The sequence below is a fragment of the Cornus florida genome, unplaced genomic scaffold (genome assembly GCF_030987335.1).
Source record: "Cornus florida cultivar Cherokee Brave unplaced genomic scaffold, ASM3098733v1 CherokeeBrave_3.0.0_Hap2_Chr08, whole genome shotgun sequence".
Lineage (NCBI taxonomy): Eukaryota > Viridiplantae > Streptophyta > Magnoliopsida > Cornales > Cornaceae > Cornus > Cornus florida.
Window position 1 is genome coordinate 85,851,515 of NW_026775578.1, and position 144,179 is coordinate 85,995,693.

Here is a 144,179-nt window from a genome sequence, read left to right on the forward strand (position 1 = left end):
AATGATGATAATAAAAGAATTTAGACAGGAAAGAAACACTAAATAATACAACATCCATCCATCCTTTATTTAATACAGTACTCCATTACAACTTGGAAATCCTATGTCAAGGATCCCTAAATATAACCCTGAGAGTTTAACGTCAAAAGTAAATAAAAACTTAAACTGAAGTAATACATAAAACTTCTACCCTGAACTGGATCGTAAGAGTAGATGAGTTCGGATGGTGGTCCCTCACTGCTAACCTCAACCTTGGAACGGGTACTGACCGTATCCTAAAATAACAACAATGGTGGGTCAACCCCACGAGCAAGTCCTCTCTACTATGACCCAAATCAGAGAATCAAATAAATTAATCATTAAGAATCGGATGAGTACTATATCTGTATACATCCTAAGGGAACTATCCAATGTATAACATGACCTCAACCAGAATAAACGGTGATCACTTAGACTCACACTAGGTGGTTAAGTGTCGCCTTTCCTTACCCGAGAAATCAGCTATTATACATGGTGCACGGTACTGACAACACAGACTGTAAAAACTACACAGTAGTAACACATCTCAATGTACTAATGAGGTACTGAGAATAACAATTAGGCAATACATGCCAATAATAATACTAAATAAACTAAGTATGTCAATTAGGCAACACATGCCAATAATATTAAACCACATACCCCGACAGCCACACATCTGTCTATAACAACGAATGCATAAGGTATAAATGAGTCTAAACTTATTAGCCAGCTCACATGGTTCTATATGGCAACTTATCCATATAATATAAATGTGACATAATTAAACAGTCCATTTATTTCTTGAAATGCACACAGCATAATAATCATGGTTGGTATATGATTAACAGTATAAATATCCCATAATATATATTGGATAATTTATATGACTAAAACCTGGCATTATTTAATTTAACAGTAATGTTTGATACTATTTAATAAGATATTAACACTATTTATCTTTAACAATGTCATTAAATAAATCACATTAATATCCGTACCGTAAACGAGCCGATAGATGCTTAGAAAAGATTAATTGGCCATAAGAATAATTAACGGGTATTAAAATAATAAGTTCGTGGCCCGTTAAGCCCGTAAATACCAACACATTACATAAAAATCCAAGTTTAAGGTTCTGGAATTTACAAAACAGGCCCTAGGGGTATTCTGGTAATTTCTAGCAGCTGACAGGGCCCCTCACGCGCCCCCACGCGCCGCCCTAAGCTTCCCCACGCGCAGCCCAACCTTCACCACTCTCCCACGCGCCTCCACGCGCGTCTGGCATCAGCCACGCGCGCGCACGCGCTCCCACGCGCGTCTGGAGAGTTCCACGCGTGCGCACGCGCTCCCACGCGCGCGTTGATGGCTTCCTGCTGACGTGGCGTCCTCCGGTTGGTTGGCTGCATCAGCTTTCCTACATGCGCGCCACACCGGATCATCTATCATCTCATCTCACCTAATCCAAGGGTCAATGATCCGGGTGTACCGCGGTAACATGGACCGCGATGCACCGGATCAATCAGCTTCATCTAAGGCCCAGGATGCACGCGCGCACTAACCTACAATGCGCCGCATCACACCGGATCACTCCGGTCATCTTCTTCACTACCGGTGGCCGGAAACCTCGCCGGAGGCTCGCCGGAAATTGCAGAAAAGCCTCGGAAAAATCTAGAAAATTCTAGAAAAATCCCTAAAGCCTTATTTAATTATTTTCAGCTATATTTTAATTACATAGGCTAATAAATAAATATCTAACCTCTTTAATAATTAAAAACACATTATTTTAATAAACTAAAAATAATTTATTGAAATTCCTAGCATGGTTTCTAGTCTCAAAAAACCCGAAATAAATTAAATGAATAATTTATGGATTCAAAGGGGAAAAGTAGATAATACTTGCCTTTTTGGATTTAAAATAAATCCGCTGGTTGCTCGTAGTCGGGTAAATTTCTCCTACACCGGTCCAAGCTCCTTTCTTTCTTTCTCTTCCTTTCCACACTTTTACAATGGCTTACTAAAATTTATAATTTGTTTCTAACTCCCTTTCCTTCCTTCTAAGGTAGGCTAGCTAATTTATATACAATTTATATAATATAAATATTACAAATATCTATTTTTGCATTTAATTAACCACATTCCCAACCATAAGGCTTTAAGGCAAGCAAGCCAAGTCAAGCAAGATGTCCTAAGGTAAATCCTATCCTAAGATTTAATTTCTTCATCATTACATTGATGTAATACTATTATTATTTATTATAAATATTATTATTATTATTATTATAAATAAACTATTATTATTATTATTATTAATAAACTATTATAATTATTATTATTATAAATATTATTATTATATTATTATTATTATTATTATAAATATTATTATTATAATATTATTATTATTCAATACAAATTAAATACTTTAATTAAATAATAATAATTAATCCAAAACATAACCAATAAAAATTTTCAAAACTAATCATTATACTATATAGAACATAAAATCAATATTACATGCACACTTAAATGAATAAATTGACTACTTTAACATACGCAATTAATTCACATGCACAATTAAATGAACTTACTATAATAATGTAGCATGCACAATAATAGGTAGAAAAATCTACACATAAATGAAAATAAACTAAGCTCTTTAATTAAATATGGGGTATTACATTCTCCCCCCCTAATAAAGGAATTTCGTCCCCGAAATTCACTATATACCTGTATTAAAGAGCTCTGGATACTTGGCACGGATAATATCTTCCCCGTTCCCAAGTAGACTCTGTAGCACTATGATGACTCCACTATACACGTACTAATGGAATAGTCTTCGTGCACAGTATCTGATTCCTACGATCGAGAATACAGTAAGGTTGTTCCAAATAGGTTGCATCGGGTTGCAACTCAATTTCACCCACATCAATGTGTTGATATCGATCTTCGTCCCGTAGAAATTTTCGCAGCATAGATACATGAAAAACATTATGTACCCTATGAAGATTATCTGGTAGAGCCAGACGATAAGCTACTGCCCCAATCCGATCTGTATTCATAAAAGGACCCACAAAACGAGGCGATAACTTACCCTTTGACCCAAACCGCATTACTCCCTTCAGGGGAGAAACCTTAAGCGAAACCTGATCACCAACTTTAAACTCCAAAGCACGAGTTTGACGGTCAGCATAACTTTTCTGTCTGCTTTGAGCTGTACGCATCCGATCCCTAATGATAGCGATCTTTTCTGACGTGTCCTTAATAAATTCAGGACCCAAAAAGCTCTTCTCACCAACTCCAAGCCAACAGACAGGAGACCGACACGGTCTGCCGTACAAAGCCTCAAATGGTGCCATACTAATAGTTTTCTGATAACTATTGTTATAAGCAAACTCTGAAAGCGGCAAATATTCCTCCCAATTGCCCTTAAAATCAAGAACACATGCCCGCAACATGTCTTCTAAAATCTGATTAACTCGCTCAGTCTATCCATCTGTTTGAGGATGATAAGCAGTGCTAAGATAAAGTTCTGTACCCAAAGCCTGCTGAAAGCTCCTCCAAAATCCTGATACAAACTTCGGATCTCTATCTGATACGATGGACAATGGTACGCCATGAAGTTTCACCATTTCTGCAATATACAGCTTAGCATACTATTCTGACGTAAAGTTTGACCGAACAGGCAGAAAATGAGCGGACTTGGTCAATCTATCAACAATGACCCAAATAGAGTTGTGATTATGCTGTGAAGTAGGTAATCCCTCTATGAAGTCCATGGAAATACTCTCCCATTTCCACTCTGGTATGGGAAGTGGCTGTAACGATCCTGGCGGTCTCTGATGATCAATCTTAATCATCTGACAGGTGCTACATTTAGAGACAAAGATAGCTATATCTCTTTTCATGCCGGCCCACCAAAACTGGCGTTTCATGTCCTGATACATCTTGTCTCCCCCTGGATGTACAGAGAACTGAGAAGTGTGTGTCTCTCTCATCACAACATTTCTCAAATTGTCAGCTAAAGGCACAATTAAACGTCCCTTGTACCTCAATCCTCCATCAGTCCCTATAGAATAAAAAGGAACATCTCCGGAGGCTAACTCCGAAACCCGATCAATACACTGTTGATCTGAGAGTTACGCTTGAATGACCTGATGAATGATAGAAGGAGTTACTACCACACATGCCATAAAAGCGTCTGCTAACTCATCAACAGTCTTCAAAGCATCCCACTCTGTTGCAAACAAAGCTGAAAGGCTGACATAGGGTCGGTGGCTGAGTGCGTCTGCTACAACATTCGCTTTCCCTGGATGATACTGAATAGAGAAATGATAGTCTTTCACGAACTCCAACCATCTGCGCTGTCTCATATTCAGTTCCCTCTGTGTGAACAAATACTGTAGACTTTTATGATCGCTAAACAATCGAAAAGTCTCCCCCAAAAGATAATGTCTCCAAATACGCAAGGCAAAAACCACTGCTGCGAGCTTTAGATCGTGAGTCGGGTAATTAAGCTCATGAGGCTTAAGCTTCCTAGACCCATAAGAAACTGGTCGCTCTTCTTGCATCAACACACAACCCAAACCCTTCAGAGAAGCGTCGGTAAATACTAAATACTCGATTCCACTCTAAGGTGTGGCTAAGACAGGTGCAGAAGTTAACTTACTCTTCAATTCAGTAAAAGCAGTCTGACAAGAATCATCCCATACAAATGGTACATTCTTCTTAGTCAGATGAGTAAGTGGACCCGCAATTTTGGAAAATCCCTGGATGAACCTGCAATAATACCCTGCCAATCTCAGAAAACTGCGAATCTCTGTCGGTGAGGTAGGCTGTCCCCACTCCATAACGGCCGCAACCTTGGCTGGATCTACTGCTAACCCTTCTTCTGACACTACATGACCCAGAAATTTGACCTCTTTCTGCCAAAATTCACACTTCTCAAACTTCGCAAACAACTGATGTTCTCGAAGTGTCTGCAATACTGTGCGTAAATGTCTGGTATGGTCCTTCTCCGACTTAGAGTAAACCAGAATATCATCAATGAAAACAATGACAAACTGATCTAAGTATTCTCTGAATACTCTATTCATCAAGTCCATAAAGACAGCTGGAGCGTTCGTTAAACCGAAAGGCATAACACGAAACTCATAAGATCCGTACCTTGTGAGAAATGCTGTCTTTGGAACATCTTGTTCTCTGACTCGTAGCTGATGATAACCAGACCTCAAATCGATCTTTGAGAAGTAAGTAGCTCCCTTCAACTGATCAAACAGGTCATCAATTCTGGGCAACGGGTACTTGTTGCGAATAGTGACCTTGTTCAGTTCTCTGTAATTAATACAAAAACGAAGAGATCCATCCTTCTTCTTTACAAACAGTACTGGTGCTCCCCATGGTGAAGTACTCCTGCGAATAAATCCCTGGCTGAGCAACTGCTGAATTTGATCCTTCAACTCTCGCATCTCCACTGGTGCCATTCTGTACGGTGCCTTAGCAATAGGCGTAGTGCCTGGAGCTAAATCAATGACGAAGTCTATCTCTCGACTCGGTGGCAAGCCTGGAATTTCCTGGAATACATCCTGGAATTCCTGTACTACCGGGATGCTGTCAAGAGATACCGCAGTCGCTTCCTGTGAGTCCTCCTTAAGAACGAATAAATAAGTGCTAGGCCCTCTATCAGGTTGTGGTACAACAAGAAGATACATCTCCTGTCCTGGTATAGAAAATACAATAGACTTTTCGTAACAGTTAACCTGAGCATGGTACTGAGATAACCAGTCCATCCCAAGTATAACATCATACGAATGCATATCTAACACTAACAAATTTGCAAGAAATCGAAGCCGGCCCATATCTATAAGGATATCACCGCTACACTCTCGTAAAATTGCGCCAACTCCCAATGGTGTATAAATATTAAGAGGTTGGTCACATAACTGAGTCGTCATACCAGATAAGATAACAAAAGATCTAGACACAAAAGAATGTGATGCACCAGTGTCAAACAGTATACGAGCAGTTCTACCATGTATAGAAAACATACCCTCAATAGCCTGAGGAGCCTGCGCATTATGTGGCATGAAGTTATAAACTCTACCATGATGCAACTGTTGTGGAGGTTGTCCCGGAGGAAATGGTGGTGCTGGAAGTGCCGGAAAATTCTGAACTTGCCCACGTGGCACCGGTGGGGCCGGTAGAGGTGACAGCTGATTAGGTCTCGGCTGCCCATACTGTCCCTGCTTAGCTTTGGGACACATCTTGGCCGGATGCCCAATCTCTCTACAGTGATAACAACGTCCCGTAAAAGGACCTGCCTGCCTTCTCTGTTGATTTCCCGACCACTGTTCCTGTCCGGTCTGAGGTACCCCACCTTGTCTACCCTGATTAGGGACTCCATCCCTCTGCACATCTGGGTTTCCTTTGTTTTTCTTCCAAGGTTGATGTCCTTGAAATCTGCCCCGATCATTGGACTTGGTACCACTGCTGCTTCCTTTCTCCACTGTCTGGTAGTCTCGGTTAGCCCGCTTCTCTCCCTTGGACTTCCGGTAATCACTCCTCATCTGGCAGTGCTGTAAAGCGGCATTAACCACCTGGATATAAGTAGTATAGGCAGGACTACCTATGATCACCACTTTAATCGGCCATATCAACCCTTTCACAAAGCGGTCTCTCTTTTTTTCTTCTGTATTGACCTCCTCTGGTGCAAATAATGACAAATTAATGAACTTCTGTTCATACTCAACCACAGTCATATCCTCCTGTTGCAGATCTAGAAATTCAGTCTTCATCGCTGATCTTACTGACATAGGAAAATACTTGTCGTCAAAGCGAGTCTAAAATTCAGCATAAGTCAATCTGGTCCTCTCTTCGACAGTAGTAATAGACTCCCACCACTGCAATGCATTGCCTATCAGCATAAACATAGCTAGCATCTGTTTCTGCACTTCGATACAGATTACCATCCGAAGATGACGCTCGCTCTCCTGTTTCCACTGATATGCTAACAGGACATCTGTGGACCCTGCAAATGTTGGTGGATTTCCCCGGATGAACGAGTGACGAACTTTGTCCCATGACATTGGTTGTGCCACTGGTTCAGGAACAGGTACTATTGGAGGAGGTTGCTGGTTTCGTAGAGCAGATGCTACTCCTGCTGCTACAACTCGTGCAATAATATCAGCAACTTGAGGGGAAAATTCCTGATTCTCATTTTGAGTTGGGGAAATACTGCGATGCTGGTTCGCATTCCTTGTCCCACGCCAAGACATCCTTCTTTTGAATTCAGAAAAATCTAACGTCAGTACATTAAAATGGACCGACTAAAAGAATACAAAGAACCCTAATACTTAGGCTCTAATTATCAGAATACACAATGCGGAAGTATAGTAATCACAGATCCCTAAGACACTCGAACCTGGAATGCTCTGATACCAACTGTAACACCCCCACATTTTCCACGCATAAGTTGATCAGGCTTATACACGAAAAACGAGGGATATCAAAAACAATTGGCAATATACAAGCATGGAATACAAAATGATGATAATAAAAGAATTTAGACAGGAAAGGAACACTAAATAATACAACATCCATCCATCCTTTATTTAATACAGTACTCCATTACAACTTGGAAATCCTATGTCAAGGATCCCTAAATATAACCCTGAGAGTTCAACGTCAAAAGTAAATAAAAACTGAAACTGAAGTAATACATAAAACTTCTACCCTGAACTGGATCGTAAGAGTAGATGAGTTCGGATGGTGGTCCCTCACTGCTAACCTCAACCTTGGAACGGGTACTGACCGTATCCTGAAATAACAACAATGGTGGGTCAACCCCACGAGCAAGTCCTCTCTACTATGACCCAAATCAGAGAATCAAATAAATTAATCATTAAGAATCGGATGAGTACTATATCTGTATACATCCTAAGGAAACTATCCAATGTATAACATGACCTCAACCAGAATAGACGGTGATCACTTAGACTCACACTAGGTGGTTAAGTGTCGTCTTTCCCTACCCGGGAAATTAGCTATTATACATGGTGCACGGTACTGACAACACAGACTGTAAAGACTACACAGTAGTAACACATCTCAGTGTACTAATGAGGTACTGAGCATAACAATTAAGCAATACATGCCAATAATAATACTAAATAAACTGAGTATGTCAATTAGGCAACACATGCCAATAATATTAAACCACATACCCCGACAGCCACACATCTGTCTATAGCAACGAATGCATAAGGTATAAATGAGTCTAAACTTATTAGCCAGCTCACATGGTTCTATATGGCAACTCATCCATATAATATAAATGTGACATAATTAAACAGCCCATTTATTTCCTGAAATGCACACAGCATAATAATCATGGTTGGTATATCATTAACAGTATAAATATCCCGTAATATATATTGGATAATTTATATGACTAAAACCTGGCATTATTTAATTTAACAGTAATGTTTGATACCATTTAATAAGATATTAACACTATTTATCTTTAACAATGTCATTAAATAAATCACATTAATATCCGTACCGTAAACGAGCCAATAGATGCTTAGAAAAGATTAATTGGCCATAAGAATAATTAACGGGTATTAAAATAATAAGTTCGTGGCCCGTTAAGCCCGTAAATACCAACACATTACATAAAAATCCAAGTTTAAGGTTCTGGAATTTACAAAACAGGCCCTAGGGGTATTCTGGTAATTTCCAGCAGCTGACAGGGCCCCTCACGCGCCCCCACGCGCCGCCCTAAGCTTCCCCACGCGCAGCCCAACTTCCCCACTCTCCCACGTGCCTCCACGCGCGTCTGGCATCAGCCACGCGCGTGCACGCGCTCCCACGCGCGTCTGGAGAGTTCCACGCGCGCGCACGCGCTCCCACGCGCGCGTTGATGGCTTCCTGCTTACGTGGCGTCCTCCGGTTGGTTGGCTGCATCAGCTTTCCTACATGCGTGCCACACCGGATCATCTATCATCTCATCTCACCTAATCCAAGGGTCAATGATCCGGGTGTACTGATAAGCGTCGAATATTGTATATTCAAGCGCCCTAAATTGCATTAGTAAAGTCCGTTGTATGTTAATTTATGTAGATTATCTTCATTTCTATGTTTTTATGCATTTTCAGGTTCATTGGCCAAAATGGAACAAGAATAAGGCCTTGTGGAATCTTGAGCAACAAAAGGTGCCAATGCTGAATTCTGGCAGCAGTAGAACCTGAACTTTGCTCGCCATTTTGACCTTCCAAACTCGAGAACTGGACTTCCCTCATAACATGAAAGATTTAGAGCTCTGAATTAGCTTTCTAAATCTTCAAACGGTTTGTCATTCGGAGCTTGGAGCAGAGAGTTATGGCCTTGTTACCAGAGGTGCGCAGAACTGCCTGGCAGCAATGAAATTCTGCCTTGATCTTCATTTTCGACCAACCATCCTTGAGAATTAGATCTCTACCAAAACATGAAATATTTATAGCTCTGAATTAGCTTTCTAAATCTTCAAACGGTTCATCATTCGGAGTTCGGAGCGCAAAGTTATGGCTGTTTAACCAAAGTAGGTCTGGGCGGAGCAAGTGAAGCATGGAGCTTTTTACACTAAATTCGAGTGCTCGAGGCCTTGCTTAGAGTGCTCGAATTTTTGGCAGAATGCCCTTCGGAAATGGCTCATTTCAGCCCACTTGCACCTTGGTTTCTTCATTTTGTTTTCCTCTTTAATGAAATGGTTGGAGATGTTGGTTGGTGGCATTTTGGGTAGTAGATAAGAGGGATAAGAGCCACACAATACATTGAGCTTCATATTCTACAAAATGAGAGAGAGAGAAGAGAGCAAAGGAAGGAGAGTTCTTGGAGCAAGAAAGGGGAGCTCGAAAATGGAAGGAGGATCCATGGTTCTTCTTCATTCTAAGGCTCCCATGTGTAACTAACTCCTCCTCTAGGGAGGTAATGGAACCCCTCTTTGTAAGCATGCTTTACTTTTGATTCTAGTTTGGGAAAAATAATGTAATTTTGTGGTGATTCCATAATCTAGAACTCTTACTTGATGTAATGAATTGATTTTGATTTAATGATCATGTTGGACCTACTTTCTTGTCTTAGAATGTATGTTTTCATGGTTGTATGGTTTACATTTTCATGGTGACAATGAAGATGAGATTTTTGGAATGGTTTTAATGGCATGTTGTTGAGAGATTTGATAGGCCATAGCTTAGGTTCTTCCTTTGATGGCTTATTCTTAATTCTTAGCTTCATGTGCTCTTATCATGTGATTGATGGTTTGACAATTTCTAGCTTAGTGAACATGTCTTAAATTACATTTTAGTTTAGGTAATTGAGCATGTAAAATCTTTGATAAATTGTTCTTGCCTATTGATTCCATGAATCCTTTGAAGGTAATGTAGTAACCATGAGTAACTACTTATCATAGCCACATATTTATGTTGTTTTTCCCCGAATGAATCATATTCTAGCATGTTTATATTGTCGGTGGTGAAGTTACTTCCCTAGTCTCTTTTACCGACATTTTATCTCTTTTAAATTCTTGCAAGTTCTATTTTATGCATCTTAATTTCATAGCTTTAGTGACAAACCAAGCAAACACCCTATTCCCCCTTATCATTCTAAAACGATTCTAGACGCTTAGGTTGCCTTAAACTAGCGCAGTCCCAGTGGTTCGACTTACCCGACCAATAGCCCTATTTTACAATGATTCGTGCTATTGCGAAGGTTGATGTTTAATTGACCAACCGATCATGTACCGCGGTAACATGGACCGCGATGCACCGGATCAATCAGCTTCATCTAAGGCCCAGGATGCGCGCGCGCACTAACCTATAATGCGCCGCATCACACCGGATCACTCCGGTCATCTTCTTCACTGCCGGTGGCCGGAAACCTCGCCGGAGGCTCGCCGGAAATTGCAGAAAAGCCTCGGAAAAATCTAGAAAATTCTAGAAAAATCCCTAAAGCCTTATTTAATTATTTTCAGCTATATTTTAATTACATAGGCTAATAAATAAATATCTAACCTCTTTAATAATTAAAAACACATTATTTTAATAAACTAAAAATAATTTATTGAAATTCCTAGCATGGTTTCTAGTCTCAAAAAACCCGAAATAAATTAAATGAATAATTTATGGATTCAAAGGGGAAAAGTAGATAATACTTGCCTTTTTGGATTTAAAATAAATCCGCCGGTTGCGCGTAGTCGGGTAAATTTCTCCTACACCGGTCCAAGCTCCTTTCTTTCTTTCTCTTCCTTTCCACACTTTTACAATGGCTTACTAAAATTTATAATTTGTTTCTAACTCCCTTTCTTTCCTTCTAAGGTAGGCTAGCTAATTTATATACAATTTATATAATATAAATATTACAAATATCTATTTTTGCATTTAATTAACCACATTCCCAACCATAAGGCTTTAAGGCAAGCAAGCCAAGTCAAGCAAGATGTCCTAAGGTAAATCCTATCCTAAGATTTAATTTCTTCATCATTACATTGATTTAATACTATTATTATTTATTATAAATATTATTATTATTATTATTATAAATAAACTATTATAATTATTATTATTATTATTATTAATAAACTATTATAATTATTATTATTATAAATATTATTATTATATTATTATTATTATTATTATAAATATTATTATTATAATATTATTATTATTCAATACAAATTAAATACTTTAATTAAATAATAATAATTAATCTAAAACATAACCAATAAAAATTTTCAAAACTAATCATTATACTATATAGAACATAAAATCAATATTACATGCACACTTAAATGAATAAATTGACTACTTTAACATACACAATTAATTCACATGCACAATTAAATGAACTTAATATAATAATGTAGCATGCACAATAATAGGTAGAAAAATCTACACATAAATGAAAATAAACTAAGCTTTTTAATTAAATATGGGGTATTACAGGGGGTTTCTTCTTCGTGTTTTTCCAAAAAATGTCATCTCGGACCCGAAAACCCCACGTCAAATCTGATTTCCTGTGCGCATCTGCACTATTTGAAAAAGTCAGTTGTAAGGGCATTTTGGGGATTTCACGTCAAAAATAAAAAATAAAATAAAATTAAAAAAAATTTGACATGGTCAGCTTGGAAAAATTATTTTGAGAAGGGTTTCTTCTTTGTTTTTTTTTTTCCAGAAAACGCCATTTCGTGCCTCAAAACGGCACACGATTTTCAGCATTTTGCCCAGGTAACTATTCACGACCGCGGCGACATCAAAACTTTGTTTTGACTTTTCTCTTCCATCCAGACTCCGAATCATGTGATTCTTGAGTCTAGCTTGATTAATTTTTCGCTGTCTTCCCAGTGGTGTGCTCGGTAGTACCCGATTTTATATTTTCAGAAATGACCATTTTGCCCTTGGGCTATTTTTGTCTGATTTTCTTGTAATTCGTTTCCGCTACTTTCTTTTGAGTTCCGTGATTTCACAGGAAGTCATGGATGTGTCTCAGGAATAATATACATTCTAGGGATGTCATTTCCATGTAAAATGACTATTTTGCCCCTGGGGGCTTATTTGTTATATTTTCGATCTTTTATTTCCACATCAGTTCTCATTGAGTTCCACGACCTCATGGAAGGTCACTTTGACTTCTTAGAGTCTTATTTTCTAGTTTCGCTTCCGCATTCGGATCTGTTATCGGGTCAATCTTCGGTTCATCAGAGGACGCACTGGCTTGAAAAACCAGGGCCATCATAGTAGGTCTAAGTAGCCAAGATTACCTCTAGATTTTCCATTAGAATGCCCAAGATGAAGGGTATGGAAAGGACCACACAAAACTTCAAGTAACACACCAACAAAACAATAGAATCAAACACTTCACCCCCGCAACAATCAATCAGCAATCCTCCACATACGATAATCCTATGCTCCCATGCTTTGAACAATATGCAAGAAAAATTAAAATGCCTCCACACGGGCTCACGATTTATCTAAGAATTTAAGAACTTGCCACCATGCGGGCCGACGATTTAACTAGAGATAAAGTTAGAAAAAGCTCACAAAGGGTCCTTAAGCAACTTCAATTTAGTTTTCAAATGTTGTTATGCCTTGCAATTTTTTAGAATTTTGCCCTTTTTATGCTTAGCTTAGCTCCTTGCTTTCCAATTCTCCTTTGCTTCACTTCCTTTCTCAATGCACATAGCCAATGAAGAGCAAACACAATAAGTAATCAAAATAAAATAAAGTAAAAACACGATCAAAAGAGTACTAATTCCTAATTGTTTCCAAAACATGGCGTTGCCAATTCAATCCCCGGCAACGGAGCCAAAACTTGGTGTGGCCCTAGTCGTGTCAACCAACATGTTGAAATGTGTTATAGAGTCGCCAAGTTTGAATTTATAAAGTGTCACTACTACCTCTAATTACTAATATAGCTAGGGTGAGTAGGGATCATCCCAAGGGATTGGGGGCAATGTTAATATGGAAACAAGATTGGATTAGTAGGTCGAGTGATCAAAAGATGGTTTGATTGGTTAATTAAACTACAATATAAATAAATTCAATGTAAAGCAATTAAAAGAAGTAAAGGGTAAAGAGCAAGAGAGAAAAATCTTGGGATTTAGAGGTCACCACTAAACACCACCTTTCTAGATACTCAATGTGTAATGAATGAGGGGAATGATATTTTGCAACACAAATATGAGTGATTGATTGAATCAATAAGCATGGATGACTAATTAAGTATACATTGTCTAGACAACCTAAATAATAGCACAATATATCAAACTAAGCCATTATTCCTTCATTTAAGCTCGCAATCAAACACTTTAACAAGCTAAAGAATTATCCTACTTGCATTCATAAGCATAGAACATCAAACAACAAGCATGGATTGTCCTCTTTTCTAAGAAATAAGGCAACTACACTATAACTAAACCAAGGACATGCAAATTAAACTAGGTAGAGGCACAATCCATCAAGAAATGAGTATGAACCATCAAACAAGCCACAAGAGTATTTCATTAAAGCACCATGCCTTGACAATCTCTAGTTTCATAACATCAACACACATAGACATACATCAATATCACAAAACCAAGAGATAAATACATGAACATCTATTATAACATACATAAACATATGAATAGAATGAAATGATCAATTGGAAGCATTAAACAATACAAATCATTGTAGAAACAAGATTCATATATAAATCAAATGTCAAGTACAAAACATCAAGATCTAGAAGGCATGCTTAGGGCTAACTCTAACCCCAAGAAGATGTTTAGCTACTCATTGATGTAGTAATCCAACCCTCAAGGGCCATCTCCATGGTAGGATTGATCTTCTTCTCCTTGATGGAAACCCTAGATGAATGGAAGAACTCCCAAATGGTGTGTGTATCTCTCTAATCTCTAAGCTCTCTCTTCCTCTATTGTTGTATATGATCTATCTATATCTATATCTATATCTATATCTATATCTATATGGTGTAAAAATGGCTCAAAATCCTTATATAGGTAGCTCCAATGTCACACCCAATGGTCAGGTCTCGTGCACTAGGGCCTCTTCAATGATTGCACCACGAGCCATCTTTTAATGAGATGGACTCTGTTTTATTTCGAACTTGAGGAGATTCGATCTATCGAATTCTGATGAGATCGATCGAAAAATGTTCAGATCGATCAAAGTGTGGCCGGATCGATCAAACCTTGGCGGCGCCTTTTTGGAATAGGACAAGTCTAGGATATTTTTGGGATATTTTAGGAAAAAGACAAAAGTGGTAGGTGGGGATAAGATCAAAGAAGTTCGATCAATTGAAAGGAAAGTTGGATCGATCGAAGATGGAAATTCTTGAGGATAAGGACAAGGGGTTTGATCCATCTTGGTGAGACTGGATCGATCACTGTGAGATCGATCGAAGAATGGTCTGATCAATCGAAACTTGCTGTTTTCCACCACATTGCTCCTTTTTGCTCCTTTCTTCCATTCAGCTTGAGATTGCTTTTTTTATGCTCTAATTTGGCTAAATTGACTTATTTTGGGGGTAAACGCCTGAAAAGGGCAATAACATAAAATTGTCTAAAACGAGAAAATAAGATAGATAAAGGTCCTAGAATACTCGAGCTTAAGGGGTTTAAATGCACATTTTTTAGCGCTCATCACTAACACTTAGGATAAGGTTAGGGGTTTTTTCACAAAGGGGAGTCTACCAGAGTTTTCAAGCTCCACTGATGTAAAGGCAATATATCAGTGGAAGAAGGACATAAAGTATCATCTTCGCATGGTTGAGGGCACAGAGGTCCAGAAGTAAATGTTTGCTACGGTCAAGCTTGTGGGAGATGCTCTTTAGTGGTGGGAGTCAGTTACCGAAGAGATGAGAGATTTCATTGACATATGCTCAGTTTCAGGCTCACTTTGACGAGAAGTATTTCCTATATACGGTCAGAGCAGCAAAGAAGAGAGAGTTCCTCGATTTACAGCAGGGGGACAAAACTGTGGCAGAGTATGAGCAATAGTTTACCAACTTATCTTTGTTTGCTCTAAAAGAGGTGGACACCGAGGAGGAGAAGTGCACTTATTTTGTTAATGGTTGATCTGGCCATTAAGTAAGTCATCATGGATAGTCTAACCTACACTACTTATTCCCAGGTAGTTGACAAGGCATTACAGCATCACCGGATGAGGAGAGAGTACAAACAACTCAGGGGTGAAAAGTGGGGTGATAGAGACTCTGTTAATCAGACCACTGAGAAAGGCAATGGTAATGGTCATAGACACAATGATAGGGATAAATTCCAGGGACAACAGTCTTGGAAGAAGCATAAGGGCAATTCATATGTTCAAAGAGATGGGGCTCCTATTCAGAGACAGCAAAGTGGGGTGCCACAGGCAGGACATAGTCAGTTATAGGGTAACCAGTAGAGGAAGCAATTTAACACTTTCAAGGGTCATTGATATGGTTATGGAGAGCTTGGGCACACAACTAGGAGGTGTCCCAAGGCTACTCAGGGACAGCATGTGCAGCAGGGGTAGAGACCACCATTTTTTTTACCTGTTCCGTAGATTCCGCGCATTCAGGGACAGACATTCCCAGATTTACTGGCGTCACTGCCACCACAGGGATAGGTACCATAACAGCTGCATTACGGCAGGGTCTATAACATCATGCCACAAGATGTTCAGACTTCTTAGGCTATAAAGGGTACGTTTTTTATTCGCGGTAGATGTGGTTGTGTTTTGTTTGATACAGGAGTTACATATTCATTTATATCCCGTTCTTTTATTGCATTGTCTGGGATAGCGACACAACTATGTGATCAACCTTATAGTATTGCTACACCATTAGGTGTCAGTTCTATTTTGTATGAGAGTTGTGGGCATGTGGCCATAGATATCGGTAAACTCAGATTTCTAGTCAATCTATTTGTCTTAGACATACATTCTTATAACGTGATACTTATGATGGATTGGTTATCTCACTACCATGCCCATGTTAAATGTCATGATAAGTTAGTTGTTTTTGCTATACCGAGTCAGGATATGTATTTATCGCTACGCCATGTTCTAACGGGGGCTCTAACATACACTTGTTCTACATTGAGGAGAAGTCTTGGGAAGATATTACTGTATCACTTGATAATATACCAGTTGTATAGGAGTTTCTGGATGTATTCCAAGAGATTCCAGGATTTCCACCAAGTCAAGATATAGACTTTGTGATTAACTTACCTCCAGGCACTACACATATAGCTAAGGGACCATATAGGATGGCACTGATGGAAATGCGAGAGTTGAAAGATCAGATTCAACAACTTCTCAGTCAGGGTTTCATTCGTAGGAGTACTTTACCATGGGAACACCAGTTTTGTTTGTGAAGAAGAAGGATGGTTCACTTCGCGTGTGTATAGATTGCAGGGAGTTGAACAAGGTTACTATTCTTAACAAGTATCTTTTGCCCAAGATCAACGACCTTTTTGATCAGTTGAGTGGAGTTACTTATTTCTCCAAGATTGATTTGCATTCTGGCTATCATCAATTCTGAGTTAAGGAGTAAAATTTTCCTAAGACAATATTTCTCACCAGATATGGATCTTATAAGTTTTGTGCTATGCCTTTTGGGTTGACTAATGTGCCAACTGTTTTTATAGACTTAATGAATAGGGTCTTCAGTGCTTACTTAGATCAATTTGTTATTATTTTCATCGATGATATTCTAGTTTATTCTAAGTCAGAGGAAGATCATACCAGACATCTTCGCACAATTTTGCAGATACTTCGTGAGCACCAGGTATACGTCAAGTTTGAAAAATGTGACTTTTGGTAGCGAGAAGTGAAGTTTTTAGGTCACGTGGTGTCAGAGAAGGGGGTAGCGATGATCCAGTCAAGGTCTCAATAGTTCTAGAGTGGGGACAGCCTACCTCACCTACAGAGATTCGCAGTTTTATGGGATTGGCAGGATATTATTACAAGTTCATCCAGGGGTTCTCGAAGATAGCGGGACCACTCATCCATTTGACTAAAAAAGGTATATCGTTTGTGTGGGATGAATATTATCAGAATGCTTTTGATAAGTTTAAGAGCAAGTTGACTTATGCACCTGTTTTAGCTACTCCACATAGTGAGATATAGTATCTTGTCTACACAGATGCTTATTTGCAGGGTCTAGGATGTGTTTTGATGGAGGAACGATTAATTTCTTATGGGTCTCGTAAGCTTAAGCCCCATAAGCTTAACTATCTGACTCACGACTTGGAGTTAGCAGCTGTGGTTTTTGTCTTGCACATTTGAGGCATTATCTATTGGGAGAGTCCTTCATACTATTTAGTGACCACAAGAGTTGGCAGTATCTCTTCATACAAAGGGAGCTGAATATGAGATAGTGCAGGTGGTTAGAGTTTGTGAAAGATTAACACTTTTCTATATAGTTTCATCTAGGGAAAACGAATATAATGGTAGATGCACTCAGTCACCGACCTCATGCTAGTCTTTTTGCGTTGTTCTCCATAAAATGGGATGGTTTGAAGATTATAGATGAGTTATCTAATGATTTTGTGGCTTTCGTAGTGATTACACCTGCTATCATTCATAAAGTACTTAAGGCACAACTTACAAATCAACAGTGCATTTATAGAATTGCAAAGTTAGCTTCTGGAGATGTTCCATTTTAATCTATTGGGACAGATGGAGGCTTGAGGTACAAGGGACGTGCAATACCCCTAATTTTAAAAGGATAGTCTCGGTATTTATTTTTTGGTTTTATTGCATTTTTAAATTCATTATTTGATTATTTGTCTATTTGTTTAATTAAATAATGTGTGCTATCTGTGTTATGTGCTACGTCTTAGTAGTAATTAATTGTTTTACATTAAGGTATTTAATTGTTGTTGTTTTTTTTTTTTTTTTTAAGGAGTTGGGCTTGGATAGTAGGAATAGACCAACCGCTTGGGTCATATGGATTACTTGGATAGGGGATTAAATGGGTACAGTAAATACCCATGGATGGTTAAACATATGTATATAGGTATATATGTATATAGGGTTAATTTAATTATTAATTATTATTAATGGTTAAATTAGTATCATTTTTCGGTATATATGTAGTTTAGGGTTTTATATATATATATATATATATGAAATCACGTTGGATTAAGGTGCCGACATATATTAGATATATTTATTTTATTATAATTTCTTTTCTTTTTCTTAATATAATTAGAATTAGGTTTTCATATAAGCCTATATTTATGTTGTTATATGTCTGTCAAGGGTTTTAGAACCCTATTCACGAAACAGTGGAGGCAGAGAGAAAGAATAGAGAGTTGGGAGAGAACGAAGAGAGAAGGGCGAGAGGGATTGGCCAAGAACCCAAGGCTGAACCAAGGAGGAAGGAAGAGGGTTTGCTTATGGATTGGAACCAGAGCAGTAGGAGGCTTAACAGCAATCAGAGATCGCCGAAAAATTAGAAAAGAAAGAGTTTGAGGTTTTAAACCAAAAACCTTATAGGCAAGTTCTTATTCTACTCCTTCCCTTAGACTTGTGTTCTATGCATGCCTAGATAATCTCCAGGACTTAATCGGATACTAAAATTGATCTTGTATGCATGTTAATTCATAGATTAAACTATATTGGGTGTTGTTAAATTAAAATTGATTTATTGTATCGATTGTTTAATATTATGTATCATACAGTGTTGTTATGAGTTCTGGGATAATTTGGGACTTAGATGGAACCCTAGGAACCTTAACAAAGAAATACAGAGAGGTTTAAACATCGCTGGAGACGAAGAGGATGATCAGAAATTAGTATACAACTCTTAAAGAGAGATAGTCGGCTCTCCAAATGAGGGAGTCGGCTCTAGGAGTAGAGCCGGCTCCCTCTTTGGGAGAGGCAGCTTTCCTTTTGTGAATACACCAGTAGGTGTATTTTGACGGTTTTTGGGTTTTCAGGGGCTCCTGGGTAATTCTGAACTTGTATGGATGGTTTTAAATGATTTAAATAAGCATGATAAAATCCCAAAATGATTAGTCTATGCTATGAACTTGAACATCATAAGATTTAAAATTAAATTTGCATGTTATTAATGGCTTTGAATGATTTAGTTGCTTGTGTTGTTCTAGCAAGTTAAATGGACTAGTATGATTATACTCTTGTATAATGCAATATAATGTGCTCAGTTAGTTATCTGATTTACATTTTATAATTCTCTGGATTATAATTGATAAACTACTTATTTCTGTTTTATCAATTGTTGGACTATTTTGGGGATTATATACACCGTATGGGACGGTGGCATGTTAGGGATGGATTAGTTCAACACACTAAGTCCTATCTATTCTGGAATAAGGGATTGGATTAACTATTAAAGTTAAGTCCTACTTATATTTGTGTCAAGTCAATAAATAGTTGAATGACATACCTTGGTTTTGGATGGATTTATATATATATATGATTATGGTACCGTGATATGAGCTTGAGTCTCAGGATCATGATTAGGGTACGTATATCGCCTAAGATGGATAACTGGACATAGTAGATATCTGGGTACCCTGGTAGGTCTAGGTATGCAGACCCACTTTATGTGCGATTTGCATATTACCTTCTATTCAGGTTGAGACAGACCTATGGTCTAGTGAGCGTCTTATAGTGTGTATTTATATGTATGTGGACTAGTTAGTTATTGTTGAGTTGTCTAATATGTATCTGCGTCTCAAGTCTCTCTTTGAATTGTAGTAGAGTAAAATTTGTTCGTGGGCCTGACCCACTATTATTTTTCAGGTGTTTGACAGTTTCAGACTTAGAGCTTGTTCGTGCCAAGTAGAGACAGTCACTCACTCATCCGACTACGTAGGATTTCCCTTTATGGTTTTAGCTTTGGATTTTACTTTAGTTATTTACTTTCAGTTGGAATGTTATTAGGGCTCCACTGGATTGATTCCCGAGTTGTAATAATTTTGGAGATTTTGGAATTATGGGATTATTTTATTATTTTTTTTTTAAGGATTATTATTTAGTTTCCTTCCAGCTCATTTATTTATTTATTCTTATTTCTTTTTGTAATCCATGTTTGTTTATAAACTTAATTGTTTGCTATCCCTCGGATCTGTACTCGGACTTGATTACCCGTGGCTCTAGAATCGAGGGGTATCACAGGACGTTTAGTGGTACCTTCTACTGATGAGTTAAGGAAGGATGTGATGGCTGAGGTTCACAAATTTGAGTTCTTTATCCATCTAGGTGGAGATAAGATATATCAAGACAAGAAGCGACAATTTCGGTGGCCAGGCATGAAGAGGGACATAGCTATATTTGTCTCCAAGTGTAGTACAAGCCAGATGGTCAAGATTAATCATCAGAGACCGTCAGGTTCTTTATAACCACTTCCTATACTGGAGTGGAAATGAGAGAATATTTCTAAGGACTTTTTGGAGGGATTTCCTAATTCCAATAGGAATCATAACTCCATTTGGGTCATTGTTAACAGATTGACTAAATCAGCTCATTTTTTGCATATTCGCACTGATTTCACTTCGGAATGAGTGGCGAGACTTTACATTGTAGAGAATGTGAAGCTACATGGCATACCGTAGTCCTTCATATCAAATAGGGATTCGAGGTTTGTATCGGGATTTTGCAAAAGCTTTCAATAAGCTTTGGGTACAAAGTTACATCTTAGCACTGTTTTTCATCCTCAGACGGATGGACAGACCGAAAGAGCCAATCAGATTATAGAGGATATGCTTCGAGCTTATGTCCTTGACTTTTAGGGAAATTGGGAAGACTATTTTCCATTCACAAAATTTATTTATAACAATAGTTTTCAAAAGACTATTGGTATGGCACATTTTGAGGCATTGTATGGTCGACCATGTAGATCTCCTGTTCGTTGGTTAGAGGTTGGTGAAAGTAGATTTTTTAGTCCTAAGTTCATTAAGGATACCTTATACTTTAGAGTTTTAGGTTGGAGACCAAGTCTTGCTCAAAGTGTCTCTCATGAAGGGAGTAATGCGATTTGGGAAGAAAGGGAAGCTATCACCATGTTTTGTCGATCCATGATTACAGATCGTGTAGGAGTAGTAACTTTTCGGTTAGCACTTTCAGACCATTTACATTGTGTCCATAATGTTTGTCATGTGTCCATAATGTTTTTAATGTGTCCATGTTGTGAAAATTTATGCGAGATGAGGATCGTTATCAACATATTGATGTCGACGAGATTGAGTTGCAGCCGAATGTGACATACGTAGAGCCATCATGTCATATTCTTGATCATAGGGATCAGGCGCTTCACAACAAGGTAATTCCTCTTGTACGTGTTCAGTGGAGCCATCATAATGAGGTCGAGTCCACTTAGGAACGAGAAAATTTAATCCGTTTAAAGTTTTCAGAATTGTTTAAATAAGGTAAAAGGTGAATTCCGAGGACATGATTCCTTTGTTAGGGAGGAAGAATGTAATGCCCCTAATTTTCATGGTATTTATTTGTTTGTTTTAATTACATTTAATTTAATTACGTGTCTATGTGTTTATATGCAATTGTTGAATTGTTATTGTATTAATTATTATTTAATTAAATTGCTTATTATGATGTGCTTAATTGTTATTTTATATTGTTTAGTTGTTTCAAAATATTTATTTGATGTAGTTAAATGTTCTATTATTTTTATTTATTTTAAGTATGGGTTGTGGTTGTAGTAGCTAGACCAATTGAGTAACCAAAGACCTACTTAATTGGTCTAGCTACTACAACCACAACCCATACTTAAAATAAATAAAAATAATAGAACATTTAATTACATCAAATAAATATTTTGAAGGGAGACCAATTAAGTAGGTCTTTGGTTACTTGGAAAGGAGCCATGATGATTGTGGGCTATAATATATGTATATATACATACTAGATATAAAACTAATCATAAAACACGTCTAACAAACAAAATAATCATAAAACACGTTTAACAAACAAAATAATATATATATATATATGTAGTGTGTGTATTGTAAGGGTTTAGAAAACTTGTATAACAGAAAGCAAATAGAGAGAAAGAGAGAGAGAGGCCATAAAAGAAGGAAAAAGGAGAGGAAATCGGCCAACAAAGGACAACAGTAGCATAAGGTTGTCGGCATTAGAGAAGAAAAACAAAGAAGAAGAAGTTTAATTTTCGATCCGAAAACCTAAAGCAAGTTCTTCGTTATACTCTTCCCCTTTGATCATGTGTTCTATATATCCTTAGTATGGCATTATATACTTATATCAGAAGGAATTAATCTGATAGCATGTTTAAATCGGACTAAAACAAAGGTGTATATATGTGTATACTTGGGATGAAAATGCTAAATCATGATTCAAATCTATGTTTTGATGAATCAAATTGTGTATATTTGCTCTATAATAATACTAGACATCAATTGGAACATAGATGCATGCTTTAGGACCAGAGAAGATATATTTTTGAACTTAGAATAGACCTCTCGAGTGCTGTTTAGACAGTGCTCGAGCCCAATAATGGGGGTGCTCGAGCACTGATGCGTGATTTTAGCCCAAAAGTGTTTCGTTTGGCCCCGAAATGATTTATTAAGGTCTCGAACATATTATTAAGACTCGGGAATAGTGGTATGTGGATTAAATAGCATGAAGTATAAACATGTATGTTACTATGGGATTTATTCAATTATTAAGTTGTAAATTGAACTTTGAATTGTTTAAACATTGGAAGTTAATTACTTAGCATGGAATATGATTTTAATCATCTTATTTGCTGGAATTGTAAATTATTAGAATAGCTCATGGCTGGGTTTATGGTTGTTATGATTGATGAAAAGGATTTTAATAACTTATACGTTATTTTTGTGATTTAATAATATTAAATTGCTATAATAATTACAGTATTCGATAATGTGATTTTAATCATGTTCATGGCTATTTTGTATGATTTAATATGTGATCTATCTCTGTTGTTATGTGAGACCATTGTCAGGATATGGTTTTTGTATTGTTGAGTATCGATGGACCGTCTATTAAGTTAGATCCCTATTTATTTATGTCATTGTTAGGATATGGCTATGATGTTTTAATGTGCCATTGTCAGGATATGGTTACGATATTTTAGGTGTGGTCATGCTACTGTCAAGATATGGTTACGATAGTCTTTACGTGGTTGTGACATTGTTAGGATATGGTTAAGTATTTATTATTAGGTGTGTCATAATACGAGCTTGAGGTCTCGTGATCAGTGGATAAGACTGAGGCGTATATTGTTGGTTGAGACGGGTAGTTGGATATAGGAATGTGTGTGCCCTTGTAGAAAGAGGACTCGTAACCACCTTGTGTACATTTTTTATGAGATACTCACTATTTGGTTGAGTTTGTCCTTAGTTCAGTGAGAGTCTTTAGTGTGTGTGTGTGTATCGACTATGTAGATATTGCATGAGTTAATTTAAGATGTATCATTCATCGATTCTTTATTTGGGTTGTTGTAAAAATGACTTGTTTGTAGGTTTTAACCCACCTTTGTTATATTTTTCAAGTCCTCGTCAGTAACAGGCTTAGAGGTTGTTCGCGCATAGTAGAGACTACTTTTCATAACTCTTCTGGTGTCTTTGACGTATGATTCTACTTTATATATTTATTATTCATGATTTAGACACTTATCTTTTTTATTTCACTCATGGGATATTTCTTTTAGGGGTCCATGATACGGATTCCCGATTTATACTATGGAGAATTATTTACGCTGGAATTTATTGGATTTATTCTGAGATTGGAATAAGAGGATTATTTAATTAATTATTTAGTTTTCCTTTTCAACGATATTATTTATTTTATTATTCATTTATTATCAGTTTGTTTTGATATCCCCAGGTTCTTAGGCGAGAACTTGATCAACTCGTATCCAAACTTGGGGGGTATCATATATATTGAGATTGTCGAGTCTCAATGATCATGTTGGAATTGCTAAGTATAAAATTAATTCCGATCTGATTAAGATGAAATATGATTTTGAGTACTACTCCTAAATTGCAATAGAACTGAAAATAAACTAAATTACCAAAGGATGAGATCAAAGTGAGAAAAACTTAGGGCTTGACTTTACCGCTAGCCTCGTAACATGATCAATTGCTTCAACCTTAAGGAATTCGATTTGATGTATATTCTGAAATTGAATGGCTACAAGCACATTCGAATTCATGAAAAAGGAAAGAGCCACAAACCTAACAGTTAGTATATTAGCCATTTTTGCATGATGTTTCAAGTCTTTTATAACATTTTCTTTCAAACTCCTTTGCCCAATCCAATTACGATTCCACGTATATTTCTCTCTAATCAATTATCACTTTTTAATTAAGAAAATTTAAGAACGTAAAATCATAACTTTGGATTAATTGAACTATGTGATAAGCAATTTTATTTATTTAAATAAAAAACAAGGCTTTTTTTTTTTTTTTTAAAAAAAAAAAACATTTGAAATTGTTAGAATATATTGTAAAATATATTGTTACCATGTATAGGTTTACTGTAACGGGTGGGCGCTTGCCCATTTATCCAAAAGCTCAAGCTGTTGGGTAGTGCTGCATACTCACCCATTTATACCCAATCACTTTTCTATCCGGATCTGATGTGGGACAAATGACCCTTGTTACATTCTCCCCCACCCAAACAACAACGCCCTCGTTGTGGCTTGGGCCACCCTACTTACCCAGGCTGTAAACCCAGACGCCCTCCTGACCGGGGGCTTGGCATGACACCAGATCAAGGATTGGGTCTGGCTCTGATACCAACTGTAACGGGTGGGCGCTTGCCCATTTATCCAAAAACTTAAACTGTTGGGTAGTGCTGCATACCCATCTATTTATACCCAATCATTTTTCCATCTGGATCTGATATGGTACAAATGACCCTTGTTACATTTACCATATAAGGTTTAGGTTTACTTGCTCCACACATATTGTCTCCTATATAAACCCCTATATATTCTCATATTTAACACATCAATACAATATAAAGTTCAATACTCTATTTATTTCTATCATGGTATTAGAGCTTTTCATCACTGGTAAACAATTTATCAGTTTATCGCAGTCACCGCGGGGGATGGCACCATCAGCCCCATCCTCGGCGACGGTCAACTAGCAAACTTATGCTTCCACACTATAAGATCTTCATATGCCCTGTCTAGGGAAGCCTCATTGTATAAGTCTTCCTTCTGGAAACCTAACGAGATGCCTCATTTAGAGAAGCTCCGCCCAGGGATGCCCTATATAGGGAAGCCTTGTCGTTTAACGCGCGAGATGTCTCATTCAGATATGTTTAATGTGTTGGATCAGCTCCGTCACCGCGCCACCATATGCCTCAAGTGGTAGTCCCACTCTTTTATGCGCTTTTACATGCACCAGTGGTAATCCCGCACCTGCTTCGTCACCGCGCCACCATGCGCCATCAGTGGTCATCATACGGGATGGCAATGTCAACCTATTTACGCTCTGCACCTACTTGCAAAATCTTCATTGATCCACCCTATGTTACCTGACATGTCAGCATTGGTGCAACGTCAAACACATTCTGTAATGATGCCAATAGTTGTGCCACGTCACCTACCACGTCAGTTGCCATGCATCAGAGGTGCCAAGTCAACTGCCACTAATTGTCATGACATCAACCACATTAGCATCGGTGCCAGTTCAGTTACATCAGGGTGAAATGATTATCTTCAAACTTGATATGGAATATTCGACTAGATAAGAATTCCACGTGACATGGAGACTCAAAGGGAATGGATAAACTTAAAGAGATAGAAATAACAACTACTACCCTATCCAATGACTCTGACAATCCGGAATGGACAAGGAAAATAAATCCTTCTATAAAAGAAGGCATTGGTCAACCTAAAAAGGTACGCCATAAATCCCATATTGAATCCTTGATCGGAGGGGGAATCATCAAGTATCAACTTGATCATCAGAGTGCACCCGGCCGGCGTCACGCCGGTCATCACTTCTCTTGTCTTGCAGGAATCAATCCGGACTTGACTTGCAGGAATTGCCATGGGCTTCGGAGTGTGTAGATTTTTGCATCAACAAAACTTAAGATGACTTCATATAAGCCACCTTGATTTTGAAGAGGTTGTTAGAATATATGGTAAAATATATTGTTACTATGTAAAGGTTTACCATATAAAGTTTAGGTTTACTTCTTCTCCACACATGTTGTTTCCATGTAAACCCCCGTATATTATTATATTATTACATCAATATAGGAGTATATTGTAAAATATATTGTTACCATGTATAGGTTTACCATATAAGGTTTAGGTTCACTTGCTCTCCATATATTTTTTATATTATTACATCAATACAATATACAATTGCTCTCTCTCTCTCTCTCTCTCTCTATTAGAAATTATTTTTGTAAAATTTTGGGCTCTCCCTCTCTCTATCAAAAATTATTTTTGTAAAATTTTGGGACTTTTGAGGTCAATTTACCCCAAAAAAAAAAAAAAAAAATAAAAAAAAAAAAAAAAGGAAGAAAAAGAAAACAGAAACCATAGAAAGCAAAAGACTTTTCAAAGACCCGTTTCATCGCTTTACTCCGCATTTGTTTCGCAGTCTGTCTTATTTTGACCCCAAAATTGTATACAAACATAACTTTTATATATATATAACTTTTATTTTATTTTATTATTATTTTCCCTCCTTGAATCCTCTTCACAGAAAAAAGCTCCAATTGTTTCTCTGCAAATCCGGCACTCTCTTTCTCTCTAAACTTTTCAAATGACCTGCATTTCTGCAAATCTTTTACACCTTCTTTTGAATCCATTCACACTCCGCCTTTCTCTCTGTCTACCCCTTGCTTTCTCTGTCTAAAATGGACGGTCCCTCCGAAGATCTTTCTCACCCTTGTCAACAACAAAACATCATCGTCTCTAACGACGACGACCAGCGAGTCTACTTCGTCCCCTACGGGTACACGCCTCCTTTGTCAGTCAGTCACTCATACATATATATATATATATATATATATATATATATTACTAATACTTTATTTTATTTGTGTATCATCATCAATCAACGATTTCAAATCCGTACCCAAAATAACAAAATCTGAATCCAGAAATGTCATATAGCTTTTCACTTTAGCCTTATTTGGGTGTTTCAGCATTGTTCAATTGTGTCGATGAAATTTAGGTGATTGATGAATGCTTTGGTTTTTGTATTTTGATAAACATGTATATGCGGCTGCGTGTTGTAGGTGGTGGAAAGAGGCAGAGGACTCCACTGTGCTGCTTGATTCACATGAGAAGAGAGGGATTTTGTACACGGCAACTCCGGCTTCGTCTTATGCCAGGACATTGAAGATAATTAACAACATTTTTAACTCGGATCTTCTGTTCAATCTTAGGAGAGAGGATGATTCTTTGCAGAATCATGAGAATGGTGAAGTTGGGACCTCTGGCCGGGACTACGCCTTGGTTTCTGGAGAAATGTGGTTGCAGGCGCTCAAATGGTGACTGCTTTAACAATTCCTGTCAAATGGGTTCTTTTAATTTATTCACTAGCTATTCGAATAGTAGTTTCTCATCAATAATATTGGGTTTTGGATTTAAATCCGTATTATAAGTGCCATTTGTGCTTGAGATTCCTTTGCTCTTTCATGATCTGCATTACTACTGCTTCTTTTAATTTCTTGATTCTTCCTGCCTTTGGTAACTAGTTACTAATTTGAGTTGATTTTGACCAACTGTCACAATTTCTGGAAAGTGGGCTACTCTTGGTGGTCTGTGAATCTTTATTACAAAAAGTTTATAGTATTCTTTGTAATCAACTGCATGCTTTACTTGGAAGCTCATTAACTAGGAAGGAAATTATAACTAATAACTCTTTCTTCTCCAGCATCCTTTTAGATATGAAAAGAGGAGTCATTTTGTGTTTGGTGTCCTATTTCTTCTTCCCACCAATTCCTTCTTGCACTTGATTGTATCACTTCTAAATCTCGATATGTATTATACAATTTATTTAGGTGTCAGAGTTACATAGCATTACTTGGTAAATTGATAAAATTGCATAGATGATACACAGGGCATGTACCATTGAAAGTGAGTAAAATGACGGTAATAGTTTGTATATGCCTTGAAAAGTAAATAAAGTTTCTATGATCTCTCATCAACTGGTATGTTCTTTTCCATGTAGGCACAGTGATTCAAAAGTTGCAACAAAGGATGGTAGAAGCTTTTCAGCTGGAGAAGTTGATATGGCGGATGTCTATCCTTTACAACTTAGGCTTTCTGTTCTGCAGGAAACAAATTCACTGGGAGTGAAAATAAGCAAAAAGGTATCTTTTTATCTGACTCCAGTTTTCTGTTTCTCATTGTTTCTTGAGGTATAGAACATTGTAGTGACTGATTTTCTCTGCTTCTATCATGGATGTATATTGATATTTGTGTAGCCAACCTTTGTTTCCTTCATTTCTATTTGTTTTTGGATTTATTTTGATTTTTAGTGAGAAGGAATATTAATCAGTTAAAAGTATTTTTTCCCAATGACACAGAGCTAGGTTTTCCTGCATATATGATTTCTCTTTCACTAATGCTCTAAGTGTATGGATGTACTATTGAATTCTTCCTATACTACACGAGATTTGTACTAGTCAAGTTCCACAGCATAAGGAATTGTAGCTATGCCTTCCATCCAGAAGTTATGCATTTGGAAATGCTCTCTTTAATGCTCTCTTTAATGGAATTTTATTTTTTATTTATACCCATCACTTGCTAATGCATGTCCAAAGTGCTCTATTTGTATGTAACATATTATTAATTCAAAGAACATCTGGAAATATCGGTAATTCACAGAGTATAATACATTATTAATTACATTTGAGTGAGTAAAAGCTGTGCATTTAGTTATTAGCTTGAGTGGTATCTGCTTCCATTACCAAAGGTGGATGTGCATTGTTCAAGTCCCGTTGGGAGTTGGGACACGGTTGTGTGTCTTACTTATAAGAAAAAAATGGTTCTTTGTTTCTTAGAATTTGCCAAATTTTTTACTTGAGATTCAAGAGTCAAATCTGATGAATTTTTGGTTATAAGGGGAGTGTTGTAATAGGTCCTCCAGAAATGCTATTCGATTGATCTGGCCTCATTTTTTTGTCCTCTCAGTGATTGCTTTATTGGAACTCTCCTCTGAGCATTTGGCAACAATCAGTACAAGCGGCATTTTTACATGCAGTTATTTTACTGTCTTTGGGAAAAAACTATACTACATTTTTTTTTGAGCTTTTAGCCTATTACCAACCATCACACTTTCAACAATTTTAATTGAATTTCTTCAATTGGTATCCATTAATAGTTGGATGCTGATCCCGTGCTTTCATGTTTGTGATTGACAAGATAAGAAGGGAATTTGACTAGGTATTTTTCTTTGAAATACATGGTAGTATTGAGATAATAACACTTCACAATCTGTTAATTTCAATTTTGCTTGCATAATATTTAGCATGGATTTTAAGAACTATGTTGTGCACTTATTTGAATTTATGGTATTCTTGTAACTTCATATGTCTTGATGACAAAATGAAATTCAAAATATGGAAGTTAAGCAAAATAGTTTTAACCATATTGTATTATACTCAAAAAGAAAATTTGTTTAAATTATGCCAGTAGTTACAAAAAAAAAATGGTTTTATAGTGCAATTCTAATGGCATGTGGACTACAATGCCAGTGCAAGCAAATAGATTTTTTTGTTAATATTGTTTATACCTTTTTTTTTTTTTTTTTTTTTGATGAGTAAGAATGCATTAGAAAGAATTCAAAAGGGGAACACATCCCAAGAACTACACATCGACAAAAGCCAAAAGGCCCTAAAGACTCAATGAGCCCAAAAAATCAACTTTCTCCTCTAAAGACTTACAATTTGTCTCCATAACCCATCAAAAAAGAGAGCAAACAAGGGAAAACTTTAAAACCCCAAAAAGAGAATCTTCTCTGTCGTTGGATCTTCTATTCGTTCCTTCCAAATGCACCACCAAACACAAGAGAGAGCCACTCTCCAAAACTCTCGAGCATGATGGCCCACATGACAGTCTCTCCAAGCATCAATCAATCCTCTTGTAGACCTAGGCATAACCCACTCATCACCAAACAAGCCAAAAATAAGACTCCAACAATCGTGGGCCATGGGGCAATGCAATAAAAGTTAATCAACTGGACTCCCTATTCCATTTGCACATACAACACCAATTCACAGTAACTTGTCTTGTCTTTCTCAGATTAATAGATTATCAAGCGTCAAGATCTTGCCCCAAACTGTTGTCCAGACAAAAAAGTCCACTTTGAGAATAGCCTTTGAACACCACACTGCCTTCCAGGGGAAGTCAGTCCCTGAGAAAAGCCTGAGAGGCAATAAAAAAGAGATCGAACATCAAATCTTCACTTGGAAGAGGGAACCCAAATGAGAGAATCTGACCCTCCACTATCCAGCTCCTGCCTGTATAAGACCTTCAAGAAAGCAGTGACATCATCCGTTTCCCAGTCCTGAAAATGACGCAGAAAACGCACATCCCAAGTAATCCTCCCATTATTAAAACGATAACAGTCAGCAACCACGGCATGTCTATCGGCGGCAATCTTGAAGAGCCTGGGAAAGGAGCAAGCCAAAGAAAGTCGCCACACCAAAAGTCCTCCCAAAAACTGATACTACTGCCGTCTCGAATTCTGAATCTGATGTGTTTAGAGAATTCATCCCAACCCTTCCGAATGAATTTCCAAATGCTAACACCTCCAGCAGAAGTAAGTGCACAAGAGCACTGCCCACCTCTCTCCTCTCCAAAACGGCACGATATAATCCATAAGGTGTGACCCTCGCTGCCAAATCTCCACAGCCGCTTACCAAGGAGAGCCCTATTAAAGGGCAACAACCTCCTAACACCCAAACCACCCAACTGAAGAGGTCTACACACCTGCTCCTAGCAAACAAGATGATACTTGAACTCCTCTCCCACGCCACCCCATAGGAAGTTTCGTTGAATCTTCTCTTAACTTTTCAGCCACCAATGAGGGGATTTGAAATAGAGAAAGGAAATATGTAGGAAGACTCGACAAGGTGCTTTTCATTTTTCATAATCCTAACTTTTTTGCCCTTTGAGAGATACTGTTTCTTCCACACTGCTAACAGCTCTCTCACGGGATCGCACCCCCCAATCCTCCTAAGGAGACCCCAAAGGCAAAGCCTAGATAACAGATGGGGAATGTGTTATTTATACCTTCATAAACTAGATTAATATTCTATAATTTCCCTTCATGTGTCCTTTATTTGCGCTGCTCGCGCGTACATATATATGTGTGTGCATATGATCTCTGCGTGTTTGTTTCACCCTCAACCTGGAAAACCCACCTCTCCTTGATTTGGATGCCTCATTATCATGAAATATAATTGGTAAACAAAAATCAAATAACAAGGGACCATGGATCTTTAAAAAAAGGGATAGTGCACGAGTCTCCCGCCATTGCGGGGTCTGGGCAAGGTCAGATGTATTCAGCTTTACCTCAGCATTCAGAGAGGCTGTTTCTCGCTTCGAACCCGGGACCTCCAGGTGAGTTTGAGAAGAGGCAAAAACACCCATGAAGGAACTTTGATGTCTATAAGATTACACCAGTGAGATGTGCTGCCAAGACAGAGACACCTCTTGGTGGTCATTTTGAACTGACCACAGCTGCTAATGCCAGCATCTTTAGCTAATGAAAAGGGCGATTTACAACTCTGATATGGAGTTGATTTTGGTACCATATGTATGTAATTTAACACAGTATGAATGAAGAGTAAATAAGAAGAGTCAAAAAGAAGGTCGATGGTTTAACATGCTGTGAGGTTCATTTTTTCCCCCATGATAACAATGAGAGAGTTCAAATTGCTCTTGAAGAGTTATAATTTATGGTTCCAACACCATCAAACATGCTATTCATTCTTGAATCTTGGCTCGTGTTGGCAGTGAGGTTTGATCTTTGGTGCCTTCCTGAGATGAAGGCACTGTGTTTTTAATATAATTATGGAATTTCCTTTCAATCTACTAGATACACCTCGATTGATATTTCCGTTCATCCTTCTGACTGAATTAATTGGTTTTCTAATTTGAGAGTTCAATTTTGCCTGCCTTGTTAGGAAAGAACATGAATACAGTAGAGTTATGATGCTCTCTTATCTTGCGTCGTTGAAAAGTCAGTGATCATTTTCGTGATTGTAGCTTTCTGTTTGGTTTAAAGGACCCATCTTCTTCAAGTTTTGTGTGATTAATCATGCTAGTTGAATCCCATCTGATACTGGTACATAAGTATGTGATTCTGCGCGTAAAGTTTAAAGTTTAAACAGTATGATACTACTGGTCTGTCAATTGCCTCTTCATCCTCGAGGGCCAAATCATTTACCTTTCTCTCTGAGTTATGGTTTAGTTCTTCTTGCAGTCACCATACAGTGGAAAATTTGGGATTTCAGTTCTCTTCCTTTAGCGGTAACTAACTTGGTCTTCCCTCTTAAATTTCAAAAAAAAAAAAACTTGGTCTTCCCTCTTTGGATGTCATGTGAATATTTCTCTTAGTTTATACTTCAACTCGAACATACCTGTCCTCTTCTTCTAGAATGGTTAATATTCTTAAAAGTATTCTTCTTTCGCCTTCTTATAATTCATTTTTTTTTACTTGTACTCCAGACTTTGTATTTTTCCCTTATTACAGGTTTCAGTTTGTGGTAAGACAACCAGGAGATGTCAATAAATGAAAAGATGGCCAATGAATTAATTATTAATATATGAAAAGAAACCACACATACCTGCTGCGTCCTTTCTGTCCTTTTGATTTATATAAAGAACTAATTACTTCCTGTGCACCACTGCCAATTCCATATCATCCTTCTCTCTTTTAACTTCTGTTTAAAAACATTATGCAATGCTGAAACACCGGCCCATGAATTAATGTGAAGCTGTATAAAGAATTTATTTCTTGTTTTGAAATACTTAAGCATTCATGGGAATTTTTTTTTTTTTTTTGACAAGTAAAGATGTTATAAGAAGTGTTCAAGAACCCAACAAAAAAGGGTACTAATAATGGAGAACTTCAACGTCTTAATAGGATTCTCCTTTCCTTCGAAGGATCTCCTATTTCTTTCAAGCCATAAACACCATTAGATGCATAAAGGCGTAACCCTCCAGAAATCACGAACTTGGGCCCCCACTATACAACCTCTCCAAGCCTCAACCAAGCCTCTGGAGGACCTGGGCGTAACCAACTGAACCTCAAACAAACCCAACAACAAAATCCAGCAATCTCGAGCCACAGGACAATGCAAAGAAAGTTTTCAACCGTTTCCTCTTCATTCTTACACATGCAACACCAATTAACCACATCTCATGCCTAATTTTATCTTATTTTTCTTTAGAATTTACATATAATGCACATAGAAATTCTTCTAAACTCAGGAAGAGTGGCGACACTAAAGCTGTCATTAAAACGTTTAGAATTAGCATTACAAGCATTTGATTGAATGCACCTACCTCTGCGAGTGGCATCTCCTAGACCTATGCTGCGATGGATCTAAGCAAGGTGGCCTGATGTGTACTTCCTTTTGCCGGTTCATCAAACCGCAATCGATCCCTTATTTGAGTTAGGGGCAGATGGGCCTTTCCATCTTCCTTGGACCAATCAGAGTTTGGTTTCTCAACTAATCTACAACTTTCTTCATTTCTTACAAGTGGCATCTCCAACCTGATTCAATGACTAGAGGAACTTTTTCATCAATTTATTTTAGAAACGCTCTCATCCTATCTTTCTATTAAGCATAATTGTTTCCATGAAAACTAGAGATTGAGAGACCAATCCACCCCATCTCATTTGTGAATCCATATTTTTAGTAGATTTGTCATAAAGAAGTTTCGTTCTGAAAAATCCTTTTTGAAAACGATCACTCTTTTTTTTATTTATAACACACACATGTCAAGTAACCTGCTTTGATTCCAGGTAAGCGCCATGCAAACAAAACACTGAGTGAATCACGTATATGGTTACAAACCTAGAGGGCAGATGAATATGTCTCCTTTTCATAATGGTCTTTTTAAGATGGTCTCTTATTTATTGGAATCTGATTAATTAATCATGTAGCATGGATTTTCTTTCAACTAATTACTCAATTCATGTGGGAAACCCCAATGGGGAAAAACCAGAGGGGCACTGTTCTGATGCTAAACAATCCACTATTTAAAAGAACTACAATGATTTTTGCTTAGTTACGGACTCCACACCTCATAACCACTAACTCATTGGTTTGCCTCTGACTTGTAAAATTTGTAAGTTATACACTTGCCATGCATGGTTACACTCAATCCCCGAGTGACCTCGTTAGCCCAGACGTAGCTTACTGTTAACGCAATTGCAACTCACACGGAGAATATTAACAACCCAGTTTATCATGCACACTATCTCTCCTTCTGGGTGAGAAAGGTCTCCACCCTCAAGTGCGAAGTTATGATGAAAGATCTGTTGTTGTTCTTCAAAGCTTGTCGATCCTGTACCAAGAACAGTGATGGAAGCAAACACAAACTTCAATTATTCTTTCAACCTCCCAAAGTACGTGTGTAAAAAGTTCTGAAACATCACTGGACTTTCTCTTTCAAAGTGTAGGATGCATAAATTCTCTTAGATATGTCATAGGTGTGTGCTATAGAAACTTCATATAATGTGTAGATGTCATTTTCTTAGTAAAAAACTTCTCAGAATGCTTTTTCTGATTTGGAAGCAACAGTTTTAAGAAATTGGAGAGTGAACATTGCTGTTCTCTTTTTGCCAAAGTTGAGGTGCTACAGGTGCTCCGACCCGAGCATCATTGGTCGAGTCTCTGTTGAATATTGATGTTTACCTCCTGAGCATTCTTGCTTAATTTACTATTTTGAATTAATTTTATTTTTTTTAAAAAAAAACTCTCCAAGTTTCTTATATTGAAAAAAACACAATTTTAGCAATTAAAAACCTTTTAGGACTCTGTTTTAGTAGGTCAAAGCTTTCCAAAACAATTTAAACCAATTTTAGTCAAACTAAGCCTGAAGTCCAGTTAGTCAAAATTACCGTTACTTGGTGTGTGATCCAAGTTGATCATGATCGTTGATACATTATATCATGCAATCACCACTATCTTCTTGAACTTCAGTAGATTTTCAATTTCAACTTTCTTAACCAAATTAGAAGGTAAATCAACACGAGTAACTAACCCAGACTGACACAAGTTTTTTATCAACCTTGACCAAATTATGATTCATGGATATTGCTATCATAATTGCACTAGTAAGTCATAACAAATAGCTCCATAATACATCACATCCTCCAATCTATCTTAGAGCAGTACAAGTTAAAGGACATTCTACGTCTGGAAAATCTGTTACAGTGTTACCTTTGAATGTGCAATGTTGAAATAAGTGCATTACATTTGATTGATGGCACACTATATCCTAATTCCTGAGTGAATCAACAAAATGGTTATATCTATGATGAACTGTGTACCTGAGACATGGATTCATGACATGGAATTTTAACATTTGGGGTAAGCATACAAATGCTATTCACGTGTCAGGCTCTAACTAATTTTCTTTTTCTAATAGCTAGTATGGACATTGTGTACAGTGTAATCTTGGTGTTCTCCTGTGTCTGATCTAAAGTTCATTGTGATTGTGAATGGTTTCCTTTGTTTTCATATCTTGATTTGCATTTTTATTTCCATTTTAGGACAATGCAGTCGAGCGTTTTAGAAGAGCCTGCAAGATTTTCACTGTTGAAACTGAGCCAGTAAGTGTTCTAATTATTTTATATTTGTTTGCATAATGGTATTACCTCCGGTGTAATGGAATTGGATAACTTTCAAACTTGTGCTGTTGTGTGCAGTTACGCATTTGGGATTTTTCTGGGCAGACAACTCTGTTTTTCTTACATGACAAAAATAAGTTCTCAAAAGAGACTCAAAGGCAGTCCGAGCAGGAGGTAAGAGGTAGACTTGTGTGATAAGATTTTTTATTTATTTATTTTTGGCATTGATTTATTCTTTTGTTCTTATACTTCTTATCAATCACTGCATCTGTTTATTACTCTTTATTTAAATTCTGAATTTAAAAGAAATTGTATGCCATCCCTATATTGATTTTTGTGCCGTAGATTTTTCATACTTCTATTTTAAGTGAAGTGTGATGGGTGCACTGTTCTATTTTTATCTGCTACTATACTCTAGCTGGCTTTATGCATGTTTATAAATTGAGGTTGATGATGAATGCAATGGATGCGTAGTGGTTATAATTAGTTTTTTTGAATCCCATGCATCTTTGAAATATGGAAACTAAAATTATCACCTTTTGAATTAGAATGAATTAACTTTTTTTAAAAGGTAGAAAGACTGGATTCAAGATAATTTTTATAAAGACTCATTAGTAACAAAAGCACATTTAGTTGATTACTTGATTTACAAAAGTACACTTTGAAGCTAATCAATCTTTTTTATTTATTTTTATAAGTAAGATTTCATTAAAGGCGCTCAAGAGGGGAGTGCTCCCAAAAGAATACACAAGATGCAAAAGGTGACTACTATAGCTTTAAGCTATTCACAAAATCCAAAAGATGGCCCAATGATTTACAATTGCGCCCATTTACCCCCAAAAATAAAGAATACAATATCTTGTATTTGAGAGGCTAAACAGGTGTCTCCTCACTCTCGAAAGATCTCCTATTTCTCTCACACCACAAGCCCCACCATAAACAAAGTTGATGTGTGTCAATAATAAAAGACCACTCGCAATAGGACGAATCCTTGTAGGATAGGGCTATTTTGAGGTGTCGAACCTCAAGGATCGTGTTGGAATTGTTAAGTATGAAATTAATTCCAATTTGATTCAAGAGAACAGAATTTGTGTTGTTTTAAACTGAAAATAAACTAAGTTAATGTAGAATAGACGTCAAGAGAAAGGGACTTAGGGATTGATTTCACCACTAGCCTCATAACATGGTCAATTGTCTCAATTCTGCGGAAATTCATATTGGGAATCAAGTGGCTACAAGCTCACTTTAATTAAATTAGAAAGATGTATATAAACAAGCACTAAGCATAACTCGTCTTCGGTTGACACGAATTGTCTACCTAACTACTTTAATCTACGGTGCAGTACAACTCGTCTTCCCTAGGCATGAATTATCAAATCACTCATTCATATATTCGTTAATCATCATTGCATGATCATTACCTTTATAATCACAGAAAATAAAAGTAATTTGATTTAAATCATAATAAAACCAAGTCTAAGACAAGAGTATGATTCCATTAAAATTGAATTTAAACATTAAAACCCAATTGATTAGTACAACTAAGTCAGTTGCTTATAATCATGCAATCAATATACATAATCCAGAAAAGATCCCCAAAATAAGAACAATCAAACCATGATACTTGGCTAGGGTTACATCAAATCCCTAAGAAGGGTGTTGACAAACGCAACGAACCCAAGATAGAATCAAGAATCACAACAGAAAAGTAAACACACCACACAAAGAACACAAAGATTTATACGTGGTTCGGCAACAACCTACGTCCACAGTTGGGATCCGGCGAAAGTTTTCACTACGTGTAAAATTGGAGATTACAAGTTTTTAGCCCCACTCTGTTTCCGTATGAATTTCAGAGTCTCCCTCTTACACCACTCCAAACCCTAAGCGCCTTTATATATCGGACTACAAGAGACTAATTAGGGTCCACAACCCATGAGCAAGAAACCGGACCAAAAAATTTCCTCGGGGCCAAGACCCCGAACCCCCAGAGCTTTGGTGGGCTTGGGCCTACACAAAGCTCATCCAGCGGGTCATTGGTGTGATGGAGAAGGTAGAAGTCTTCAATGGTGTGATGAACGCCATCTACATGGACTACAAATTTTATTGGAATCACCTTCTTCAAGCTTCAACAATGTAGGATTGCTCCAAGCCGCCAAGTCTCTCTTTTCTGTGCTCTCCTCCTTCATTAACCATTCATTATGACCTATATCATCAAAAACGGGTCCTAAAATCGTGCTAGAGCTTTTTGAGAAAGTCCAGCTCATGTAGGATTTGAAAAGAGCAAAAATCAGCAATCCTGCAGAAAGTAGGATTTGCTGTCAAAGTCGTTCGAACCACTTTAATGTGGTTCGAACCACAAGGGGTTGCAATCAAACCCTTTGAACGTGGTTTGAACCATTTGGACACTTTTTGCATAGTTTTATGTTTTGATAAGTGGTTCGAACCACCATTTGGGGGATCAAACCACTTTGCTGAAAAAATGTATTTTGGTCCGTTTAAGCTCCAAATTGGTCCTGAGCAAGCTGGTATCTTCCTTGATCATTAGAAACATCATCAAAGCCCTGAAATAGGTAGAATTGATCGGTTTTGAAGGCGAACACCTGAAAATACCAAAGTCAAGAAAATGGTGTAAGTACTAAGGTATAAGCATTACTAAAGAACTATAATATGCAACTTTAAGGGCTCGAATGTGCAACATTCAGCGCTTATCAAAAGGAAGTGGCCCTCCAAACATCCCTGGCTCGGCTCTCCACTAGACACCCTCTCCAAGCCTCAATCAACTCCACTGTGGATCTTGGGAACACCCAAGACATGCCAAACGCAATAAAAATCATAACCCAAACGTCTCTAGTCAATGAGGAAAGTGATTCACGAATTCCTCCGTCTTCTTCCACATACAAAGGGAGTGGCCCTCCAAACATCCCTGGCTCGGCTCTCCACTAGACACCCTCTCCAAGCCTCAATCAACTCCACTGTGGATCTTGGGAACACCCAAGATATGCCAAACGCAATAAAAATCATAACCCAAACGTCTCTAGTCACTGAGGAAAGTGATTCACGAATTCCTCCGTCTTCTTACACGTGCAACACCAGTTAACCACAATATGTTGTCTCCTCCTAAGATTGTCAAGGGTAAGAATACTTTCATGAGCGTCACACCACGCAAAGAAAGCCACCTTCAATGGGGCTTTTGACCTCCAAATTGCCTTCCATGGAAAGGGAGGATCTCCGAAAGGCTGTGATAAAAAGCTCTAACCTCAAACACCCCCCTTGGAGTACCCTCACACACCATCTCATCCATTCCCTCCCCCTCCACCACCTGGCTATAGAGCAAGGCTAAGAACTCTGCAACCTCCGTAAGTTCCCAATCATGAAACTCTCTACGAAAATGCACATCCCAAGTCAACCTTCCGCTATCAAGCCGATAATAGTTTGCAACCAAAGCATGTCTTCTTGAAGAGATCCTGAATAACCAAGGAAACCTACGAGACAAAGCAAAGTCCCGACACCAGCAATCCTCCCAAAACCTGACGTTACTCCCGCTTCGAACTCTGAATCGGATATGTTTGGAAAACTCATCCCCCCTCTAATCAACCTTGCCTTACTGGTTTATCTGGCATTACTTGAGATTTTCACTATTTGATGTACTCAAACATTTTTGAGGTAGATGTTGTGTTATTTGTTTCTTGATGGTACGCATAGTTTAATTCAACCCTAGAGGGGGGACGGGGTGAATGGTACTAAATTGTAAATAACTAACTTTTCAAATTTTAGTTAAACCTTGTTCAATTTTTAGTTAAATAGTTATCTACTTGTCTCAATAATAAACATTTGAACACATATAAAGCAGTAAATAAATTAAAGCAGAGTGATTTTTTTACATGGACATCCCTAGAAAAGGAAGAATCATGTGACCCTCAGTTCAGGCATGAACAATCCGATATTAGAGAAAGGATTACAACAAGGTTAACCAGACTTATACCCAAAGAGGGGCATTATAAAGCTTATGATCATTGTCTATTGAAGGGTTCTCAAGGAATTGCTCCATGAACCCCCCTTAGGTAGCTCCTAGCCTCGTGGTTGTAAGAGGTGCTTTGTTTGTTCCTTTTTCTCTCAGGGTGTGAGAGAGCTATTTATGAGCTGCTTGGTTGTGTTCTCTTGAGCTGTGACTTGTGAGTATTCTTTTAGTTTGAGAGCGTTTTTGGAGCTTCATTGTTTTATCCTCTTTTTTTGGTAATATAATTTTAACTTATTCGGGAAAGACACTATTAGTTCAATATGACTGGGCACACAAATTTGTAGAATAAAATTGAGTCTGTAACTTCTAGTTTAATCTCTAGTTTAAATTAGAAAATTTCAAAACTTAGTTGGAGTTAGTTGATTACCTCCTACTCAAGGTCGAAGGAGTTGCATGCTACAATCTTGGGTAATGTAGTAATATTTATCTACAAGGGTAAAACACATTGACGCACTCACCAAAAACTTAGGTTTATGCATGCATAATTAGTGTCTGATTTTTACATGATTTGATTCCCTAAATTTTTTTAAAAAAATGCATTGAAGTTGTTTGTAAACTTCTTGAATTGAAATTTCTAAGTTTACACTGCAGTAGACTTCGATCATGGGTGTCTTGTTGATCAATCGAGATTTGTGGAAAAGCAATTCCCAATTTGGTTTTAAATTCTACCAACCCTATTCTCTCTTTACTTCTATCGTGCTTATAATATATACGATACAAGGACAGAATAATGTATAACTCATATAATTATTTTGAGAGCATCTTTGTGAGTTCCAGAGTTCATTGTTATTTTTTTTTTCATTCATCATACTTAGCTTTGGCAAGTGTTTCTCATTGTGTGTTGACAACTACTACTACATTCTTCGATTGAAGAGTTCAACACCGCATTCAATCCATATTCAGAGATTGAGCGTGCATGACTAGTGAGATACTGATAAAGGAGAAGCAACTTGTGAAGAGCGAAGACTGTTGACGAGCAGATGGACGGATGGCCTGGAAAATTTTAGGGGATCTTATAAATGTTAGTTGAAGCTTTTAGGTAGCTATGGAACCAAAGTGCGGAATATTCTAAAACCTGAGTTATATAGGGTTTTCCAATTTAAAATATTGTCAAAGAAGAACCTAGGTAATTTCTGAAAATTCTCCTAAACAGATGAATTTTAAGAGATCAGCTCATTGTAGTAGTCTTTTGTGGTACTATGACTTGTTAATCGTTTCAATCTTTTCCATTCTATTTTATATGTCATAAAATGCATGTGACCTTATGTTTCTTCCTTCTGGTTTGCCTATTTGTAGATTCTCCTGGAGTTGCAAGTTTATGGTTTGTCAGATCCTACTAGAAGTAGAGATGTGAAAAAAGATGAGGTGACAGCGCAATATCCTAGTGGAGCTTCATTTACGATGAATGGTAGCACTGGCAATATGAGTTCCAATGTTGTTCGGAGTAATACTCCAGCCTTTTTTGGAAGTTCTGGTGAAGCTGGTTCTTTGGGGTTGACAGGGTTGCAAAACCTTGGAAACACTTGTTTCATGAACAGTGCTCTTCAGTGCTTAACACACACCCCAAAACTGGTGGACTACTTTATTGGAGATTACAACAGAGAAATAAATCATGGGAACCCCTTGGGCATGAATGTATGTTATCATCTATATCATGTCATTGCCATGCTTCTTTAAGGATCTCTCTCTCTCTCTCTGAGTGTCGTACTTGTATGCGTCTGTGTTTTTGTTTAACTTTTCATTTTCTTTTTCAAAATAAAAGTAGGTTTATATTTTAGAGAGAATGTTGCTGAAGATGTTCCAACACTTTCTTAGAATACTGGCCTTCTTTCCTAGTTTATGATTAAACCTCCCCTTCTTGGCCAGGGTGAGATTGCTTTAGCATTTGGAGATCTGTTGAGGAAGTTATGGGCTCCTGGCGCAACTCCAGTAGCACCCACAATATTCAAATCAAAGCTTGCTCGTTTTGCTCCTCAGTTCAGTGGTTTTAATCAACATGATTCCCAAGTTGGTGATTTTCTCTTGTTTTGAATTTAGAATTTTAGGCTATGTTATTTTTATTGTCATTTGTTTAAATTTTTTTTTTTTTTTTTTTTCGGGGTGATAAACATAATATTATGTTATCTATTAAAAGAAAAGAACTTATTAACATTTTGCTACAGGAGCTCCTTGCTTTTTTATTGGATGGACTCCATGAAGATTTGAATCGTGTAAAATCCAAACCTTATGTAGAAGCTAAGGATGGAGATGGTCGGCCAGATGAAGAAGTATCTGATGAATATTGGCAGAATCATCTGGCTCGCAATGACTCTATTATTGTTGATGTGTGCCAAGTGAGTTAATTTTTTCTCTTTGAAAGTTCTGCATTTTTTTATTGTGGATACAAACGCAAAGGTGTAATCTCTTTCGATTTGCACCTTGAATACTTATGCATAAGAATGGAACACAAGGGACCTCTGGAGTTACTTTCACTTCCCAGGCAAAAGAAGTTATGATTTCAAAATCGTTGTATAATTATGCTAGAATTTCTGGTTTCTTGTTCTGTTCTGTCCCCAAACATGAGAAAAATTAGATTCTGGTGTATAAAACTATGTTAATATACCCGTCTGAGATTTTAATTTAAACTTCTGGTTCAATCGGGTCTCATTTGGGTCCCTATTCATGATCCAGGACGTTACAAACCTCCCCCCAACCCCAAATTAAAAGAATATTATCACTGAAATTCACAACTTAGGAAGTCAATACATAATAATTCATGAAGCAAATTATTTTGTTTACTTTTAGTAATTTTATATTTTGGGACTACTGCTTTTGCTAGTCCTTTATTCATTCCTATCTAGACTTTCACGCATTAGGATTGATAATCTCAACACTTGTTAAGTGTTGCAGCATGGAATACGTTTCTAGCAAGTAGTAACAATGGATTTGCTGAAGTCATAGCCTCTTGATGAGCAGACGATGATGATAAGTTACTTGCTGATATCGGGATATGGCACATTTCCCGATTAGGAGATTCTTAGTGGATTCCGCCTTAAAGTCAAACTGATTTCCAAAAATTTTCAATAGACTTCATATAGACCGCATCATTTTTTCCTTTGGTTGACTCGATATCGAGTTTTAAAATTTTGTTCTGCTAACTTAGTGCGCATAAATAACTTGGTATGAGAAATTTAAAGTTGATATTGCCTTTCATCTCAAATTTTAACAAGCATGGAATACATCAATGCATCTATCTTTATTATGGTATATTGATTTTTTTGGAAGGACAGAATCATTTATTGGGGGAATGATCCTTTTTTTTTTTTTTTTTTTTTTTTTTTTAACCTTAACGTACATAAATGCGTATACTGGAACTTGAAATTTTGATTTCAATCATTTATCAGAATCCATGGCGATTGCTGTATTATATTTATTTATTTATTCTTAGTTTTAAAATAAAACAATTGTGTTTTAATTAAGTTTTAAACTCAAGACCTCTTCAAAGTTGGTGATCAATCCACTAGACCATCTCTCCTACAAGGCTTCTAGTGTCTTGCTGTATTATATTTAATTAAACGGTAAATTGCACTGACCTCACCTGAGGTTTTGGAAATCTCTCACACCCCTATTAGAGTTCATCACCTAACAACCCCAAACATTTCATGTTATTTTCCGATTTACCCTTTCTCACCATCCATATTTTCTTTTCTATACTCTCTGCACAGTTCCCTCCTCCCTCGCCCCTGCCACCACCTCTCTCTCTCTGTCTCTCTCTCTCTCTCTATATATATATATCCAAAATTTGACTCCACCAGTCCACCACCACACACACACACACACACACTCACTCTTCTCTTCACCACAATAACCAACATCACAGTCATTGTCTCCCCAACCCAACCAAATCCCCTTGTGGAACACCAAATTAGTAAGCTATGTATTTAGATGTGCTAATCTCTTAAAAGCTCCAAAAAAGCTAAAAGCTAAAAGCCAAACATTATCTCACATCATTCGCAAGCCTATAAAATCAAAAAGTTGGATTTAAAACCCCAAAAAATCAAACTCACAGTGCACGCATACATACATACATATATATCTATATATACCTTCGTGTATACATATAAAATCCAACAAATCTCAACAAGAGAATCCAAGTACGAGGGAATAATAAACAGAACCAGTATGGCATAAATCAACAAAAATTGAACCAAAAACAGTCAAAACCGCAGACCCTTAGATTTGTAAACGCCTTACTGTTTCTTATTTGAATGGCATTTGGGGCTTCAAATTTTGGAGATCTTCGAATTGATCTGAAGGTAATTCAAGGCTCGGGTGTAAGTTATTGAAAAATAAATGGAGAGGGGGTGTTAGGCAAAAAAGACCCAGATGATGTTTGGCAGGTAGGTAGGAACAACAGCAGCTGGCGGCGTGGCCCATACTTGGGCAGCCTTGTGGCTGGGGTGCAATACATATATGTATTTTGTGTGTTTCATTTGCTATTTAGAATTTTCTATTAAAGGGCAAAATTGGCATTTTGTAAAGTTTAGTGTAGTTAACAGCTTTATTAATGGTGGGGAAGGTATGGGAAAATCAACGAAATCTCAGGGAAGCTTGACCCAATGTTTTTGAAAGTTTCATCCTATACTGATTACCCCAAACCTCAGGGGAGGTCAGGGTAACTTATTCTTAAATGGGTCGCGGGCAAAAAAACACCCCTATTGTATGCATATAGAGCGTACATCCCCCTATACGTTCTAAAAACTCCCTAACATTCAATTTTGGAGCAAACAAGGACCTAAATGCTGAAAAGACTAAAGTGTCCTATAACTAAATAAAAAATAGGTAAACAACTAATTAACTATGAAATGACTAAAGTGTCCCTCTTTTTTTTTTTTCATCATCACTGCCGGCAGCAAGCATGGTGCTTTTTTTTTTTTGTTCATCATAACTGCCGGCAGCAAGCATGCTGCTGGTGATGAAGCCAGTCGCCGTTGGCAGCAACAGACCAGGTCGCTGCCGGCCTCCTCTCATTTTGGCGAGGTCGCCGGACCTTGCAGCGACCAGCTGCTTGTTCCTCATCGGTAGTGACCCAAGGTCGCTGCCCTTCTTCTGCCGATCAACCAGGTCGCCGAAGTGCGAGTGTGCGACCTGGTGAGTACCATGGGCTGCGGTGACCCAAGTTGTCGTCCCTCACCAGGTGTGTTGGGTCACTAACAGTGACCCAACTCCTCCACATTGCGACACAAGGTTGCTGCTACGGTCGCTGTTCCTCTCACGGCAACGCGGTGGCTTGGTTTAGCTCGCCGAACTTGGGTTCACCGGATTGCATTGGGTTGAGTAGCTCGAAGCTTCGCTAGGCTAAGGAGCTTGCTGGTGTAGTCGATGAAGCACTCGGTTAATCGGACTGAGTGAGACGTGTCGTTACTGAGAGTCACGCTAGCCTCATCGGAACTGGAGTGTGCCTTGAACTTGTAGCTATTGGGTCTCGTTTGATCACTGCGCTCGGTTGGGTACTGTAGCTTTTTTGGGTCAATCACCGCCGTCGTTTCACTGTAAGGGTATTTTTGGAATTTTATGTGACTAAATTTTTAACGAAACAGTGACCTCAAGCCCTTCTTTACTCATTTTTTCAAACTTATATACACAACATAAATGATAGGGGTGTTATTTGCCCAAAATGTAAACATTAGGGGTGTTTTTCTCACTTCGCCCTTCTTAAATTAATGTTGGGCTAAAATCACAAAACCCCTCTCTTGTTTTCAAAAACGTCATAACCCCCTCAATTATCAAACAACCCCCTGAACTAGAAAAAAGTATCACGTTGCCCCATTTCCGTGACGGAACTGTTAAGTTATTGCGAAATGATAATAACGCCCTTGATAGTATATTAATATTTTATTAAACTGAAATTATAGTGTGAGAAGGGCAATTTTGTCATTACGAATTATAAGGTTATTTTGGTCAGCAAAATGATGCAACTGTTGCATGTGATTGTCACGTGATACGATTCCATTAGTTTTAGACCTGAAACAAACGGGGAGGGGGTGATATGATAGACTATTTAAAATATCAAGGAGTAATATGATAGTTTCTTTAGTTGAGGGGGTTAGTTGATAGTTTTTAGAAACAAGAGGGGTTTTTTTATTTATTTATGATTTTAGCCCATTAATGTTTGACACCCAAATATCTTCTGACTATATTTTTGTACAGCTCGAGTAGATTGGATTTAGTCTGTTTATTTCCCTAGATGGTTACCTTCGTGTTCCCTGATTTGAGAGTTGAGATTGGGTGTCTGTTGCATACTCTTGATGATAATTGTTTTATCTTTATTGAATAAAATGTCTCATAATCAATTTATTACAGGGTCAGTATAGGTCCACATTAGTTTGTCCTGTTTGCAGAAAGGTCTCCATCACATTTGATCCTTTCATGTACCTATCGTTACCTCTACCTTCAACAACAATGCGAACAGTGACTGTGACAGTCGTCAGTACTGATGGAATTGCTCAGCCATCTCCATTTACTCTTACTGTGCCCAAGCATGGAAAGTTTGAAGACCTTATTCGGGCTTTAAGCACTGCATGTACTTTAGGGGTTGATGAGACCCTCTTGGTGGCAGAGGTATATTTGCAGTAGCTTTATTTAGACGAAGAACTGATTGGTGTAGTTGTATGTATTCGTAATTGTTAATTTTCATATTGAGCTCTGAAACCATGTAGTTATTTACAGATATACAACAATCGCATTATACGGTATCTAGGGGAACCAACTGATTCGTTAACCTTGATCCGAGATAATGACAAACTGGTGGCTTATCGGTTACCAAAAGATAATGAGGTCCCCATGGTTGTTTTTATGCATCAGCGGATGGAAGAGTAAGTTTAATTTTTAATTTGCTTCTTAGATTGGTCTTTATTTTGATGTGTTTTTTATTTGATTTAATTTAAATTTCTATGCAACTTAAATTATTTACCTTTTTAATGTATTTTATAGGTTCTAGTATAGAAAAACTTATTTTCTGTATAGTTTAAATGTCCAATTTTTTCATTTAAGAAAATGATGGCAATATTGGGGATTATGAATGTAAATGCAGGAAAATGTGTTAATAATATAGAAATGTGGTTTTAATATTTGCAGACCAAGATATAGCAACATACTTGTGCATCCACATTTATGAAGTTATTGTAGTTTTCTTTTAGTTAAACAATTATAATTGATAGGGGTGCACACGGCGAAGTTCATCCCAGTGCTGGGATGAACTGGGACCAAACAGATCCCAGCTGTTCCAGGGATATACTGATAGTAGAACCGAACCGAAATGTTGGAACCTGTGGAACAGAACCAAACTTCACACGGCGAAGTTCATCCCGGTGCTGGGATGAACTGGGACCAAACAGATCCCAGCTGTTCCAGGGATATACTGATATTAGAACCGAACCGAAATGTTGGAACCTGTGGAACAGAACCAAACTGAACCGTAGAAGATCAGTTTAGTTCCACGGTTCTGGGCTTTTTATAATTCAGCCCAATGCCTAGTTAGCCCAACCTTACAACTATGCAGGAAACAGAAATAAAATCTGAAATAAAGGCCAATGACTAGCGAGCACAAATAAATATTGAAACAGCACTGAATGCAATCATAATATCACTATCCCGGAGATCCAAATGGTTGGTGTGTATCAACTAGAGGTGCAATTTGCTTTAATATGATTCCTGTTTGGTGCCAGCCAAGAGCCAATGTTACCAAACCAACCTTGAATAATAGTTAAAGCTTGCAGCAATAGCACACTGGAAATTAAGGTGGCAGCAGTGGTTAAATATAAATTCAAGCAAACCTATGAAACTTATAAAGAATGACAAAGAACTTCTAAGACAGCCCAATGTTTATTTAACATTTCATCAGACAAACTTAAATTCAAAATATCCAACATTCCCGAATCCTCAGACGTTTAACAAGAAAGTACTTCCCAAAAACATTTAAATGAAAAATCTACAAGTACTCAAAACAACTAAAAACATGTATGTTTCAACAATTGACAAAAACATCCCAAGGTCCAAAAACCTGTTTGCACTAGACCTTTCCCCTCCTCAATCCCATAGGCATGCACTGAAAAGTCACATTAAACAAACTCTTTAGCAATTAGTAATAAAGTGATTAATCAAAATTATTAAGCATATCAATAATTTGAATAATGTACCGTTAAACATGACATTTTAATACCAAACTTGATTTCAAATTTCTCAAACAGTAGTTAGACTGCAAAAACATAAGATTATATTAAAATCAAGAACACAATACTTTAAAAGTAAATTATGACAAAATGAATATTACCTTATTCAGGACTTTCAATTTCAAGTATACTTTCTTCCACTTGAATTCTGAGTGGTGAAGGATGTAACTAATCTTGTGCACTAATTAAGCATTCCACATGGTTAGGGGGTAAGAGAACTACGTAACTGATCAAGGATACAACCTCCTGGAGTATAATTGTTGCTCTCTAATTGCCTATTTGCTCTTACTATATGCATTTATATGTTTAGCGAGCCCTAGTTGAGTTTATATAGCTTTTCTCTTCTCAAGATCTAGGGTTTAAGAGTTGGAAACAGAATAGGAAACTAGTTCCTGCAGGTTTTGATCAATATCAATTCACCACCTTGTTCTATCAGTCCAAACTCCCAGTTCTTTATACCTTTAAATTTTCAGTTAAAAATGTGTTCATATGTAATCTAAAATATATGTAATGCATCTCAAACATGTATTTGATGTACATGTATATGATTAAATCGTAGTTTGTAAGTTAGTTATGCAATGGTGAAATTATCTTTTTACCCTTCATGATCAAATTTCATCTTCAAAATCCATGGATCATGAGGTATATCTAACCCTAATTAACTTAACTAACATCCAAAAATAAACAAAGTAAAATCAAACAATAAAGGCTCTAGCTTTTGTAACTAAATTTGCCAATGCCAAGTCCTAATGAGTAACATACTCGGTCACTAGTAGGCAAGTAGCCTAGTTACTTAATTGGTGATAAATTATGTAGCAGAACTAAGTAACCTTCTACATCAAATTAAAATTAGAATAATGCCCCAATGACTCAAAATTTCTAAGAAAACCCTATGGTCAATTAGTTTCTGAGGCTATTGAAATTAAACTCGGAACTAAGTAACCCTTATGCGGGTGGCAACTGATCCATTGATTTGAACGCCTTTTTGTGCAAATATTAGTATAAATAAATTTCCGATGAAATTGTGATCACCCACTCAACCTGGATCTATCCAAGCTGATTCACATATTAAATCAATGTTTTGTTCACCGTACTTGAATGCTCTTGGCATGATAAATAACATAGGGTTGAAGGTTCATGAATTTTCATTTGAACAGCCCGCCTTTTGACTTGTTATCAACTGATCACGGATATATCAGTCATGGGACTGTTAATTTGGTGATCATTTGTTAAATAATGATTAATTTTTATTTCTTGATTGCTAAATCATGCATACTTGCTGGTAGATGCTAGGTCAATGTCAAGACATGAAGTACTTCAGCTGACTCAATATCTCTACCATAATCTGCCTGAACCCTTCATCTTAGTTCTTGGGCTTCTTTTAATTTGAATATTCTTTTTTTGGTAGTAATACCCCTCTCCCTCAGCTTTCAATTACAGATCTCTAATAAAAACTTATTGCCACTTTGCCAGGCATTATATCTCTGGGAAGCAGACAAGAAGCTGCAAGGCCTTTGGAATTCCTCTTGTAGGAAGTTGTAAATTTGTAAATGGATCTGATATTCATTGTCTGTATCTGAAATTACTCAGACCATTCCTAATGTCCTGTGACGATTCTGTAAATGGTTATGATAACATCGAGAGCAATGCAACTGAAGAAATGACAGCGATGGTGGACGGCACAAGTCCCCTTTCAGGTTGCAGTGCAGACTCTGCTGATAGGAAAGGGTTTGATACACATTCTAATGCTGAATTAGAGTTTTACTTAACGGATGAGAAGGGGACAGTTAGGGACTCCAAGGTTGTTATGAATAAGCCAGTAACATTCACAGCTCTGCATAGGCGATTGAGTGTCCTTGTGTGTTGGCCGGATAAAATGGTGGAACAGTACAATACACATCTTCTTAGCTCATTACCGGAAATTTTCAAGTCCAGCTCCTTTGCAAAAAGACCTCAAGAGTCTGTTTCTCTGTACAAATGCCTTGAAGCATTCCTGAAGGAGGAGCCTCTTGGACCAGAAGACATGTGGTTAGTGTGTACATTATTAGTTTTCTAAATTCTTCTGGAAATAGTTTTCACCTTGGATAGCTAGCATTTATTATCTTACATATTTGGGAGTGTCATGAGAATTTGTTCTTTTTGTTGGTTTATGCCTCCTCTTCCTGCCTCTTTAAAACAGCCCATATGTTTAGGAGACATCTAGTAAGACTCATTTTCCGTGATGATCCTCTTCTTGACTAACTAATATTGTTCATGCTCTACCCCTTAAGCAATTCGTATATAGGGGTATTTTTACAAGTGAGAAAACTACTTTTTTTTATTTTTTAAAATTCTTTTGATGGACAAGTCATTATGGGACAGCCAAAATGAAAGGAGGACAATCTTTTTTTTGGGAAAACTGAGTAGAATTCTTGTAACATTCTACGTTTCGGTTGCCAATTGAAATACTCAACTCATTACTATTGTCATTCCGATCATCATATTGTGACCCGAATTTTGGTTTGGCTTGGATCGTGTTGCAACCTGTTTTCAGCGTCATTGGGAAATTTTACCTGTTCTCTTGCGGGTCATGGACCCTGTTTAGCAGGGATGGACCTAGAAACTCAACGTCATTGGGAAACTATTTCTTTTGTGGCCAACATATCAGTCCATCAAGCATATATCTAGCCTTCCTCTCTTACAAAGGGAAACATAACTTGACGGGAAAATAATTCTTCTGTTGTATAATGTAAAAAAAGATTCATCTTTATTATTCTTCTCTTTCCCTTTATTTTTTTAATGACCTATATTTCTATGTTAATTGTAGGTACTGCCCTATCTGCAAGAAACATTGTCAAGCGAGTAAAAAGTTAGATCTTTGGAGACTGCCAGAGATTCTGGTTATTCATTTAAAGAGGTTCTCATACAGCCGGTTTTTGAAAAACAAGCTGGAGGCATATGTTGACTTCCCTATCCATGATCTTGATTTATCGACATACATTGCCCACAAGAATGGTCAATCATCTAATCGTTATATGCTTTATGCAGTTAGTAATCACTATGGTGGCATGGGCGGCGGTCATTATACTGCATTTGTCCATGTAAGTGGTGTTTCATTGCTTTATATACCTGCTATGTTTGAATTTATTTTATCTTTGAGGACAGCTTAAATTTGTTCTGCATTTCATATAAAATTTTAAGTAAATCAACATCAGAAATAGATATAGTAAGTAGTAACTTTGAAGAACTATCATTATAATTGTTCAAAGTTATTGGGTTTTGCTGATTTTATTATGCATGCTTGTCTGTGCACTTCTGCATGAAATTTCCTTGAAAATAGTGAATGTTCAACAACAAAAGTATGCTAATTTACAGTAATACTGGTCTTTATACAATAGAAGAATACAAAGACTTACTGAATTCAAACCTATAAGAGTTATGCTTAATCCCAAAGATATGTACTCCCATTTCCAAGAACAAGGGCATTTGATCCTTATCATTCATTAGTACGACTACAACAGAACGTAATAAAAGAGTTCACTGTTCTGAAATTGCAGACATCAGTAGCATGTCTTGTGAATAATGAACTGATTGCAGTGCTGATATTCTGCTGTTTCTGTTTTTTTTTTTTTTTTTTTGACATAGTCCAATTCCTGCAGCAATGTTTTCTAATTTACTGTTGAAGTGATTTTCCTGTTTGGTCATTAATGAATGTAATTCTGTCTACCAGCATCTAGTCGATGAACTCTCTCTCTCTCTCTCTAGATTTTTTCTTTTGGCCTGGTGACAATGGGCTACATTACAGGTGGCAAGCCTCACCGTAATTACCACTCCTGCCTGACACTTGCCGTGCTAGAGAATAGGTCTATTGATGGTATAATTAGAAACAGGTCCATTACATACTATCAAGAGATTTACCATCAGGCTAGCTAATACCTTATGGCTTACTGCCTTTCAATAAACAATTTTGCGCCTTTGTTAGTATGGTTGTTTACTGTTGGAAAAAATCAACAGTTGGTTTTCTCTCTCTCTCTCTCTCTCTCCATAAATTGGTTTCAATATCTCTATTAGGACTTGGATTCATTGTTGGCAATTTTCGTGAAAAAAAAGGTTAAGTTTGATTTTTTAAATATTTATTTTGAATCAGTGTTGGTCTAAAAGTTGTCTTTATTTATCTTTTGAGGTGTTCATGAACATTCTTATACAAGAGAATACAAATTTTGATAAAGATCAGATGCTGATTACAAAAGGTTCTTCAACTAGGGATTGAGAATGATTTGATCACACTTTTAGATAAGTTAATATTTTCTATAAGGTTAATAAGAAGTTAAAAAAACTAACTTGGTTCGATTGAAAAAGTGTCTTTGACACAAATAGTGGGTCGGTCAAAGTGCTTGCCTACGGTGATTGCTTTGCATGGTGAACTGGTGTTTTGGCAATTGCTGCGGAAATGAAGTAAATTGCGGGTAGCTATAGCATTAACTGGATAGCATTGACTACTGATTTTGAGGTAGGAATATGGACTGATGATAATGCTGTCATTAGAGGTAATTCAACAGGTTGATGATTTTAGGATAGAGTTTGTAACTAATTAGGTAACCTTGTAATTTTTCTTGACTGCAGTATATTATTAATTGATTGGGCTTTTTGTCTAAAAATTTTGATGTCTTTTTATTCCTTTATTTATTTTATGGTTGATTGAATACCTGAACTCGATTAAAATTGAACTTGATAGTTGGTAAAATTAAAAACAGCCAAAGCAAAAGAAAAGACTCGTTTGTCTACCTCTAGGTCTAGTCTTAATTTTTCCTGGGAGTTCCGTATGTGCATAGCTCTCGTTATCAATTACTTTCTTTTGTTTTAATGATATTATGCTGCAGTTAGAAGGTCAGTGCTCAAATATGCTGTTTAACTTGATATGTTCGATGAAAGGTTGCTGCCACAGTTCACATTTTTTATGGATTGTTGATTTTTTTATTTTTTATTTGGTAACAGAATTATTCAATTATTTGCATTTGTAATCTTTCTCTTGGTCCTAGCCAAGGTTAAATTTCCGTCTGATTATTGCTATAAGGGTTCCATTCCTTCAGAGGCATATGTCCTTGTGCTACATGACCCAATAATATCTCATTCAAGGCATTTATGAGAGAATGTTAGTATTCCTGGATGACTGAACTTGTTAATTTTACTACTCTTTGCTGTAGTAGTTTTGTATTTTTTTCACATTCCGGAGTCATAATGAAAACTGGAAGTCCAGTTAGGTTAAGAACTATAAATTTAAGCTTTATGCCCTCGCTTAATTATATTAAAATGATTTGCACACATATAATAACTTACTGTCTATTAAATCTGATTGTTTTGCTTGTTTTTGTTTTGATGCAGCATGGGGGTGATTGTTGGTATGACTTTGATGACAGCCATGTTTCTCCCATCAGCGAGGACAAGATAAAAACTTCATCTGCTTATGTTCTTTTCTATAGAAGAGTTGCGGAAAGTTAACACGAGATTACAAATTTATGATTTTTAGGCTAGATCACCTTTTTTTTTATTTTTATGTTAGCTTAGTCTTCTTACAGTATAATATCAAAGGTAGCATTCTTTGGTCTCTGGCATTATTTAGTTCCGATTGGTTGAGTTTCCGGCAACGGCGGTAAAGGAAGAAAGGTTGTAAGGTTTAGCATTGGCGCCAAGGGGGACACTGTAACATAGTCACAACTGAATAGCATCTTCTATATCTGTAACCCTTTGTAAAGGAAAATACATTATTAATCCATTTTTACTAATAGACTGAAGGGGTTGTATATCCCACTCCAACAATTTTATTATTATTATTTTTAATTTTTTTTTTTTTCCTTCGTACCATAGTGTATTTTTATGTTATTGACTTTATTTGGCAGGCCATTTCTGCAATTATTTTATTTGTGCTCAGAATATAATGTTGCTTAATTTTTGCTATCTTGTCATTAATATTACGTGAATCGATGGTGGACCCTATTTAGAAGAAACCATAAGAAGCCAGTGATTAAATGTAACACACAAAACTAAGGAAAAAAGTCTTGGATAAGGTACATCCTTCATTTTATAATGCTTCTTTTGATAGGCGGGAATGAAATTGCTTTTGGTTGGCGGGAAATTTTTTTTCGCACCAATAATCATAAACCCACTTTTTTCCTTTCCTAATTTAACAAAATCATTTTTTATTTTTATGTATTTAAAGTTTTTAAAACCACTTTTCTCCGTATTTGAAGCTTCCAAAAATTAACTTATATATATATATATATATAATGTTTCCTAATATTAATTAATATTTGATTCTAGAAACTCTTAATGCCCCAAAAAATATTGTTATCAATAGAAATTAAAATATTTTTTTCATGCTTTTCATATTATGGGAATTAACATTGATTTATTGAAACGTTGAGATGGTTGGTGGATGTTTCATCGCAATCATCCAAAACTATTTCTCGAATGGATAAGGATTTTTTTTTAGGAAAGGAGAGCATTCACAAAACTGTCCTCGGTGTTTAGACTATCATCGAGAAGCTCAACGGTCATGCCCAATTGCAAATTTGAAATTCATAAGTTTCCCTCACACACAAATTTAAATATATATATATATAGCTCCTGGTATAATCAATCAATCAATTATCACTAAATTAGTTCATGCTAAGATTCATCTGGTCAAAGTAACTAAGAATTGGATGAGAATGGATATGACCAAATACTGCAATATATTGGTCCAATGTATTATTGTATTAGGAAACTTCAAATCAGGATAAAAGTGGTTTTAGAAACTTTGAGAATACGTAGAAGAATGGTGTTATTGCATATGGAAAGGAGAAATGAAGGTTTGCGATATTGGTTAGATATAATTTAACATGTCAATGATTATGAGTGAAGACTGGCATCATCATGATGTCATGATGACATCTCCCTTTATTTACATAAAATTAATTAAATGATGTATCCGACTGTCTGTCGAACTCTTTATCATTACTCGTAATTTAATGATTGGCGTGTAGAAAATTTTTTTGCTCACCAAAAACTTTCTTCACACCAAATATACTGTTTATAAAAAAATATAATTACCAAAAAAAAGTAATATTTAATGTGTGTTGTTTGGAGGAGTCTTTAACCCGTATTCAGAATCCGCGAGCATCATTTCACATTCCCTAATAACATCTAACTCCCACCCGTCTTGTTCTCCCTCCTCGGCATCCCTCCATTGAAGCATACATAGTTGTTGACATTTGGACATCCATGATGGAAAGTGCGTTTTTTTTTATAGGTAAAATGGAAAGTGCTTTTCATTACAAGCAAGGGAGAGAAAGAGATTGGGGCATTTTTGTCTTTTGCTTATACAGATATCCTTCCCATTTTTTTTTTTTTTTTTTCCTTCTTTTAATATGATTCAATTATTGGAGGATAAATATGTAAATAGCACATCAGATATATTTTTTTAAAACTTTTATCCACCAGTACCGTTCTTATATTAAATATAATGGGAAATCTAGTTGTATAAAAACAAAAATACTTATCACTAAAACATCCATAATTAGTAATTACATCCAAATAAGAGTCCTAATCGTTTTAAGCAGTAAAAATCCACTAAAAGACTTGTTTGAGAGAGTCCTACAATTAATCTGACATTGATCAACATCTCTTTTTATTTATTTATTTTTCTTAAGAAACATCTGGATTAATTTTTCTAATTATAAACCCAATCTTTTAAAAATATAAAATTTACTCATTTTTAAAAAATTCATTTAAATTTCAAAACATTTATAAACCCATTTATCGACAATTTGTTTTGATTTAATGTGTTGAAAAAACAGAATTAATGCAACAAATAATTATTAGGACAGAAAGTTGCCTCGAAAATAAACAAATAAATAAAAAAGGACATTAAAAGAAACATAAAATATAAGAACGAAAATAATAAAGAAAGAAGACTGAATGGAGCAAGATGACGAAACAGCCCACGATCCATTCACCGTACCGGACTCCAATCACCCATTCCAAACTAGTTAATTTACGGACGCCTACATACATATTCCAATCCAGTTAATGGAATTCCTTGACGTCCAAGTCTTACTTTTGCGTCTAGTCTTATGAATCATATATAGAGAGAGAGGAGAGCGTTTTCGCGCAGTTGTTTTTTATTTTTTGCTTTTTGAGTTCGTTCGAGGAGAGAGAGAGAGAGAGAGAGTGAGAGCGCGGGCGGGAAGAGTTGAAGCTTTCGAAAATGGCGAGCAAAGAAGAGATGGACACCAACAACGAACAGGAGATTCGAGGCGTCGTCGTAGCCATCGATCTTCCTGCTCCGAGTGGCTGGACGAAGAAGGTTCGATCTTCTCTGTTCTCTGCTCTCCAACTCTAATCCTCTCGCTACCGTTTTCTGCCCTAATTTACTTTCAGTTGTTTGCGTTCTTCAATTTATTGTTATAATCGTTAGGTCTTTCTCGCTGTTTGTTTTGCTCTGTGTTTTGTGAACAATTTCAAGTATTAATGAACAATTTCAAGTATTAACAAATAACTTAAAGTATTAACAAAGAGAATTACTGAACTATATATATATATATATATATATATATATATATATATTATTTTATTATTATTATTATTGTGGGGGATGTAGACTAGTGGTGAACACAAAAAAAAAAATGGAACTTAATATAGAAACTAGACTATTTTTTTTTCCTGAATGAAAACTGGACACTTCATTTACTATTTTAAATTACATTAATAATTAAAAAATTACTTATAAAAAATATATATAGCTTTTTAATAAAAAAAATGTTATTAGTATAAACAAGATCTTAAGCTTTGTTGGAAACTTGACCTGGGTTTATAATTCTATAAGGCAATAATGCATGCACATATTATATGATTTTTAGGCTGCTGCAAAGATGGTATATGTATAAAGTGGTTGCATATGTTAGCATATGTGAACATATATCTTTGTTTAGGTGATTAGGTCACACAATTAAGAATCATTGTTACTCGTTAGTATGTCTGAAGGAATTTTTTCACTGTAAATTGATTTTTTCCCCCTTGTAAATAGCTATCCTCTTTCATTTGTCAACTAATTTTCATAGTTTGATTTATATTATTCTCTCCTTTTTCTTCTTCTATATACTCACATGTTGTATCTGTAGTTTTTAACTAAAGAATTAAATATATATAGATTTGAAAACTTTAGTCAATAAGAAAATAATTGTGTATTATAGATGGGTACTAATATTTCATAGTGTGTCCCAACCAGACAAGTTGCTGCCCTCTAGTGCCCATCTGAGGTGGCCAATGGACCACCCTCCAAACTCAATGGATCACGCACCTACTAACCGATGAGAGGTCATCCCTACTAACGGGCTAATGTGATCCAATTACAAATGCACACATAACCTACAATTACTAATTCAAAAAAGTGATAATTAAGGACAATAAATTTTTTTGGAATAAATTTAGCCACCCTCTCTGATTTCCTTATTTATCACTTCTTGATTTTATAATTGCAGAGTATGTGTGCATTTGTAATTGGATCACATTAAATGACTTACTCACCGGTGAGTCGGCAAGTCTTGTCCGAAAAATAAAACACTTAACAATTTGCTGACATTTGGTTGCCATCTGCAAGAATCATAACTTGCTCTATTAAAGTGCATCTATGATTATCTTTTTCAATAAGTAATAAACATAAGAAAAGCTAACATAGAGTGGTGGATCATAATTTATGTTAACAACATAAAAACCATAAACTCATCTCTCCTAAAGATCAGCAAAATAATTAGTTATGTTCCCCCCAACAACACACGCACACCCCTCCTCCTCAACCCAAATAATAATAAAAAATAAAAAATAAAAAATAGAAGTCAAAGAAAAATGATGACATGTATTGTGGGGATGTAGACTGATAGGTGAAGGGCTTTGGATGTCTTACATGAGCAAATGAGCACATAAGGAAATTTGGAACTTAATATATAAACTAGACTATTAATATTTACTACTTTAAATTATCTTTTTGATTAAAAAATGTTATTAGTATAAACAAGATCTTTAAGCTTTGTTGGAAACTTGTCTTCAATTTGCACTTTTATGTGTTATTATGTGTGTGTGTATATATACACTAGGAAGTATGAACACTTTTACGAGGGTGTCATGTACGTGTTGGTCACCAACACTTCATGGACACTAGACACGTGTCCATAATTTATAAATATATTTTACTATTTCAGACCCTTGACGGACACATCTTGGACACTTGGTCAACACAGTCCGGAGATCGGACACTAAACCAGCATCTCACACTTTTCGTCTTATTTTAAGCAAACATGTGACAATTCTAGAAACTACATTATGAACATGCATCAGACTATCAGAGTCTTCAATCTCTTGTTCTTTAAAATATTGACATTGAGCACATGTCACAGTATGTAATAAACAAAAACATAACTGTAATGACAAGATAAGAGAGTAAGGATGTGGATGATAGAGGGCTTGATTCCTTGGTTTGGAAGCCATCTCCTCAGGGGAGGTTTGATGTTCGCTCTTTTTTTCTGTGTCTCGTTGGGGAACTATTTTCCTGTGGAAAATGGTTTGGCGTTCAAAGGCTCCTTTGTTTGGACTGCGGCTTTGGAGATTTTTTTAACTCTGGACAATTTGAGAAAGAAAAGACAGATCATAGTCAACTGCTGTTGTATGTGTAAGAAGGATGGAGAATCTGTGGATCACCTTCATTTGCATTGTCCTATGGCTTATGATTGCTGGAGCCTTATTTTTGGTTTGTTTGGTATTCGTTGGGTTATGCCTTGGTCTTCAAGGGAGTTGATTGATAGTTGGAGGGGCCAAAGGGTGGGGGTTCATGCTCGAGATTGTTGGAAGGTGATTCCCCTTTGTGTTTGGTGGAGCATTTGGAAAGAGCATAACAAAAGATCTTTTGAGGGGGAGGAAACCCCATTGGGACGCTGAAATTTTCTATTATTAGTTCCATTTTTTGTTCGGTAATGGGAAGAAATTGAAATTTTCTATTATGAGATAGTGGACTTTTTGGGTGCTTTGGGTCCGACGGGCTCTATGTTTGGCTTTCTTGTATTTTTCTTTGGTTTTTGTATTTATCTTGGGATGCGTTCCCCTCTTGATTGCTTTCTAATACATTTTATTTATATATAAAAAAAAGTGTATGCTTCTTAGTAAATATAGATCTATTTTTTTCATTTTATTTTTTTAATGGGGTGTAACGATGTGAGAGTGGTATTTTAAATCTTCTATGTAAATGGGGACGGGATACGAAGTTCGAACTTGCTCCAGTTTTCAGACGATTGTAGGAAGAAGTATTGCTAAAATGGCGGGGTATGGTTTAGAGATACTTGTCCCAAACTTGCCCAGTTGGCATCCCTAATCATGATGTTGACACTCAGCCTTTAACTGGTGATTGCCTGGTTTATTAGGAGTTGTTTTTATAGATACAATAAGTTCAATAGGTACACCTCTACACCGGAGAGTGGGAGTACTTTTTATGCAGCACTGGAAGCTTTGTTAATATGTAGTTTAAGCTAAAAGAATGTATACCTTGAGATCTTAAAACTCTTTCAACCCTACAGATTTATGTGGCTTGCAATCAGAGGATTTGGATCCAAGAATAACTGGGCGTATGTGAAAGGTTAATAAGGGAAAACGGTTCTAATCATCTTAAGATCTGGACCATATTTTACAATCTCATTTTTTTAGGATGGAAAAATACAAAAATTGTTGAAAAAAATTCACTAACTAGATGGTACAAAAATATTAGGAACTATGGACCATGAGTCATTGCATTTTGGTTCTTTATGCCTATGTTACATGGACTTTGAGTACGTGCAGGGACGGGTCTACAGTGGGGACATTCTCCCCCACTGATTTTTTTTGTTATTGCATTTTATATCTCTAAATTTGTACTTTTTTTGCATTTCTACTAATAAAAATTTGAAATTGCCCCCATTGAACCCCCCCCCCCCCCCCCCCCCCCCCCCCCCCCCACACACACACACACACACACACAAACACAACACACCCAATATAAATATCTAGATCTGTCCCTGAGTACGTGTGTCAGGTGTGGGTATGTATCCAAGCATCGGATGTGCCAAATTCGTAAACAGAAGGACCAAAGGGACTGCCAAATATTCATATTGTTTTAATATATTTATTCTATATCAACTAAGGAATTTTTTTTTTTTATTCTATTATCTTAGCAAAAATAATATCTTTATACAACATCGTGTCTAATATAGGCATTTCACTCATTTTAAAACAATAATAAAATGAAATTGGATTATATGATATACTTTTTAGGTGCATATTCAACCAAAAGTGTTGGACACATATTCTAGACCCTTGTCCGTGTGATGCATGTCCAACACGGGTACGTCATATACTTTTGAAGAGTCTATGTAACATAGCTTTATGCATGGATTAAGTTATATGCTTGTTAGACTAGCATATTCATGTTTCTTATTAGGGTTTGGATATTCTTGCGTCAAGTGGTAGCATTGTAATGCAAGTTTGGTTCCACCCCTCTCTCCTTCTCGCTTTTATTTATTTATTATTTTTTTTTATGCGACTATTTGTCCCAATATTGTGAGTTCAGAGTGTGTTGATTTATCTTTCTATCTTCTGAAGGGATACATTAATTTTTTTTCTTATTGTTCTTTTTGTAATTGTCATCACAATTTTGAAGTCTTGGCAATACCTTTAATTATTTTAGTATAAGAAAATTGAATTTTGTTGATATACTAGTTTTTGCCAAAAATCTCTTTCTCATCCGAATCCGATGTGGGACAAGATCCCTCTAACATTCTCCCCCACCCGAACATGCAATGCCCTCTTTGCTGTCGGACCACCTTGCTTGGACCCAGGCACGGTGTTGTCAAAGGTGCGCCTAGGCTCCAAGCTCGTATAGGCACCTATGTTACGTGGACTTTGGTACGTGTGTCGGGTACGGGTATGTATCTATGCGTCGGATGTGTAAAATTGCTAAATAGGACATACGGACATTGCTAAATATTCATTTTACTTAATTAGTTTATTTTATTTTCTAGAGTAAAGTAATGTTTTTATCTAATATAGTGTTCAATCTAGGATTTTAACTCATTTTAAAGTAATAATACAATATAATTGAATGATTGTATATGTTTTTTAAGTACATGTCCAACCAAAAGTGTTGGACACATATCCTATACCCAAGTTCGAGTAGTATGTGTCTGACACGGGTACTTCACTACTTTTGAAGAGTCCATGTAACATAGATAGGCATAACACTTGCACCTAATGTGCCCAGGTACACCTTTGACAACATTTGTGCCTTTAATATGGAATATAAATATACTTTAATAGTAATTTAAATATTCAATTGTGCACCTCGCCTCGCTCAGGCGTGCGCTTATGATAACATTGCTTGGGCACGCCCAAGTGGGTGCTAGGCGTGACATCGGATCAAGGATTGCGTTTGGTTCTGATACCAACTGAAACAGGTCTGGCACTTTCCTTCCGACCCAAAAGCTTAATTTGTTGGGTAGTGTTGCATACACGCCTATATATACTTAATCTTTTTCCCATCTGATGTAGTATTGCCAAATAAAATTTATAATGATCTATGGAACTCTTCACAAAAACTGGGCTTTTCTAGATGGGCTTCAGTTTCACGTCCAAGTGTTTAAAATTTTTAATCTAGTTTAGTTAGGCATTTTGAATTCCTTATTTGTATATGCTTGTATATCTATTGTACTCCCTCCGTCCCAAAATATTTGTCCATCTTTCTATTTTGGGATGTCTCAAAAAACATGTCCCATTCCAAAATTGAATGTACTATTTTTTATAACATTCCTAAACTATCCTGTTAACTAAACAACTACACTAATTACGGAACACTATTTTGTCTTTTAGTAAGTGTATATTTGAAACTTCACTCTAATCAATATAATAAAAAAACTATTAAAACTCTACTACCATAAAAAGTTGGATTCCCCATGCAGGACATGCATTTTGGGACAGAGGGAGTAATAATTATCTTAGTTTGTTGGTCCTTTCAGAAGTATGATTGTGAACAGGGATGGGGCTAGGAATTCGTTAGAGGGGGCACAATATACTTGGGTACCAATCTAATAGTTAAAAAAAAATTCTCCGTCCATGATTGTGAAGTGTCCCTTGCCGATCTTTTCATTTAGATGGTGTTCTTTTATACATTATCTAAAATGGAAGTTTGCTACTAAACATTTCCTATTATCATTTCATATGATAATGGTAACTAAATCCATTGTTTGCTAGTGTCTTTCCTTTTTCAAAGTCGGGGCTTGTGCTCCCTTGTTTATTTTATGTATCTTATGGGATTAAGGCGTGGATGATGATGGTGACTCTTTTGCCTACAAGTGTGCTTGGTTGTTGTTGTTGTTGTTCCTTTTAATTTTCTTATATATTATTATTGGAAGGAAGGGGGTTAAATCAAAAGGAATATGTGTTAGTGTGTATTGTGAACCCAAACCAGCTTCAGTAGTCGTTTGAGCTTCTCTCTTGATCTTCTAGTTCCAGTTGTAAAGTAAGAGGCATACAAGTTAGTGTCATGTGCATCCCAAACCAACTCCTTTGGATATCACAAAAATGAAGGTTGGAACAAACTCTTTGAAGCTATTTTGGATGGACGAATTTGAAATAAACAAATTTGGTTTTAACAATTTAAGGAGTGTAATTTAATTTGAATTTAATAGCTTAAAGTTTATATATTAATACAAGACAAATATTTCTAAAATACATGGAAGTTAGAGAGTTAGGTTCGATTTGATAAATTTAGTGCTTTCAAAATTGAGCATGTTAAGTGATTTTACAATTAATTGATCTTGATAATTAAATTTGAGTGTTAATTAAAAACATATTCCACCAAGAAGGAATACGAGTTTGTAAATTTCAACTATGCAGGAGGTATGGAAATGGATTTGAAGAAGGGTTCTCTTCATTTGTTCATTGAGGTAGCTTAAGTCCTAAGCTTTTCTCAAAGTGGAGAAACGAAGGTGTCAAGGACGTGTAGGGGTTTCAACTTTGAGGTGGATGAGAATGGACCATGGCGAAGGAGAGAGACATTGAGAAGCTGTTTGGTTGGGAGAATCAATCTAGAGGTGCGGAATATAACTTAAATTGAAGATTGAGCATCTAGGTTATGGAAGGTGACTTGTGGCTTTAGGGTTGCTCTATTGCTGGATTCTCTAATGATGTTTCGATTCCCATCTCACCATGAAGCTCGTATAGTTTTGATGGAAGGGAAGAGAAGGTGGGAGGAAACAAATTTTTCGTTGGATGTTTGGTCTTTTAGGATGGGTTGTTATGGCATTAATCATTATGGGGAGGAAGGAGCACAGAATGCTGATGTGTGGCTTACCTCCTTTATGCATAGGAGGGGCAACCACATTGGGAAAATTTGCATTGATGGAGAGGATTTGACAATGGAGGAAGATATAAAGAAGGATTTACTATTGTTCTACCAACAACTATGTAAGAAAGTTCCTTTCCTTTTGGTGACCTTCCTTGGCTGGCTTAGAGTTCACTAGCATCTCAGAGGAGGATTGAGAGTGGGTGGAGAGACATTTTGCCTCCAACAGAATTGGGAGGTGGTCATGAAGGAGGTCATAGAATCTTTATGCTATTTTCATGAGTATAGTCAGTTTGAGAAGAGTATAAATGCCTCCTTTATAGGTTTTGAAAAAAGGGCGGATCCATTGATGCCAAGGACTTTAGGCCCCTATTAGCCTGATGCTGGTGGGCAGTGTCTACAAGAGAAAAGAAAAGAAAAAAGAAAGGAAAAAAAAAAAAAAAAAGACTTCGCTTTGAGGATTAGGAGAGTGGGTGACAATTCATGTTGGCGTGCCACATAGTTGTTAAACCACTCAAGGTGCACTAAGGCGCCAAAGGCCTTGTGGAGCCTAAGCTCAAGGCACAAAATAAGGTGCGAGTCTGATCAAAGTTAGGCGTGTGTGTAATAATAATGCATATTTAGACATATTATATTTATATATATATATAGGGGTAAAGTGAGAGAAACACCCCTAACCTTTATCTTGGGTATATAAGTATGTAGTTTTAAAAAATGGGCAAATAAGTGCTTAATTTGTATAATATGTCAGAAAATCACATTTAAGTAGTCATTTTGGTAACAAATTCCCTAAACTGCCCTTTTGGTCTCCCCAAAATGCCCTTATACCATTTTACACATATTCACCATTTCCCTGTTTTTGCAACCCATCTCCCTCACATATAAAGACCAATAATATATATATTGATGGATACAGATAGGAAAACATGTGTCCTTTGTTCTCTTCTTGACTATGTTTCCCTTGCTTAGACCCCAAAGTATTGTAATGTGATTGCCCACCAGCTTGGTCGTTGGGCTCTTAATCACAAACAAGGAGACATTAACCAGTCTATTTGGCTGAATTGGATTCATCAAGCCTCAATGGCTGTTTTCAGTTCCGGTCCTGGGCCTCGTTTGAAGCTCTGTTTCCATTGGTGAAAAAAATAATTAAAAAGCTCCATTTTTGGACGGTATTTATATAAATAGTGTATATATGTTTCGATATATGTAAATACATATTAAACATTTTATTAGTCTTCTACTCCATTTTGGGTCTTCAAATACACCAGTACATAGAAAATAAATCTTTTATTTTATTTTTTTCTTTACTCTTTGGGTTAAATACACAGTATACCATGAACTGCTCTTGAAACTAAATGTATAGAAGATGTGAAACCTATGCTAGGATTTGGGCCAAGCGAGGGGTATCGGAATCAGAAGAGGAACAATGAGAGAAGAGAGTGGCGGATGGGGAAAGCAGGGAGAGAGAAGAAGAGACATTGTCGGCCACAAACCTATTGGGACTGGAAAGCGATAAACATAGGGCTCACAGATATGTACATAGTCTTCTCCGATTCAACAGATTCTTTGAGTAAACGCGGCACACGAACTTAAGTTTTGCAGAGAATGGTAGAGAGAGAGGTGCGAAGGAGGTTAGAGAGAAGTAAGAATGCGACATGATGTCGTTTTTGGTTAGGGTACTTTGGTCATTTTACATTTATTATATTTTTTACTTTTTTTTTTTAAATACATAAAGGCACTTTAGTTTTTAATCTCTCCACTGACAATAGGCCCTTGTTTGAACCTAAAATAAAGATTAGGGACTTTTAAAAACCTATAGGGAGTTATATACTCTATATGCATACCACAGGGTGTTTATCGCCCGTGACCCTATATATATATTTAGAATAGCACTAACTGCAGTAAATGAGGGGGCCATATGGTAACAAAACATTGTCAGATATTTCTCTTGTTATTACAAGGAAATGTGGATAGATTGATCAATGAATTTATATTGCTGCCCTCTGTTGTATCTTCTGTGCCATGTGACCTAGGTGATAAGAAACAAAACCTGGTCAGGTCATAATCCCAACTCCGCTGGATTACAGAAAAGAGAAAAAAGTTGGTGAAGAGATCTTGTAGTTCTTTGAGAGGGATAAGATCTATTGAATATGTATCAAAGAAGCTTCTGAAATAAAGTTTTTACGTAAGGCCTACTTCTTAAGATGCGTCCTGCCTTTATTTGCTCATGCAAGTTTATTCCCAATTGTTGAGGATTTTTCTGAGTGGCAAAAATTGATTTGGCAATAGAATTGTTATATTGAAATTGTCAAAACTAATCATTGAACTGTCATCAGCAAATAGTCGGTAGATAATCTGTTAAACCATTTTCCATAACACTTTAGCTCTTTGTTACTTTTTTTGTTTTTTTTTTCCAGATTGTAATTTATGTTTAATTGTTTGTCTTGTGCAGAGAGAGTTCATTAGTCCTTGCCACTCCAAATCTTTATTTATTTTTTGTGTACTTGGTAAAAAAAAATAGGTTACTGATCCCTTCCATGTGCACAATTTTGGAAGGGAATCAATTGTATTCTTCAATGATAGTGATGCTTCAACATGTCATAAGGCTTTTTTAGACTAGAAATGACTTGATGTGATCAGTCTATATGATTTACAACCTAAACTAAGTGGCTTCTCGTTGCCTAGACTTGCTTCTTTTTCAAGGTTCCTAATGAGCCTCCCGAGAGAGATGTTCTTTCTTTCTTTTTTGATAAAACACGTGATAGATGGTGTCAATTTTGGTATTATATAGCATATTGGTTTTGTTAGCGTTTGACTATTGTTTTATCCATTCTTTGTATATTTTTTGTGTACAGTTCACTCCAAAGAAAAGTGGGACACCTAGGAAGAATGATATAGTATTTGTTTCGCCTACTGGTGAGGAGATCACGAATAAGAGACAGTTAGACCAGTATCTGAAATCTCACCCTGGAAGCCTTTCTGTCTCGGAATTTAACTGGGGCACAGGTATACACCAGTCTCCCTAGGTTGTGCTTGTCTATGTATTGTTTACGCAAAATCCATGCTTAGGATTAAGACTTTGATAAGTATATTACCTAAAAAAGTGGTGTAATGAATTGGTTGACTTGAATCTGCTGCTTTACTTCTGTGAACAGGTGATACTCCAAGGCGCTCTGCAAGAATAAGTGAGAAGTCAAAGGCGACAGAGACACCAGAACCTGAGCCTCCTAAGAAAAAGCAAAAGAAGTCGAGCTCAAAAAAGGGAGCAAGAGAGAAAAAGGACAATTATGATGGAGAAGGTGAGACTGCTGAAGGCAGAAAAGCTGTTACAGAAGAAACGAAAGCATGTGCTGATGTGGAAATGAAGGACGCTGAGGATGCAGGGAACCTTAACAAAGGAGAAGTGGATATCGAGGAAGCTCTTGCAGGTAAAGAAACCGTGAATGACTCTGATGAGAAAACTGAGATGAAAATTGATGAGACGAACATGGAGAAGCTGGGGAATCCAGAAGCCAGCAATGAATCTTCTGGTGCAAAGGAAGAAGATGACGAAGGAGTAGTGGTTACTGAGGAAGCTCCTGCAGGTAAAGATACCGTGAATGACACTGAGCAGAAAACTGAGACGAATATGGAGAAACCGGGGAATCTGGAAGCCAGCAATGAATCTCCTGGTGCAAAGGAAGAAGATACTGTGAATGGCTCTGAGCAGAAAACTGAGATAAAAATTGATGAGATGAACATGGAGAAACTGGGGAATCTGGAAGCCAGCAATGAATCTTCTGGTGCAAAGGAAGAAGATACTGTGAATGACTCTCGGCAGAAAACTGAGATAAAAATTGATGAGACGAACATGGAGAAACTGGGGAATCTGGAAGGCATCAATGAATCTTCTGGTGCAAAGGAAGATGTTGTGCATGAATCAGTTCCGATGCAAGGGGGGGATGAAAAAAATGAGGGAGGAAAGAAAGAGCAGGTGGAGCCTGAAGATCCACCCCAAGTATCAGTGTCTAATGGGGCTGCAAATTCTGTCGAAGAAGAGGGAAGTGTAAAGAATGGAGTTGTTGAGTTCGGTGATGCAAAGGTTAATGAGTCTGTCGTTGGCGAAGTGGGACAGGAGGACCATCCTGATAACGATCCTACCAAAGAAGTGGCCGCCAATGCAGAAGCTAAACCAGATAACGGTAGCATAAAGGAGGACCAGGACACGGAAAAACCTGAAGAAGTGGCCAATGCAGAAGCTAAACCAAATAACGGTAGCATAAAGGAGGACCAGGACACGGAAAAACCTGAAGTGGCCAATGCAAAAGCTAAACCAGATAACGGTAGCATAAAGGACCACCAGGACGTGGAAAAACCTGAAGTGGCCAATGCAGAAGGTAAACCAGATAACGGTAGCATAAAGGAGGACCAGGACGCGGAAATACCTGTGGTGAATCACTCACCCAGTTCTCACGAGCCCGAGACATCTCAAGTTAGCTGTTGAAATAGCTGTAGGCTCTTTATTTTTTGGTCTAACAAACAATGATAATCACCGTTTTGCCAATTACAATACCTTAAGAGTGAGTGATTGATGTTTGACATGCTTTATCCGTTGCGCAGCACCATTCTCAACAGTCAGTAGAACTATGGATGTCATTTTATTCTCTATATATTTCAGCTTATATTGACTGCCAAATTTAATTTACTTTTCTGGTACGAAACCCAATTAGCTTTCAGTCCAATTAACCAAGAGAGTCTTGCTTGCATTCTTTTAAACCCTACTGATCTATCTGTTGATGAGATGACCATGGCCTGGGGGTGTACAAAGAACCGGAAAATATATATATGTGCCTATATTTACCGAATATATATATGCCTATTAATTGCTTGTTGTGGCCCAAGGTATTGGTAAATAATAATAATAATAAAACGGTTCCGGTTCTTGTTCTAATTTTTAGGAACTGTTGAAAACGGTTCCGGTTCTGATTCCGTCATAAACTGTACTAAATCGGGCCGTGTGCACCTTGACATGCTGAAGAGTAGGACTTTTGGAACTTGCTGCTGCCAGAAGCAAGTATTATTATTGAACCATGTGTGATTGCAGGTTTTCTTCCATTTGAGAGGCTTTGAATCCCTAATGAAATTATGGTACCAAACCGGTGTACCGTTACAGAAACTGTTTGGTCGGTTTTGTGGGCGTGCCAATCTCGGGTGAACTTGAAATGTCAATAACCAAAATGTTAAGTAGTCTGAAAGTAAAATGTGTTCAACTATTTTATGTAAGTGAAGAATGACATCATCATAAATTTAATCAAATGTCTTAATATTATCATCACTCATTATATATTTACCACATAATGTTATAATTTTTAACAAATGACCCATCTCAACGGCTTTTGGGTAAATAAGTCCAAGGCATCAACTTATCTAAACGAGGCAATTTCAATTGAATCTTGAAACACACTAGTCCCATATCAGTCTTCTTTCATTCAACTTATCTTCTTTGGAAATTTTAAGCAAATTGTATAACACGGCAATAGACCAATCAAACCTTTAACATCATCCCAAATTACTTCTTTGCCAACAATTCAAGCTTGAGTTGAGTGGATAATTATGATTCTTGTTTGACTTTGTTTTGTTAAGTAAACAATAATCAAATTTTAAGCAAGCAACACGAGTTTAACTCTTTTGAAATTTTTTTTTCCCCCTCCACTTGAGCTTAAATCCTGATCTCCTTTTGAAAAGTAAAAACCTAATACCGTTATCAAGCAAATTCACACTGAATGAATAATGATGTGAAAACAGTACACAAAGACCACAATTCATTATCACGAGTTCCATTGACAGACTATAGAGCTTACATATGCACAATCGGTCTGCATCCAGATTTATCATATATTACTAGAAAATAACATAGTTGAACAGCCTCCATCCAGGCAGGCTAAAGTTGTTGCAAGATCTTGACATTGCAAGGGCGGGTCATCGTCGTCTTTCTTACAAGCCAACAAACATTACCGTGCATTCTCACCTCTTCCGAGGCCTTCAAAAAGACGACACAGATGCTCCGATTCCAATGTTGAAATTGAAGCTAATGCAAGTTAACTGACGCTTGTGTTCATCCTCCATCGTCATCTTTAGAGTGTAGGAGCCCTGTAAAATTTTGAATAAATGAATATGTTTAGGGTAAAAAAGATGATGCTCCATTGTACTGCTGATACATATATAAAGCAAACAATAAATAAATAAATAATTTTTTTTATAAGCATTCCTGTAAAAATTCTTTAAATTTTCTAATAAGATCAAGAGTTGAACAAAAATCCCGAGTACAAATAAGGGAAGACAATATTTCTTTCTCACCCAAATTACCTTGAATGTAAGAGATTCCGGTAAACAGATTGAAGGCCCCAACATTAAAAAGTGTGTGAAAGTTCACATACACAGACACCCACACAAATTCAATTACAGTAACGATGAAAATACAAACAATAACTAAATTCATGTTTAACAATGATTGAAAGCTATTATGAAAGAAAATTATATATGGAACTTCGTAAAGTCCAATTTATATAACTAATGGCAATGAGAGAATGAACAATTGACCTAACTATAAAAATCAAAATTATTAACACCAAAACTAGCCAGTAGTTGATGCGCCGTTTTGGTGTACTTTCAAGGAATTGGTTTTCACATGTCAATGTGAAAAGACAGAATCACAAGAGAGAATGCATTTGACAAATGAGAGTTTCTGGAAAATTAAACTAAAATAAGGAATCAAAAAGCAGTACTGACATTAAAAATGGCAAAAAAAACCGAAGATGCAAAACTAGAAAGAAAAACACATGATGCTAGCCATAGTAACTGAGATGCTTTAATCGTGATTAGTACAAATGAATAATCACTCTTCATACTCCAGCAGTGGTTAAAACCATTCTGTTCACAGACTAACATGACAATGCCATCTGTCAAAACCAAGTTACTATATAAGAAAATGAAAACCATAAATACATGAAACAAGCTGACTACTAACATGAAGCCAATACACCAAAAGGAACCCGATGGTACGAGCATTAGTAGGAGATACCAGCAATAGAAAATAGACTGACTTTGACGTACTACAACCATCTTGCAAAATAAGTTATATGACAGTTTGATGGTTTGCTTATCACAAATTATTTTTGATTTACAGAGGGTTTGGTGAATTTTTTTTTTTTTTTGATAAGTAAAAAATTTTATAAAAAAACACTCAGAAGGGGAGCGAAACCCATGCAAATACAAAAGACCACAAAGGCCTCAAGCCTTCAAAGAGGCTAAAAAATCAACTACTTCCTCCAAAGAACAATGATCTCTTCCTGAAACCTAACAAAAAAGAGTAGAAATAATCGAGAATTTAAGCACCGAAATCGACAAAGCCTTTCCTTCAAAGAATCTCCTATTCCTTTCAAGCCATAAACACCACCACACACAAAGCGGCGTAGCCCTCCACGCATCCTGACTGAGAGCCCCCACAGGGCAACCTCTCCACGCCTCAATCAACCCTCTAGCAGATCCAGGCATAACCCAAGAAACACCAAATAAGCCAAGCATCAAAACCCAACACTCTTTAGCCAAAGGGCAATGAATAAGAAGGTGATTCACAGACTCCTCATCACTAAGACACATAGAGCAACGGTTGACCACCACCTGGCTTCTCCTTCTCAGATTATCCTGGGTTAAAATCCTACCCAGGACCGAAGTCCACACAAAGAAAGCCACCTTAAGAGGAGCCTTGGATCGCCAAACAGACTTCCAAGGAAAACGAACTCCAGGAACAAAAGAGAGGCACTTGAAGAAAGACCTCACCTCAAAGCGCCCCTGAGAGTTTGCAATCCAAGACCAACAGTCTGAATCCTCCTCCACATCCTCTGGCGATATAACAACTCCAAGAAACGAATGACCTCCTCGATCTCCCAATCCTGAAAGGAACGCCTGAATCGAACATCCCAAACCACTCTTCCATTATCAAGATGATAACAGTTAACCACCATGGCCTGCTTATCCATAGCAATCCTGTAAAGCTGAGGAAAGGCGAGGGCAAGAGGCACATCTCCACACCACACATCCTCCCAGAAGCGAATCCTCCTCCCATCTCTGAAACGAAACCGAATGTGCTTGGAAAAATCATCCCAACCCTTCCGAATAAATTTCCAAACCCCCACCCCCCGAGGATCTCTAACTTCCAAAGAACTCCACCCTCCTCTCATTTCCCCAAAACGACATGCCACAACCCTCCTCCAAAGCCGATGTCTCTCCACCCCGAACCTCCACAACCATTTCCCAAGGAGGGCCTTATTAAAGGCAACCAATTTACGGAGACCTAACCCGCCATTGCGAATTGGCCTGCAAACTTGGTCCCATCTCACCAAATGAAACTTAAACTCTTCACCTCCACCCCCCCACAGAAAATTACGCTGCAACCTCTCTATCCTTTCCGCAACTGAAGAGGGAATCTGGAAACGAGAGATAAAATACGTGGGAAGACAAGAGAGGGTGCTCTTAATCAGCGTGACCCTACCGCCCTTGGAGAGATACTGCTTTTTCCAACCTGCCAACCTTCTCTCAAATCTGTCCACCACTGGATCCCAAATCCCCACACACCTCGAAGGAGCTCCCAAAGGCAATCCTAAGTAAGAAATGGGAAATGAACCAGTACGACAGCCAAGAATATCAGCAAAAGTCTCAATCTCAGGGACCTCCCCAACCGGCACCAAAACACTTTTTCCCACATTCACTTTAAGGCCGGAAACAACTTGGAACCAAATCAAAACACATCTTAAATATCTAATCTGAGAAACGTTCGCATCACAAAGAACTAAAGTGTCATCAGCAAACATCAAATGAGAGATTTCCAACTGAGAATCTGCCTCCCTGCCCACCCGAAAGCCTCTCAAAAGACCCAACTCGGTAGCCCTTCTTATCAATCTACTAAGGGCCTCCATCACAAACAAGAACAAGAAGGGGGAAAGGGGATCTCCCTGTCTTAAGCCCCTTGAACTATAGAAAAAACCAGTAGGAGCACCATTAACAAGGATCGAAAAGCGAGCACTGGAAATACAAAAATGAATCCATCTCCTCCATCTATCGCTGAACCCCATCCTCCCCATCAGGTACAGAAGAAAGCTCCAACTTACATGGTCATACGCCTTCCCAATGTCCAACTTACAAAGAACACCCGGGGTTCCACTACGCAATCTGGAGTCCACACACTCACTTGCAAGAAGGACTGAATCCAAAATTTGACGGCCTCCTACTACATATTGTGCATGTGGCCAACCATTCTATTCAGATAATGGCGTCACAGTGCCATCTATTAAACCAAATTATTTAGTGGGTTATTGAGAAGTGAGAACTCTAGAAGTACATGAATCAAGCTAACTATTAATATGTAGCCAATAAACCAAAAAGAATCTGATGATGCGAGCATTAGTAAGAGAGAGAAAAAACATTGGGGAAAAATGATTTGAATTGTTAAAACCATGTTGCGGCAAAATTTGTATAACTGTGACATGGATAACTTCTCATAACTTTTTTTCATTATAAAAAAGATACATTTAACTTAAAATCTGTACCATGCTTATGCATTGGGCAGTTCAAATGTTCAAGGACTGTTTTTTGAGAAATCAATTTTCTAGAATAGTTTTTACTCGTTCTGTTTGGGGTATTTGGAAGACTAGGAACTTGGCATTGCATAACTCCCCTGTTGATGCTGCTGCAGTTGCCAGGAAGGTTCTTTGGGAAGCATTGGATGTTATGGGACTTGTTACTTCTGATTGGCTGACACGGACATGGATTGTAGGCCTTATTTTTTTTTGCCTTTGCTGAAATTTATTTTTTGTATCTATTAGAAGTGAGAGTTGTTCCCTTTTCTTTTTGTAATTTGAGGGAATGCCCTTATTTCTCCTTTCTCCTTCCATACTCCTTTCTTTTATTAGTACGAAAACCATTTAGGAAAAAAACAAACTGTATCTCATTGTGTGCAAAAAAATTATCAAAATGTTAATGAAGAGAAATATAATTTTCAGGGACTACATTATGCGTGTGCACGTGTATGCGTGTGTCTTGGGAACGACACTCAACAAATGAGGGGTGTTCAACGCTTTTGATAACATTTCACATCATTTGATTGTAACAAAGTTAAACAGAGGCATACAATACTGTGAACAAAATGACAAGGTGTTACAAGATCTATCTCCTAAGGTAAAACCTTGGGCCATGAAAAATAACCTGAGTCTCAAAGTTCCCTAGGACATATAGGTAGCCCACAGCATTGGAAGTGCTTCCCACACATGTACTCTTAGTCTGTGATAAAACATTTTAGGCGTTATGCCAGCTACTCAGCAATGCAACTCTCTCTTTTTGCTGCTTTAGAGTCCACACTGAATATCAGCCACATAGATTAAAAGTGGCTCAATTCTAGTGATTCTGAGTCCAAGACACTATCCTGCAGTGCTATCATATAGAGTTGCTACATGGATTGACAACCAAAAGCTTGACAAGTATCACAAACCGACTTGACAACCAGCGTCTGAAAAGTGAATAACTATTGAATTACAACTGATGGTACAAAGAGTTCATGAATAAAAAAAACGTTGTCAGTGGACAGTGGCTTCAATTCCTCTCAGTAAGAAAGAGTTGTGATTAGGCTTAGAGGTAGAGGCTTGGTATGCCCGATTCCACGACTACCAATAATAAGAGGTTTATTCCTGCATTCTTATTGCAAATACAGCCTCAGATTTTAAATGCACACGTCCACATGAATGTCTCAATATACAAAGATGTATGCATATATGCATGCATGCATGCATGCATAAATTTAGTTTTGATCCTTGGAAAAGAAATCCATGGTTCAATTAGTCCATGTGAATAAATTCATTGATGGAGATAAGTAGCAGAACTTTTTAAAGAGTATATAAAATTTGTGAGAAAGATGCTTCCATGGCCCAGGCATTGATTTGGAACACATTAGATGATGCAAATGTCAGTCGGGGCCTCTCATAGTTAAACTTAAAGTCATGTCTATTCATCTAACAAGTTTATAGGTTTTATTAGTATGTTTTAAGCCAAGATCAGTGTAATGTATCTCTTTTAAATTCAGAAAAAACTAATTTAGAGATTTTCTCATAACTTCAAAGCCCTTTGAAATTGTGTGAAGAAACCCAAGCCCGCATTTGGTGTGCAGGAATGGAATGGAATGCAAGTGGGAATGGAATGAGAATGGGAATGGAATGGAATGGTTATTCTCATTCTATTGTTTGGTTGTAAATATAAAATGTTTAGAAATGGAATGATAATAACCAATCTAATGTTTGGTTGGACCAATTTAAAATTTAGATTTTAAATTGAATTCTCCAAAATATCCCTCTTAGTAACAAATAAATTAAATTAACAAAATGACATTCTCTAATAATTTTTTAAAAATAAATGATGGCAGTGGCGGTGGTGCATGGTGGTGAAGGAAAGCGGAAGTGGTGTTGGAAGGCGTCGATGGTGGAAGGCGACGGTAGTGGTGGTGGAAGGCGGTGGCAGTAGTGTGGTGGTGGTTGTGGAAGGAGATAGTGGTGTAGGTAGCGGTGGTGGAAGGTAGTGGAGGTGGCGGTGGTGGAAGATAGTGGAGGTGGCGGTGGTGGAAGGCGGTGGAAGACAATGGCGGTGGCGGTGGCGGTGGCGGCGGTGGTGGAGGAAGGCGGTGGCGGTGGTGGTGGAGGAAGGCGGTGGCGGTGGCGGTGGTGAAAGACAGTGGCGGTGGTGAAAGACAATGGCGGTGGTGGAAGGAGAGGTGATGGTGGTAGTAGAAGGTGGTGGTGGAAGGCGGTGGCGGTGGAAGGCAATGCAAGTGGAAGGCGGTGGTGGTGGTGAAGGTGAAGGTGGTGGTGGTGGTGGATAGTGGTGGTGAAAGGCGGTGGTGGTGGTGAAGGTGAAGGTGGTGGTGGTGGTGGAAGGCGATGGTGGCGGTGGTAGTGAAAGGCGATGGTGGCGGCGGCGGCGGTGGAAGGCGGTAGCAGTGGTGGTGGCGGTGGTGAAAGGCAATTGCCGTGGTAGCGGTGTTGAAAGGCGGTGGCGGTATGTGGTGGTGGTGGAAAGCGGTGGACAATGGTGAAAGTCAGTGGCGGCGGTGGTGGTGGAAAGCGGTGGTAGTGGTGGTGGTGAAAGGCGGAGGTGGTTGTGGTGGAAGGTAGTGGTGGTTTTTGGACTTGGAACATGAGGGTTTTTTGGGATATTTATTTTTTTAAAAAAATTACTTGGGAATGGAATGGCCATTCAATAGGTTTAGTTGTGGAATGGATTATCATTCCCTTGAATGGATTTTCATTTCAATGGAATGGTTATTCCCACTTTAAATTGCATACCAAACAAAGGAATGGTTGGAATGGGCATTCCATTCCCGCACACCAAACGTAGTAAGTGTAGTGACTATGGTTATCTAGGAGTGACTCTTAGATTCTTATTCTTCTTCTTTCCGTTTTTACTTTTACACTCGTACTTGCAGCCAAAATTGGTTAACCACCTTTGTCGAAACTAAGAACCCTCCATAAGAAGCCCAACTTTTCTACAGCAAGATTCAACTCTTGCGCGTGCGCGCACAAAAAAAAAAAAAAAAAAAAAAACTAAAGTTGTGCCAAAATTAAATGACCTGGCCACCTATAACACATGAGATGGTTAAGGAAAGGCAGAGTTAAGATATTGGAGACATGATACTATTACAAATATATAATGGCAGCAAACAAGAGAATTACAACAAAAGAAAACTCACGTCTCAGATGCAACTATCCGCAGCCACAGAGATTTATCTCAAGGACGCCATGGTAAAGATACAAACAAGAAGTACCTGAGCACCCTCATCCATTAAAATTGGTGTACTGTAAATGGGTAAGCATGTCTGAAGATAGACACGTTTCTTTTTCTATGGAAAGAAAAAGTTTGATGATGACATAATATGGGGGTGCAATTTCATTTCCTTGAATACAAGAAATTTCTCAACAGATCAACCATTGCAACATGAGCAAACACTAAGGCCCTGCTTGGAATTGAACTCCCAAAACAACTGTTTTGGGAGTTGCACAAAACAGAAAACACTTGTTTCAATCCTGCTTGGGCCTATTTTTGGAAAACAGTTTTTATAAAATTGTGTTTTCATAGTGTTGGTTTTTAGAGAACAGCTTAAGGTAGTTTTCAGAATTTTCAGCACTGTTTGAGGACTCAAAAGAAAACACGGAGAACACTTCTCCACTTAAAAACTGACGCTACCCTCGCACCGTTTATAACGCAGCATCCATCTTCTCTCTCTTCAACCTCTCTGCAATGCATCTTCTCTCTCTTCAACCTCTCTGCCTGATCTAGTTTATAACACAAGCTCTGCAACGCATCCATCTTCTCTCTCTTCAACCTCTCTGCAATGCATCTTCTCTCTCTTCAACCTCTCTGCCTGATCTAGTTTATAACACAAGCTCTGCAACGCATCCATCTTCTCTCTCTTCAACCTCTCTGCAACCCATTTTCTCTCTCTTAAACCTCTCTGCAACGGCATCTTCTCTCTCTTCAACCACTCTGCAACTAAGAGAAGGTAGATCTGGCTCTTGAAGATCGTTATTTATACAAAGTGAAGGGTGGATCTGGCTCTTCAAGCTCTCTTTCTTCAAGTAATCCTTCAATCTCTCTCTCTCAGTCTCTCTTTGCATTTGTATTGGTATTTTGTGGATTAAAATTTCTAGAACCTTCTTTCAGTTTTTATCCATTATATTAATTGCTTTTGTGATTATTGAGAAGCTTTTGTTTTAATTTTATTTCTAATTTGTTTTGGGAAATATTGATGAATTTTGTTGGTTGTGTGAGTTTTGTTGTGGATTTCACTTTCAGTTTAGGGATTTGGGGTTTTCAGTTTAGGGATTTGGTTTTCAATTTAGGGATTTGGAGGAAAGAGAGAGGAGACAACTTTATGTTAAAAGCTTGAGGTATTTCAATTATATTTTTGGGATTAATTTTGTCAGACCACATGTTACTTTTACTTCATCTATGTAAATTAAATTTTACATTGCAAACAATTATTTTGATGGAGTTAACCATCAACTAAGGGATTGGGCCAACTTCTTGTTTTTGTTGGAAATTTCAAGATTGATTAAAATGATTTTTTAATTGATTGGTATGATACAGTTACATACCTGATCTAAGAGACGGTACCGGGTGTTGATTGGAATAGGGTAGACTTCTGTGCCCAGACATCATTGGCACTATTGGACATTCTTTGGCTCTATGGGCACGATTGAGGTTCTCAACCTAGCCCAGCACCACAAGAACAGGGATTTGAAATCTACAATTAAAAACATCTTGTGAACAGAGAACTTGTGAATAAAGAACTCTTGGAGAATGCTACGACTATATATATATATATATATACATGTGTTAAATCTATATGTGATATTTGCTTGCAAGAGGTTCATGCTATATTGGGTCATACACACCATCCCCTTCACAACCTATCTGCGGATTTGGACTGTAAGACCATTGATGAGGAAAAAAAAGTGAGACCATTGATGAGTGAATTGCATATTTAATTGTCTCCTGAGGATCCTAGTATTCGTGAAGTTGAGTTTGAAGATTGAATTGTGAGGAGGGCAGTGAGAGAATCAAACTGTGGAGAGTTGATTCTGTTCTTGTATAGTAGCTAATTTAGAGCTAATTTATGATATATGAGCATTGCTGCCCTATTTCGTTTTCAAATAGCTAATTTAGATTGAATATTAAATAGATTTACTTTAATTTAGACTGTATGTTTAATAGCTAACTGTAGCTTTTTTTTTTTTTGAAAATTGACATTCTTACCAATAATTGTAATGGGGTTTGAATTAAATTAATTTGTCTAGATAATTCTAGATGCCCTCTCTTTATTTTTCCTATGTGAACCTTAATTCTCTACTTCTACATAAACTCTTATAAGTCTTGTACAAAGTATAGAAAGTATTTATACATTATTGTCTTTGATTTATTTTGTCTAAAGAAATCAACTGATTCATTTATTTTTATAATTGTAGGTAACGCTGGTTGCACGATTCATAATTTTATTCGTCAAAATGCACTATTTGGTTGCTTTTTTACGGAGTATGAAGAAGAAGATGATGTTGTTGGTGAATGAAAGAAACCCAGAATACAAGAGCAGTTCTTTGCTACACAATTCCTGTGATGAGATGGCTTATGTATGTAGACATTGAATTCATGTAATCTTATGAATGAAAGAAGCCCCATAATAGAAGTCTTTTTTCATTTTTAGTGCATTTTTTGTTAATTTGAAAATATTTAAGAGTAATCCACATCTAATTTTTATAATAAATCTAAGAAATAAATAAAAAATAAATGAGTGATATGCAAATATTCTTTATTTTCATAAAACTATTTTCAACCAATCAGTTTTATGGGTTTTTGTTCTCCGAAAATTGTTTCGTAATTTTCCCAACCAAGCAGGTTGAAAAACTAAAAAAACTGTTCTCTGTTCTCATTCTCTAAAAACTGTTCTTGAAAACAATTTTGAGAGAACAAAACCAAGCAAGGCCTAAATCTCTTGAAAAACAACACAAAAACAATTTAGAACCTAAGAAAAGACGAATATCCACATGAGATGACAAGGGTTCTAGTATACTTACTATGCCTCAAATTATTGAGGAAAGAAAAGAAACTAATATAAATTATCTCATTTTTAATGTCATATATTCAATCCTAATTTTTAATTCCACAAACTAAACAATGGAAAATTCTTTTTTCAGCTTCTCCTTGTAAAAAGTCCAACACTAGAAATAAAACCCCAGAAAGTCCATAATACTGCACCCATACATAAAAAATAAAAAAATGAAAAGGCACTTTAATCACCCGAACAATATCACTTGGTTTAAAATGAGTCACCATGACAGCATGTGTACGCTTAATGGTGCACGTTACAAGTAAAAAATTACTGACTTAATGGTGGTGTGAGTCATACATAAATTCAAGTATGAGAAAACAAAGTAAAAGACCTGAAACTGTGACTTACTGGTGGGGTAAATCCTGGTAAAGTTTGGGTATGAGAGAGCACAAATTTGCCACCTGATATGGGACAGGAAGTCTCCTCACAAAGATTATGAGTTTCAGTATGGACACGCACCCCAAAATAAGAAACCTGAAGAGCCAATTTCCCTCCAGATATGGGTTTACCTGCAGAAAAGACATAAGTCTTGGTCATTGATGGAATGACATTGCATTTATCCAAGGTATGTGAGCACAAATGTGTTCTGCTAATTAAAACATGACCCTGTGGCCACTCAATCTTCCATTTTTTTTTTTTCTTATTCTTTCTACAGATAGATGGACCCAAACAATGAAATTCAATGATAGAGCTTTCAAGCATCATTGATGAAGAAACGAGAAGAAGACAGTATTGGGGTTCTATTGCATTTTTCTTTATCTTGGGTGTGGTGTGGTTAAATGAGGTTCAAAAAAAACCATTTAGTTTTCTGCTGAATCAAAAGGCAACTTGTGAAGAATCATATAAATTTGTACTGAAGTGAACTTATAATTTGTTTCTAATAAGAATGTAATACACAAAGGACCACAGAAGCTCTTGAAATGTGAACAATCTACTTATAGTTCTGTTAAAATATTTGAGATCCCTACAAATAAAGTATTACACTCTAGTGTGAGAACATATACACACATATGTATGCTTCCATTTTCTATTGGCCAATCGTAAAAATGTGTACAAGATACCATAACGTTCCAATATCTCAATAGCACTTTGCCTAAAGCGTCAAATGGAGCTTCATATCTGTAACGCAGGAACGATCTGACTAGAAAGTCATTCAGAACTTGATTAAAGTAGAATATAGTCACACACGCACGCACACACATCTATATGCTTCAATTCATAGTTTGCACATTATTGACAAAAATAAAATTCCCAGCTTCCTAAAATTGATGGTGAGTATTAGCTAACAGTTCTTTAAGTCTGAATCACATATATGCCAGAGTACACCTTCCTCGGTAAAACCCATCCTGTAATCACGCCTCTCCTTGTGTTCCATAACTACTGTCCTATCTCTTGAAACTACAAAGGATGAGAAGGAAAATAAATTATTCAAGCAGACCCCAAAAAACATGCTTCTATTTTAAGAAATAGATACAGTCTTAAACACCAATTTATTCCTTAGTTCTTCTTTTTCTTTTTTTTCCCCTAATTTATATTGTTTACTTAATTTATAAGAAGATTTGGGGAGTTTAGTGTGCTTATATTTAAAACTTTTGTGTTCTGATAATATAATTAAATTTGAAATAATGACATTGTTAGTTAAAATATTTGAAAATTACAAAAATATTTTATTTTTTTATTTGGTTAAGTTAAACCATGAAAACTAAAAATAAATAAATAAATAAATAAATAAATAATATAAAATAAAAGCTAAGGGTAAATAAATTTGTTGAATACCCTCAAAGAATTTAATTCTCTACTCTCCAAATTATGAATACTTATGATTAGAACTTTAGTGTTTTAAGGGACAAATTTTGCTTATTTGCATGTTTAGATGTAGTTTGACATTTGGAGTATTTGAAATGTTTTGCTTCTAATACATTTTACTTATCAAAAGAAAAAAAAAAAAAAAAATTGGCTTTGCTTATTTTATCAATTTTGTGAAACAAGAAAAGGAGGAAAAGGAAGAAAAACTTATCATATAATTTATGTTTGATCAGGGGGAGATCGCAAATTTTATTAATGCTTTCTTTTGTGCTTTTCATTTGGAGAAGGGGCAAAGATGGATAAAATTAGGGATTTGATGTAATTAGGTTTAATTTTTCTTTGTTGTTATTTTTGGTAATGTTTAGATTTTAGGTTATTTTAGTATTTTCATATTTTAGGGTTTATTAGGGTTTGCTTATCATTATGCCTATATAAAGGCTCATATGTAATCAGACATTTTCAGCTTTGGAATATTCAATATTATTATGAGTTTGCGAACTCTTCCTATGTGTCTTCTCCTCCCTTGTGTTCTCGCTTTTTTCAGACCCTCAATTTCTCCAACCTACCCCTTCAATCTATCTTCTCATCCCCTTCGTCCATCTCTCACCTCTTTTGTCTAGTCTTGTCTCATCTTCTCATTCTCATCAACTTCTTTCTTTTTCGTTACTATTTGTCCTGCCTCACCCACTCCTCTTCAGTGACAAAATTTCATCTGATCATTTTAAATAGCTATAATGGCATCATTGTAAATATGCTGAAATTCGTATATAACCGTTTGAGGGTTATTTCAGTAAATTCATGCCTGTTAGTAACAAAGGGGCTTTTTGCTAATTCTGGTCTCGGACGGTTATAATTAAAACCCTTAATTCTCAACAGTTACTTGTGTTTCTGTTTTTATCATATATATATATATAGGCTCTCTATGTTGCAAAGTACTACAGTAAATTTTGAATCTAACATTGACATACTCTTTCCCTCTCTCTCTCTCTGGATATATACATAGTTGAAAAACAGATTTGAAGCTTACTGATCATCTATTGCTTTGCTAATAGAAGAAGAGAGAGTGAAGAAATTGTGCCGTTCAAAAGAGAGAACATATTGAGTTGTGCAAAAGATTATATTTACAATCATATTGTCTAATTCTATCATCCCAAACAGAATCAGAGATCAACTCTCAAAGATCAAAAGTGACACGACTTGAAAGATCGTCAGTGCTCTTCCTCAAGTGAGCTTAACAGATTGTACACTCAAACGGAACAGAGCAACTCCACTTCAAATAATTCATAAAAAATCAGAGCACTTCAAAGTTCAAACTAATGTATCTATTGTAATCTATCTCTGCGTATTTCTTGTGTAAAACTCAATTTCTTCTTCATGTTTGTATAACTGAATTGTATTTGGGTTAGAAGTGTGAGAGGACTCTGAACTTGAGATTATAGAGGGGGAAAATCTATTTAATTGTTAAATTTGGATGGGGATTAGTGGATCAGAGAGTGTTTTGACAGATTGTCTTGAAGAATAGTGAACTGATTTATGAGCTTCAAAGCTCCATGGATTTTTCTCCATTATTAGGGACTTTTTGGTAATTCTGGTCTCAAACGGTTACATTTAATTCTCAATAGTTACTTCTGTTTCTGTTTTTAGTACACACACACACGCTCTCTCTCTCTGTTGTAACGGGGACTTTGAATCCAACATTGGCATTCTCTCTCTCTGTGGCCAAATACATACTTGAAAAACACATTTGAAACTTGCTGACCATCTATTCTGTTTCTAATAGAAGAAGAGACTGATTAAATTGTGTTATTCAAAAGAGAGAACATACTGAGTTCTGCAAAAGATCACATTTACAAAATTTCAGAGTCAATCATATTGTCTATCATCCCTTGAGATCAACTCTCAAAGATCAAGAGCAACACAACTTGAAAAATCATCAGTGCTCTTCCTCAAGCGAGCTTCACAGATTTTACACACCAACAGAACAGAGCAACTCCATGTCAAGTAATTCATCAATTATTAGAGAGCTTCAACGTTCAAATTAATGTATCTATTATGATCTATCTCTCTGTCTGTCTTGTTGTAAAACTCAATCTCTACAAATTATAACTGAGTTTGAAATTGGGTTTGAAGTGTGAAGAGTACTCTATACTTGAGTTTATAGAGGGGTTTGTAAACCTATTGAATTGTAATACTTGGTTGGGGCTGAGTGGATCATAGAGTGCTTTGATTGATTGATTGTAATCATTCTTGAAGAATAGGGGACTGATTTAAGAGCTTCAAAGCTACGTGGATGTTTTCCCATTATTAGGGTTTTTACCAAGTAAATGTTGGTGTCATGTTGATAGTTGATTTCATGTGTTATGTTCTTGAACAGAACCATTAAAATTTGAAAGAAAAACCAAGTAACCAATTCACCCCTCCCATCTTGGTTACTTCAAATAGGACTTATGTTGGCATATTTCGTGGATCAAAACTAGAGTTCGTATTACATTTTTTTTTTTTTTTTTTTTTACCTTAGTTAGATCTATAAAAGTTAGTGTCAAGTTAGTTATCTGTTGGTCAAGGTCAATGTTGGAATTCAAGCTTCAGCCAAGGGAAATATAATAATATTTGAAGCCAAGGGTACAAGGTAAATTGACACTATCATATGAACTCACAAAATTATGGTTCATGCATTCATATATTAGGGTTTTACGAGTACATGTTTTTGATTTTGGAAAAACCTAATTTAATTGAATTAAAGTTTGTTTGGGAACTTGCTAAATCTAAAAATCTTCATAAGTATAATGCTCAGGGCACTTCAACTGATCATGGATACATGTCAATTGATCAACATTGATTCTCAATCAATCGAGATGTCTGGAACAGCAGTTTCCTTTTAGGTTTAAAACATTAAAACCTTATTCTCCCTATAACTTTGTTTTGTCTATAAATACCCAATATTAAAATAAAATAAATTCTAGATATACAGACGGAGACATAAGCTATAGAGGTTTTATGCAAAATTGAGTAAATATATATATTTTTCTTTACCATTCATCAATCATATTACATTAGATTGGTGAGTAAAATATATGAGTGTTGACTTTTAAACAGTTGTAGAGTTAAATTAAAGAGTTTAACACCAACAAACAATCAATCAACCAAGTTTAGGGTGGGTGACTAGTCTAGAGATCATAATGCTATTAAAGAAGCAGATTCATGAGGAACGAAGTTTGTTGACTTAACAAACCGTGTACTTAAAAAAAATTGTGCGTAGATCAGCCTATGTCAAGAGATAACTACAGATTCTGAGGTATGTAAACTTTAATCTAGTAATTGGACTAGGTCCCTTGTTTTTCTCATTTGGGTTTTCCACGTAAAATCATTGGTGTTCATTGTTCATGATTTCGCTTTAATTTACTTTAGATTGAATGATTCAACTTGTGGCCTTCTTCGACCACCTTGATCTTTCTCTGTCTCGAACCAACCCTCTCTTCTTCTCTTCATGTATGTGGGCTGCCTGCCCCATCCCGAATAGCCGAGCCGGGTCATTTGTAAGCCCAAATGGCATGACAAGGGTTATGACTAGCATGATGGATTGATTGGTACTGGATACTTGGTATAAAATTGAATTTCCAATAAGTTGGATAAAATTCAAATTTTGGTTAAAATTAGTTAATACTGCGACTAGACCTCTTCACTCCTCTCTAGGTCTAGATCACGAACCTTGCCCTAACTCAATCAGAGACTAGGAGGGGACTGCTTGAGGCCCTAGATAGACTTATTGAGATGACACACACTCTCCCCCTTGTACTCAAACCTAGGTGGTTGAGCCATATAGACTGACTGTCTCAGTAAGGTCACCGTGCAAAAAGGCATTTTTACATCAAGTCGATGATGAAGTGGCCAGTCTAGATTTAGGCAATAAGTGTGCTTCATGATATAATTTAGGCAACACTTAAAAATGAGCTTCAACTAAAATGAGCCAAAATGTTAAGTGAAAGGGACTTCATATATTACTGAATGCAGAACACACTAAAGAAGCTTAATGACATGAGTTTAAAATTTCTACTCAAATGAACAAAAATTCCTTGAAATAAAAAGATCTTGCTCTCCAATATTGACTCTCAGTACCACAACCCCAATGTAGATGCTATTTTCGACAGACCCTGACAGCATCCAATGGTTCCACTACAGGTGACTACGCAAACTTCCTGGCCTTCATTGAGCTCCTCAAGATTCATATGGTAATAAAGGTCATGTAAAGATGAGAAATTGGGAAAGAACCAAATTGTCAAGAGAAATTGAAAAGATATTTGACATCTTGAAGGTGAGATAAGCCCCAAAACTTCTGATAAGCTGTATCAACTCTTCCTTCATGAAATTAGCCAAACATAAATACATTATCTTCCATCTTTAAAAATCTTTAGACTCTCATGTCTTCAATCACTCAATTCCACATAAGGATACTTTTGTTGGGATTCTTCAAATCTTACCAGAATTGATGAGAGAGACTACTTTTTTATTCTCTGTTTTTTTTTTTCTCATGATACAAGAATTCGTTGGATCAAGAGGTTGACCTCACAACTCATGATTCAATTACTGAGGATGCAATCACAGTAAGAGCGCCCTCATTATAGACTTGCTCATGATCTCACTTCTAAAATGAAAAAGTTGTCATAGGAGCGCTCTCACAAGCTCATGATCCAATGACTAAGAGGACGAAAACAGAGAGAGAGAGCCCTCGTTAAAGACTTGCTCATTCTCAAAGGGATGGAGAAAGATTAGCAGAAGCCTCGATGAACTCCGGACAGCTACAAAACAGTGTAGCATGGCAACATCTCCTTCACTTTAATTTAGCTTTCCCATAGTAAGCTAAGTGACATAGCTATTTGATAACTTTTTCCTCTAATATTTTGTGTTGTGCTATTGTAATTGAGAATTTGTGATTATTATTACTACTTTCATGTTTGGTTTTGAATGAGCCAAGCTGATTCCTTTTGAGTGGTGGTTATATTTTTGGTGTTGGTGATTTTACGTTATTGCTTTTTGTTAATTTGGTTATTTCTTTTTGTATTATAAAATTACTTTTTATACTTATACATTTTTTTTTTTTTTTGATAAGTAAAAATATATTAACAAACACGCTCAGAGGGGAGCGAACTCTTAACAAAGCAAACAAAATACACAAAATGCGTCATTACAACGATAAGTTGTCAACAAAATCCAAAAAACTATATACTTATACATAATAGCTTTAAAAAAATATTATTAAATAATGTTGAGGCTAAAACTACAAATTAAATAGTTTTCAAACTTCAGTATTTTGTATTATCTAACAGTTCCAATAAATCCATCACTCAAAATTAAGACTTTAACAAACAAGCTCTCATATTTGTAGATTCAGCAATTAATGTTCAGCTCTTAAAATTTTCAGCACCTAAATTTATATTTTATCAAACAGCAACTTAGCACATTGCATTGGATGCAAAACCAAGTCTGGTAAGAGTAGAATAACTATAACAACTTAAGAAAGAGGGCCTAGAATAACCCCATAACCATAACTAGAAGAATATAAATGGCTAAAGAAAGGAGGGTTAGACTAATTTTATTGATATGAACTTTTCTGTTAAAACAAATAAGTTTTCACTATGAGGAGTAAAAGACAATGATATGCAGGCCTCATCTGTTTATTCCTCCTACTTTTCACCAACCAGAGGTGCATGTTTAGAATTAAGATGTCAAATTCCAATTGAAAGCTAAATGCATTAATGCCTTTGATCATGAATGTTTGCCAAATGTCATAGATTTTCATTGAAAATTTCTGATTTAAGTTTATGGATGATTAGGAATGAAGACTAACAATGTACCGGAGTTGAAGAAAAAATCAATGGTATTATCATATTATGGATTCAACAATGTAACTATAATCAATTTGAAGAGTAACAACAACAAGACGACGCCAACAACTTCAATGCCCATCGAGCTCTACATTACATGAAAAGGGAACTAAAGCAACAAAGCACATACTACACAGCACTGTGATTATAAATCAGTACATGGTACAGATTAAAACTAAGAAAACGGGTGGGGAAAAAAAAAAAAAAAATTGATAAATTACCAGCAGAAGCTGAGATGGTGAAGGTGGCTGGTTTGCCAGTCTCCACCGGATCAGGCGCGATATCAACGCCATCAACCTTAACTACATAATTACCCTTCTTATCTGCACACGTTGAAATAAATAAATAAATAACTACAGACCCATCTGATTATACATGAATTCAACACAAAAACCAACACCAAAAAAATACATTATAATCAATTAGTACAAATCCCAAAACAAAACAAAATAAAGATACGCCTAAAAAAACAAAAACATGAAAGCATTTTGAAAACAGTTGAATGCGTTGGACTGAGTTTCTGTCTTTAATAATTTATATATGCATGTTGAAGTTGAAAGAAACAGAAAATATGTCTGTTTTTTTTATTTTCCCGTATGGTGTTATTGTTTGTTTTCATGGAAATTTAAGTGGAACTAAAAAGATTAAAGAAGTGGGGACTCACTCAACAACCCTTCTTATCTGCACTAATTGAATTAAATAAATAATAATCATATACCCATCTGATTATACATGAACACAATACCCAAAAAAAAAAAAAAAAAAAAAAAACCAACACCAAAATACTACTACATGATAACCAATTAACACAAATTCCAATACCCAAAAAAAAAACCCCAAAAATAATATATGAAGTTAACCAAGATCACTAAATAAACAAAATCAAAAAAACACTTTTTGCAAATAATTGAGTGGGTCGGACTGAATTTCTGTATTTGATGATATATACTCGAATTTTCTCGGGAATTTAAGTGGAAAAAACAAGGATTAAAGAAGTGGGGAGCCAGTGAACTACCGACCACAGTATTTGACATCCTTGGCATGAATCGATGGTAGGAACAAACACGATGCAAAGAAAAATACCAGGATTGCCTCCATATTGGATTCAGAAATTCAGAATTTGTGATGGAACTAAATGGGCGTTGATCTAGTGGCGGAGCAGATTAATAAGTTTGAGACTTTTTTTTTTTTTTTTTTTTTTAAGTTGAAGGGTAAGCTTTTAATAAGTTGAGACTTGAGAGAGACAAAGAGCTGAAATAGATCCCCCCCCCCCCCCCCCCCCCCCCGCGGCGAATTAAAAAATGTGTAATTAACCCTCTGAATTATTGTATTTCGTAGCAATTTACCCACACTGGTGACTGGCATAAAAATTTTGACCGTAATTAGGCACGTGGAAGTCACTTTTTTTTTAAATGCCCATTTCACCCCCCCCGCCGAATTAAAAAATGTGTAATTAACCCTCTGAATTATTGTATTTTGTAGCAATTTACCCACACTGGTGACTGGCATAAAAATTTTGACCATAATTAGGCACGTGGAAGTCACTTTTTTTCTAAATGCCCATTTCACCCTTGTTATGCAAAAAGACCAAAAAGCTCTTATTACCCAAATCAATTACCCTAATTTGTACATGTGCCTATATACATAGTAATTTGATTTCTCTCTCTGGATCTATCTCTCTCGATCATCTTTGTCCCTCTCGATCACAATATCTGCCTCTCTCTCTCATCTCTATGCCTCGATCACGATTCCGGCAAGATATATACGGATTATTGGTCTCGATCCACAATATCTCTCTTCTCTATCTCTATCATCTACCATCCGCATATATACACAGAAATATAAGGATTATTGCAAAGGATGAGGTCAACTAGTGAATCCTCTTGCAGTTCTGGAATTCGAAGAGGTGTGTTCAAGAATAGGAAATGTTTTTGTGGTGCCAAGGCTGCTGTATACATATCTGAGTCCAACAATAATCCAGGTAAGCTATATTTCAAATGCAAAAAGGAATTTCATCCTTGTACGTTCTGGGAATGGTGGGTTGAACCTAGTATCCAAGATGAAGTAGCAGTACCTGAAGTAGCAGCACCAGCTCCAGCACCTCGCCTAGTTGGTCTACATACTTCACCAAGTTTTGTGAATGATGGACTGCCATTGAACGAGTTCATTTAAATTGTAAAAACCATGTATATTAGCAGCATGGTTTTGTTTGTGATGTGTTTTTTAGTTTTAATTGTTTCAGTTTTTGTGAAATGAAAATTTTATTGGGTTTTGCAGGTATATCTGAAATTATGTGTTTTGTGGTTTGGTTTGTGATGTGTTTTGTAGTTGTGGCATTTATTAGGTATCTTGTTGGTTATGTTGACATTGTAATATATTTTGAAGTTCCATTTACAATAAAATCAGATGCATTAACACCACCAACTGAGATGCAATGCCCAATTGACCTGTAATGCATTGACACGAATCAATTAAGCACTTATAGATTCAATACCATTTATTGACACTAAAAGCACCTGTATTCATATCACTGAAACAATTTTCAACATCATAAATAAATACCTGCACTTACTACCTGTATTCACATCATGAGTAAATACCTGCACTTACTACCTGTATTCACATCAGTCAACAATTATCAACAACCATTACTGAACTGGACTAGGCACTTGCTACTTGTCTTGACATAACTCCATGCAATAATAACATATGACCATTTTAAGCTACCACACTAAACTGAATTTACATAACCAAATCATTCTTACAATAGCCATAACCAAAGTATTTAACATTTAAAACATTCTTACATTACATTAACTAAATACATGATACATGTCAATAGACACAATTAGACAAAAAATACTTCCAGTTCTTCATGTCAACAGTAGCTATCATCAGTTCAGTACCAACCACACCTAAAAATACTTCCAGTTCTTCATGTCTACCATGAAGCATAATCACTGTCCATCATAGACCTGTAAAGAAGTTGGGAAAATAAGTAACTTATTAACATGTCTATACATTAACATATTATGAAGTTAACTTGAGAATGAAACACACCTAGAACTGGATGCTTGTGTTGATGACAATTGTGAAAATGGGATGTTATGAACCTATTAAGAGCATACACAAGTTAGGAATTTCAGTAGAAATTTCATTGTTAAAGGAAGAAAAAAAAAAATACAACTTAAACATGTACCTTTTGACTCTGAATTGTAGTAGGAATTTCATTTCTAACTGCAGCTGTTGCACTTCTCCTGCCCTTTCCTCTTAATGATATTCCTCTTCCTCTTCTAAGTATTCGTGATCTGCCTCCCTTTTTTGGAGGAGGTTTCTCAATGACCACAGGTTCAGGGAGTTTACATGTCCTTGAGTTATGGCCTTTCTCCTTGCAGTTTGAACATGTCAACATATCCTTTGACCTACTAACCTTGGTTGGCTTGCTTGAAGTATTAACCTTGGTTGTCTGGTTTGAAGTACTAACCTTTGTTGACTCATCATTTTTCTTATTCCTTGACTTCTTTGGTCTACCAATAGGTTTCCTAAAGATTGGTGGAAGCATTTGCTCATTGGGTTGTGATTTCAGTAACTTTCTCATGGGAAATGGATTGATCAAACCAGCATATGCCTTTAAGTAGGTTTCCCTATGATAGCATGGATCAACATATGATTCAGGCACATCCCCCCTCCTTGTAAAAATGCATGCTACAACATGTCTACAAGGGATACCAGTCATATTCCATACCCTGTAGGTGCAACTCTTATTTCCAAGATCAACTCCCTCACTGATACCAAAACACTCAACCTCAAACTTGTTATCACCAGTATAGTGCACCTTGCACATCCTTGCTGCCTTCTTCACTTTGTTCAATTTGTTTTGAATATCAGGACATAATAAGCCATCCTTTGATTCCATCCACTCCCTCTTCTGTTGGAATCTCAGCATGAGATGCCTCCTGATCCACTCTAAGATATAAATTATTGGTTTATCCCTAGCTTTAAGAATGACAGCATTCCAGCTTTTACACATATTATTGATCACCATATCACTTTTTGATTGGTCTGTGAAACTTGACCTTGACCACATTTGAGATGGCATATTCTGAAGCCAACCAAAAGCTTCAACATTTAACTCCTTTATCTTTCTCATATGTGCATCAAAATCAGGTTGTGTATATGACCTTACAGCCTCCCACAACTCAATTTTCAAGTGCTGTCCTTTAAATCTGAGTTTGAAGTTCTCATACAAATGCCTCACAATATGTATGGACTGAACCCTCCATGATATGCTCAAAAGTTTCAACCAATCCCTACATTAAAAACAAATTGTACTAAAATAACAGATTTAAAAATAACAAATTGTAATAAAATAACAGATTTTAAAATAATAAATTTTAAATTAACACACTGTAGTAAAATACTGACCTTTTGTCTATCAGATATGAATGTGATGTCAGTATAAGGCCCCACAGCCTCCATCAGTTCTATTAGAAACCAACTTCAAGAATCCCTTGTCTCAGCCTCAATTACTGCAATTGCAACTGGGAACATTTGTTCATTTCCATCAACAGATATTGCACTCAATAGGTGGCCACCATATGAACCCTTCAAAAAGCAACCATCAACACCAATAAGTTGCCTACAACCTTCTTTAAAACCCTTCCTCATTGCAGCATAACAGATGAAAACCCTTTGAAATCTCCTCACATTCTCTTCACATGTGGGCTCAGTTTGAATTTTAACAACACTTCCAGGGTTGGCATCTTTTGATATTGTTTTACTTCATTTCCCTAAATGACTTCAATAGCTTTTCTCTTTGCCCTTCTTACTTTGTGTTTGGACACATCAATTTGCATATCAGAAGCAATAGTGGTCCTTAGTGTATCACAAGGTATGGTTGGGTTCATTCTCACTTGCTCTAAGTACTTAGTGGCTAAGTAAGAAGAGGATGCTTGTCTATTAGTTTGAAACCAAAGGCAGTTGGTATGTTCTGAATGATATGTCTTCACTATCAAGCAATCCTGACCTACTAGTTTGCTTGCAAATACTTTCCACCTACATTCAGCCTTACATACTACAGAGATCCTGTCACCATCATTTCTTTTGAACTTTATATCAAACCTGCCTTTCAATGCTGTTTCTCTAAGTGCCAATCTAAAGTGTTCAGCTATCCCAAATTTCATTCCTAATTATAGTTCTTTTACATCCAAATCCCTTGAAGGAATATATTCTGGGTACTTAGGACCACTAACCTCCTCACCTGATCCACATAAACTGATTAACTCATCACTAGGAGTATAATCTGAAATCTATTTAAAAGTATCATCACTTGAACTATTTGAGTCTGAGCTAGCTGTTGGAAGCTGAATCTCTTCCCCTTGCACATTCAACAGAGGTGCAACAATGTACAACTTGATGATGGTTATTGCCCTATCAACTTCATAGTCATAAAACATCCTAAGTATATCTAAGTCACACCTAACCTCTCTGAAGCTTTGACTACCCTCTAAAAATGGTACTTTGTAAAACACTTGCTCTAACTCCCCATATCCCATGTTATCTGCCATCTCTTGAATATCATCATATGACGCGATGTCTGGATCAACTATTGGAATCATAGTGAAATATTCTCCTATGTATGACATAGGGGGTGTTTTAGAGAACACACCCCCATGATGGAGTTCAATGCTGTAAAAGTGCATCTACATAACATAAACCCACATACCTTAATCACACTTGACTTGACAGTAAACAAATAAAAAGGTTAACCAAATACTTTAATCACACATTAAACTAAACAACAAAAAAAGTTGTTGACATTTCAAAAATGTTAATAATAAGGACAAAAAGTCCAAAAGCACTTAAATAAGAGTAAAAAAAAAAATCTAACTCTAGCAGGACCACTTCAGCACTAACATTCTCAAGTCAAGTGTGATTAAAGCACAAAAAAAATGGGCCACTCAATGACAGCACATAACATATAAGACACAAATAGTGAAAGCATATATAGTGTTTCATGCAATAAAGAACAACAAGATCATAACTTTATACATAGGGCACATATCACAAGTCATTTTCTGTCGGTCCGCAACAAAACAGAACTTTAAATTTTTTTTAAAAAATTGTCAGAAAGATTCTTTACATAATAAATCATGTACTGTAAACCTTAAATTGGTACAACGTTTAATGTTGAGCCAAATGTTTCTACCAAAAATTATAGAGCCATGCACCATTATCACGTCCCATTCACAGATTAAAAAAAAAAAAAAAAAAAAACAAAAATAACAAGAATCCTAAACCCGAACTTTCTTCAACAAAAAATAGTACAACACTTGAGAAAAGAAAAATAAAATAAAATAAAAATAATAAACCTTAACATTTTTGAGACAGAAAATCGTACCCAACAACATTATAACAGTTGAGATTAGTAAATCACAACTACTTTTCATGGATTAACACAATATTTAGCAATTAATAATCATATATTTACCGATTCAAGAACAAAAATCAAGTACGCTTACGGTTTTTGGCTTCTTCTCAGTCGCGATCCTTAGCTTCAGAAGCTTTGTGGTCTCCAAAAGCCAAAGTACTTATAGTCGGCGCAAAGGGAGAATGAGATATAGCTGAGGTGGTTCAAATCCTTAAGCTTAGGGTTGTTGATAAAGTGTTTGCTGAGGTGTTAAGTTGTTATTGTCTCTCCAGATTACAATCTGCCATGTCATCGGGTTCAATTTAGGCCCAATAAAGTTTAATAAAACTACGTCGTTTTGTATGAGGGCATTAATGTCATTTAACATTTTCGGTAAGGGAGTTTGCCCGGAAAAGTTACTGTTGTCCTTAATTGCAACAATTTGATAGTTCAAGGGGGTTTTCTGTAGTTCAGGGGGGTTATTTGCAAATGGCCCATACTTCAGGGGGGTTTTTTGCACTTTACCCTATATTATTATATAGGGTAAATTACAGTGACATTTATAAGGTTTGACAACAGTATACAAGAAGGCATATTGTTAAACAATGACATATATCCAAAGTGAAAAATCTAGATTGTTCTTCAATATTATATAATTTTAATGATAAAATATTATTATATCATTGAAAAGACCTTTTTGACCTTCATTTTTCTCTAATCAGTAATCAGCATCATGTCATCAACCTTCTCTCTTCTTTCTCTCTCCTCTAATTTCAAATAATTAACAAAACCCAAATTTTAGATCTCAAAGCCAAAACCCAAATCAATAATAATTTTTCTAATTACCGACTCATGTCAAGATAAAATTTTAATTAAACAAACATTTTTTTTTTTTTTTGCTACTCATGTCTACAGAAAGGAAAGGCATCTGGCTGGAGATGAGGAATCAGTCCCCACCACCACATTCTATAAAAAATTCATTGTTTTAAATCGGGGTGTGTGTGTGTGTGTATATATATATATATAATTACAAAATATGCTCTCACATTCTTTCAAAATAGGAGCTGGGTTAGGATTTATAAATTAAAAAATATGTACACGTATTACACACATATATAAAATTAAGTAAAGAGATGGATTTAATTACAGCACATGGCAGTCCTCTTCCACCGATTTTTAGGCCATCTGCACCAGTCTCTCTGAATTTTGGCTCTCTAAAAACGCCACATCAGCTTTTTCAAGAGCCACATCAGCAGTTTTCGCTCTCCAAAAACATGTACTCCATCAGGCTCTCCGAATTTTCGCTCTCCAAAAAAATAATAATACAAAATTAAAATTTTTTTTTAATTTTTTTTAACTTTTCTTAAACGGCTATATTTTTAACGGCTATATTTGCAACGGCTATATTTTCTCAACGGCATATTTTTCAATCAAACATATTTTAGAAATTATTTAAAAAAAAGTACGATTGATATTAGAACTTGAAACAATACATTATCCATTATGGATTTAAAAAAAAAAATTAAACAACACAATTAAAAATAACTTAAACCATACAATATGCTAAATTGGAATAAGAAAATTAATAAACTAAGGATTACAAAATCCTATGGGAACTTTGGGACAGACCGTGAATTCAAAGATGCCAATATCTCATTTTGTCGTGCAATAATCCAAGCTTTCCTCGCTTCTGTTGGTGCCGAATTTGGATCTGTTAATATAAGCTCCTTCTCTTCAAGTCTCTGTTTCTCTAGAATCTTAAACTGCCTTGTCTTCTCTTTCTCCATTTTTCTTACCTCTCGTGCCACTTGGGCATCCTGTATTTTCTCTTGATGTAACGACCCGGTCATTTGCCTTCCTTTTCTTTTTTCCTGAAATTTTACGAATGAATTTTTTTCGTTTAATTTTCTTTTCTGAACTCTATTTCGTGTTGCTTAGTGTCATCTCGAGTGTTCGGAATTGATTCTCGAGACTCTTTTTCGTGGATTGACAACTTCCTTTGAGGACCGAGTCATTTTCACATTTTTCGCTTTTCGACACTATGCGCTATTTCGTCCTTTTCCCTATTCTGTCTTATCTCCGATTGTCAGTTTTTGGCACAACCTCACTTCTCATGCTCGGAGTTGGTTTTTGACTTCACGTGCTTTTATCTTGAGTGGTTTCCACGAAATACGTATCTTTACTTTTGTAAGAAAGTACTCTGGTTGCTCCCGGTGTCCATAGGGGCATGGATGCAAAGTTCTTTGAAATTATTTTCTTTTCTTGGGGTGTTTTTCGTAAATATCTTTTGAAAATATTTTATTTCAGGGATTTTTAAGAAAATATTTTTGGAAGATATTTTCATTCTGGGCTATAAGTGCAGTTTTCACTTTTTGGAAGGGCCATTATGCAATTAATGAAAGTTATTGCAAAATGTCTTGTTTTGAGCCTGGATCCTCGTACGGGATTCATTTTCACATTTTGTCGAGTTGTGTAATCTTGGAATTTCCTCCTGGTCGATGTTTTCCAGTTTCAGGGTTTTTGGCCCCGATTTTCGCCAAACTTGTTTTGGGCATAACTTTCTGCTCGGGACTCAGTTTTTGACACTATTTCTTCTGTTATTCATATTTTATCATTTAAAATCTTTTTTGTTCACAAAGTTTTGCCATTTGAGCGCGTCTGCTCAAATTTTACTTTTTCGGACCTGGCGGGGCCCGTTCAGGGCACTTTTTGAGATTTCTATAAAAGGGGGATGAGATATTTCATTTTTCATCTTCTCCCCTCTTCATGCATGACCTGGAGCTCCCATGGCAGCCCAAGGGGTGCTTCCATCTTCTCTCTCCTCTTTTGGTTCACTTTTCTTTGATAGAAAGTTTTCGGCCTTAACGTTTGTTGTTCTCCTTGCCGTGCTCTACCTTTCCCCCTTATTAGAATTTAGTTTTGACCATTTCTTGAGTTTGGTTTTGAGGTCAAGTTATGATTTTCATGGGGCTTCTTGCGGATTCTTGTTCACGGTGTTGTCCCCGACAAAACCTCTCGGTATCGTCGAATTCAGAGCACTTTTATTTTGGTGGGCCTTTGGGATTTTCATCTCAAATTGAGGTAGGGGATGTTTTAGGTTTAAATTCTTGTTATATAGCATGCTTGTGATGCTTATACTACTTGTTTGCATGATTAAATATAAAATCTAAAGATTTTATTATTTATTTTTCTTGTACGGGATCTAATTTTCCCGGTTGCTTATGACTTGGTTTAAACATGTAGTATGATTTTATCTTGCCCCTTGATATGCTTATTGTCGTGTATTAAAATTGGAACATTTGAATAAGTATTAAAGATTTTATTTAATATTTATCTTAGGTGAAAGATTAATTCACATGGCCTTAACTAGCTTGAAATTAATATGTGTTAGCATATTATATTAGGCCTTAGCATACTCTTCAACATAGTTGAATTTGAAAGTAATTGGAGGTGTTTTGAAAATTAATAATTATTAATTAATTTGATTAATTAATTTACTCCGAGTGCACTATTCACTCCATTTGAATTCTGACTTGATATTCTTGATATACATGCCATATAACTTCACATATATTTGATTTAGAATATTCAGTGAGGTTTTGAAACTTTTCATTTAATTAACTTTCTTGTTTAAGATTTAATCCTCATGGTGATATACAACTTGGAATTGAATTGTGGCATGCTAGAAAATTAAGCTTAGGTATAGTTGTTCACATATATTAAATTGGGATTAATTGCATGAGAATTGCAACTTTTAATTTATATTTAACTTTAGTGAAAGTTTAATTCACATGGTCTTAAATTGAACGAAATAAACTTGTAATGTGATATTACATTAGTTCTTGGCATGCTTTCCAACACAGGTTAATTTGAGAGCATTTGGTTAAGTTTGAAAATCTAGAGATTTTAATTAAAAGAATGAATTAAAATCTATTTTGTGGTCCCATTAGCTTAATTAAGGTTTTAACTTGATGTTTGTATTGGCCATGACTTGTTTACTAGTATATATTAATTGTGGACCATTTGAAGTTGCTCTAGAACCTTGGTAATTAAATTAGCATGATTTAATTAGAGTTCTACTTTGTTGTTCCAATAACCTAATTGAGTTTTAGAATGGATATAGGTAATGACCATGCCATGTTCTTTAATATGTATTAATTTGAGGTTATTTGGAATTGAATTAGAATCTAGGGAATTTAATTATTTTTATTTAATTAAATTCTATCGAATTGAGCCATGGATTTAATTGTGTTTGAAAGTCGTTTCTATATCAAAATCATGGACTTGGACTTGTTGTATATTCATTTGGTTATGTTTTGAACATTGGATGACATAGTTGCTATGTTTGTATTCATGAGAATATGTTTTCCTTATTGAATATATTGTTGCCTTGTGTAATGATTTGCACACTTCGTGTTTAACATCTTTCATGCATAGCATGTAACGAATCGCACACTGAAGATTCGACATTCATCATATCATATTAGTTGCGGATTTAGAGCATGTATTGTATAGGTTTCCAAATTTGGTTGTGCTTACTAGATAGTTGATTATCTTGCATATTCTTGTTGATATATGCATTGTTGCACAACTTATTGATTTTGGAAACTTGGGGATATCGTTGTTTGACTATGGCTAGGACGTGGTTCTAGTACGGGGGATAGTCCCTCTATATATAGTCTAGTACGCACCTCCCTCTATATATAGTCTAGTACGCACATAGGGAGGTTACCCATGGTAACCCTAAAGTAACTATGTTGTCGGTCTAATCCGGCGTGACGTCCGAGTATCCACTTTGTTTGATTTCGCATTTCATTTTCAAGTTGATAACTAGATGATGTTGTAACTTGTTGTTTCTTATTTGTCGTTCCATTTTAAGTTACAGGATGTTAACTTTGCGAAATTGTGCTTTATGCGTTGTATTGGAAGTTCCAATGTTGGTTAAATTGCATCGATATTGAAAATCGTGTTTTGACGTTCTAATAAAGCTTAAGATTGATCCTATCGATTCATTTATAATAAAGACGTTAGGTGGCATGAACCACTACTGTTATTTTCTGCTTTAGATTCTAAGTTGATGGCTTTGAGAACTTAAACCTTGTTGCATTGTATAACATGCTCTTTTGTTGTTGAATTGCATGGATAATGTGATTCTTGTTAACTTGTATTTAAATATGCTTTTGTTATGTTGTATGGATTACTCTAGACCTAGTTCAATTGTATTGAAAATGCAATTCATGTTAATATATGCTCAACCATTCTTCTTGTCGTGTTCTTTAGATTATCCCAACCATGATTCGTTTCATACACGTATGTATATCATGAGTCTTGTTGCTTAGACTCTAAGGTAGCTTAGGATGCTCCCCGAGTCTCACTTGGACATAGACGTTTGGTGGCATGAGCCTCTTTAACATGTTTCACCTTAAGGTGATAAATTTGTAAAATGCTAGGTCGATGCATGCTCATCTCCTACGAGTAGCTTTATGTTACTCACCCCTACGATACTGGGGCATATTTCAGGTACGAAGACTTGGTTCGTGAAGCCTAGCATTCCTTGGATGTCGAGTAGCTTTCAAGTTTCCATTTCATGCAAATGTTAGCATGAAATGTCATTTTGTAGACTTATATGTCAAAATATGTATGTTTGATTGCATGTATGTAATGTGTACTTAAGTACACTCCTTTCAATATATTTGATATGTATGAGATGAGGCCGGAGGCCAATGACATGTATATTGTATTTTATGCAACTTTTTAACTTCATGAAATGTTATGAAAAACTTGAAAAATCGCAAGTCATTCCTTCACCACGGTTGCATCGGGTGTGGGAATTCCATTTTCATTCTTTTATAAGGTCTTATTAATCTTGTATGAAGTGTGGTCAAGGGCCAAACGGTCATTTGATCCCGTTTTGCATTTTTGGATTCCATATTTTCCATTCCAAGTCCATTTTTGCCTTTTTGCCCGTTGGGGGGTCGGATTTTGCATCGGCTATATTTTTAAGCCATGGACCACTGTAGCGCGTCTAAATAGGTAAGTTACGTTTGCGTGCATAGTCGTTTCCGGGTAAAACCTCATCGTTTGTGTTTTGAGCATCTTGTGAATTCATTTCGCATTTTTTTTTGCATATTCTGATCTAAAGGCATTATAAATCTTTTACCTCAGTTTTATTTTCTTCTTTCAACACAGTCGCTTAGAAAACGTGATTTTAGGGGGGGTTTCTTTTTCGTGTTTTTCTAGAAAAGGTCGTCTTGGTACCGGAAATCCCTCGTGAAGTTTCAGCTTCCAGTTTTTATTTAGCAGCTTTATGACCCTCTTGTTCAGTTCTGATCTAGGGGCATTTTGGGGATTTCACAGTGAGTTTTTTTCGATTCCGTCCGCGTTGTCGGTTAGAAAACTCGATTTTAAGGGGGGGTTTTTCTTCGTATTTTTCCAGAAAAACTCGCCTTGACCTCCGTTTTAAGCCTCAGTTCTGGGTAGATCAAAAAAAATGTAGCAGCAGCCAAGGGCTGCCACCAGCCATGTCTTTGGGCGCTGGCATGCACGCCGGTGGGCTCGTGCATGGGCGCCGTGTGCGCCATGGCCCCTCGTCGGGCCGCCGCGACGTCAATTCTTCTTTTGGGCTTTTCTCCTTCGTCCGGACTCCGATTCAAGTGAATTTTTTTTTGAACTTGACTAATTTTTCACTGTCTTTCCAACGGTGTGCTTGGTTGCACCCGGTTCTTCCTGGATAATTACCAGTTTACCCTTTTTGCTTTAAGTGCTCGTTTTTCTTCGTCATGCCGTTTCTCCTTCTTTCGAACTCCGAATCATGCGATTCTTGAATCCATCTTGATTAGTTTTTCGTTGTCCTTCCAGCAGTGTGCTCGGTGGCACTCGAATCTACAGTTTTCAGAAATGACTATTTTGCCCCTGGGGGCTTATTTGTCATATTTTCGATCTTTTGCTTCCACATCAGTTCTTATTGAGTTCCACGACCTCATGGAAGGTCACTTTGACTTCTTACAGTCTTGTTTTCTGTTTTCGCTTCTGCATTCGGATCCGTTATCGGATCATCCTTACGGTTCATCACAGGACACGCTAGCCTAAAAACCTGGGTCGTCACACCTGACGACTCTCAAAACGGGTGGTGATATTATTAAATTTCGAAACGAATGAAGTTTGTAATTCATTCGCTGAATTAATTTTTGCTTGACGCTGCTTCACCGCTTTTCTTCTTACTGGTCTTTGTAGTTGATATTCTTCCACACCGGGAGAATCATTTTCCCCTATGTGTGGTGATTCTTCAGTTGAAGCTCCATCTGTCGTGGCTGCATGACTTGACAGAGTAGATGGTAATGATTGCCCAACAGACTCATTAATGTCAAACTCAAATCCACTCCCCTTCTTCGGCTCTTTTTTCTTTTTTCCTTTTCCTACTTGTTCAGCACAATGTGAATTCCATTTATTGTTATGCTTAAAGATCTCCCAGCAACTTTCTAGCTTAAATTCACCACCTGTTTGGCTACGAAACAGGTATTTAGCTGCTACCATCTTCACAAAAAAATTAACAAAAAATTAAAAACCGGCTATTTAAAATATTTACGAGTTATATTTAAACAATAAATAACTCACCATATCATCACTGCTGAAGCCGCTGGGACGATTCATTTTTATGGTAGTCATGCAGCCGGAAAATTTGCTGATTTTTTGTTGGATCACCGACTAACGATTCATCAAACCTCCATCATTTCGCTCAGTGGGAGGAACACCAATATGTTGTATATATTGTTCCAGAATTCACTCCCATAACTTCTTCTTACTTTGATCTGCCCCAGTAATCGCATCAGAGGTAATGGACATCCACGCCCAGCAAAAAGCCTCATCTTCAGCCCTGGTCCAATTATTAGGTCGGAAAACTAGTTGTTTTGACGGGGGTCTTGAGTTACTTAATTGTGGAACACTAGTACCACAATCATGATGAGAAGTTTGGGATGGTTATTAAGAAGGTTGGGATGGTTGATGAGAAGGAAATTGAGAATTTCCTCCATAAAAATTGATATTCTCTTCGGGAAATGGTAAAAACTCATCGTTTGATGGGTTGAATTGGGTGTTGTAATAAAATGGATGTCGGGGATCTATGGAATCGAAATGACTTTAAAAATAATAGCTAAGATTGAGAAAATAGAAGAAGAAATAAGTTGAATAGTAGATAATAGAGATGTGATAAATGATGGTAGGAGTTGGGGTATTTATAGAGATTTTAAAAATTTTAATTAATTTTTTTTTTTGGAATAAAGTTAAAAAAATTTGAAATTTTAAACTTTTTTTTTAAAATTATAGCCGTTAAGGCACTATTTGGTATTGTAGAAATAGTGCCTTAACGGTCAAATACACTATTTGGCCTACATATTTAAAATTTAAAACAAATTTTTTTTTTTAAAAAAAACCAAATTTTAAGGGAAAAAACAAAAAAAAATGGTTTTTTAATTTATTTTTGGCCCAAATTTTTTTTTTTTTGGGGCAAACAATGCCTAAACAATATATTTTTTATTTAATAAATTTTATTTTATTTTTTTCCAAAAAAAAATAGCTCTAAATAACCTATTTTTAGGTTTTTTTTTTTTAAAAAAAATATCTGCCAAACAGTGGCTTAAGGCACTGTTTGGCTCCTGTACTCTGCCGTTGCAAGACGAGACAAAAAAGTGAAGCATTGTTTGGATACTGTACATAGCCGTTGCAAGAAGAGACTCCAAAGAGGCAGCCAAACGGCGCCGTTTTGAGACCATAACAAACAAAAAAAAAATTTCCACAATCGTGGGCCCACTGAATACCGCAAGCCTAAAATGGGCCCTACTAGTTTGAAGAGCCCGCTGCACGACCCAAAGCCCCTCTCTCTCGCGAAAATTGGGTTCCGCTAGTGGGCTGCGGATGCTCTTATGGGTGCAAATCTTCTGTTGTGAGATTTTTATGCAGTTCTTGCTGTGAGTTTTAAGCGGCCTATATTTTGCCACATTATTCTTCATTTAATAGCTCTTAAGGCAGCATTTGAGTGGAATTGAGGCAGCGTTTGGATCATTCTTTACCACCATTTATAAGTATCTTCACACACAAAATAAGTTATGCACATAATACAGACTAAGTAATGTCACATACAAACTTAACTCAATTTAACATATTGTGTTTGGCAATTACACCACCATTTATAAGTAACATTTCACCACTATTTATAAGTCTCTTCACCCTTAAATTAAGGTATGCACATAAATGGTGATTTTACTTTTAGACTCCTGTGATGTTACTTTTTAGATTCTGTGATATTGCTTATAAATGGTGGTGAAATATTTACTTATAAATGGTGGTGTAATTGCCAAACACGGTCTCAATTGTCAAATGGTGGTGAATTTGATATTACTTATAAATGGTGGTGAAATGTTACTTATAAATGGTGATGTAATTGCCAAACACGGTCTCAATTGTCAAATGGTGGTGAATGATGTGGCCAAAGGTATGCACATAAATGGTGATGTTACTTTTAGACTCCTGTAATGTTACTTTTTAGATCATGTGATGTTACTTATAAATGGTGGTAAAATGTTACTTAGAAATGGTGATGTGATTGCCAAACACGGTTTCAATTGTCAAATGGTGGTGAATGACGTGGCGAAACATAAACCACATAAGAACTTACAACAGGGGACAGCTTGGGAATCTACAGCAGATGATCTGCGCCTGATTTTTATGGTAGGGATCTTCAGCTACACCATCACCAGTATCAGTACCACCACCAAAAAAAAAATAATAAATAAATAAAAAATCACATTTTTAGTGGGTATAGCTGGCAAAAAGATAATTACACAAAACACTCCAAGAAATAAAAATATTTTCGAAGAAACTATGTATCCATACTTCTACGAAAAAAGTAAACAAGTAGCATGTTTTTCTACAAAAATAAGACTATGCACTTCATGGAAATCAAATGAAGTGGATGCATGTGAAGTTGGAAATCAAATCCAAACTCAAAACCCTACCTCGTGTGACAACCCTGGATTTTTCAACCCAGTGTGTCCTATGATGACCCGAAGCGGATCCAGAATGCGGAAGCAAAGACAAGACAACGGTCTCCCAAGGCACAACACCTGTAAGACCCTAAGATAACCTTCCATAAGGTCACGGAACCCAAAGGAATAAGTGCGGAAGCAAGAGATCGGAAAAAATAACAATTAAGCCCCCAGGGGCAAAATAGTCATTTCTAAAAATATGGATTTTGGTGCCACCAAGTACACCGCTGGAAATAAAATGAAAAACTAATCAAGATGGACTTAAGAATCGCATGATTTGGAGTCCGGACGAAGGAGAAACGGCAAGAAGAAAAAAAATGAGCATTTAGGGCTAAAAGGTAAAATGGTAATTACAAACTGAAATGGGTACCCCCGTGTACACCATTGGATAGACAATGAAAAATTAACAAATATGGACTTAAGAATCACTTGATTTAAAGTCCGGACGGTAAAGATAACAAGTCCTGAAGTTGAAGGAAGGGAAACCCTATCCCGGTTTGAACCAAATCCTGACACTACTCTACTAAAACTTGAATATCTTGAGATACAAATGGAATTTGAAGCTCTAGCCTGTACCATGGGAAAAATTATTTTGACACGGTCAGTTTAGACTTAAGAATGGACCAATTCGGAGTTAAAACGAGGAATATACGATGACCTGAAGTTGGAAGTGCATTGCTGAACCAAGACACACACATCCACACACACATGAACAGTACGGATGAGCGCTCGTGCAAGGGCTATGAGCACTCATAGATGAGCACACCTAGGGCCAAAACCCACTGCCCCATGTACGAGCGCTCGTGCCCCATGTATGAGCACTCGTTCTGCAACAAGCTTAGCAGATTTCTGAATTTGAAATGTGATTTTGAAGACTTTCTGGGCCTTTTTGGAAAAAAACACAAAGAAGAACCACCCCCCCCCCCCCCCCCAAATCATGTTTTCTAGCTAACCATGCCAAAAGAAAACTTTATTTTTACGTGAAAACCCCAAAATGCCCTTAAGCTGAATTTTTCAACAAAAAGGTGAAATGAGTCCATAGGAGGCTCAAAACGCAAATAAAAGGGTTTTTCATGAAAACGATCATGCAGGCAAACGTAAATGGTGATTTTGAGCGCGCGGGAATGGCCTGCGGCTCCTTGAAATGGCCGAGTCAAAATCCGACCCCCCGACGGCTAAAAAGGCTAAAATGAACTTGAAATGGAAATTTTGAAAACCAAAATTATAAAATGGAGTCAAATGACCGTTTGACCCTTGGCCACACTTCATACATGATTAATGAGACCCTATGAAAGAATAAAAATGAAATTCCCACACCCGATGTACCCATGGTGAAACAATAACTTAACATTTTTCAATATTCTCATATTATTTCATGAAGTCAAATTTTACATTTGGATACAAAATATATGTCATTGGCCTCCGGCCTCATCTCATACATGTCAAATATAATACAAAGGCGTACTTATGTACACATTACATATATGGAATCAAATATACATATTTTGACATAAAAGGCTACAAGTGGCATTTCAAGCCAACCTTTACAAGAATTTAAAACTTTCAAGTTTACAATCATCCTAGCAATGATGAACATCACGACCCAAGTCTTCGTACCTAAACAAAACCCCCAGTAACTTCGAGGTGAGTAAACAAGTTTATTAGTAGAGAATGAGCATGCATAGACTCGATTTCTTTAAAGATTTTTACATTAACTTGAAATAATTCAAAAAGATTATGCCACCTAATGTCTATGTCAATGGTGAGACTCAGGGAGCATTCTAAGCTACCTTAGTTCATTTCTAGCATAATCACAATATCATGCAATTTAACCAACATTGGAACTTCCAATACAATGCATAAAGCACGAATTCTCAAAGTTAAGATTTTGTAACTTAAAATGGGAAATCAAATAAGGAACAACAAATTACAACTTCATATAGTTATCGACTTGAAATGAAATGCGAAATCAAACAAGGTGGATACTTGGACATCACGCCGGATTAAACCGACACTATAGTTACTTTAGGGTTACTAACCCATGGGTAACCTCCCTATATGCGCACTAGACTGTAGAGGGACAATCCCCTGTACTAGAACCAAGTCCTAACCGTAGCCAAACAACGACATCCCCAAGTTTCCAAAATCAACAAGTTATGCAACAACGTATATATTGACATGTATATACAAGATATCAACTATCTACCATGCATAACCGAATTTGGAAACACATATAATACATGCTCTAAGTCCACAACTACTATGGCATGAAAGATGTCAAATACAAGGTATACAACTCATCACACAAGGCAACAATATATTCAATAAGGAAAACAAGTTCTCATGAATATACATGTAACAACAATGTTATCCAATACTCAAAACGTAACCAAGTGAATATAAAACAAGTCCAAGTCCATGATTTGAATATAGAAATAACTTCTAAAACACAATTAGATCTATGGAGCCATTAGATAGAATTTAGTTAAACAAAATAATTAAATTCTCTAGATTTCAAATCACTTTCAAATAACCTCAAATTATTATATGTTAAACAACATAGCAAAATGAGCAAGACATCATCATGTAGAATTTAAATAATTTAAATTAATTAAATCTCTAATTTTCAAAAGTTGTTCAAATGATCCCAATTTAATATATAGCAAGCAATAAGTCATGGTCATTCCATATCTCAAGTCTAAAATGGAATACAAGCAAAACACAATTAACTAGAATTTAAATTAAATTAAATCTATTTAATCTCTAGATTTGAAAACTCATTTAAATCATCCTAATTTAATACACAACAAAGATCAAGTCATGGCCATGCCATATATCAAGTCTAAAATGAGTTATAAGTATACTATGATACATCATTAATTTCTCAAATTAACATAAGACATGCATACAACTTATATCTCATACAAAAGCAAGTAAAATCACTTGGAAAATAAATTATAACACCCTCTACCTTACTAGAGAAGAGTTTCTCTAGAATCCAAGGCAAATCAACACAAAATGGCAAACCCTTCAAGGGTTATGTAGAGGAGAGTGAGAGGAATAAAAAGTATTCCCAATGTTTAGTTTGGAAATCAATGGAAGGCTCTTAAAAATCAAAGTCAAGGCTTAAGGCTTCAAGCTCCATCCATGGAGGCTAGGGTTTTCTTGTAAGGAATAAAATGACATAATCTGAAAATAGGTGAGTGGAGGAAATAGAAATCCTCTACTCACTATGTGATCCTACACCATGGTCAACACACACATCTATGGTCAATTGTACAAAACCTCTCTTTAAAACCATAATCCCAAAGTGGCCCAAAAATAATTGCAAGCCTTAATTTGGAGCATGCACTTGTCACTCATCCAAACATCCATTGTAGGCTTAATCCTAAGCCTACACTTGTCAACCATCCAAGCTAACAAGTGTACCTATCCTAGGTTAACAAGTGGGTGAATCTCCACCCTCCACATGCCATCATCCAAGGCATCAAAGTGTCCCCACACAAATGTCAACAAGTGGACCAATGAGAGTGTGACACTTGTCACACTTTTCAAAAATTACAAAAAGATCCTTTATGAAAATATCTTCCAAATTAAATTGCAAAATGGTCCCTAAGACGAAAAATAATTATTTACAGTAATTACACAAATGACCCTAAAAGAAAGAGAAATTCCAAAGAAGTGTGCATCCACACCCCTAAGGAAGAAAGTACACAACTAGCATGCTTTTCTACAAAAGTAAAAATACACATAGCATGGAATTTAAATATTGTGGATGCATGCAAAACTGGAATCAAATCAGAACACAAAAGGTGAGGTTGTGCCAACAAAGTGACATACAGAAAAAAGACGAAAAGTGAATAGTGGCGAAAAATGAAAATGAAGAAATGACTCGGTCCTCACAAGAAAGTTGTCAATCCAAAGGAAAGAGTCTCGGAAACCATTCTCGAGCACTCAAGATGACACCAAGAGACAAAAAACCGAACTCAGAAAAGAAAAGACAACGGAAAAAAAAAATATCCGTAAAATTTGAGGAAAAGGGAATGGAAGGAAAATATCCTGGTCATTACACCTCGGGTCTCCAAAACCCTTAGGTTACACCAAAAAAAAAAAAAAAATGCCGGAAAAAGAAATGAAGAAGAAATGACCGAGTCATTACAACCTCCCCCCCTTAAAAAGATTTCGTCCCTGAAATCAAGTCGTACCTGTAAGTGCGAACAAATTAGGATACTGAGAGTGAACCTCCTACTCGAGCTCCCAGGTAGCCTCCTTAACTCCATGATGTCTCCACAAGACTTTAACTAATGGAATGGTATTGGTCCACAAAACCTACTCTCGAGAGTCAAGAATCTGGACCGAACCTTCCTCGTAGGTCACGTCCTCATCAACAACAACATCTATCCACTGCAAAATATGTGATGGATCCGGCTTGTACTTCCTCAACATAGAAACATGAAAGACGTCGTGAACCCTATCTAGGTCTGGTGGCAACGCCAAATGATAAGTAACCTCACCGACGCGCTCCAAAATCTCAAACAGTCCAATGAACCTAGGAGACAACTTGCCCATCTGTGGAAATCTCAAAATCCCCTTGTGTGGAGAAATCTTAAGAAAGACATGGTTTCCTACCTCAAAGGATAAAGATCTCCTCCTCATATCGGCATAACTCTTCTGTCTGCTTTGAGCTGTAGCCAACCACTGCCGTATCAATTTGATCTTCTCTGTAGTCTCAATGATTATATCGGGACCTAAGATGACTGTATCACCTACCTCGGTCTAACAAACTGGAGATCTGCAAGGTTTGTCATACAACGCCTCAAAAGGTGCCATGCCAATATTGGTTTGGTAACTGTTGTTGTAGGTAAACTTAACCAAAGGCAAGTAGTCCACCCAACTACCCCCAAAATTCAAGATGCAAGCTCGTAGCATATCCTCCAATATCTGAATGATACGCTCCTACTGACCATCAGTCTGAGGATGGAATGCCGTGCTGAAATGAAGCCCCGTGTCAAGAGCCTCCTGAAAGCCTTGCCAAAAGTGAGATGTGAACCATGGATCCCCATCAGAAATAATGGATATTGGAACCCTGTGAAGCCTAACAATCTACCTCACATACAGTCCACTTAGTCTCTCTGCACCATCTGTCACTGTCATGGGCAAGAAGTGAGTTGTTTTAGTCAACCTGTCAACTATGACCCAAACGACATCATTCCCTACCTAGGATCTCGGAAGTCCCGTCACGAAATCCATGGTGATATACTCCCATGTCCACCCAGCTATTGGTAATGGTTACAACAATCCTACCTGTCTCTGATACTCTGCCTTCACTTGTTGACAAGTAAGGCATTTAGCCATAAACTACGAAACATCCCGCTTCATATTTTTCCACCAAAACTGTCACCGTAAATTGTGATACATCTTCGTACCACCTGGATGAACGGTAAGTCGAGAATGATGGAAATCCCAAAGAACATCATCATGACAAGACAGAGGAACGAACATTATCCCCCTATACCTGAGACCACCGTCTGAATGCAAAGTCCAACCCTCTATATTCTCGCTGCCTGAAATCCGTGCGTGGATGTATTTTATCTCCCCATTCTCCTACTTTGCCTCAATAACCCTACTGACAAGAACCGGTTGAGCCACAAGGCTAAATAAAATAGCCTGTGAAGCATCCCCACACAACCATAAATCAAGATCTACAAGCTCTTCTAACATCTTCCATCTATGAATGGAAATGCTAGTAAGAGTCCCCCGTAACTTCCTACTAAATGCATCGGCCATCACATTGGCTTTACCCGGATGGTACTGCAACTTAAAGTCGTAGTCCTCCATAAACTCGACCCATTTGCGCTGTCTCAAGTACAAGTTTTTCTGAGAGAAAAGATACTTGAGACTCTTGTGATTGGAAAAAACCTTAAACTTCTCCCCGTATAAATAATGTCTCCACCCCTTCAGGGCAAAAATAACTACCGCTAACTCTAAATCATGTGCTGGATAGTTCAACTCATGAGTCTTCAACTGTTGTGATACCCCTGAATTTTCAGATGCGGGTTGGCTAGGCCCACGTCTGAATACCTGAGGATGTCAAAACAAATGGCAATAATCGAACACAGAATACAAATATGATAAATAAGAATAAATAATTTTTGAAAGAAAACTAAAATGATAATTCATTAATTTAAACCTCAGAATAAATTTTCATTAACAAATTCTTCTGATACAAGTAATCCTCCAATTTATACAACTTAGGAATCCATAATCTGTGGACCTGTGGAAAACCAAAACTAAACAAATGACAGCAATAATTGTCTACATCAGAAAACTGAAACATAAATGAACTCCTAAGTAAATAATCCGGAAGAGTGAAGCAAATGATCCCTGCTCAGCACGAACACTCCCTACTCTTGATGAACACCTGAAAAATAATGGTGGGTGTAATACCCCTAATTTTAAAAAGGATATTCCTGGTATTTAATGGTATTTAAAAAGGATATTCCTGGTATTTAATGGTATTTAATTTATTATTTAAGTGCATTTTATTTGATTATGTGTCATTATTTTTTATTAGGTACTTAATTGTTTTCTTTTGTGGTGATTTAATTTATTATTTTTAGTTATTTGATTGGAATTACTTGTTAGTGTTTTAATTATTTAATTGGCATTAATGGTTTAAGTGTAATTGGTTTAGTTATTTGATTGGAATTACTTGTTAGTGTTTTAATTATTTAATTGGCATTAATGGTTTAAGTGTAATTGGTTTAATTATTCTATGTGTGTCTTATTTGGTTTAATTGGGTTTACTAATTATTATTTTGTTCAATTAGATTATTTGTTAAATATTTAATGGTGAATAGGGTAATTAGGTAAATACATCTAACTAGGGTTTTAATTACAGTATAAATTAGGGTTTTATATTATAGCCGTCGTAGGTTTCTACGTTAATTGGATGGGCCGGTTAGGATTGTGAGTTGGACTTAAATGAACCTAGGGTTTAGGAAAACTCTATAAGTATAAGGTAGACGTCTGTGTAGGGTTTTTTTAAACAAAGCACACGTTTTGTGGAAGTGGAGAAGGAAAAATGCAGTTTTTCACATTCTGCCCAGATTTCATCAAACATCCGATCCCGCTTTGTCCATGGTCCGATCGAGCTGAATTTTGGAAGAGAGGTTTACGACTCAGTGACACACAATCTGAACGGTGAAGATCAGAGTTTGACCTCGGGAACAGTGATTCGTACTCGTGAACAGTAACCAGGTCGCACAGGTTTTTTCCATTCTGCCCAGATTTCATCAAACATCCGATCCTGCTTCGTCCGTGGTCCGATCGAGCTGAATTTTGGAGGAGAGGTTCACGACTCAGTGACGCACAATCTGAACGGTGAAGATCAGAGTTTGACCTCAGGAACAGTGATTCGTACTCGTGAACAGTAACTGGGTTGCACAGGTTTTTTTTCCATTCTGCCCAGATTTTATCAAACATCCGATCCCGCTTCGTCCGTGGTCCGATCGAGCTGAATTTTGGAGGAGAGGTTAACGACTCAGTGACGCACAATTTGAATGGTGAAGATTAGAGTTTGACCTCGGAAACAGTGTTTCGTACCCATGAACAGTAACCGGGTTTTGGAACTCGTCGGGATTTTTTAAGAAGACGACGTTGAAACTTTGAACAAAAGTTTCTGAGGCAAGATTCTATCCTTACTCTTTCCCTTAGGCTTCATACTCTTTGCACTCTTAAATGATTCCAGGATTAATGAAGATTAAACCAAACTAAAATGATATCTGTTTTGCTATGAAACTGGTAGTTACAGTAATGTTGTATGCTTGTTCAACCTAGACTAAGCATGTTTGTGGATGCATTGTGGTTCTGTGGTTCACGTTTTTCCTTACCACTGCTAGTATAAATTATTGGAAGGATGGGTCTAGATGATAGCTATCTTAACTTCTGTAATAGCAACTGTTGGAACTTAAATACTAGGAGGATTTGAGTTTAACACTAGATCGGTTTTGTGAAACACTATAATTTGAGCATGTCTACATACATATTGTGAATATTGTTTTGATGCTTACATTATCACAGTTAGTATCAACTGTGGAGGTTAGGATTTTGTGATACATACCCTACATATCTGTATGTCATTTGTAAGGTGTTAAATGGAAGTTTTAATTAATTCTGTCTTTATATCAGACTAAAGGGAACAACTTAAATTGGGCATGTATATGTTGTTGTTGTGACCCTGTTTATCAATGCTTATTTTATCACTGCTAACATTGAATGTTGGATGTTGGAATTTAGTTGATATATACTTGATTTATTGGTATTATTGACTACTGGAGGATTGGAAAGTAGGCACCGGTATGGGACGGTGGTATACTAAGGATGGGTTTGGTTTTTAAAACAATACCATTACCCACCTACTTAGAATAAGGATGGGATTAACTAAAAGTTAAGTCCCGTGGATTTGTATTGTCATGGCAACTACTTATTGAGCGGCAATAGCAGGGGTTTTGGATGGATTTTATATATGTACTGTTATGGTGCCTCGGTATGAGTTTGAGCCTCAGGACCGATGGCTAGGGAGCGTATATGCATCGGGATGTGTAGCTGGCTACGATGGTTGGAGGTGTACCCTATTTAGGTATAGGTACATATGCCCACTTCGTGTGCGTTTTAGCATGTTACCTCTATTCAGGTTGAGACTGGCCTGTAGTCCAGTGAGAGTCCTTTAGTGTGACTATATATATATTTACGGACTATTAGCTATTGTTGAATTATTTAGGATGTACATGCGTATCGGCCCTCTGTTTGGATTGTAGTAGTATAGAACTTGCATGTGGGCCTGACCCACTTCTATTTTTCAGGTACACGACAGTTCCAGGCTTAGACGTGTTCGTGCTGAGCAGAGGTCTCTGTTCACTCTTCCGACGATGTAGGGCTCTCTCTATAGTTTTATTTCTGGACGTTTATTACAGTTGTTCTATCTTCCGTTTGGATGTTTAATAGGGGTCCACTAGAGATGGATTCCCAAGTTGTAAACTGATGGAGTTTTGGAGTTTGGGTTTGATGGATTTTAATAATTATAATATTTTGCGGATTCTATTTTTAGTTCCTTCCAGCTTTAATTTCATTTCTTAATTTATTTTGTATTCCGTGTTCATTATAAAATATTAATTGTTTGATATTCCCTCGGGTTTGGGCCTGGGCCTGATCAACCCGTGTCTCGGATTTGAGGGGTATCACAGTGGGTCAGGCCCACAAATAAGTTCTACCCTACTATAGTCCAAGTAGAGATCCGATACACGTATACATCCTAGGCAACCCAACAATAACTAGTAGTCGCTAGACCATAGGTCTGTCTCAACCTGATTAGAAGGCAACATGCAAATCGCACATAAAGTGGGCATGTATACTTAAACCTACCAGGGCTAGATGTCTACTATATCTAGTTATCCATCCTAGGTAATATACGCGCCCTAACCATGGTCCTGAGACTCAAGTTCATATCATGGCACCATAATCATATATATATATAAAATTCATCTTATCCATCCATAAATAATCTAGGTAGGTCATTCAACTTGTTCAGTTGAGCTGACACGAATATAAGTATGATTTAACATTTTTAGTTAATCTATTCCCTTATACAAAATAGGTAGGACTTAAACTTCTTTGGTTAATCCGTCCGTAGAATGCCACTGTCCCATACCGGTGCATTATATCCATACAATCCAATACATGATGCAACAGATAAAACAGTACATCAAATAATCCAAAATAACATAATAAAAATTACATATATAATCTTTGCATATACTTAAGCAAAATAACAACTCTAAGTAGCATTCATTTAATTTTTTACAACAATAAATTAATATGCATCTCAAATAGATTGTTTTAACCTCCAGGACGTAATTAAACTATTTAAATCCAATTAATTAATTAAATTAATTAAATTCCAATATTATTCCATTTAAATTGCTAAATAATATTAAGCAATGAAATCCTTGGTTAACAATATGCAAATTTATTTAAAACTTCATATTGTTCAAGTCCATAGCATATAGTCATAGATTATGCATTTTGGTTATTAATTCAATTTTTTCAAATCATATAAATCATCCAAACTGAATTAAACATTATTGGAACCACCTTAACAGTCAAACAGAACCTTTAAAAAAACAAAATCTACAAGTTCCTAGTGATGGAACATGCTCTCGTTTTGAGAGAGCAAGCTCTGTCCTCAATGGAGCAAGCTCTCAACCTAATAGAGTAAGCTCTCAACCTAATGGAGCATGCTCTTGGCCTGAGGGAGCCGGCCGACTCTCTCCTATGAGAGCCGTAGAAGTTTAATTGGGAGCTGGCTCCATGCCGTTGGGATTGACCTGTTCTACTCTTTCTTCTTTATCCCCGGCGTTCTCCGATCCTTCTGATTATCACTGTTAAAGGTTTTAAACCTCTATTCTATGTCCTAAACAATCCTAGACAATTAATTGAAGATATTTTGCATCAACAACACGAATCAAAACAAGTACTCTTGCAAGTATGATTAAGATCAAGTCATTATACATAGAAACATATAAATTCAATTTTAATTCCAATTAAGTATGCAAGAAAGATCCAATTAATATCTGATTAATCCTAGAATTGTCCTAAGCATGTATAGAACACAAATCTAAGGGAAAGAGTAGGAATAAAACTTGCCTCTAGGTTTCAGATTGAAATTTTAACCTCTGTTTCCTCGCTTTTCCAGCGATACCTGGCCGCCGTTGATTCCTTCTACTGCTTTGGTTTTAACCCCCGAACAGCCCTCAACCTTCCTCCTTGGTCCGGCCTAATTCTTTGGCTAAAACCCTCTCTCTTGTCTCTCGATTTCTCTTCTCAGCTCTTTATTACTTCTCTTTCTCTAGGTATAATACAACTCTTGTAATAAACCTAGCCTCCTCCTCTACCGACTTAAATATATAAATATAGGCAATATTATTTAACCCTAATCCTATACGTAATACAAGTCTACTTATGAAGATAACACAACTATATAGTAATACTAATACTACCTTGAAATATTACGTATTTACATAAATATGTAACCATTTACAAATATAATATAATTATATATTTATATAAATATATATATAACTGAATCCTCCTTATCATTATTAATTAGAAGAATAATAATAATAACCTCCAATACCCATGGGTCATAACCCTTACCTATGTAGATCTATCCCAGTAGTCCATGTGACCCATTTATTTGGTCCATTACTACAATCCAAATCCAACTCCATTTTTAAATTAAAATTAAAATAAAACAATTAATCATTTACAACTAACAAATAATTGACAAGAAATTTCACACAATTGAACAAACAATTCGTACATTAATAATCAATTAAAACACACAATTAAATTACAAATTTCAAATAAACAACGAATCAAATAAACTCACATAAGTAATTAAAACAAATAAACATATAACATGAAGCCACATAAGCACCTAAAATATAACAAAATAAATAATTAAATCCCTTTTATATCCTTTTCAAAACTAGGGGTATTACAACTGTCGAGACTCATAAGCAACTACCCGTTTTGTCTGCATCAGAACACAGCCCAAACCTTCCTGCGAAGCATCACAAAAGATCACGTAACCTAACCCACATTTAGGTATGATCAAAACTGGAGCTGATGTCAACTTGACCTTTAACTCCTAAAATGCCAACTCACAAGCCCCATTCCATATGAACTTGACTCCCTTGCAGGTAAGTCGAGTCATAGGTGCCGCTAAACTAGAGAAATCGCGAACAAATCTCCGGTAATAGCCGGCTAGACCAAGGAAACTCTGAATCTCGAACATAACCTTTGGACGCTCCCAATCCATCACTGACTCAATCTTTAACGGATCAACTGCAACACCACTCCTGACATAACATGTCCAACGAACTTCACCTCCGGTAGCCAAAACTCACACTTTTTGAACTTGGCGTACAATCGGTTATCCCTAAGGATCTGTAAAACTGTCCTCAAGTGATACTCATGCTCCTTTGTCGAAACTGAGTACACGAGAATGTTGTCAACGAACATTACCACGAATCTGTTAAGATAGTCACTGAAAACACGGTTCATCAAGTCTATGAAAGTTGCTGGAGCATTGGTCAAACCAAATGGCATCACCAGGAACTCATAATGGCCATACCATATACGAAAAAGGATCTTGGATATATCCTTATCCTTAACTCTTAACTGATAGTAAACCGATCTCAAATCAATCTTTAAGAAACAAGTAGCCCTTTTTAACTGATTAAATAGGTCATCAATCCTAGGCATAAGATACATGTTCTTGATCGTAATGTGATTCAATTTGCGATAATCGATGTAAAGTCTCAAAGACCCATCCTTCTTCTTCGTAAAAAGAACTGGTGCTCCCTATAGTAAAGCACTAGGATGAATAAAGCCTTTGGCTTTCAAATCATCCAATTGACCTTTCAACTCACCCAACTCTGTCGGTGCCATGCGGTATGGTGCTACAGAGATGGGCACTGTACCGAGAATGACATCAATGGGGAAAACAACTTCCCGAATAGGAGGCAATTCCGTCAACTCCTCCGGAAAAACATCAACGAACTCGTCCACAACTGCCCAAAAAACCTGGCTAAAACTCTAGTTTTCCTCGACTAGCAGACTAGCCAAGTAAGATCTGTGGCGACTCTAGTCACCAATGCTGAAAACCATCGTAGGGTAGGAATCACTTTGATCTCCCACGAAATGAAAATAATCTCGCTTGGGAGTACAAACAGACACCTTCCCGCGGAAGCAATCGATTGTAGCATGAAAGAATAACAACCAGTCCATCCCGAGAATGACGTCAAAGCCCGTCATGTCGAGAAGGACAAAATTGAACTTTAAAGTCCGACCAACTATCTCAATAGCACAACCTTGATAAACTCAGTCCAAAGACACTGAATCCCCAACTGGTGTGTCAACACAAAGAAAACTGTGCCGAAGTGTGACCTCCAGACCTAAAGAATGTGCAAATGATACAGAAATGAAAGAATGCGATGCACCCGTGTTAGCAAAGACTCTAGCCTAAGAACTGAAAATTGGAAAGATACCTCGAACTATAGAAGTAGCGGAGGTATTTGGCTAAGAAAGAGCATAGACTAGTCCCTGAGCCCCCGACTGTTGAGAACTGCCCTACTGGCCCGACTGATATCCGGAAGCAAAAGGCGTAGAGCCTCTGGCCGGATATGAACCAACTGGTGCCACTGGCTATGGTGCTTGAGGCACCCTGAAACCTAACTGAATAACTGCTGACTATGTCGGTGCTGTCTGTGAACCAGAACCACTCGGTGCCTTGCCCTGCAACTTCAGACACTCTCTCCTGAAGTAACCTGGCTGCTTGCAATAATGACAAGCCCTGTGAACTCCATTCGCTGAAGCTGAAGACTGACTGGCCTGAGGATGATTGCCTTGAGGTTGAAGCTATGGACAGCGAGGCTTGATGTGCCTCGATTGCTGGTAGTGATGACAAACCAAATTTTGGGTTAACCCCGAAGAAACTGGAACTGTAGCTGCAGAATGAGTCTACTATGACGATCCCTGAGTGTGTGAGCTGTCCCCGGCCTTAGCCTTTTTCCACTGACCCCTAGTAGTTGATGGAACCTCTCCACGAGACTGCTTATGAGAACCCCTGATCGCTAACTGATCCTTGTCCTCTGCCTCAACTAACATGGCCCTCTGAATGACCTCCCTGTAGGTCCTTAAGTCAAGAAGTGAGACCTGTGGACTGATATCAAGATGAAGACCATCCTGAAACTTCATAGCCCGATTCCCGTCTATCGCTACTAACAACTCGACATAGTGAGATAGAGAAGTGAACCGTGTCTCATACTCAATGACACTAATAGTGCCCTGATAAAGACCCATAAACTGTGTCCTTATCTTCCGCCTCATGGCCTTTGAAAAGAAGTGCTTGAAGAAAAGCTTCGTGAATCTAACCCAAGTCATCAACTCTACATTGTGGATATTGGTTATAGACCTCCACCAGATATCTGCATCTCCCATGAACATAGAAGTAGTCAAAGAAATCCTCAACCTGTCTATGCGTACCGCCATACTATCCAGCTTACGAACCATAAGGTCCAACCAAGCCTTTGAGACTAACGGATCTGAACTCCCTACAAATGAATCAATCTTAACCCTCTGTAGTCGTATAAAGTACTCAAGTGCCTCATTGACTAACGATATTGGTATAGGAATCTGTATCCCTACAACCTGCCTACGTATCAACTCCTGAAGGGACTCAGCGATCCTCTGATTAATCCCCTAAGCCATCTATTCCTCAAATGTCGGTACTCATGGTGGATTAACATTTACACCACGAGTTCGAGCCCTAGGCCTCCTTGGACCCCTAGTGAGCTCAGTATCTGCAACCTGCTCCTCATTAACACATACCTGGGGTGAATTAGCATCCACACCCCGAGCATAAACCCTGACCCTCCTAGGAAGGTCTCTGAAAAGCTGTGTGTCATCCACCTGCTCGTCTCCAGTGTGAAGAGAAGACTCCCCACGAGTCAAAACTATGATGCTACATGCACAAAGGATAAGGTCAATAATAACACAAGTCGTTATGATTGAATACAACTCACTCAATGATACACAAAACACTGAGTATGTCAATGTATGTAATATACGGTCATGCTAAAACAATTAATGAAAACTTCTAAACATATTGCCACACAAGCACATAAACATGTGATCATATCAAACATGTTAACAAGAAGCATGCGAACACATAGGGCATGTCAACAAAAACACGATATGCACCTAAACCCATCGTCCTAAGGTATTCAAACTTAGGAGCTCTGATACCACTTGTGACGGCCCAGATTCTCAGAACCCGGTGTGTCATGTGAGTAACCCAGAAAATGACCCGATAACAGATCCGAAATGCGGAAGCGAAAGACAAAAAGGTCAAATGGTAGCACCAATGACACACAAGGAAGCATGATCTAGGTCAAACTAGATCACGGTCACCATAACATGGTTCATACAAGGTCAATGATATAACATAGGGGCATACGAGTGGAAAAAAAAACATGCAAGGTCAATAACCAAACTAGGTGCATAAAACAGTAGCATTTCGGTCGTCCAAAATACTGTATCGGTCAACCGAAATGGTGCCCCGAGCTTCGGTCGTCCAAAACTCGTAACCAGTCGACTAGTTGTGACCTCAGAATGAAGTTGGCTACTGGAATGTAAAAAACACTATTCAAATGATTAAAAAAATGGAACCGGTCGACCGAAATAGGTCACCGTTCGACTGAAACAGGTCGAAAATGCAAGAAAACCTGCTTTGCACCAAAAAATGCAAATAAATTTCTTGGCCTTAATACACCATCATACAAGGTCCAAAACAACAAATAAAAGTTGTGTGGGTATACACGCAAGTGTAAAATTACATTTGGAAAGAAAATACAATGGCTCAAAACCTCATTACAAGATGAATACACGAAATCATATCCCATAAGTCCTTAGTTACAAAAGACTAAAAACACATGCTAAACATTTTGCATGTTAACAAAAAAGGGTGTGTCCACGATACAACATCCAAAACAAGCCAAATGGCTAACCATCCATGAAAAACACTTCTTTACCTACAGAATAACCCAATCAACTAGGGTGAGTAAACAAGTTACTCGTGGGAAGAGGTGCATGCGTATACCCTATTATTTCAAATGTTATGCAAGTTCAATATAGACCAATACAAGGGATCATTCCTCCTAATGTCTAAATTGCAAGGAGAACTAAGGGACCATCTCAAGCTACATTGAGCGATTGAAATGAAATACACATTACACAAGTATACAATGCACAAGTATACTAAATAATATTGAAACCTCAAACACCAAATCACAAGCTACAAGTAATCAATTATTAACAACTTGGAATTGAATGCGAAATCAAGTAGTAGTGGAATATCTTGGACATGGAATCCCGGAATTTAACCAAGACGTTAGTGATTTTGGATTACTAGCCCATAAAGAACAACCTAGTGCGCACTATATGGGGAGAACTCGTACCTTCCGCACTAAAGCCAAACTTTAGCCGTAAAATGAACAATACCCCAAGTCTTTCCAAAATCAACAATAAGCACAAAACTTATACTCAAATAAGGAATGCATGAAACCACTTTCCATGCACAAGTAGAGTTGAAACCACACACCTCATATCCTAAGGTTTCATGACTACAATGACATACAAAATGATAAATCTTTAATGTGCGATTCACTACACATAACAATGGCATAAACAATGTTGAATCTTCAATGTGCGATTCGCTACACATAACAATTATATCATATATCATATTATACCAATTCACCATCAAAGTAAGCTATAATTACTAATCTACACAAATAGTAATAAGCTTACAAGGTAAATACAAGTAATAGAGCATGTGAAATACCGTATTACCCCTTTTCTCTTTACATTCTGGACGATTTAGGGTTAGGGTTTTGCACGTGTGGTGTGGTTGTGAAGCATGATGAAGGGGGCCTCTTCCTCCTCCCCCCCATCGGCAGTGTTGACTGACCAGCAATCTACTCTATCAACAGCACCTCGCCGCTCCTGGTGAAGTTGTTTTGAAGGGAGTGAAGCTAAATCTTTTATTAACTTGCAGTATATTAATATGGCTATTGGTTCGAAGGTTACAATCACGGAAGAGGATGTAGTAGATGAAATCATTTATTGGAAATCTTCTGTGGTGGGCTATGTGATGGGTAAGTACCCGTATTACCCACACTTTAAAGCCTTCATTGAGAAGCACTGGTCCAAGGAAGTTACACTGGTTTATTTGAAAGATGGATTCTTCATGGTACGTTTTCAGTAACCTGAGGATGTGCATAAGGTTTTATCATGTATTCACACTTTTGAAGGTCAAGTTATCATCATTAAGAAGTGGTGTAAGAATATGGTGTTACAAAGGGGTGATTTTGATACACTACCAATATGGATTCGAGTTCACGATCTTCCTATCCACTGTCACAATTCTACATCTCTTTCTAAGGTATGTTCCCTGTTCTCAAAGCTGATATATATGGATGATCCAGAATTGCATCGTGACAAAGGTCACTCTGTGAGAGTAATAGTTGAGGTTGATGTTGGAAGGATTTACCAAGGACTTTGGTGGTTGACATTAATGGGGAAGATTGTACAGTTAATATTGAATATGAATGAAAGCCTGTGGTTTATTCGATATGCCAAAGGGTAGATCAAGTTGCAGAAAGGTGTCCTAAAAAAGTATTACATAAACCTAAAAAATAAATGGTGGATAAATGGATGGTGAAACAGAAAAGTAAACTGGTATCTGAGGAAATTGCTTAGCTGGTAGCTGTGGAATTGCCTATGAGGCCGGTTCAAACTTCATAAGTTGTTATTTCTTTTGAAGTGCTGGAGCAAACAGAAGATGTAGTGGATGATATTTTGGATGTAATGCCACAAGAAGAGCTGGTGAGCAAGGAGATTAATTTGGATATAGTTGAGGTTGCTAAGTTAGAGTCCAATATAGTGGAAGTTGACACTGCAGTTGTGGTTGTTGATAATACACTAGAGGGGGATTCAAGAGCAGACATGACAAATATTGATCCTTTGGTTATTGAAAATATGGTAAGCCCGGTGGTTGATAATGTTGCTATAGAGGGGGATTCAAGAGCATACATGGCAAATATTACTTCTTTGGTTATTGAAAATGTGGTAAGTCCTCTTTTAGACCCTCTCAAATTAGGATTGGTGTGGATGTTAATGAGGATAACATGGGAGTTTCAGATTCACAGTTTACTCCAGTTCACAAGCTTGGTAGTGAGGGTGCTGTTAAGTTGGAGATGAGTAAAAAGTCTAGATATAGAGTTATGCCAGCTTTGGATAGGGTTACTAGAAGTAAAGGGGGGGTTTCTCCCTTACCCTCGCCTTTTCAATGATAGATTTCTAGAATGTAAGGGGCTTAAACAAGCCTATAAGACAGAGGGAGGTTGCTAATTGGATAACTAAAAAAACCTCTCAATTTGTCTGCTTTGTGGAAACTAAAGTGAAGAAAGGAGATTTTGATACCATTACCAGTAGAGTGAGGATGAATTGGGATTAGATTAATAACTATGCTGCCCATGATTATGGTAGGATTTGGGTAGGTTGGAACCCTTTCATTTTTTCTATTCAAGTGCTTAATGTACAGACTTAGTGTATGCTTCTTAAGGTGAGAGTCCTGAGCATTGAAGAAGATTTCTTTTGTATTCCTGTGTATGCTATGAATTTGGCTAAGGAAATGTTAGACTTATGGGGTTCTTTTAAGTATTATTCTACTATTGTTTATGGCCTTAGATGACCATGGGGGACTGAAATGCTATAAGGTTTTCTAGTGACAAGAAGGGTGGAAAAAGGGTTCCACAAAAACTCCTCAATGAATTTAATGATTGTTTACAAAAGGCTAATCTTAGTGAGGTGCATCTTATAAATAGGAGTGGTCTTGGTGTAACAGACAACAATCTTATAGGTGAATTTTTGTGAAATTGGATAGGGTGTTCTTGAATGAGGAATGTATGGATAAGTTTTATACACAACAGCTGCATGTTCTGATCACTATGGTTTCTCCATTCATATTTCTAAGGAATTTGCTGCAGGTCCTAAACCTTTTAAAATGTTGAAAGTGTGGTGTATGCAAGGATGTGTTCAGGATATTCTGCAGAAGACTTGGGATGCTAAGGTATCTGGAAATCCTATGCATGTTCTCTTGAAGAAATTGAGGATGGTAAAGAAGGATATAAATGACTGGAACAAGAATTGCTATGGTAATATTGGGGAAAAGTTAATAGAGACCAAACAATAATTAGATCAAGCATAATTGGGTCTATTGACTGATCCATCTGACAGCAAATTCTAAGTTGAACAGGAAGCTAGACAAAATTATCAGGCTGTTGTAGTAGACCAAGAGGTGTTGGTTGCCCAGAAATCTAGAATCCTTTAGCTAAAGGATACTGATAGACGTACTGGTTTTTTCTATAACAAAATGAAACAACATAGGAACTTTAATGCCATTACTTCAGTGGAGAATCATAGTGGATAGACTACTGGGGGTTTGAGATTGATTAGGACTTGGTTTGTGGATTTTTATCATATATAATTTGTTTTCTAAAAGAAATGAGGGTACTCCTGATATTGAAACCCCTACAAAAAAGTGAATATTGAGGAGGCTGAAAGTTTGGATAGGGTGGTTAATGAGGAAGAAATTAAGGGGGTTATCATGAGTTTTAATCTTGACAAATATCTTAGACCAAATGGATTTCCAGCTCATTTTTATCAATCCTTTTGGTCTGTGGTGGGCAAAGATGTAGTTGCTGCAGTCCAACATTTTTTCTTAACCAATGGGATGCCTATGGGGGTGAGTAGTTGTTTTCTTACTTTGATACTGATAAGTGTCAAATATTGCATATTTAAGCACCCTTAATTGCATTAGTTAAACCCATTATTTGATCTGTTTATATAGATTAGCTACATTTTTAGGTTTTTATGTTTTTGCAGGTTTTATTGCTAAAAAGGAATAAGAATAAGGTTTTAAAGGGTTTTGAAGCACAAGTCATGTTGGGCCTACATTTCAAGTGATCATTAAAGAGAAATGACATGAAGAGGCGAGGATGTAACTGGAGTTAAAGAGAGAATTTTGTGCCAGAGTAGCATGCCTGGCATCCGGACGCCACCTTCCAGTAGCTCGCGTCCGGACGCGCGCTTTGGCGTCTGGATGCCAAACCATTAGGGCCTCGCATCCGGACGTAAGTTTTTGTGTTCGGATACGAGACCATGGGCCTCTATTTTATTTAAGTCTGATCTTGTTCTATCTTGAGTGGGATTCAAATTTTAAACGAGGATTTTGTATTTTGAACTCACGTAAGTATAAAAGGGGGGGGGGGGGGAGGCTGAAAGAGAGGAGGCTTAGTTTTAGTTTTGAAAAAGATATAGAGAGAGGGAGGATTTTTAGCGTTCTTGGAAGCTAAGCTTGTAACAATGGTGAGAGAGGGGATTCTTTTCTCTTCTTCAATCCTAGAGGTTGCTGCCATATTCATAAGAGGCTAAATCCATTTTCTAGGGAGTTGATGTAACCTAGACCAAGTAAACATGTTTTGATTTGTATTTAGTTTCATAAATTAGAAGTATTTACATTGACTTGATATACTTTACATTGAATTGATGTATATGTTTATCATATAAATATATATTTGTGTTGATTTGTTATCTTGTCCTAGAAATCATATTGATATAAATATTATACTTGATTTCCTATAGTGATAATGGGAAAGAGTTTATGGAATAGTTATATTGGCATGAAATTGAGCATTTATATAGGTTATACCTAAGGAAGATGGACCATGCCACACCTTTAGATTAATGTAGTTAGGTAGATGGTCCATACCAATAGAAGATAATCTATGATATTTAATTAATTTCATGTGTTGCAACATACTATTGAAGGACCTTGATAGGCCATGCCTAGGGAAGATAGTTCATACCACAATCTAGTTTAGGTGGATGAACCATGCTAACCAAAGATAGGTTATGCTTAGTCCTGAATGTATGATCTTCTTGATGGTGTTGTGGTAGTTTTATACTTTTACACATCATTTTATATATATAAGTGGCAATCCCCAAGTTGAGTGCAAGTTTAACATGTTTATAAGGTTGAGGTGAAGTCAATTCCCTAGCCTTCTCTTTATAAGTTCAATCCATTCTATTCACATTATTTACTGTTTTATGAAAGTTAAATTCATAGGTTAAGTGACAAACCAATCGATTTATCATTTCTATTATCAAATTAAGGAAGTAGTTGTATAATTCTGTTTGCCATAAGCTAGCAATCCTTGTGGTTCGATAACCCCCTACTATAACATTAATCTGCAATGATGAATGTGCTATTGTTATAAGTGGTAATTTTAAGTGGTACACATTTATAGGCATCAACTTTTTGGCGCCGTTGCTGGGGATTGCATACGGTTTTGTAATAAGAATTTAAAAATTGCTTCATTATTTGATTGTATATATATTTTCATGTTTTTGTGTTGCTAGGGACTAAAGACTTTTCAGGAGATTTAATTGCGAAATTTGAAGTCTTAAGGACTTTGGGTAAGTTTTTGAAGTTCCTAGTTATTCTTTATTTGGCCCTTGTCGAGGCTATTGCAAATTTCTTTTTTTATTCAGAGCATAGGTCCTTGTCATGGCCAATTTAATTGTTTTCATTATTGTTGAATTGAGGAGAAAGGGATCAATGTATGTGGATGTATTGGTGAAGGGTTGTTGTGATTGTTGTGTTTGATAGTTGATGATAGGTCGTAGATCATCATCGTCTTTACCACATCTTGAGGAACCAATTGATATTGCTTTACTTGAAAGAACTCTTAGGTAGCAAAGAACGAACTTTAGGGATCCTAAAATTTTAAGAGAACTTGAAATTGAAGTAGATAAAATGGCTAATGAACATTGACAAGGCCGCTTGTATACGTCAAAATAATGTAATGAATGTGCGGTTCAAGAAAAGCCTTTTGGGTCAAATTTAAATTTATAAAAACCACTACCAACACTACTACTAACGTAGCAAGAGTGAGTAAGGATCGTCCTAAGGGATTATACGTGTTGGAATTTAACTTCAACTCTAGCGTATCACAAGATTGCAAAAGAGATTTGATGAGATGATTAAACTACTTCAATTAATGAAAATACAATTAAAATAAACTAAGTAGAGATAGGGATTTAAGAGATATGAGAGAGGACTTAGGGTGTTAGAATTACCAATAAGCTCGTATAATTAACCACTTGCTTTCCATTAATGGAGAATACATTGTTGTGAACAAAATGTGACTACCAATTGCAATATTAAGCATAGACCATCTAATTTATGTATGAATTGTCTACCTAAACTAAGTGTAGCACAACCCATCAATTTTAAGCATGATCCATCTAGGTAGCAACAATTATAGCACACATCAATCTAAAGAATCATGGAATTTGCAATAATAAGCCATGGAATATCTAAGCAAGCATAGATTGTCTACCTACCTACAAACATGAATTAAATTGTAGAACAACCCATCAAGCATAAGTATAAACTATCAAATTAATTGACAAACCCATTCAATGAAAACCCATAGTTAGCCATCACTAAATCCTTAATTAATCACACATAGACATGCAACCAACATAGAGAATCTAGTGTAGAGATCAATTCCCCAAATAATCACACATAAGACAACTTGTAATCAAATAGAGAATCAATAGAAAAAATTAATCCATATGAATCATGTAAGAAAGAATTCCTAATTTAATCACACATAGACATGTAAATAAACTAGAGAATTAATAGGAAGAATTAAACCATAGAAATCATAGAAATATACCAAGATTCATTAAATTCACAAGGCTAGAACACTAATCACAACAATATATATAAATCCCCAAAAATAGAAATACAAGGGTTTAGATTACACAAGACTTAGGGCTCATCCAAGTCCTAAGTATAGATCTAGCCAATCATGGAGGAGGTAGATGTGGTCATGGAACCCTCAAGGGTAAGCTCCAAACATGGCTCCATCTTCTTCTTCCTCTTCTTTTTCTTTTTCTTTGAAGCTCTAGAGATGGGTCTTGAGATGTGCCTCCACTTCCCTCTTTTCTTCTAACCCTAATCTATAACTTTTCTAGAGAGAGAAATTAAAATTACAATGTAAAAGTAAAATGATAAAAAGCTTCTTTACAAAATGGGTCATTTCCTTTTATATAGAAGGTCCTTTTCTTAGCCACTAAGTCAAAAATATAACCCAAAAATATCTAATCCCGTACTATGCGGTAGGTGGACTTTTGGGGGCGCACGGGAATAAGACAGCTTGCTGCCAGCAATGTTCGATCGATCCAACTTTGATTTTCGATCGATCCAACTTTCAGCAAAAGTTCGATTGATCCAACTTTGATTTTTGATCGATCCAACTTTAATCGATCTCACGATCGATCTCACTTGGCAACTTTTCAGAATTAGCCTCTTTTTGCTCCAACTTAGCCTCCTTTTGCTCCGAATCCTCTCCAAGACTTAGTTTGACTCCAAAAAGGCCTTAAGAAACTATTTTTAGCCCATTTTAACATTATTGACCTGAAATAGACAAAAACACAAATAAGCACTAAAACGGGTAAATAAGATAGATAAAGGTCTTAGAATACTCAAGCTTAAGGGGTTTAAGAGTGTACTTTTCAGCGCTCATCAAACATGATAATCTCGGAAATCTCAATGCTGAAAATGAAAATTTAGCACCAATGACTCTTAGGGACCATTTTGTACCCTCTACATACATATCTCCATTATGCATTGTTATGCCCAATGTTGAGGCTCATCATTATGAGATCAAATCTAGCACAATTCAAATGCTTCCAACATATCATGGGTTTGATAATATGGATCCTTATAAACATCTTGATGAGTTTTTGGAAATCTGCTCCACCATCAAGATGAGAGATTTCCCCCAAGATGCACTTCAAATGTTTCTCTTCCCATTCTCTTTAAAAGATAGGGCAAAATATTAATTGAACTTTCTTGTTGCTAATTCCATCACTTCATGGGTCCAATTGCAATAATAATTTCTTAAAAAGAACTATCATGTGAGTAAGACCAATCAAATGCGTCGTTCTATTCTTAGTTTTTCCCAAATTAAGCTCATTCTAGAGACACCAATATTGCAAACAAGCATTGGGAGAAAACTACATGAAATATGTAATTTTTCAACTCTTTCCAAGCAATCTCCCAAAATCTTAACATCAAACAAACAAATATGGTCCTCCACATATCAAGAAAATGATCATGCAAATCAAAACAACTCTAGAATCCTTTTTTAGTGGTCCGGCATCAATGTGTTGCTATCTTAGCCAACTAAAAAATTAATCACATCCTTACCCTCAATTTAGGACACAAATCTAGTACCGATCATCAAGATAAAAAGTGGACATTTTATTAAAACTTATTGTTCTAGGTGCGCTTATTTTTTTCACTCAATTTTATTTATTTATTTTTTATTTTTATTTTATAAAGGATCAAAGATTGAAGCATAGTGCAATGTGTTGATCTCTTAAGCTTTCTAGCGATTCATGAGGTCGAGCGTTAGGTCAATGACTTCCAAACCAGATGGCTTTAGGGCATTAGACGTTCAAACACTCCTACGGACTTACAAGCTCAAATCAACTAGGCTACAAATCAAGACAACCTCCATCTAATCATTTCCCACTTTTCAGCTTTTTGGAGAAGTCCTCACTTTTTTATTTGCTTTTGCAACTTTTTTCTTTTTTTTTTTTTTTAATTGAATTATTAATCTAGAGTTTGGGCCCTCCACCTTTCGCCGCTAGAAGTTCAATGCTTGATGAGGCTAGAATCTCGGCTACTTAGTGAAAAGGGGTTGTTATCCACCTTTATCAAGAATGAAAGCTTTCAATGCACTACTATCTCAATTGGGATATAATCAATTCAATAATCAACAAAGCATGTACCCCACAAATGAATGCTAGTGTGCGCCTGTGCTAGTGTAGAAGACTAGAGTGAATCTCAAAACAATCACAAAATCAGGATGATGTGAACCACAAATGCAAGCAAGATATCAATCTTTCAAAAAATTTACTCATAAATGGTATCCACAAGGCATACAAGGAGTATTTGACTCTTAAGTCAAGTAATTTTTAAATTTTAAGCAATATAGTCTTCAAAAGATCAAAATCATCGCTAATATCAATCTCAAATCTCAATCATGCATTTAAAACTCAACTTTAAGTAAAATACAACAAAGACACCTTACCCCCAAACTTAAACTGCACATTGTCCTCAATGTGCAATGAGAACAATGGAAAAGATGGAAAGAGTATACCATGGTGGCAAAGACATGAAGCTCAGCAATGATCCAATTTGAAAGACATCTCCCCCAAACTTGGAATCAGCAACCTACTTGATTAACCACACTAAGAAACTCTCATCAAATATCAAATGGGATAAGAATAATCAACTCATGCATTTTATGGCAATATAGCACAAGATGAAAGAGAGATATGAGATCTAGCCCAATATAAATTATAAAGTAGCATGACTACACATAAGGGCACAATGGTGAAAATTTTTTATATTTTTCTTTTTATGAAAGCAAGTATATACAAAATACAAGAAAAACAAAGAATAAAATGCATGAACGAAATGCAAAAAGAAAAATAAAGAAGACAAAATGCAATGAAAGAATATGTACAATGCAAGAAATGAAAAACAATATGTACAATGCAAGTATATACAAAATTTTCTTACTTTTTTGTTTTTTTTTTTTTTTTTTTTTTTTAATTTTTTATGACATAACAAGTATGTACACACGCACACACAATAAAATGCAAAGAAATAAAAATATAATGAAATAAAGAATGCAAAATTTTTTTTTTTTTGAAAGTATGTATAATGAAACAAAATGCAAGAAAAATAAAGAAATAAAAATAAAAATGAACATGTATGATACAAGAGATAAATGACACAATGTGTCATGTGGGTGCTAAGTTTAACGTCTCTAGTAAGACAGAATACTACTTTGAAAAATCGTTTTTTTTTTTTTTCTTTTTTTTTTTTTTTTGAAAATTATAAATGAAAAATTGAAAATAATTTTGAATTTTTGAAAGATAAAACAAAATAAAGAAAAGAAAATATTTTTGGAGTTATTTATTTATTTTTTATTATATATATATATATAAATTTATTTTTATTATTATTATTATTTTTAATTTTTATATTATTTTTAATTAATTTTTTTTATATATATATTTTTTGAAAAATAAAATAAAATAAAATAGCTAAAATAAACTAAATAAAATAAAAGAAATATTTTTGGGATTTTTGAAATATAAACAAAAATAAAAATAAAAGTAAAAGTAAAAATAAATTTTCAAAACCTGCAGACATGTTCGATCGATCTAACACAATGCTCGATCGATCTGACAGAGAGGTGAAATATGTAGGTTTTTGGGTTCAGAAATTTTCTAAAGTGTTGGAACTCAAGATTGATCCAATAATGAAGTTGGATCGATCGAAGAACTTTAGATCGATCTAGGAATTTTTTCGATCGATCTGACAGAGAACTGAAAATATGTAGGTTGATGCAGGCTCAAAATTTTCTAAGTGTTGAAAATACAGATCGATCGAACTTGATGTTTGGATCAATCGAAGGTCTTCTGATCGATCTAACTGAGAACTGATATCTGAAGATTTTCTTGGATCAATGAGATAGAGAGTGATTTGGATGCAGGTTTGCTGCAGGAATGAAGTTCAATCGATCGATCGAACTCTCATTTGAGATCGATCGAACTTATGCAAATTGCTCAATTTCAACATAAAAGCTCATGTAATCCTAAATCAAAGTTCCTATCAATGTATATGAACCCAAAACAAATATCTAGGCTTCGCAAGAAATGAAAAACAAAAAGAAATGAGGGAGGAATAGAGTTGTGAAACTCTAAGAATACTAGTGTTTAACATCTCTAGCAAGACGTTGGGCCAACTAACTAATCAAAAGAATCAAAAACCAGATATGAAACATCCTTATTGACCCTCTTTTCACTTTTCTCATTTAATGTCCCACTTACAACAATGAAATCATCCTCCAAAAGAATGACTTGAAAAGAAATGAAAAAGATGATATTGTTCCTTTCATCCACGGTCTTGAAAACAAAATCAATCATGGTTAGCCTTGCCTCATTTTTGTGCTCTTGAAGTGTATTCAAATAATCATTTCCTATGTGAATTGGCAAGTCAATGTCTTTTAAAGACTCATTTGGAATATAAAGGAACACCTTCTCTTCATCCTTTTTCTCCTCCTCAAAAATCACCATCTCCTCACCTTCCAAGTTAGCTAAGGAGTCCATTAGAGAGTTCACTTCATTTTTGGAGCTTTCAAAGTCAAAACCACAATTTTTATACATTTCAAAAAGACATGTCTCAAGAGGGTCATTGGAGATAATAGAAGGAAGGCCCTCTTCAACAAGTTCCTCCTCCTTCTATTTTGGTCAACATTTCCCACTCTCTAGAGTAGCAAGGTCATAGATAAAATCATAATCAAAATAAGGAAAGTCCTCATTAATCATGTTATGCTCTAATGGATTAGTCATTAACTCACTTGTCACTTCCTCCTCTATACAAGATAGAGTGCTAGGCATTAGTTCACTTGTCTCATCCTTTTCACTCTCATCATCCTCATTTATATACATTGAAGTTCTTGCCATTTTTTCATTTGCCTCTTCCTCATCCTCTTGACGAGAAAGAGTACTTGCAATTTGCTCAACTTGAGCTTCAAGATTGGCTAAAGTTTGAGAATGAGAATTAATAAGTGGAGTTTGTGAAATATGCACATCAAGTAAAGCTAATACTTTTTCTTCAAATCCGGGTGAATACCTAGAAGGTGGTGGAGTTGGTTCATCATAAAATGGTGGGGGAGGGCAATAGTCATAAGAAGGATTAAATGAGTGATCAAGTCCATAATAAGATGATGCATGAAATGAAGTGGACTCAATCTCATAAGGATTAAAATATGATGGAGGAGCATAAGGTGAAGGGATGTAATTTCCCCCAAAACTTGGATAAAAAAATTCTTCCATTCACAATTAAAACCCAAATGCAACAAATAATGGCCTCAACAAGGGCCTATGCTTAGACAAAGATAAAACAATAGAATGAGCCTCAACAAGGGCTATCACAAGCATTCAAAGAAGTGCACAATTAAAATACAAGAGTTTCAAGAATTGCTCACAACAGTCCTTTAGCAACTTCAAATTTTAATATTAGCTTTAAGCTCCAATTATTGCTTCAAGTTCCAAAGTTTGCCTTCCTTGTAGTCAAGTACTTAATTGAACAAATAATAATGAGAACAAGAGAAAAGAATATACAATGAAAAATAAAATAAAAATAGAAGCAATCAAATGAACACTATTGTCTAGTTTAATTCCAACAAAACTATTAATCCCCGGCAACGGCGCCAAAATTTGAAGAGGCCGCTTGTATACGTCAAAATAATGTAGTGAATGTGCTATTCAAGAAAAGCCTTTTGGGTCAGATTTAAATTTATAAAAACCACTACCAACACTACTACTAATGTAGCAAGAGTGAGTAGGGATCGTCCCAAGGGATTATACGTGTTGGAATTTAATTTTAACTCTAGCGTATCACAAGATTGCAAAAGAGATTGGATAAGATGATTAAACTACTTCAATTAATGAAAATACAATTAAAATAAACTAAGTAGAGATAGGGATTTAAGAGATATGAAAAGAGGACTTAGGGTGTCGGAATCACCACTAAGCTCGTGTAATTAACCACTTGCTTTCCATTAATGGGGAATACATTGTTGTGAACAAAATGCGACTACCAATTGCAATATTAAGCATGGACCACCTAATTTATCTATGAATTGTCTACCTAAACTAAGTATAGCACAACCTATCAATTTTAAGCATGACCCATCTAGGTAGCAACAATTGTAGCACACATCAATCTAGAGAATCATGGAATTTGCAATAATAAGCCATGGAATATTTAAGTAAGCATAGATTGTCTACCTACCTACAGGCATGAATTAAATTGTAGAACAACCCATCAAGCATAAGTATAAACCATCAAATTAATTGACAAACCCATTCAATGAAAACCCATGGTTAGCCATCACTAAATCCTTAATTAATCACACATAGACGTGCAACCAACATAAAGAATCTAGTGTAGAGATCAATTTCCCAAATAATCACACATAAGACAATATGTAATCAAATAGAGAATCAATAGAAAAAATTAATCCATATGAATCATGTAAGAAAGAATTCCTAATTTAATCACACATAGACATATAAATAAACTAGAGAATTAATAGGAAGAATTAAACCATAGAAATCATAAAAATATACCAAGATTCATTAAATTCACAAGGTTAGAACACTAATCACAACAATATATATAAATCCCCAAAAATAAAAATACAAGGGTTTAGATTACATAAGACTTAGGGCTCATCCAAGCCCTAAGTATAGATCTAGCCAATCATGGAGAAGGTAGATGTGGTCATGGAACCCTCAAGGGTAAGCTCCAAACATGGCTTCATCTTCTTCTTTCTCTTCTTCTTCTTTGAAGCTCTAGAGATGGAGAGAGAGTGGAATCTAGAGATGGGTCTTGAGATGTGCCTCCATTTCCCTCTTTTCTTCTAACCCTAATCTCTAACTTTTTTGGAGAGAGAAATTAAAATTACAATGTAAAAGTAAAATGATAAAAAGCTTCTTTACAAAATGGGTCATTTCCCTTTATATAGAAGGTCTTTTTCTTAGCCACTAAGTCAGAAATATAGCCCAAAAATATCTAATCCCATACTATGTGGTAGGTGGACTTTTGGGCACGCACGGGAATAAGACAGCTCGCTGCCAGCAATGTTCGATCGATCCAACTTTGATTTTTGATCGATCCAACTTTTAGCAAAAGTTCGATCGATTCAACTTTGATTTTCAGTTGATCCAACTTTCAACAAAAGTTTGATCGATCCAACTTTGATTTTCGATCGACCCAACTTAATCGATCTCACTTTTCTGATCGATCTCACGATCGATCTCACTTGGCAACTTTTCAGGATCAGCCTCTTTTTGCTCCAACTCAGCCTCCTTTTGCTCCGAATCCTCTCCGAGACTTAGTTTGACTCCAAAAAGGCCTTAAGAAACCATTTTTAGCCCATTTTAACATTATTGACCTGAAATAGACAAAAACACAAATAAGTACTAAAACGGGTAAATAAGATAGATAAAGGTCCTAGAATACTCAAGCTTAAGGGGTTTAAGAGTGTACTTTTCAGCGCTCATCAAACATGATAATCTCGGAAATCTCAATGCTGAAAATGAAAATTTAGCACCAATGACTCTTAGGGACCATTTTGTACCCTCTACATACATATTTCCATTATGCATTGTCATGCCCAATGTTGAGGCTCATCATTATGAGATCAAATCTACCACAATTCAAATGCTTCCAACATATCATGGGTTTGATAATGTGGATACTTATAAACATCTTGATGAGTTTTTGGAAATCTGCTCTACCATCAAGATGAGAGATTTCCCCCAAGATGCACTTCAAATGTTTTTCTTCTTATTCTCTTTAAAAGATAGGGCAAAATATTGGTTGAACTTTCTTGTTACTAATTCCATCACTTCATAGGTCCAATTGCAACAAGAATTTCTTAAAAAGTACTATCATGTGAGTAAGACCAATCAAATGCGTCGTTCAATTCTTAGTTTTTCCCAAATTGATGGAAATATTCTATAAGACGTGGAAGAGACTTCAAGATTTTCTGGGGAAGTGTCTGCACCACTAAATTCTAAAGTGGCAATTATTGATCCAATGTTTGATCAAGAGGTTTTGCACTTTCAATGTCAAGAGTATAACATACATTCTCAGCATTACTATTTCAGAGGGCTACTAAGGGATATTAAAGGTTCATGAGTTACAGGGGTATTCTAGCCTTTCTACATGTGTGTAACCTTTAATAGCACTTGCTACCAAGGGATATTAAAGGTTCATGAGTTACAGGGGTATTCCAGCCTTTCTACATGTGTGTAACCTTTAATAGCACTTGCTGGGAATAGCACATTGCATCACAAGTCCTAATTTCACGAGTTACATATATTTATACAAGCTGCAGCAAAGTTTTCTAATGTATCTATTAAAGGGCATTTTTATAATTTTGCCAATGGTCTCGAGGGTATCTTGGTTAATCCATATTGCTGAGACTATGTGTGACACTCCACAGAAGGTGCATTGTGTCAAATGGTCTTCATTTATGTGATAAAGCTTTGCATTTTTTGATGTATTGCATTTGACAGCTAAATGGGTAATTATGAGACTTTGTGTAGAAAATATGCTGCATGAACAACATGCTGCCACATACCCCTGTGGTCCTGCAGTGAGAGAGGAGTACATCTATTAATTGGCTAGTGATGAATATGATCTTATCCACACTAGGGTTTTGAAATGAACACTATAAAGTTGCTGCTATAAGCATTCTGCAGGTGTGCCATTAAGTGTTAAAAAAGTAAGTCTGCAGCAGCTGAGAGAGAGTCCTATTCAAGAGCTGAAAATGAACAATAATTTCAGAGATATTGTATGATGTTTGAGCTTAAATGAATATCTGAAATTTGCCTAAAGGAAGCACAGTTGCAGTGAAGATGAGTGAGGCTGTCAAGTGCTGATTTTTAGGTGTAAGAGGTGGCTGAGGTGGTTTGAAATTGTTATGGTCTTTTCTGGAGCTTAAATAAGGTGTGAGCAAAAATATTTTGGTGGTTTACATCAGCTGAAGTTGCTTGAGACTACATATTGGGGTTGCTATTGAATCTCATATCTTAAACCTCTAGCTAAACTTGTTTTTCTAGTGTATGCTGTTGAAACTATAATTATCTTGCAATAATCTTGCTATACTATGATTGTTAAACATTTGAGCATGATTAAAATTTTACTTTGAGGCTGTCTAAGTTGAGGTTTGGATTGAAGAGTGACCTGTTCTACTTTAGTACCCTGAACTATACTAGTTTCAGCTTGAAGTAGTTTTGCAAGGCTGGTTTAGGTGCTGAAAATTCAATATACTGCTCTGATTGTTATGCTATTCAACTAAGCATGTTTATTTTGTGAATATACACTTGAGAGAACCGAAATCTAGAATTTTGACGTGGTGAAAAACCAAAAATACCCTCATAACAGGGCTGCAGCAGAAAACGTCTTGTGAAGCCTTCTTTGGACTGAGATTTGATATTAACTTGCTGTAAACTGAAGTACAATGATTTGAGCAAGTGTATTATGATGAATTTAAGCTGCGGGAACCTTACTCAGGAAGGTTCAGCCATGAATTGACATTTTTACCCCTGAAAACAGAAAGTTACAAAGCAGCGAAAATCTATCTGTTGTGAGCTTTTAAATGCTATTATTTGTGCTGCATAGTTGTATCTTTGTGTGTTTATCATGTCCCAGCTTTAAAAAAAATGTGATACATTATTCTTAAGCTGAGGGAACCTTTGTTTCAAGAGAGTTTGAATTATCTCAAAGCTGTGTTTGGCCTATGCTGAAAACTAACATTAAAGACCTGATATTGCTATTGTGAATATAAATTGTTGATACCTTGCTTCTTAATTTGTTCCAATCATTTAAGCAAGTGTATTTAGCCTATTGAAGACTGGGGGAGTGAGGTTTGGGTTGTACTTGAGGTCGAATTACAAACTCACCCTTGAGAGGCCTAAACTTAGGGTTTTGAAAAAAGACGAGGCTGCTTTGCTGTATCATTGTTATATCTTTCTTAGCCAACTGAGTTTATCTCTCAAGCAAGTATATCCTATCTATCCAAGGCTATGGAAGGCATTTTCAGGGCTGAATTGAAGCTACATTGTGAAGAAACCATTCTAACCTTGCTTTTGGAATTCAAGCAGACTGTGAAGTGAAAGTACTGTACCTTGCTCCAATAATTGTGAAATCTATTGAGCAAAGGTTTTTGAAGATATCAAGGTTGTGGGTGACAAGTGCAAGTCAATTCTGAAGCTGCAGTATGAAGTTACTTCTTTACCCTTGCTTTTAGGGTTTTATCTATTGTGCACCAAAACTACTATACCTTGTTGAGTTCATTGTGGAAGACATTTTTGCAAGTGTATATTGGCTATACAGAGCTGTGGAACTCCATTGTAGGCCATTCTTGGAGCCGCATTGTGAAGTTACTTCATTACTCTTGAACTTAGGGTTTTGGCCTTTTGGAAGCTATTATTGTTCTACCTTGCTTATCTACTTTTGTTAACCATACAAGTAAGTGTATATGAGTTATTCAAGGCTGTGGGAACCTAGTTTGATCATCAAGTGAAGCTGCATTATGAGTTGATAGTTCTATCCTTCTTGGTGCCGATAAGTAAAGCTAAGGAAGGTTTCTTGTGTTGTGGTACTTAAGGCTGTGTGTTGTAATGACCCGGTCATTTTCCTTCCTTTCCTTTTTCTCAAATTTTACGAATAAATTTTTTCCGTTTAATTTTCTCTTCCGAGTTCTGTTTCTCGTCACTGGGTGTTATCTCGAGTGCTTAGAAATGGTTTCTGAGACTCTTTCCTTTAGATTGACAACTTCCTTTAAAGACCGAGTCATTTCCACACTTTTGTTTTTTGACACTATTCACCTTTTGTCTTTTTCCCGTTTGTCACTTTGTTGGCACAACCTCACTTTTCGTGTTCGGTTTTGCTTCCACTTTTGCATGCATTCATGGTATATGATTTCTTAGAAATGTGTATTTTTACTTTCCTAGTAATACATGCCATTTGTGCACTTTCTTCCTTAGGGGTGTGGATGCACACTTTGGAAACTTCCTTGTTTTTGGGGTTCTAGTGTAATTATGCAAAGTAATTATTTTTTATCTTAGGGACCATTTTGCAATTTAATTTGGAAGATATTTTCAGAAAGGACCTTTTTATAATTTTTGAAAAGTGTGACAAGTGTCACACTCTCATTAGTCCACTTGTTGACATTTGTGTGGGGATACTTAGATGCCTTGTATAATGACATGTGGAGGGTGGAGATTCAACCACTTGTTGACCTAGGATAGGTGCATTTGTTGGCTTGGATGGTTGATAAGTGTAGGCTTAGGATTAAGCCTACAATGGATACTTGGATGAGTGACAAGTGTATGCTCCAAATTAAGTCTTGCAATTATTTTTGGGCCACTTTGGGATTATGGTTTTAAAGAAGGGTTTTTGTGCAATTGACTATAGATGTGTGTGTTGACCATGGTGTAGGATCACATAGTGAGTGGAGGATTTCTATTTCCTCCACTCATACTTCTTCACATTATGTCATTATCTTCCTCACCACAAACCCTAGCCACCATTAGAGAAGCTTAAAGCCTTAAGCTTTGACCTTGATTTTGAGAGCCTTCCATTGATTTCCAAGCTTAACCTTGGGAATACTTTTTGTTCCCCTTATCCTCCTCTATATAACCCTTGAAGGGTTTACCATTTTGTGTTGATTTGCCTTGGATTCAAGAGGAACAATCCTCTTGTGAGGTAGGGGGTGTTATAATTTATTTTCCAAGTGGTTTTACTTGCTTTTGTTTGAAATACAAGTTGTATGCATGTTTTATATCAATTTGAGAAATTAATGATGAATTATGACTTGCAGATAACTCACTTTTGACTTGATATATGGCATGACCTTGTCTTGATCTTTGTTATATAATTATTTGCAGCCATTTGAATGAGTTTTCAAATCTAGAGATTTAATGAGTTTAATTTGATTTAAATTCTAGTTAATTGTACCTTGCTTGTATTCCATTTTTGACTTGATATATGGCATGGCCATGACTTAACCCTTGTTATATATTAAATTGGGATCATTTGAGTAACTTTTGAAATCTAGAGATTTAATTAATTTAAATTAATTAAATTCCACATGATGTTATCTTGCTCACCTTGTGAAATTAATGTGATATTTGCAATCACCATGGAATGGACATTCACATATATTATTTTGAGAATTTTTGGACAACTTTGATTTCTAGAGAAATTAATTAATTAGGTTAATTAATTTCTACTTAGTGTTTTAATGATTTGGACATCTATTTCATGGGGCTTTTACCTTTTTACTATGTATCATGACGTATTGCAACTTAGCTTCATTAATATAGCTAATGAACTTGCACCCTTACCTTAGAATGGTTTAATTGTTCAAAGTGTTAAACAAATAATTAAATCATGTATCTTATACTTGTGTATATTTACATCAATGGATTCTATGTGCGATATATCCTATTACGTAGTCTATGTGGATGCATACTATGAATTCTTGACATTTCACATGCTATTGTAGTTGAAACTTAGGGCATGACTTGTGTGTTCCAAAATCTTGGTTGTGCATGAAACGTGGTTAATACATCTCTTGTATCTTGATACTATCTTGACTTGCATAACTTGTTGATTTTGGAACTTGGGATATCAATCAAGAATTGACATGGTTAGGACTTGGTTCTAGTACGGGAGATAGAGAGCTCCCTACACTATAGTGCGCACTAGGGGAAGGTACCCATGAGTTAGTAGCCCTAAAGTGATCCCAAGAGTACGGTTTTAATCCGGGTGATATCTGAGTATCCACATTAGTTGATTTCACTCTTTAAATTTCAAGTTGCTATTCCTTGAAGATTTAAAACTTGTCGTGTTATGTGAAATGCTCCAATCTTGTTTATTTGCATAGATATTATGCCTTGTTCTTGATTTCATGTATAACTCTTATCGTGTTAATTGGAATGTTCCAATCTTGTTTACTTGCATAGATGTTATGTTTTATCTTGGATTTCACTCCTTAAATTTCAAGTGTTATTCCTTGAAGATTTAAGAATCTTTTCGTGTTTCATGGAATATTCAACCTTGTTTCATTGTATAGATTTTATGCTTCACCTTTGATTTTACTCTTTAAATTTCAAGTGTTGCATTCCTTGAAGATTTAAGAAACTTTTCGTGTTATATGAAATGATCCAACTTGTTTAAATTGCATAGATATATGCATTATCCTTGATTTCACGCCTTATCCTTGTCATGTTAATTGAATTGTTTCAATCTTGTTAATTTTCTTAGTTATCTCGTTTCGTGTTACTTTATGCCATCGTAACTTAGGAATGATCCTATACATGTAACTTGACTTAGATTCTAGGTGGCATGGACCATTTGTAATGATTTATATCAACATGTAAAATCTTTAAACTCTTAGATTTCAAGTGTTATCTCTTGAAGATCTAAGAACCTTGTTGTGTTATATGGAGTATTTTCTACCTTGTTAATTGCATAGACATTATGTTTACTTCGTGTATTTAGACCTCATTCAGTATACTTGAAACTGTGCACTTGCTTCTTGTATCTAGATTCCATTTAGCATACTCATGTCTTATATACTTGCCTTGTGTGTTTCCAATCTCGTTAGTATACCTGTGTTTTGTATACTTACCTCGCATGTTTTCATCTTCGTTTAGTACACTTATAACTGGTATGCTTGTATGTCGTGTATCTCATTTCAATTACATGAGTAGCTTAGGATGATCCCTGAGTCTCACTTTGACATAGACGTTAGGTGGCATGTCCCTTTTGAATTGTTTCAAGTTAATATAAAAATCTATAAAGAAATCGAGTCTATGCATGCTCATTCCCTACGAGTAAACTTGTTTACTCACCCTGAAGTTACTGCTGGTTTTATTCAGGTACGAAGACTTGGTTCATGATATTCATCAATGCTTGGATGATTGTAGACTTGAAGGTTTTAATTCTTGTAAAGGTTGGCTTGAAATGCCACTTATAGCCCTTTTATGTCAAAATGTATATATTTGATTCCATATAAGTAATGTGTACATAAGTACACCTTTTTTTATAGTATTTGACATGTATGAGATGAGGCCAGAGGCCAATGACGTGTATCTTGTATCCAATATAAATTTCAACTTCATGAAATATTATGAAAATATTAAAAAATCGCAAGTCATTGTCTCACCATGTTTGCATCGGGTGTGGGAATTCCATCTTCATTCTTTCATAGGGTCTCATTACTTATGTATGAAGTGTGGCCAAGGGCCAAACGGTCATTTGACTCTATTTTATAATTTTGGTTTTCAAAATCTCCATTTTTAGTTCATTTTTGCCTTTTTGGCTGTCGGGGGGTCGGATTTTGACTCGGCCATTTCTAGGAGCAACAGACCATTCCTATGTGCTCAAAATCACTTATTAGGTTTGCGTGCATGTTTGTTTTAGCCTAGAAATGCATTTGGGGTCAAATGCATGCTTGGTGCAAACTTGCATTTTCGCCGTTTTGAGCCTAATCTGATCTAGGGACATTCTAGACATTTTGCAGCGAGTTTTTTTTTGTTTTCGTCCACATAGTCGGGTAGAAAACATGATTTTGGGGGGGGGGGGGGTTTCTTCTTTGTATTTTTTTCAAAAAGGCCCAGAAAGTCCTAAATATCACATTTTAAACTCAAAAAGCTACTAAGCTTGTCAGCAGGACAAGCGCTCATCCATGGGGTACGAGCACTCATAAATGGGGTAGTAGGATTTGGCCCTAGGCAGGCTCATCTACAAGTGCTTGTAGCCTTTGCACGAGCGCTCGTCCATACTGTTCATGTGTGTATGTGTGTGTGTTTGGTTCAGCACTGCACCTCCAACTTCGGGTTAACGTATCTTCTTTGTTTTAACTCCGAATTGGTCCATTTTTTAGTCTAAATTGACCGTGTTGAAATAAGCTTTCCAATGGTACTAATTTTAGTTTTAGATTCCATTTTTAACTCAAGATATTCAAGTTTTAGTAAGGTAGGGTCAGGATTTAGTTCGAACTGGGATAGGGTTTCCCTTCCTTCGACTTTAAGATTTCATATCTTTGCCGTTCGGACTCCGAATCAAGCGATTCTTAAGTCCAGATTTGTTATTTTTTTGTTTTCTATCCAACGGTGTACACTGGGGGGGGGGGGGGGGGTACCCATTTCAGTTTGAAATTACTAGTTTACCTTTTTAGCCTTAAGTGCTCATTTTCTTCGTCTTGCCGTTTCTCCGTCGTCCGGACTCCGAATCATGCAATTCTTGAGTCAATCTTGATTAGTTTGTTGTTATTTTTCCAGTGGTGTGCTCGATAGCACCTGAATCCATATTTTCAGAAATGACTATCTTGCCCCTGGGGGCTTAATTGTTATATTTCCAATCTTTTGCTTCCGCGTCAGTTCTCATTGAGTTCCACGACCTCGTGCAAGGTCATCAAAGTGTATTAGAGGTGTGTTATGCCTTAGGAGACCATTGTCTTGTTTCTTGCTTCCGCATCTGGATCCGTTCTGGGTCATCATAGGACACGCTGGGTTGAAAAATCCAGGGTCGTCACATGTGTATTCACTCTTATTTTGTGTTCCAACTTAAGTATATTGTACTTGGTGTGTTGATACCTCTATTCATTGTTGATTAAGCTATTGAGAGCTTTAGTGTCCAAGCAAAGGGGCTGTGGACTAGGGGAATGCATGTGTGCATATTGTTGAAGCTTGTGTGTATGTAGAGGGAGTGAAAGTCAGAGTCCTAGTGAGTACAAGGTGGTTGGAAAGTGGGGCAGTTGAGTGAGTAACTACTTGCATGCAACAAGTGAAGATGGTGAGCTAGTGAGTGTGGATTGGTTGTGAAAGGTAGTATCTATTCTTGTACAAAGGTATGTGCAGTAAGTGAGATAGCTGAGTGTGTAATAAGGTACATACTACTAGTGGAGGCTTTTATTGGCTGAGGCCAAGAACCAAGGTTTTTCCCTATTGATAGGGTTTCCTTGTATATCTTGTGTTCTTATGATTTGTTTGATTGCATTGGTTTTTATCTTCTATGTTATGAATGTTTCTACGCAAGTGAAAAAGGAAGAAATTACCTTGGACCAATTTAACCCCCCCTTCTTGGTCTAACAATTCGTATCAGAGCCTTGGTCTGCATAACCAAGGAATTAACAAGCCTATAGCAAAGATTCCTAAAACAAAATGGAAGGTCTATACATTGACCATGCGCCATGCCTTGATAGTACAAACTTTGAAGATTGGAAAGTTGAATGGAGGTTTACCTAATGTCTCAATCATATGATGTGTGGTATACTGTCACTAAGGGATTTTCTGTGCTTAATGAAGATAGTATGTCAAGTGATTCAAGAGCAAAAAAAAGTATACTTAGTGGTCTTATTCATCAAAATTTTGTGAAGGTAAAGTACTACAAGTCATCAAAAGAAATGTGGGACTTACTTGGGAGAGAATACACTACTCAAGAAGTCTATAAAACATTTGTAAGGATGTGATCACTTAGGATACTACCTCTTTTATTCAAAAAGAAGAAGCTGAATATGACACCTGTGTTGAAGACTTCAAGTTTAAACTCTTAGTCCTAGTTTCTGTAATGACCCGGTCATTTGCCTTCCTTTCTTTTTTTCTGAAATTTTACGAATGAATTTTTTTCGTTTAATTTTCTTTTCTGAGCTCTGTTTCGTGTCGCTTAGTGTCATCTTGAGTGCTTGGAATTGGTTTCTGAGACTCTTTCACGTGGATTGACAACTTCCTTTGAGGACCGAGTCATTTTCACATTTTTCGTTTTTCGATATTATGCGCTATTTCGTCCTTTTCCCTATTCTGTCTTATCCCCGTTTGTCAGTTTTTGGCACAACCTCACTTTTCGGGCTCGGAGTTAGTTTTTGACTTCATATATCTTGATCTTGCGTGGTTTCCACGAAATACGTATCTTTACTTTTTTTAAGAAAGTACTCTGGTTGCTCCCGGTGTCCATAGGGGCATGGATGCACAATTCTTTAGAATCCTTTTCATTTCTTGGAGTGTTTTTCGTAAATATCTTTTGAAGATATTTTATTTCAGGGGTATTTAAGAAAATATCTTTTGGAAGATATTTTCATTCTGGGGCAGTTTCGCAGTTAACCCTTTTTGTAGGGGCCATTGTGTAATTAACGAAAGTTATTGCAAAATATCTCATCTGGAGCCTGAATCCTCGTACGAGATTCATTTTCACTTTTTGTTGGCTCGTAAATTCATAGAATTCCGTTTTGGTCGTTTTTCTCCAGTTTCAGAGTTTCTGGACCCGATTGCCGCCGAACTTGTTCGGGGCATAACTTTCTGCTCGGGACTCGGTTTTTGACGCCGTTTCTTCCATTGTTCATATTTTCTTATTTAAATCTTTTTTGTTCACCGAGTTTTTCCGTTTGAGTGTGTTTGCTCAAAATCCACTTTTCCGGACCCGGCGGGGCCCTTTCGGGGCACTTTTTGAGATTTCTATAAATAGGTTGCCCTAATTTTTAAAATCAGATTTTTAGACCTTCTTCCTCCTCTTGGCTGGCAGCCATGGGAGCCCAAGGGGATGCCTTCACTCTTTCTTCTCCTCCACTTGATTTCCTTGGTAGAAATCCTTCGGCCTTAGCATTTATTGTTCGCTTGTCGTGCTCTACCATTACCCCTTATTAGAAACCATTTTTGGCCAAGTTTTGAGTTTGGGTTTGAGGCCAATTTTGGATTTTCATGGGGCTTCTTGGGGATTCATATAGATCGTGTTGTCCCCGATAAAACCCTTCGATTTCGGTGGATTCGGAACACTTTTTTTTCGGTGGGCCTTTGAGGTTTTCATCTCAAATTGAGGTAGGAGATATTCTAGGTTTAAATTCTTGTTATGTAGCATGCTTGTGACGCTTATACTAGTTATTTGCATGATTAAATATAAAATCTAGAGATTTTATTATTTATTTTTCTTGTACGGGATCTAATTTTTTCGATTGCTCATGACTTGGTTTAAACATG

The 144,179-nt window shown here is 36.5% G+C and overlaps 3 protein-coding genes across 3 annotated transcripts; 2 read left to right on the forward strand and 1 right to left on the reverse strand.

Moving 5' to 3' along the window:
• Positions 1–27,134: 27,134 nt before the first annotated feature.
• LOC132268252 (ubiquitin carboxyl-terminal hydrolase 8) lies at positions 27,135–54,475 on the forward strand. The gene is made up of 13 exons (XM_059769073.1): positions 27,135–27,484; positions 27,771–28,025; positions 28,709–28,850; positions 36,275–36,334; positions 36,431–36,526; positions 41,670–42,008; positions 42,240–42,380; positions 42,536–42,706; positions 46,716–46,973; positions 47,082–47,227; positions 50,057–50,611; positions 51,390–51,663; positions 53,945–54,475. The coding sequence occupies exons 1-13, from the start codon at positions 27,387–27,389 to the stop codon at positions 54,059–54,061; spliced, it is 2,652 nt and encodes an 883-aa protein (XP_059625056.1). The 5' UTR covers positions 27,135–27,386; the 3' UTR covers positions 54,062–54,475.
• A 2,220-nt stretch (positions 54,476–56,695) lies between these two features.
• LOC132268253 (methyl-CpG-binding domain-containing protein 10-like) lies at positions 56,696–68,656 on the forward strand. Its single transcript, XM_059769074.1, has 3 exons — positions 56,696–56,906; positions 66,812–66,962; positions 67,112–68,656. Exons 1-3 carry the CDS (start codon positions 56,808–56,810, stop codon positions 68,437–68,439), a joined length of 1,578 nt encoding a protein of 525 aa, XP_059625057.1. The 5' UTR covers positions 56,696–56,807; the 3' UTR covers positions 68,440–68,656.
• Positions 68,657–69,670: 1,014 nt separating this feature from the next.
• On the reverse strand, positions 69,671–88,587 carry LOC132268254 (uncharacterized). The gene is made up of 4 exons (XM_059769075.1): positions 88,346–88,587; positions 87,548–87,649; positions 79,987–80,147; positions 69,671–70,085 (listed from the first exon to the last, which is right to left on the reverse strand). The coding sequence occupies exons 1-4, from the start codon at positions 88,422–88,424 to the stop codon at positions 69,978–69,980; spliced, it is 450 nt and encodes a 149-aa protein (XP_059625058.1). The 5' UTR covers positions 88,425–88,587; the 3' UTR covers positions 69,671–69,977.
• Positions 88,588–144,179: the final 55,592 nt, after the last annotated feature.

Bases quoted from the DNA above. Each gene is read 5' to 3' on its own strand.
- LOC132268253 (XM_059769074.1), top strand. From the start codon at position 56,808: ATGGCGAGCAAAGAAGAGATGGACACCAACAACGAACAGGAGATTCGA. The intron at 56,907-66,811 runs GTTCGATCTTCT...TTTTGTGTACAG, and splicing joins CGAGTGGCTGGACGAAGAAG to TTCACTCCAAAGAAAAGTGG. The intron at 66,963-67,111 runs GTATACACCAGT...TTCTGTGAACAG, and splicing joins GGAATTTAACTGGGGCACAG to GTGATACTCCAAGGCGCTCT.
- LOC132268254 (XM_059769075.1), bottom strand. From the start codon at position 88,424: ATGGAGGCAATCCTGGTATTTTTCTTTGCATCGTGTTTGTTCCTACCA. The intron at 87,650-88,345 runs GTCGGTAGTTCA...CAACGTGTGCAG, and splicing joins CAAGGATGTCAAATACTGTG to ATAAGAAGGGTAATTATGTA. The intron at 80,148-87,547 runs GTAATTTATCAA...TCTTTTCTGCAG, and splicing joins CACCATCTCAGCTTCTGCTG to GTAAACCCATATCTGGAGGG.
- LOC132268252 (XM_059769073.1), top strand. From the start codon at position 27,387: ATGGACGGTCCCTCCGAAGATCTTTCTCACCCTTGTCAACAACAAAAC. The intron at 42,009-42,239 runs GTATGTTATCAT...CTTCTTGGCCAG, and splicing joins GGAACCCCTTGGGCATGAAT to GGTGAGATTGCTTTAGCATT. The intron at 42,381-42,535 runs GTTGGTGATTTT...ATTTTGCTACAG, and splicing joins TTAATCAACATGATTCCCAA to GAGCTCCTTGCTTTTTTATT.